Here is a 119783-nt window from a genome sequence, read left to right as displayed (position 1 = left end):
GCAGAGGTAACTTGGGGCAGGCAATTAGGAGATCCAGGAAATCAGCTTTCCATGTATGACCACAGCAGGCCACTGTAACTTTAGCTTCAACTCCTTAGCTTAGTTTCTGGAAAAGATCAGGATTGGGCAGGCAAAAAGGTGCTTAAAAAGTTGCGTGAGCCTTTCCGCCTCTGGGAACTTAAATCTTTGTTCAAAATTTGTATCAGTCTTGAGATCCCAGCTCATCTGTATCTCCATTTAGATCAAAATATGGAATCAAACCAAGCTTTGTTCTTATATATCTACATAAACACTGGCAAAATAAAGTACTGTACAAACAAGGGTGAAGAAATATCGCTATAGAACTGATATATAATTGGTTAAACAATCTCTTTAGGAACCAAAGGGTATTTGACTACTACATTTGTCTGACATTTAAAAACAGTAGTTTTAGCACAGCATATGCACTCTGAGATTGAATTAATAAATATGCATATGACACACACACTGTGGAAAAGTGCTAAAGAGAGAAAAAAATATAATTAAGCCCTTCAGTTTGCCCACAGAACAGCTATGCTGAAGCCACAAGAACTTGTTCTACCAATATCTCCACCAACAACTTCCTTTGCTGCCTTCCCACACATCTAAAATGCAGTAGCAATTAACTTGCCTACCTCAGTCCTTGAAAGTCACTGTCTCCAGAGCAACACACTATTTTCAAAGAGATCACCTAGAAATAAATATATTCATTTTCCAGCACTAGCACAAAATGGGAGGAATAGTCTCTCCATCACAGGCTATGTGTATACTTGCAGGTACAGCAGCCTGATAGGAATGGAACTACAGAGTGAAAGGATTCACAATGAGAACCCAACAGCCAACTCACCTGCCTTTCATAGGGTTTTACTGCAAACTAGGTCTAGTTTAGTCCTACGTGCACTGAACAGAGTTGTAGAGTACACTGGAGTATTTAGAACAGACTATTTCAGTTGGAAGGGGCCTACAATGATTATCTGGTCCAACCACCCAACCATTTCAGGGCTGACCGAGTTAAAGCATGTTATTAAAGGCACACTCCAAATGCTCATTAAACACTGACATGCCTGGGGCATTGACCAACTCTCTAGGAGCCCGTTACAGTGTTTGACCACCCCCCGGTAAAGAAATGGCTCCATTATCCAATGCTGAATACAGTGGGATAATCCCCTCTTTTGACCAGCTGGTTGTGCTGTGTTTGATGCACCCCAGGATGCAGTTTCCCCTCTTGGCTGCCAGAGGACACTGCTGACTGTCATTGAGCTTAATGTCAACCAGCACCCACAGATCCCTTTCTGCAGGGCTGCTCTCCAGCCACCCCTCTCCCAATTTAGACTTGTGTCCAGAGTTACTCCATCCCAGGTGCAGAACCTGGAATTTCTTGTTAAATTTCATGCCATTAATGACTGCCCAATGCTCCAACCTATCTAGATTCCTCTGCAAGGCCTCTTGTCCCTCAAGAGAGTCAGCAGCACCTTCTAGGTTGGTATCATCAGCAAACTCGCTGATGGTGCACTCAAGTCCTGCATCCTGATCATTGATAAACATACTGAACAGAACGGGCCCTAGAACTGTCCTAAGGAACACCGCTGGTTACTGGCCACCAGCCAGATGTAGACCCATTCACTACAACCCTTTGAGCCCTGCCCTTCAGCCAGTTCTTCACCCAACACACCATGAACCTGCTCATCTCACAGTCAGACAACTTGTCCAGAAGGATGCTGTGAGAGATGGTATCCAAAGCCTTACTAAAATCCAGAAAAACTATATCCACCACCTTCCCTTCTTTCACTAGGTGGGTGATCTTCTCATAGAAGGGTATCAGATTAGACAGGATTTTCCCTTTGTGAACCCATGTTGACTGTGCCTGATGATTGCACTGTCCTTTAAATGCCTTTCAATAGCATCCAGTACGATCTTATCCATGTTTTTTCCCAAGTAATGACGTTAGATTAACAGGTTGGTAGTCCCCTGGGTCTTCCCTCAAGTCTTTCTGGTAAATTAGAATAACACTGGCTAGCTTCTAGTAAGCAGAGACCTCCCCAGGTTCCCAAGACCTTTGGCAGATGATCAAGGGCGGACCTGCTGTGATATCCGCTAGCTCCTTCAGTACTCTGGGATGAATCCCATCAGGCCCTAGGGACTTAGAAAGATACAGCTGATGCAACTGGTCATTTGCAATTTCAGTGTCCACAAATGAAAAATCACTGTTTTTACATGTCTTCCACCTCAGAGGATTGGGGAGCCCAAGGTCTATCAGTATGTCCTGGTTCTGGTAGGGATGGGGTTACTTTTCCCCAGGCTCTGGCAGGGACACAGGTATTCCATCCCCAGTCTATAGCCAGGAGCTGGCCAGGGGAGGGGGCTGGAAGTCACCACTTGGGAGTGGGCGGAGGTGTCTGGGGTCCAGTGGGTGAGCGGTGGTGCCATAATCGTGTTTGTACATTCCTCTATCAGTGTTATCGTTGTTGTTGCAAAGGAGGGTAAAGGAGACAAGAACAGTCGTAAGTGGAAAGAAAACTTCAACCGTCCTGGAGCCGGAGACATAGCAGCCATTAGGATCATTGCCTTATTTCAGTGATCTTGATAAAGTTGTCGCAAAATTGACAAGCATACCACCCTTTTCAGAAACCCTACTCACATTACATACCTTCAATGTGTTGTCACTGCTGCACAAAAGCACCATGTTATTACTAAACAAGAGTTATAAATTAAAAAATAATGCTAATTCAGAAGTCTGTTACACTAAAACATACAATAGGCTACATCCAAATAAATTTTAAAAGTTTATTTGTCCACCCGTTCCTACAAAACTTCCAGGAGTTAAAGGAATATTTCACTCCCGCTTTCGAAGCTCCCAGGCATCACTTGAAACAACTCAATTGAAACAACTGGACATGTGTTTCTCATTTAGATGTAGCACAGCTCAAACCATGCTAGGCAGTTTGTAAAAGAACAACACCCCTTTACTGAAAAACAAAGTATAGTTTTCATCCTATGAATCTTTGGGAGGAGGCAAAAAGATTAAAAAAAAGCTGATATATCCAAAACCTTCTGATAGGAAACCTCTTTAAATTGGTGGTTTTGTTGCCTGAACTGTTAATAGTATACTTTCAAGTATGAACAGTTTTCTTCATTGGATAAGATACAGCATGCAGCTACCACCCATAAGCTTTAGTCCACACTGCTTTCTTCTTGAACTCTGCAAGAGACCTCAAGGACAGAAGTGTAACTGTGAAGACAAGGACAAATGACATTAATTTGTGCAGTCCAGACTGGAAAGGATATGAGAATATTCTCCCTACTCATTTTACTAACACAGGTATGCATCCAGTTCTCCTCTTATCGACTCTATTCGTGACTTTTTCTCTTCCTGGCCTGACAGGTTCCGAAGCTACTTCCGCTGTTCACAACGTATACTGGCCTCTACACCCCTCTGAAATCTGATATTGTACTATGCCTTTCATCTGCTTTATGGCATGTCTCCTATTGAAATCATACCACATCATCTGCTAATTACACTACCTCTTTGAAGCGACATGTAGATCAACCAACACCACAAAAAGTTTGAATTCAATAAGCAACGATGCAAGAGGGGAGAGAGGAGGCACTGGGAAGGACAGAAGCACAAAGCACAATGTTTAAGCCCTCTGTGCAAGCACTGATTGGAAATGTAATTCACTGATTCCTCAATACAATTTGAATTTTTTGATTTTTTTTGATTCCTCAATCCAATTTACTTAACACATCATGTGTTTACGCAAAATCCAGTAAACAAACCAGTCACATTCTAGTCATCCAGAAGGGACTTTCATGTTCTAGTATTTAAAAGCAAAAAAAGAATGGAAAGCTCAAGAGAAACAATGACTCGTCTCAATCAAGGCATACTGAGAATATACTGTGTATATCAGAATCCTCTAAGGTACAGAGAAGATTCTCCAACAATCCTTAGCATTGTTTCTGGTGGAGATTAGCAGACACAACAGGGGAATTTTGAAATCTATCAGAGAGTGATTAAAGATTGAAGACTCCCAAAACAAGGCTAATTATCCTGGTTATGCAAAGAACTTATAACCGGATTTCAAGAAGCCATGTTTAAGTCCAACCAATCAGGTGATTCGAAGGAGGTGCATTGTGTTAGTCGAAAGAAGCACAGGCACACTCACTTCACTTCAAAGTTTTTGTGGTGTTCTCTTAAAATGACTTCCACAGGTTGTATTAACAATCCTACATGTCTAGATAAGCAGTGGGGTGTATGCTAGGGCCACAGGACATTTCTGTAATTCAAAATACCATGTATTTCCCATCTTTCTTTTCATATGTTTTTTCAGCAACCCTGATTCCTCTATCCTTTCCTGTCAGACAACTTTACTAGGCTGTCATTGTCTGTCTCCCATCCCTTCCCTACAACTCAGTGTTCAGTTGCACCTGAATAAATTTTTTACGTGATTTCTATTCTAGTACTGGAGGGTTTCCAAATAGTATGTTGCATCGTATTTTCAAGCGTAACTTTAAAAACAATTGACACGTATCTATCACTGAAATACGCTTGTAGGACCAGATGTACCTTTAGGTCCTTTTGATCGTCAGTGGTATAGTGTAAGTGTCAGCAGATGAGACAGACAGCAAATATAAGAAGGTGTTGCAGACAGGAATGTTAACTTACCTGTGAAGGTTTCCTTAAAAGCAAAATATGTCTCTCCTGCATGTGCTAATAGTATAGATTCAATCTCACTCCTTTTAAAAAGTGATTTTGATCTGTACTGATCGTTATGAAAAAATAAGGACCCAATTAAAAATACCCTACCTTTCAGCAGGTCTGTGGAAGATTCTGATAATGCTTCCTTAGGACTTTCCATCATATTGATCAGCCAGTCAACGAACTAAAGATTGAAATATAAAGGAAAATCTGAATTAAAAGAGCCTCTGTACCAGAACACCGTAAGTTCTTTCAAGTTTAACAGACAACATCTGATTGCTGCTAAACTCATAGTTATCTAATCAGAGGCAGTGGCCAATCAAGCTTCTGCGCAGCTAGATCCGAAACTCCCTTTGTTCCTTCTCATTACCTCAGCAGTAATTACTTGTAACAAAGAAGGTACAGTAAATAGTTTCCTTCCGTCTTGCCTGCTCATGCCTTTAACCTATTAATACAATCCTTTCTTATCAGTCTCTTGTCCAAACATTTTACTGCAAATTCTTCAGAACTATTAGTGCCTTTGTACCTCTTCTGACCTCTCTCATTTTTCATTGTTTTTCTGGCAGTGCAGGGTGCCTGGAGGGCAATGTTGTATTTCAAACTTACAGGATGATTTTCAGGGCATGGTCTCAAATTCTTCCCTAAAGCCTAATTAAGCACTTGCACGTTAACAGCCCAACTCCTGCTTTCCTCCCAAATTCTGAATTCTTACCTCAGTGGTAGCTCTGAGCACAGTAGTGCACAGGACCCAGTCCTTAACAGATTCTGGTTTGCACGAAACAGCAACTACTAATCTATAGGTTTATAACAATATTTCCATGTCTCAACCACAAGCAATCTACAGTAGGCTTGCCAAATTAGGCTAAATTTTCCACACTAATTTTCAACGTATACTTGAAAATAAAACGACACACACTACAAACTGCATGGAAGAACTTTGATTGCCCTAAATTGCCACTGTGGTGATGTCCAACTGCAGAGGACCTGTCTTTCAGTATTTTAAAAGACTGACTTGCTACCAGTAGCTGCCAGCTCTCCTCTCCTCACTGTACTCTCTTAAGAGTTTGACTCCCAATATTGGAATGTTTTTTGTTCTTTGGAACTCTCATGGTTTACTTGAGAAACTACATTCAGTCTTTTGAGACAAGTCGTATTTGATTGCAAACAAAGAAAAACAAGATCACAAGTCAGATGCAATAGATATAGAGGAAATAACTGCTCCACCCGAGACTTGAGCTGACTACTAAAAAAGAGGTGCTTTCCAAGTATGGGAAAATGCTTACCACTACATGCAATTTTACCTTCTGTGTTTGTTCTTTCCATGGCTCTTTAGCCAGCAAAAGGGAAATGCTGCTTGGAAGGAGAGTGAGAGTTTCTTGCACAGCAAGCTTGCCAGTGGGGTGCTTGCCAATGCAATCCTCAGATAATTCTAGTAATATCATTTGGTGCTTCCATGGTGACCAGTTAGCACTGAGGCCAAGCAGTAACGGTGCACTGTGGTCAGCCCAGGCCACCACAGAAGCTGCAAACAGCCACAGGAAGAAATCTATGCACTATAAAGAAAAAAGGCAAACATGCACTTTATTAAATGAACAACACATAAAGGGGGAAAAAAAAAAACCCCAAACAATTAAAAAAAACGCCAAACCAAAAATCCAGGTGGTGGCTTTCTCTTCAAAACAATCACCTGAAAATTCAGCTAACATTCAAAATGCAAGAACTAAAGCATTCTTAATATTCTCTTACAATTTGAAGGAGCATAAGCCTTTTTCTAAACTCCAACTCAAACTAGAATGACTACAGAAAAAAAAAGCAAAACAACACTCTTCTAAAATCATCCTTTAGTTTAAGGCTGATTCACATTTCATTTAAAATGGGGAAATAACTTCTTTACAGCAAGCTGATTGTTGAAGGAAATTAGAGGTGGCCACCATTGTGGTGCTAGAAATGGTTGAGAAATATTGCAGCAATGTAACGAATGCCCTTCTGATCTAAGCAGCAGTTTAGTTTATGTCCTCAATCAGAAGATTTAAGCAGATGAAAAGATTGAGTAATACTAGTTCCCTAAAACCGTCCAAGCCCTCTTAGAAACAGTAGCTGCACAAATTTGACCTGCTTAGACAGTTCTAGTGGTGAATTCAAATTTTTCCTTTAATTATGCTAAATACAGTAAATTTGAAACAATTATTTCCTTTAGTTGCCTTTAGCTTCTATCATTTAAATGTCACGGTTATTTTGAAGTATGCATTTTAAATACATGTACATTCACAAAAATTGAGGAGAATTTCAATATGGAGATAAGATGACAATCTTCTAAAATATAAAAGCATGGGGAATAATACTTATTGCTGAGGAAGAACGTGGAATACATCAAAACCTCCTTTTTCCTGAAAGCTGCAAATTATTTGCATAGCATGTACCTCTTTCAGATCGACATCTTGTAAGGATGTTGCCTTGTATGCTAAACTTCTGATGTGGCCCATCAGGTCTAGCAGCCAGTCCATTCTTTTCAGCACTCCTAGAAGAAGAACAAGAACATCGACTCTCATAAAACACTAGAATGCACCATTTTTCATTAAAAAGCAAGCATTGGGAATCACTGTAGCAACAAAGCACTGACTGAGGTAGAACAACAAACAATCACCGCTGTCACATTCGATTTGTGGTTGCCACTGACAGAAGGCATACGGGCACTGAAACGGTACAAAAACTTTGCTTATAATGCAGGCAACACACTGAACACACAGAAAAAGAAATGCTGAGCAAGAATTATTTCACATTATGGCAGGTGTCTGGAGGTCCCACTAACCCAGTCTGCATATATGGCTGCTACAGAATCCTAAAGCCTCCCTGAAGCTTTTGCCCCCGTACTTCATCTAAGTCTAGCACTGATGTCACTGTACACTGGGCAAGAATGTGGGGAGTCCTGAGGAAATCCTCCTACCGTGCAGGAGGATCAGTAAAATACCGTAAAGGCACACAAATAAAATCAGCCCTCAACCCAAGGATGGAACATATTTCATTGATTCTGCTGTCCAAAATCTGTTCTACCTCCTACAAACTAATAACTATCTTCACCTTTGAGACCATGTCACTTCATACACTACCATTTCCTTGTAGTCTTTACATATGCCCTCTCTTAGCCAAAGGAGCCTTGCTTCACTCATAACTCGCTACTGTTTGAAGTTCTTCAACCACAGCTGACAATTAAGCCATCTAGCAATATAATGTTTTGAAGCTGTTCTGTGAACACAAGTAGCCAAAGATCCTTCTGCCATGGAAATGGGAAGACCTCATTTTTGCCTCCTTCTGTCCTTGTTTCTTCCTCCTTTATCCTCCTGCGTGATTCTGTGATTCCTCTTGCAGCAGCAGCTGCAGCACTTTACCTGACCCTTAGCTGAGCCAGCCCAACTCATTAACCCACCAGATAACCGTCTGGTATGGTTATGAAGAGGCAAAAGGGCAATTTGTTTTCTGTGTTCACTCAGTGCGAGGAGCTCAGAAAAGCAAGCTGTCACCTTGGTTCAACCAGTCTCACAGGAAAATGGCCCTAGCTACCATGTCACACAACGGTAAGTCAGATACTAGATCTGAAGGTTAGCAGAGTTGCACTGGTTTCTGATGTGCGATGTACATTTCTAACACAACCATAGGCTGAAAGTCTAAAAAGACTAGGAGACTTGGATCTAGTCAAAACTCTGGTCTGCAAACCACCTGGCTGAGATAAATGACTTGTAGCTGATGTTCAGAAACATAAAGAATTGGGGAAAACATAAAAACAATGTTTGATACAAGTATTTGAAGAACAGAAAAATTCAGAAGATTGAGTAATTTCTAATACAGAGAAATTTTAAACACTTGGGTTAAACCATCTAAAAATTATTTTAAAAGAATCAGTGTAGATCCATTGGTATCCATTGATTTTGTCATCAATTCTTGTTTAAGCCTGACCTTACCTGTGTTTTCATGGCTCACAATACGAGTATGATAGAAACTATGCTGGAGCATCCATAAAATATTTTCTTTCTGGTGATATCCTGCCACAGTATCAATCATGGCATTCAAGTTAACCAGAGGCAGTCTGCCTTGAGAAATTAAATACAGTTTCACGAATGTTGCCTTCTCTATATTGTTCTGCAAATGCAATTAAAAAACATGTTAAATTAAAACATACCTGTCTCATGGGATGCTGCATTCCTCTTTTTTCATAAAGAGGATAAATTCTTTGATTATGCAGCAAGCTCATTTTTCTTCAAGACAAATTATGAAACAGAAGACTGTACATATTGATTTAATTTCACATGCTTCTAAGCAGTCCAGCAAACTGAAAATCAGTATAGTTTAACTGTTCTCATATTGCTTTAAATTTTACATTCCCCTTTAAACTGAAACGAGCCAGCTTGACAGTTCTGGAGACCCTAGGCTTCTTGCCAGACAGATTCACTGCAGTGACAAAAAAGGTTTTCTTAAATGGCATTTTTCAATGTGGAAATAAGAACTCAAAGATATAAGGAAATGACAGATCAGCTTCCCTAACCTATTTAAATGCTTGATTCTCTACTGAATCTGCCAGTAAACAGAACAACACGGATTTAGGTCATGGAGGTTAGTTCATAACAATCTGATCTGAAACCATCAAGTCGTTCCACACAGGTCATTTCCTTAGCATTTCAGCTGTGAAGAATTCCACTGCTAACTGATTCCACTGGTGAACTAGAAGCTGAAAGCTTTTATATTCCACTGTAATCCTTAGCCATCCTTGTCCATCAGGAGACACTGAGCATGAATGCAAATACAGCACATTAAGTCAAGAATTAAAAGTTGTTTAGTCAAAGTATTTCACGTTTTTAACAGATGCAATGACCCACAGTTCAAGCACAACTAATCACCGGGATGCATTGACAGCCTGTTTCAAGTAGGTAGTTATGTTAACCAAAGAGGACTATGGTCTGTTGTTTGTATCATTGGCCTGGGATTCAGAAGATCAAACACCATTGCTGCTCTGCTAACAGAGTCCTGCCTGAACTTGACCAAGTTACTTAGACTCTCCAGTTCAAAGCTACCAGGGGAAATCACTAGTATTGCAGTTGCCTTGAGAAAGTTTTGGATATGGGTTCTTATCACTTGTGCTGCCTGCAAGTTAGAGCCAGAACACCCTAACTTGCATGGCAGATAAAACGATCGATGCTCCCAATGAGCTAAAACACTCTGCGGACAAGAAAAACTGTAAGGCATGGTTGTTTCACATCATTTGGTGATAAAGGACAAGGAGTAAAACATCATTACCTGAGAGATTTGGACAATACGATCAATCTCTGGATCTGACATTTCTGAGATACATTTTGCTACATCGATATACATGTCCAGATGGCCTCTCTACGAACAGAAAAGTAAATGCATGTTTAGATATATCCTTCTAGATTTCTTCATCATTAAAATTGGTGAGTCCAGGAACTTTGTTAATGATCGTGATGAATACTTAGATCATGATGAATATTTAATCTAGTGATTAGCCTTGTTTTATTTATTCTATTTTAGAAATTCTGTATTTGCTGGGGACTTCAATATACTTCATTATTAAGGAATATGGTATCTGAAAACTTTCAAAGAGTTTGTTTTTGTTTTTTTTAATGGAAAAACGCCGTTCCTTGGAGATATTTTCTGTAGCTAGATGGCTTCTTCAAATCACTGTGAGAAGTTGAATCCTCTGTGGGGAAAAAAAAAAAAGCCCCTTCTGATGGTTCTCTGCTTCTGTTTCAATAATGCTTATTTCAGTGCTAATACTGTATTTTTCCATTACTAAATCATTTGTGAGGGAAACTGTAAATTAAATTGGTTTCACAACCTAGTCATATTCTGAAGAATGTCTGAAAGTAACTTAAATTGAAATTATGCAGGCATCTTAACCATTATCACTAAAAATTTTACATCTACTTCATGTTTCAAATGTGATGGATCAGTGCAAAAAGATAGGACTTACCATCAGTAAAAGTATCCAGTTCAGAAAAACATTCATACACCTCATACTTAATTGCTTACCTGAATCTCATTTGGTAGAAGCTCAAATATTTTCTCCACAGCCTGGCACAGAATACTCCAGCAGTACTGGGCAGGGCTTGGTAGTTTCATTGCCTGCATGAGCCCCTGTAAAACACACTGGCAGATTTCTGGGTTTTTTGTGCGGTTCTTCACTTCCAACTGTTGTATCAGAAACACTTCTGTAAAAGACTGTAGTTTGTCTTCTGCAACATGTTTCATCCATAGAGGCAGGGATGTAAAAAGGTATTTCTGGGTTTTCATCTGCAAAGCAAAAACTTTTGCTTAGTTTCAGATTCCAGTTCTTCACTGACCTTCAACTATTGTTATAAAGGATGAAAAAAACCCCTGTAGCTCAAACACCACTTTAAAAAGCACTCAAAATAAAAAATACTTCTCAATTCTTCTTCCCTCTTTGGATTAATTGCTCGAACTAAAAAGAGTTCAAACATGTCAATATTCTATTTCCCCTAAAAATTGAGGAACTTTCTTTCAATGAACCCTAGATATCACATCTTTGACAGGACAATTCTGATTTCCCTTTATGGTGCCCACTGCATTCCTACATATAACATACAGACTGACTAGACAGCCAGGGACAGAAATACAGTAGTCCTAGCACCATTAACATTGCTAGCTAGTGAGTAAGAATGAATAATTACTTTGAAGAATTCAAAGCTTGCACTCTCTGGCTGAGCTCATTTTGTGACCCCAAATCTCCACTGCAGTGAGAAACTGGTACTCGGAAATCAAATTTTCTTTTTTTTTTTGGTACCTTACCAATTATGTATCTTAAAATTGCGAAGTGTTTGTATATGTCTGAAGACTAATGAATTAAAAATTACAAGATAAAAATACCCCTTAAAGAACCAGAAAAGGTCACAGAAATCCACAATGGATTCTCTGACAATTGTTATCTACCTGCTCCTCAACTTGTTTAAACTGAGAACTGCACAGTCAAGTGCACTGTGGGATTCATGGAGTTTTACATATTGGATCATGGAATCCACGTTGTACCTCTGCAAGAAGAACTGCACTGTAGGAGAGGATAAGCCCTGATTTGATTACACTATAGATTAGTTTGTTGACTATCTACAGAATTAAGGCAAGATTTTTAAGAAGCAACACATTTTACTAGACCAAGAGACAGCAGGAAAGCTTTTGGACTTTTTTTCTAAGACTATCGGCTAGTAGAATAAGAGACACTTTTTCTTCCTACATGCCATGCCTTCTTACATCTCTAGGTCATGCTATAGCATGAAACGAGAGAGAAGAAAATGGCCTTAAGTAATTTAAGTAAAACCAACGTAGCAGATCTTAAGTTTACCTTAAATTTCAAGGCCCCAGAATAGCCATTCTCTTACTGTAAATATTTGCTAAATAGTACTTCTGCAGAATTCTGAACCTAGTGTAATAATTTTTCTGGTGAGATATTTTAAACATCATCACTGAGGAACCTTAGGAAAGAGGTGCTGAGGTCCCATAAACTTTCTGACATACATACACTGAGACTGTAGACAAGCGGAGGTGCCACCCACATCCCCAAAAGCATTGCTGCATTTTGAGATGACTGGGCCTGTGTCACAGCCAGTTGAAGGCAGAGATGTTTTACTTCATCACCTAAAGCAGAAGAAAATAAACAGAAGCTATGAAGAAATTAATTTTACTTTAAATTTTTTCTCAACTCATAAAATAAAGGAGGAATAATGTTCTACCAGAGCACTTAATTAAAATTTGCGTTTCTAGAGATGCTGCTTAAAGCTTTTAACACATACATGTTAGAAGTCTCCTCTTCTCATTCAGGCACATTCAACAAGAAATCTCAGGATTTGTCCAAGTTCATTTCAATCCACTCAGGAATAAAAGTGTGAGAATGGTAAGAAAAGTAAGAAATAAAAAACTCCTTGCCAAATAAAGAGAAGATTTAATCTACAGAAGGAGAAATGAAACAATATTCCTTCCTGCTAAATGTAGGAATGATTAGCATTTGTTCACATTTCTACTCTTCCATGTAGCCCATGTTCATATAATATATCACAAAACAGAGGTTAGTCACTGCTACTGCTGTGGGTGCTTGATTTCAGCATTCTACATGTTAACACGTGGGAAGACCTTACTGTGCGTAGACCTTATGATGGTTATGGAATCCTTATTGGTTTCCCTTTAAAGTCCCTTTAATGACTGGTACAGCCTGTTTCTTAATAGAATAACTAGTCATAAATATGTTGAAAAAGTACTTTAAGCAATGGCATGACTTCTGTCTAGTTCATGATTGCTACAGCAACCTAAGGACAAACAATTTAAGTATTATACTAGCATTTGACCCATTAGACAGAAGATACATTACTGTTAAATGCCAGCATAAAATTTAAATAGGTGCTTTGCAAGTTAACATGTTCTTTCAGTAACATAAGTGGCAATCTATATAGCATGACTTTTATACAGTTCACTAACGGTGCATGAACAAAGCAACTATTTAAGAGTCTAATATCAGGCTCTTTGACATAAAACATCTTATATGAGAAGTTAAGTCATTTGTAGAACTTGGAAAGGGTGAAGTTGTAACAAGAGACATTGGTACCCAATTCAAAAATTCTCTCTCACTAGCTTGGACTGCTAAGACACAGATTATGATTTGCCTATGACTGTTCACTTCAGAGCACTACTGAATAACAAACAGGTACTACTTAAATCATGTTATACGATTTCTGCTCAGCAACAACTGCAATAAACCTTGTAACATGGGAAAGCAGTCTGTTGTCTTCAATGTATTTAAAGATGAACACATCTTCACAGTAGAATTTGTGAAACATTTAAGGTTCATAAACAGTCATGAATTCTCAGACATGAATAACAGTGACCTAAAGAATCTGAGAGAATTGAGTTTTATAAAAATACTGATGCTATAGCTGTTCCACAAAAAGTGTATTAGTGCCACATTTCTAGGTAGACTGTTAGATCACAATAGAACTGTTCTACATTAGACTTTCTAGCACAACATGAATATTGCTCACTAGCACACAGCAAGACCTATTTCTGCATGCACATATAATCTAGAGAGGAGTGTGCAACTTCCACAACACTACAGAGGGACAGTCAAGAGAAATTATGTATAAAAGTGTAGCTATGACGCTGCCTGAAGTCAATAAAAACATAGCCACAAAACCAATGTACTGTTTCCTCTGGAATTCCCCTGATTTACAAAAGTAAGACTCCTAAGTGAAAAACAGGAATAAAAAAATCCCCCATACATTTAACAGGTTTCAGCTATTTATAAGGTTGCCCACAAATTTGCATCAGCATGGACTGTAGAGCTCAGTATAGGAAATTTTCACTTATTCATACAAAAGACTTTACAATCAATTGCAAGAATACCAAGTAAAACAGAAGTTGCAGCTCAAGTATAAGCAAAAATGCTTAACATATAGCCAAATCTTACTGTATTTAGCAAGTAACCATTCCTCATAGGACAGTGCAATGATTTCTACTGCTTATACAAGCACTCTGTTTAAGTAAAATAAACACCAGAAAGAAATAAGAACAACCTTCCATAATCTGGGCTCTACAGCACATCAGTTTAAACACAACAGCACTTGCCCAACCCAGTTGTAAAAGAATCTGCAAGGCCAATAATAAGAGTTACATAAATCAGGAGAAACAAAACTCAGTGGAATCAAACAAGGGAATAAGGAACTTTGCACAGCAGTTTGTTGTTTGTTTGTTTGTTTTTTTTTAAGGAAATGAGTTTGAAACTCAGACACTTGTATGAATTAAAACAGGCACCAACAGATGTTCTGAGACGAAAAATATTATACAAGCTATCCAACACAATACTTCAGGACCAAAGCTACTCTCCAGTGTGAAGAAAAAACGCTGTTAGAAGCACTGACAAAATCAGGATCATGATGGAAAAAGGGATATGCTTTCCTCTGTCTACAGTGTAATTTAGTAGAAAGTGTATTTCAGACTAGTGATAGCTAGATGAACTACAGAGCAGTTCAAACTTGTGATAAAGCTGCCTGCAGCCTCTGACACAAGCATTTAGTGGGTACTGAAAATAAGATAAAATTTGGAAAAGGGGGCTGGCAGGCAAGGAGAAATACCAGGAAGCGGTGAAGATATGCAGGGGGAAAATTAGAAGGGCCAAGGCTCAAGCTGAGCTCATCTTGGCCACTACAGTTAAGAATAACAAAAAGGGGTTTTTTTCAGTATGTAAACAGTAAAAGAAAGATTAGGGATAATGTGGGCCCACTGATGAACGAGATGGGCACCCTAGTGGTGGAAGACACGGAGAAAGCAGAGTTGCTGAATGCCTTCTTTTCTTCAGTCTTCACTGCTAAAGCTGTCCCTCATGAATCTCTGGCCTTGGAGGCAAGGGGGAGGGTATGGAGAGAGGAAGTTTTTCCTCCAGGAGAGGAGGACCAGGTTCGGGACCACTTGGCCAAACTGGACATTCATAAGTCCATGGGCCCTGATGGGATGCACCCACAAGTGCTGAGAGAGCTGGCAGATGTTATCGCTGGGCCACTCTCTATCATCTTTGAAAGGTCACGGAGAACAGGAGAGGTGCCTGAAGACTGGAGGAAGGCCAACATCACTCCAGTCTTCAAAAAGGGCAAGAAGGAGGACCCTGAAAACTACAGACCAGTTAGTCTCACCTCTGTCCCTGGGAAGGTAATGGAGAGACTCATTCTAGATGTCATCTCCAAACAAGTTGAAGAGCAGGGGGTTATTGGAACTGGGCAACATGGGTTTACCAAGGGTAAATCATGTTTGACCAATCTGATAGGTTTCTACGATGCTATAACTGGTTGGTTGGATGAGGGGAGGGCAGCAGATGTCATCTACCTTGACTTCAGCAACGCTTTTGACACTGTCTCCCATAACTTCCTCATTGGGAAACTAAGGAAGTGTGGGCTGGATGAGGGGACAGTGAGGTGGATTGGTAACTGGCTGTGTGACAGGACCCAAAGGGTAATGATTAATGGAGCAGGTTCAAGCTGGAGGCCTGTAACCAGTGGTGTCCCCCAAGGGTCAATACTTTGTCCAGTCCTGTTCAACATATTCATCAGTGACCTGGAAGAGGGGACAGAGTGTATCCTTAGCAAGTTTGCTGATGATACCAAACTGGGAGGGGTGGCTGACACCCCGGAGGGCCGTGCTGCCATCCAGCGAGACCTGGACAGGCTGGAGAGCTGGGCAAGGAAGAACCTCATCAGGTTCAACAGGGAAAAGTGTAGGGTCCTGCACCTGGGGAAGAAAAATGTCAGGCACCAATACAGGTTAGGTGTGGACCTGCTGGAGTCAAGTTCTGAAGAGAAAGATCTGGGGGTCCTGGTAGACAGCAAAATGACAATGAGCAAGCAGTGTGCTCTTGTGGCCAGGAGGGCCAACGGAATCCTGGGCTGCATAGGGAAGAGTGTGGCTAGTAGGTCGAGGGAAGTCATCCTCCCCCTCTACTTTGCACTGGTGAGGCCACAACTGGAATACTGCATCCAGTTCTGGGCTCCCCGGTTCAAGAGACACAGGGAACTACTGGAAAGAGTCCAGCGAAGGGAAACGAAGATGATTCAAGGATTGGAGCATCTCCCTTATGAAGAAAGGCTGAGAGAGCTGGGACTCTTTAGCCTGGAGAAGAGAAGGCTGAAGGGAGACCTTATCAATGCTTATAAGTACCTAAAGGGTGGGTTGAAGGAGGAGGGAGCCAGACTCTTTTCAGTGGTTGCCAGTGAGAGGACGAGGGGCAATGGGCACAAGCTGGAACATAGGAGGTTCCACTCAAATATGAGAAAAAACTTCTTCACAGTGAGGGTGACAGAGCCCTGGAACAGGCTGCCCAGGGAGGTTGCGGAGTCCCCTTCTTTGGAGATTTTCAAGACCCGCCTGGATGCAGTCCTGAGTAACATGCTCTAACATGCTCTAGGCAATCCTGCTTCAGCAGGGGAGTTGGACTAGATGATCTCTATGGTCCCTTCCAACTCTAAAAAAATTCAGTGAAATTCAGTGATATTAGTTGAGGCTCATAATGGGCTTTTCTTACTGTAAATAATTCAAATGAAAAATTCGGTCCAATTTCACCAGTGTTTTAGGGAACTTCCAAATTTCTCAGCTCTGATCTTCTCTAGTCTTTTCTTGAGCTAAAAGAAACTGTCCACACAATTTTTCTCAAAAATATACTTGCAAATGTTAAAAAGTTGGCCTTGAAAGCATAGTAAACACTTCAGTCCCTGCAATAACTTCAAGCCGTGAAGTGGGCTCTGAAGTTTGTGAAAGTTGTGTTATTAAAGAAGTCTTGTGACAAGTAGTCATTAATAGTAGAAAACTATTAACCTTACCAAAGTTTAGCCTCATCAAAGGAGAAAGAATGGATGCCCAGTTTACAGGTGGATACTGATGGCTTTCTCCAACTAATGCAATGGGTGCCAGTGCTACTTTCACCAGGTCAGCTGGAACAGATTCAGGGCCTACAACAGAAGATTCAATCACAGTCTGAAATTTATACACACACATTTGGCTAAATAGCTCACAAAAAAATGTGAATACTGCACTGAAGAGCAATCTGTAGTGAAATGCTAAAAAGCATCATAAGATTACTATTTCTTTTTGTATCTGAGAATTAGCTATCTTTTGTTTGTAATCAACAGTTGTATTTTTAACATTAATGTCCTATCAAAAAAGGCTTTCTATTACTGATAAATAGAAAATTTCTGGTTCCTTCCCCTTGAACCAATACATGAGTTAATTACAGATACTCCTCATCTAGTAGGGTAGTGGCTTTGCATTTGTTAGTAGGAGAACAGCCAAGTTTTCTGACAATGCTCTCCCTCCCCATCCTGGACAGGTGCTGACTTTTGCTACACACTGTGTTACTTAAACACAGAGAGTTAGTGAAAGTCCTCCTGGAGGCAAAGCATGGACAATTTTTACCTCCATTGAAAGCAAAGCCCGGTTCATAGGACAGCAGCGAGCTCACTTAGGTCCACACAGGAATAATCTCCTCTGCTTTATCTCCCTTAAGACTGTACTCCAAGATGGTATCTCTCTTTAACTAGCACTCCTCATGTAACAGCACATTTTCTTCACATTCCTTTGCAATTATCACACATAGCAGTAACCCCTTTGAACACCACTCTGTTACAGAGACTCTTAACCTAGGATCACTGAAATAAGGGGCAGTGGAAAATTTGCCTGATGATAGAGTATGCCTGAGGTTGCATGTTAACACTTAAAAGTGATTTGACTTTCATTCCCCCAGGGAATTTGCATCATCTCACAGACACAGCAGGAAGGGGAAAGGGTTTTAAAAGTAAAAAAAATTCCGTGGAGAAAACTAATGCCCTAACTACACAATTGTACTTTAGCTTTTCGAGTGTTACTCAATTTTTTTGTTTAGAGAGTAAAAATACTACTAAATTAGTATTTAGAAAAGTTCTCTAAGTAAATAAAAGTGGGTTATTAGGATCACCTTTTATAATCGTAACAAATTTCCCAGAGGACTATTGTAGTTTGATGCCTTCTTACCTTTCTTTCCACCTTCAATGGCAAAGTCAATGGCTGCCCTGATAAAGCTGTTTTCAGGCAAGTAGCTAAAATCTGGCGGAACTGTGAAGGCAAAAAGACTGTTTATATACTAAAACATGTCAGCAGCAATTATATCTTCCAGCTGTCCTGTAAATTCAAAGGCCAAACTGAGCTATGTTTGAGCTAACTAATTCTGTACGTGACTAAAAGCATTAAGACCACAAGATTATTGATAGATGCATTGGCCTTTCCACTTTTAAGGCAAGCTAAATATTCATGTTGGTGAGAGGTGCTAGGTCTGAAAAAACAAATTAATTGACCAAGTGAAAAACTAGCAAGAAGAACTTCCTTAAAACATATCAGCCACTGAAAGCCAGGCTTTAAAAGGGAGAGCTTCAAACACTTACTTAGTAAATTTAATACAACAGAGACATTCCATATCTATTTAACCTCAGAAACATTTACACAAAATTAGAAACTCCAATAATTTTTTTTTCTGTGATGAGGACATTTATCTACACTTCGTATTATTGGTTCCCAACTTGGTTCACACTGAAGTGAACGGCTTCCACTACATTAGCTCCTTCCTATCACTGGTATTTCATCCATGGTGTAACCTTGCCTATATTTTTTACCAACAGATGTTGAAATAACAGCAGAAGGTAATGATTTATCAACAGAATACGAATTTTCATGCTAACTGCTATGCTGAAATGACATAGAACACTAGTTTTTTACTTCAGCTAACCACAGAAGATGTCTTCTAGAAGAATACTTTTTTAAAAAGCTTTCTCTTGTTATGGACCAATTTTTAAGTGCTGTTTTTTTTATACAGTGGGAAGTCCTAAAACAAAGAGTAGATGAATCAGTTCTAAGGGCATAGACTGGATAATGTAGATGTCAAACACGTGCCACATGTATCTTTACATAAACGTCTTTACAGTTTATTCTATAAGAGAATAAAGACAGAAGCAATATATAAGTTTGACCAGAACAACTTAAAATCTTACTCCAATACTGCAAGTAAAAGCTGATGGGGGGATCCTATTCAGCACACGGATTCTTGCTTCATGTTCCAGCCTTTAGATTTGGCACACAGGACCATGGGGTCTCCAACTCAAAGCCTGTCCTGTCATTTAACAGGACTGTCTAGCCTGTATTGTCTAAGGTGTCCCTTGCTGCCTTTTTAGCTTGGTGCTACTTCTATATGTTCTTTAAGCAGCAATAATAAAGCATCTTACCAGATGCCCTGTTCTGGGTAGAAGACAAACAGGACATATGAAGGCGTCCCAAAAGCGCTGCTGCATTTGTCTGAAGGCCAATCTGCCCTGAAAAACTGATTATCTGTTGAGACAATAAACCACCAGGTTAGACAAATTTCCTTACTTTGCCTCATTCAAGAAACACAGCCATTAGCAGTTTCTTTAAACAGATTTGGCCTGTTCATGCAAGGTGTCACAGTACCCTAGTGCATTATTCAAAGCAGGAAACAGAGGCCACCTTCTTACCTGTGTAAGGGTTCTGATGACTTCATTCAGCTTACTTTGAAACTGGGAGGACTGAATACTGTCAGATTTCAGCTGCCAGAGAAAAAGAAAAATATATGATGTGAATTTTATAGGGGAAAAAAGAAACAACAGAACAGAGAACAGGTACTGGAAAGACAGATTACAGTTGCACACATGCCTTTTTGTGTGAGGAGAAAAGGAGAAAGCCTACGTGGCTGTAAACTTTTCCCCAGTGGCACTGCACATGGGGAATACAATGGGAAAAATGGAACTGGCCTCATTTTACACATTGCAATTCTATCCTGCTTGGTTCACACCCAACATGTGCCACCATTGCATAAATGGGATGCTCTGGTATATAACCGCTGCTGTAAGGGTGCAGAGGATGTCATTCCATCTTGTTTTCTAGCCAAACTTCTGGAAGACATAAAAGTACCATCTGCTTGCAAGTTCTTACCTGTATTATGCCTCCTTCAGAGCCCACCAGTGCAACCAGCCCAGTGACAGCAGCCAGACGTTGCATTGTTGGAGAACCCTGGAAACATATATTCAGGATTGGTAAGTCAGTGCAGTCAAACAACACTATTGTAGGACAAAACCCTTGTTTCTTCCAACTTAAAAACCATGACTGCTACCACTTGTACACCTCTTATCCCAGAAACCTTTTCAGGACAGACTCCAGCACGCTGGATAATTATTCACCCCTCTCTTGCTGAATGAAAGGCTTTATATGGAGCTTCCCTCCTTTCCCCACCATCTGAAATCATCATGCACTTCTAGCAGTCTGTATCCCACAAAATATGCCATTGCAATTCAACTCTGAAACACTGTTTCTTTATTGACACATATTAAGATTGCAGCTGAAGGTTAAGTTTAGAGTTTGATTTCAAACACAAAATTTTTGTTACAAGATAAATTAAATTATTATAACAACTGAGGCACTATAATCACCATTCTGTTAGTGTAATTTTGATAAGAAGCACCTAATTTCACAAGGCATCTTCATTTAATAACCTACATTTTATCCTTGGATATTGTTCCAAGTTAGTAAAGATGTCCAGATTAAGATCTCATTGAGATAAGCATTTCCCATTAATCATCCAAGCAGAGGAGAAAGTGTCTTCTTCCTTTAGCAAACAGCCCAAAGGTATATTTTTGCTTCCAAATATCAAACAAACAGCATGTTCAGATAGTCCTAACTTTTCCTAGCATCACTCCAGTAGAAGCAAGGAAAATTATGTCCTTCCTGTTCATTTAAAATCACACCCACCCTCACCCAGAAAAACAGAAACAAAAAAACCCAACCAAACAAAATCCAAACCAGGATATGAATTCAAACTCATTTACCTCTGCAAGCACAATTTTTATCCAGGCTGGCATTAGTCTGTTATTCAGCTCTTCAGCTCTTCCGTGACCACAAGCTGACAAACCATGTACTATTGCACCTAGAGCTAAAGCAAAACTGTGAGTCTGCAAGATGAAAAAGACACATTAAAAAACAGATCTTGCAAAGGATTCTATATGCTTTTTACATTTATTGTTGAAATATTACTTAAATATTTATTATTTCCCAATAATTAGAAGAAATGTCTTTGTCTTAAATACTGGATCCTCTCTTATTTCAAGGGACATAGGATTTTCTGATATTAAATGCTGATCTTCGGCACACAGATTGTTCCGAAGCCTTTATTTTAAAATAGACTTTCTGATACAAAGATAAAAAGCTGTAGCAAAGGTAGTTTGTTTTGACTTATCTTATTTTGCACATAAACATTATAAATACTTAATTAGTATAATAGCAGGCTTTGATTCAAAATGGTTGTTTCGCCCCTTCCCCTCCCTCCCCCGGCTTTTTTTTTCTCTGGCAAGTATTTAACAAAAAAGAACATACACTGAAATATGGGGATTACTGTTGGCATTTTTAGAGGGTAACCCTAAGGCACTAGGGATGTAAAAGACACATGAAGGAAGCTGTGGCTATGATTATGATGCACTATCTGGTAGCTAAGGGAATGCAAAAATTCAGAAGAGCATAGTAGAAGTATTTTCCTACTAAGAAAAAGAATCTGAAGAAACATAGAATCATAGAATCATTCAGGTTGGAAAAGACCCTTGGGATCATCGAGTCCAACCATCCACCCTACTCTACAAAGTTCTCCCCTATACTATATCCCCCAACACCACATCTAAACGACTCTTACACTCATCCAAGGACGGTGACTCAACCACCTCCCTGGGCAGCCCGTTCCAGTGTCTGATCACTCTTACTGTAAAGAATTTTTTCCTAATGTCCAGTCTAAACCTACCCTGTTGCAGCTTGAATCCATTCCCTCTTGTTCTGTCGCTATTTGCTTGTTATAAAAGAGACAAAAATTGGCAGAATGCAGGGACTAAAGACATGAAGAACTCAAAAGAACCACTTTTCCTGCTAAATGCAATCAAACGTATAAAATCTGTTTTTATTTCACTGTCTGGCAATTGCTATACACCTGTAGACAATGAAATCAATGGATCAAGTGGTAGTCTTGATAATTGCATGGTATGTGCAACTTGCTCAATGTTAGTTAATGCTGAAAGTTGATCAATATAATTTTCTTGAAGTTACAGTCTGGGTAAAGCAGTATTCAATATTAAATAGCCAAGAGAAAAACAGAACTGAAGCAAAGACCAAACACTGAATTATGACCTGCTGATTATTTTCCACTAAGGTCCGTAGCTTGTTCATGGTGTCCTCAGCCTCAGCTGCTTCTATGATTCCAACACTGAAAGCAGAGACACAGCAACAGGCCACGGAATAGGCAAGTACCTGAAAAAAAATTTATTTAATTCTGTCAACCAGTGTCTCATCAGATTCACTGTAGCAATTTGCACATGGAGCAAAGTGCCACCATGATAAAATGCCATAACATTTTCTATTTATACTTTCAGATGTGTATTCCTCTCTGAAAGATTCTTCATTGACGCTAACATTAAACAAACACAACTAAAGCTTGGAAAGTACTTCTGGGTTTATGCAGGTCAAAGTCCTGATCATCCACACAAATGCAGTCACTCTTCTCAACACAAGTATCTGAAAATTGTTTATGTGAGCATAGACAGCGTGTTGTGATCCTGTCAGGCCAGAAGAGGCGCATGTAGTAGAACTGTCTCCTACAGACAGTGTGCAACACTAGCCTCACGTCCTTGCAAAAGATTCACAAGAGACACTGCTTTTCTGCTCTTCAGCCTTAGACATGGAGAATAAGGAAATGAAGTCTGAACTTTAAACACGGCAACTGTGCCAACTGTTTAACCTCCTTTGTACCAAAGCTAAGCAACAGAAACACATGACTGTAAGGGAAATAGATAGCACCTCCCTACTATGCAGGATTGACAACAACTTGACTTGGAGCAAGTAATGCTTAGCTTGTACCTCCTGCTGAAGCAGGCCAAAGTTATCTCTCAAGTACAGGACTGTATCTCAGCCATTTATAGATCTGAAAGAGCCTCCTATACATCCCATAAATATGGTAGGATTCATCCTGGGTGCTGGTCAAATTTTACTTATGTAATAATCTGTACAATTTCTTACGGAGATTTTAATTGAAAAGGGTAGGTTTTGCTTCTCATCCCAAACTATCTCATGATGTTAAACAGTTGCTGTGTTTCATCTCAGCAGTTGCTGTATTGAACCCAGTTTAAGTTCAGTAAAGCACTTTGACATCTCTGGGGAGAGATAAATGTTTCCATAGCTGCAAATCATTTTAGTATATGAACAATAAACTGCAAAAGGCTAATCCCCAACACATACATATTGCCAAAAAAAAAAATTAAACTCTACAGAAGACCTTTAGTAAAGACCTCTCAGAGCAGCACCAAGAGGGGAAAGAGACTAATACTACCAATTTCTGCTAACTTGTTTAGAAAAAACAGGATTATGCAACTCAGCTGTTCAGCTGCTGCAGGCTTACATACATCAGGTACAGCGTTGCTGTTTTTGTACAAAACACCTGCTTATTCCGATTCTTGTTTTCTGTTGTAAACTCCTCCAATTTCACCAGTTCTCCTTCTCATGTTTTACCTCAACAAGATTATGGATTTAGTACATGGATGATGTCAAAACTTACTGGACATATCTTGGCAAAATAAGTTTAAACCACAGAATGGCAGGTGTTGGAAGGGACCTTTGGAGATCATCTAGTCCAACCCCCCTGCCAAAGCAGGTTCACCCAGAGCAGGCTGGACAGGAATGCATCCCAGTGGGTTTTTAGTATCTCCGGAGAATGCTTCCCAATCTCTCTGGAAATGCATGCTCAAACTTAGCAGAGCTCAGTTTAAGTGTTCAAAACACAGTTAAAAAGAGAATATCAAATGGGGCCGAAGCAGCATTCACAAGTGCAAGATTCGCATTAGCTAGTGACAGCAGCTTTCAAAGAAGGAAAGAGAGGGCATATTGAAGGAGGAAGTATTAGCTTTAAGGTTCTCCGAGAGCAACTTGCTGTCTGCTTTCCAGTAGACAACTGTATGTAAGACAGACCCATATCCACAGTTACTCAGGACCCAACTTTCAACAATTTAAGTTGAGATTAAGGAATTAAAGAAGCACTTTAAAGAATTATGTCTGTTGTCTTTTCAGGTGGTTTCTTAATGTTTGTGCAGCATTACAGGTTATTCTATTATTATTGGTTTTTTCGGTAGGTATAAAACCATGTATTGTGAAAGAAATAACAGAAACCAAGCATTCCAGTACTACAGATACAAAGCTTCAGTAAAAAGTCTACCATTACTAAAGAGAGGCAACAAAGTAAAAGGAAGATTTAAAATATGTGATAAAAGAGGTCATACCTCTTGGACCGATCTGCTCTGGTCTTCACTGCTGTCCAGGTATTTGCAGAGCTTTTGCAATGAAGCGGAAACATGCACTCGCGATTCTGTTTGGCTACTGTGACTCATAAGTGAAAGGGTAAGTCCTACTCCCAAAACACATCCAGTGCTTAAAGAGAAGACAGAAAAAAGAAAAAAAAAAAAAAGATTAAGTATGCTTTGGCTGCTCTGAACTCTCTTTTCATGCCAACATATAGGTTGCTGAGCAAAAAGACCTCTTGGCCTTGCCTGATAACTATCCCTGTGGATGATTACTTAGCATAGTCAATTTTACAAATGGTTTCTATTTCACACATAGGTGATGTTTTTTTGGGAGACAAAGGATGAAAGAAGAGCATAAGAAGAAAATGTGCGTTTAAAATAATAAATCCTACACATACAGCCTCATTCCTTCTGCCCCTGAAGAACCAATAGCCCCATCAACAAGCACATCCAACTAGTATGACAGAAGTATGGATCCAAACTTCCACATCTGATTTGCACTGATACCCCAAACTCTGATATCCCAGTTCAACATGCTAATTGCAGGTCTGCTGGCTGCATTAGGGTCTGTTCTTTCACTTTGCAAAAATAATGAAATTAGTGACTGAGCCAGTGAGTGGCTATGATGGCTGTACAGATTAAAGTATTCACTTGCATTTTAGAACATGAGCATCAGGTATATATTCTAACCCGTATGTATTAAAATATGCACATGCAACAGCGGACCCGCTAGCTACAACAGGGCAGACATATCCAGCACAACTAACAACTGTTTGATGCTGAGGATACTTAAAATTGCAACAAGATGACCATAGCCTCAAAGTACATAATTTAATAGGGCAGCTGGCACAAACAGCTTCATGGTCTCTCCCTTTTTCAGATTTGACCAGAAATCCCATTCTGAACCAGAGAACCCTTACTAAATTCAGCATCTGTGCTCCTGCAACAAGTTTCAGTTTCCACAGGCCATCAGTCCTAACACTGAAGAGTTTTGTGAGAAAATTCCCAAACAGTTCTGGCTGCCATCATGAGATACTAAAAGCATAGCAGATACTCACTGCTCTGAAGGTGATCTCTCACTGGCACACTCACACAACATCTATAAGAAGCAGCTCTTATCTGCAGATTTTTTTTCCGTGCGCATCTCCCTGAGCGTGCTAATGACAGACACTGCATGTAGTGAGCAGTCAAATGAACATGGCTAGATCTTAGGCATTCTTCTAAGTTTCTGCTATCCAACGTCAAAATGGGAAGAGTTACTGCTTTTACTCAACTAAGTAAAAACGAAAGTTCTGAGAATGATTTCAGGCATACTTATAAGCTAATGTTTTTCAGTAACTGGGGATGAAGATGATGAGCATAGCTAGAAGACTTGGGGTGGTGTCTTGGCAGTGCTGTCTTCTTCTTCCCCGCAAAGAAGATGAAGCAACCCTTTGTAATCAACATTTTTAAGTAACTAGCATATCCAAATTAATGAACAGCCAACAAAATGAGGACATGGTTTATATGCAAGAAAGTTCCTAATTAGAGCTACATTTTTTAGTATTACTGACTCCTTGCAAAGACCCAAAACATAAGTGGGAACTGAAGTAAAACTTCACCCCTTCTTCCCCCCTTTCTGTAACTAGCAATTGTTTTCACTTGGGCACATTGTTTGTGATCTACATTGTATTTAAGTGCACTTCATCCACACGGTATCTCAGATTTTCCAGCATGTTTTAAGTGTTTTACTGCCAGTGCATCAGACATACTGCGCTATTGTCATGAATCATCTCTGAATCTACTGTCATTTATCTCAATAATGTCATGTACAGGGCAGTGCAGTCCATTACGTCACAGAATGATGGACTCGATGAACAAATAATGAAACAAAATAAGGGTTTGTATTTTAGGATGAAGGAAAACTGGTATTTTTTAAGGGCCAAACCCTGATAATACCACAGTCAGTGGAGCTTGTCAGGATTCTGTAAGAACAATATCAAAGTTTGATGACAGTTTTGATTGAAAATGCTTTAAAGCCAAATCAAGCAGCTACTAACCTTGCAAAAAACATCATAAAAAGTTAATGTTCCACATAGCAATTCAAAGGAAGGTGACTATGTATTTCAAGTTTCACAACAATTTGCTCTTTACCACATCTTTACTCAACGTTTATCAACGTTTCTCATTTGCCCAATATTTATTCTTACAGATGCAAGCTACTTCTGCCATGCAACAACTTTATACAAAAAGCCACATCTGCAAGGGTCTTGTAGAATTCATCTTCAATATGGGGAATGTAACAATGCAAGACGGAAAACTCTACTGCCCCATGGAAATATGTTTTACATGCAAACCTTTCAAAATATCAGAATTAACCCAATCTTCAACATGTTTTTCATGGTTTGCAGGAAGGTGTGTGGGGAGGGGAAATAAAGGAAGCAAGACCTTCCAATATAGGGACCATATGTATGGCTATGTTTGTTACCCATATGTGCTGTACTATTACAACTGAAACCCTGTTTTGGATTTTTTTTAAAATTACTTACTTACCATGTTTTCCCAGTACACTGAGGCTGATCTGACAAAAATCTATTGAAGATAATCTACATGAAGAACTGGAAAAGTTAACAGCCATGAATGTACACGCTTGCTGAACCTATGCCCTATTTAAGTTAGGCTTGGGAGAAAAAATGAGCTATTATATAGCTTCTGTAACCAATAAGCCTGACAAAACCTAGTAGCATAAAGGACTGTCTAAATCACCTGTGATGCCCACTTTCCATACATGTGTATACTGGAAAGGGATATATCAGTTAAACTTATTTCAGTTTCTGTTTAACATAAAAGCAGGTTTAAGGTCTACTGACAGATCTCCTGACAATGTCTGAGTGCATTCCATTTAAAATCAGGAGCAACTGTAAAGCTCTTAGGGCTCTGCAATCTCTGAAACTCCGTTTCAATTAAAAACTGAAGCAGCACCGTATTAACATGCTTAACCATCAGAAATGTTTTTCCCCCTTTAAAAGATTATGAGTTTCACTTTTGGTTTTTTTCCCTGTGTGGTTATGATAGATAAAAGAGTACTGACTTACGGGCATTATTCTCACGGTGACCTTTTCTAAGAGGAAATGTTAAGTTTGGAGTATTTTATGCAACTTAAACAGATGTAGAGATTCTTAAGGAACATAAGTGGACTCTCACTGAGCCAAAGCACTGGCTCAGGGAAAGATTCACACTGCTTATTGAAAACAACTGTTTTCTTCACTCCTCTTACTTCTTCCAGGCCCACCAATTTTAAAAAGAGAATTCTCCTAATTAAATGAAGAAAATTATATATAACAACAACAACACTCCTATCAAGGCTGAAATGATTAGTGAAGCATGGTTATGTCAGCTCCAGTTTGCATAGCACATGCATTGATAAACCACTTTCCTATCTAGATACCCAAGGTTGAAAAACAAAACAAAACTCAGAAATTCAGCCGAAGCCTCTCTTTCTCAATAACGTCCTTTAGTGTGTGAGATGTCCCACTTTTCTGGCATTCAGAAAAAAAGGGAACTCTGTTTCTCCCATATCTGTACCACGTAATATAACTGCTCTCAAGAAACTTGCAACCCGATTTTAACGGAAAAAGAGAATTTGGGTTCACAGCCCAAAGGTCCAATGGAGACAGGGAGGGCAAAGGCAAACAGGAATTATTGCTGTTGCCTTTGAACAGGGAAAAGCTGGGCAGAATAATGTTCAAAATCAAATAAAACATTGTGCACCCACACTGAGGCACTCAAGATACAGAAGTTCCTTCCCTGATTTAAAAGGGAAATTACAACTGTGCAAGACACATACTACTATGTTATGTTAGTTGTTTAATGGCAGCTAACACATGTTCTATTGTTCAATTATTCCATGTTTGCCAATGCTAGTAATTGTGCAGTAGCATTCAATACTTTCTTGCCCTTCTGGTGGGCTGCTCCTCTCTTTGAGACACCTGAAGCATAACTTCAGTTGATTAAATGAAATATATTTGCTTTACTCAGTATTTAACATGTCATCCACAGCTGTTAAATTAACAGCCTGGCTCCCCAGATAAATAAGCCGCATGAGCCAGCTGCTTCTGGAGCTCACACTGTACTGTACACATGTGCACATTCCAGTAACAGGCTCCAGTGCAGAAGCAGCTAGACTTCGTTGAACACCCTGGCAACCACTCAAGAGCACCAAGGAAGAACTTTGAAAACATCTTCCATTAATGAACATGTGCAGGTAAGATGAGCAGCCCTGCTCCTAGAACTGCTGGTCTTCCCACTGCCTGTGAGAAGACTGTGAGGATCTGTATACACGCCCAAGGCTTTCACTTGTGGGTTGGCAGGCATTAGCAGTGGTGGTCACTGCTTCTTTTCACCTTGCAGCAGTGAGTGTATGGAAAGAAACTGTGTGTGTTGTGTTAGACGTGTAGAATCATAGAGTCACTTAGGTTGGAAAAGACCTTTAAGATCATCGAGTCCAGCTGTTAACCTAACACTGCCAAGTCCATCACTAAACGATGTCCCTAAGCACCACATCTACACCTCTCAAATACCCCCATGGATGGTGACTCAACCACTTCCATGGGCAGCCTGTTCCAATGCTCAACAACCCTTTCAGTGAATATTTTTTTTTTCCCAATATCTAATCTAAGCCTTCCCTGGTGCAACTTAAGGCCATTTCCTCTCATCCTATTGCTTATTACTTGGGAAAAGAGAGCGACCTCCACCTGGCTACAATCTCCCTCCAGGTAGCTGTAGAGGGCAATAAGGTCTCCCCTCAGCCTCCTTTTCTCCAGACTGAACAACCCCAGACCCCTCAGCCGCTTCTCATATGGCTTGTGCTCTAGACCCTTCTCTGCACACATCCATATATTTCTATATTTTCATATATAAAGTATTATATATATATTTATTTATGGACACACCCAGTTAGAAGAAATGGTACATATAGGAATAAGCGTGCAGGAACATCCTGAAATTCCACTAGCACCATCTCACAGCCTGCATCTGGCAACAGACAGGCTGGGAAGAAAGGGGCTGGGCTCTTGGGGACAGCCCTGGCCACTGGTGGGCAGCAAGCTGAACTGGGGCCAGACATGCACCCAGGTAGTGAAGATGACCAGCAGTGCGCAGGAACATGAGCAAGACACAGCCAAGACAGCCAGGCGAAGAAGGATCACCTCTCTATTCTGTGCTCACTAACACACCTTCAAAACTTCTCTGAATGCAGGAAAGGCACAAACAAAACTGGACCAAGTTAATGGAAGGCTACCAAGGCAGTGAAGCTGGAGCCCTTGCCCTGAGAGGAGAGCCTGTAGGACCACAGCTGGTTCATCTGTGAGAAGGGATGGCTCTGGGGGCACCCAACAATATTTCCAGCACTGACAGATAAGGACTGAGGAGATGTAGCTGGGCTCTTGCATGGTGGGAGGCTGAGAGGCACTGGGCGCAAGCTGAAACATCAGACATTCAGACAAAGATAAGAACAGCCCAAAAGTGGAGCCACGGCCAAAGACATTGTGCTGTCTCCAGTCTTGGGGGTTCAAACCCTGACTATAAAGCCTTGGGCAATGTAGTCTAAGTCCATGGCTAAGTCTGTTTTGGGGAGTGATGTGGACCTCCGAAGAAGGTCTTGCCAGCCTGCATGAATTGGTGATTCTGGGGCATTACTCAGAACACGCTGTGTCCTTATCCTATCCTTATACTCCTGTGTAGAATGAAAGAATAAAATTAAAAAGGTGGAGCTCAAAATAAAACAAAATATCATCAGTAATAAAGGAAAACTCACTTGTACTCCAGACTGGTGTCAAAGCAGCAGTCTTCCAGCACATCCAGGGACTTCATTAGAACTAAGTTCATCTGTTGACCAGGTACCTCACTACAAAACCAAAACAAAACAGAAGCATAAAAAAAACCCCTAACACAGCCCTGCTCTTTAGATAATATAGGATATTAAACATCCTCCAAGATGGAACGTGCCAGTAAATACAGTTCTTTTCTTGATGTAACGGTTCTCATGCTACTCTGTAAGTAATAACTATGTGACTGGTCATTTGTGTCACGTTCATATAAAGATACTCATATACAAATAATAAAAACACATTCAGACATTAACTGGCAACCATTATTGCTATAACACCAAGAATTTGTAAAACACACCTGACAGTAGGAGGAAGATACTGATAGAACATGATCTTAGCTAAACCTGTAGCTATGTGTAAGTTGAAAATTCACGGCATTTTAAGATATTACTTCCGTAAATCTCTGTCTCCATCTTTTTGCCTAACTTATTGATAAAAAATGAAGCATTTACTCTCACTCCAAAGATGTCACAAGGACTGCCCTTTTACAAAATACCTACACAGTTTTCTAATGAACAGCACATTTTTAATGCAAACTAACTCTATGATTTTAGTTATAGCTACATTTGTACAAGTTTTGCTGTTGTTGCAAGTCAATACTTGGAAGAATGTTTGAGATTAACTTTGAAATTATGTGGGGCAGTGGAAGAATAAAAACTTATTTAGTCTACAGGAATTTTTTATTCATTTTTATTTATTTATTTTAATTTATTAGTTTTTATTTATTTATTTTTATTTTATTCATTATATTTTATTTTATTTATTTTTATTTATTTATTAATTTCAACATCCCTCACCAACCAACCAACAAAAAACCCCAAACCCAAAGTAAAGATTCACATACTCCAAAATACCAAGCTGATCTAACATCATCCTCCTTAAGAGCCTTTCAGTGCTTGTGTGTAGCTTAGTTGTCACCACTGACTAATAGTCCAGAGAGTCCATCCCCAAATTATGTGTCCGATTCAGAGGCAGCAAGGCATCAAGACACCAAAGTACGAAAATTACAACAGAGCAGGTGCTGCACGGTGTTTTAACAAAGGCAGGTGAGTCAGAAACATTAGCTTCACTGAGCCAATTAACAACTGACAGCCAAATCTGTTTGATATCTGTGCTTGTGCACCAGTTAAATATTTATTATGGGTATATAGGCAGACAGAATCCCTAGTAGTCATGAAGCTGGAGAAGCATAAAGCCAAACCTACTTCTTAATTTCTCTGGAATCATTGGAAATTTGTAACTGAGGCCAACACTTCTGCAAAGGAGGCACATTCTACCAACCTCAGAACATCTCTTCTCTGCCAAAATAGCTGTAGCAGCATGCCTTAGAGACAGCCCATTACAATACTTCTATGGTAGCTCTATCCCCGTATGTGTAACTCACATGATTCAAGTGGACACTATCCAGTGTCCAGAGCACCACTCAGAAAGGAACCGATGAGAACTGTGAATTATTTTACTGTTAAGTCTCCTAGGGCAGCTAGTCCCCTTTGAAAGCATATGTGTGGCCCTTCTAGCTGACTGCTTTGCACATGTACTTTAAGTTATTATGAAAATTAATCATTCACCTTGAAAGAATGGCAAAACATTCAGGATAGCTCTGGGTGAGTGGGTGGTGAAGACTGACCTTTTAAGAAACGTTGCAAACCCCCTCAAGAATAATTTGCCTATGGCTTGTAAATACTTTAATTCCTCAGAATTTAAGGCCACATGCAGGAAAAAAAGGAAGAAGTAATTTGCACACCTGAATTATGTATGGTAATCCTTACCTGACTTTTTCTTCATACAAACGTGAGATAAACATCCCCAAACCAAGGCCCATGTGGATTTGAACAGCTTGAGACTCATCAGCATTTGGTCTCCCAGGTAATCTGTCAGTCAGCATATTCAGGACCTCCTCAACTTTTTCCTTGCATGATGCAATGAAAACTGGCACCAGGAGAGACAAAGCAGTGGCGGCACAGGAACGAGCTATAATACTAGCAGTATTTTCACCTGAATAGGATTTCTAGAAAAACATAAAAAAGATCTTTTTTTTTTTTTCTTCTCTTTTCTTCCTGTGGGAGGGAAATAAAATTCCTTTCCAGTTAGTAACACTCAGCACTTTAGGAATTTAAAATAAATACCTACACAGCAAACAGCAGCACAGTCATATTGCAATCTGGCAATAAAGAGTATTTAATGGTATTCTCTATGGTAACTTTTCCATTTGCATTACCTCGTAAGCAGCTTAAAACTAAGGTAATTCAGCATATAATTTCTAAGTGTAAATAATATTAAGTATGAAACTGTAAACAAAGGATAATACAGGATGCAACTAAAATTTAACACATAAATACATTGGTTTATTTCAGTTTTCACCTTCCTGGTTAAAATATCCAGCAGTGTGATCAGAAGGGCAAACAGAAACCAGCCCTGATGTTAATGTGCTTCTGTAATTATAACACACCAAGAATTCAGTGAGTTGGAAAAAGCAATACCTTAACTGCATCATACCTAGGATGACAAAATAGCATGAGATCTTGCAAGATAACCAGTAGAGACACTTTCTAGAACAAAGATCCCTTACAAAGGCTTTAAATTCCTTTCCATTTTGAAAGGTAAAATCCATATAGCCACCTCTACTAATAAAGCAATGGACTGATTGTAAGTAATAGCCTAAAGTATATTTATCAACCTTCATGTGCAACTCTGAAAAAAAAGAAAAAATCCTATCACGAGGCAAGGCACTCTGCAAGGCAGTGATTTCTATTGTGTGCCTTAGAATTTTACAGCCGTAAGATTTTTTTATTTATTTTTTTTTTTGTAAACATAGTGTATTTTAGAAACATAACACTGTAACATTGTTCTACCTCAAACCCACCTTTTTATAAACAGCACTATTTTTAAAGCCAGGAGTCGCAGAACAAATCAGCAAGAACCGCTTGTGCCAACCAAGCAGCTGAATCTCCTTACATCTGACTAGTCTAGCATTTATTTAGGACTGTATTTGATTTGGTGACCTATGTCCCCTATCAGTGATGACAGAGGTCACATGCCAGACCTGACTCAGGTCCATCAGTAACTTTCAGCTTTTTGATGCTAACATCTCATCTACCGGACTAAACGCAGTTCATGAATGCAGTTAACAAAGTTCCGGTTAAAAAACATTATGATACATTAGCAGATCGGTATTTGGCCTTGTAGGACACAAGCTCCCTTCTGCATCCATGACACAAAGAATCTCCAGCCTGGTCGTTTCAACCACAGATAGTCCAGAGATAGCAATACCTATTCCTTAAGGTCTATACTGAGCTTTCAGTCCATCTCCTGGCCCTCCTTAAGAACTGCCTGACACTTATATGGCTTGAGAATTTCAGGCTCGTTATCACATTGCAAGCACGTATGATACAACTTCTGCTGGCCCTCAGGGGTTTAAGAGGTATTGTAAAAAAAGAATCACTGGCTCCATAAGTATTAGATTTTGAATAAGTACGCACTTCAGAGCCCCAAGGAATGGCATCAGAATCAATCAAGAGTTTGGTAGTGAGGTCCGAGGAGAGCGTTCATGTTAGAAGCTTTTGTTTTGTACACACACGCACAATATTCGAGGTTTTGAAGTGTTTTTTTGTTTTTAAAATTTCCTTCATTCATGTATCCTCACATGTGGTTTTTACTATTTTGGTAACAAGGACAAAAACTCAAGGCAAACCCAAATATAAGGAGAAAACACAATGAAAGAAAAAGAACAAAAGTAAGAAAAGTTTTGATTATCCTGTATTACAACTACTACATGGCAAACAGAACCAGGAAACTCCACACTACAAACTCCAGATATATGCTCTTGCCTTTAACACCACAACACGTACCTGGTAGAACCATGGGAAGACTTGACCTTTAGGGCGATAGCGGCTATTCACAATACTAAAGAGGGTCTCTGTGACCATAGAAATCCAGTGTTTTGTGGGAAGAAAATCAGGTTCAATCTGCAAAAATCAAAATTCATTGTTATTTTTTCTTAAATCAGGTCCTACCCGAACAGGAGCTCAGCAGCTGACGTTCCAGTTATGATCCATCAGCAATAAGATTATTTTGCACTCTTCTGTACAGTAAGTAGCCTGATTTACTTGCCAGAACTGACCCTCCAGACACTACTTTTAATCAGGTTCTGATAAAAATGATAGTTCTAAGGGAACCTCAGAACAACAGCAAGAAAAAAATAAAATGGCTCTGAGATCATTATCTTCCTTTCCTTGCAAGCCTTTTGTACCCTAAGCCTTCCGGATTCATTAGCAAAAATTGTCCATATCACTGTACGCATTTAACCCAGCCTACAATAGACACCCATTGGTCTGAGCTTTTCTTTGGCTGATTGGATGGCTTAAGATATTTCTTATACCTGCATATACAACTTGGACCATCACAGATAGGGAAACATGACAAGATGCCGTGCTGATGCCAAAATAGGAAGTGTGTCAAGTATGCTACTTTAAAACACTTTGTTGTGACTGATTAAGAGATGAGAAAAGAGGCTGGCTGGGCTCCAACGTCCACCAGACCCCTAACACATCTGTCAAAACCAACAAATAAATGTGTTAGCTGTTATATTTCTTATGAGAAGGCTCCTACACCCTCTGACTGCTTTTGTATAGGTGACACAGCAGCTACCAGCTGGCATTCACTGAGCGGGGTGAAATCTGAACTTCAAAATATAAAGTACTTTGCATCCACTCACCAGCCCCTTAAACATCTGGTCATGCTGCTTCATTATACTCCACTAAGAGTAGAGAATCTCTTTCCCAGATGGACTCACCTCAGGCATCCCTTCAGTGTCTGAGGAAAGACTGCTTTCATATTTGGATACAGCAACTGCAAGACCAGTCAAGGCAAAAATAGAGTTTCCTTTCACCACTGGGCTGTCTCTGGACAGAAAAAGGCAAACAGTTAAGAACCTAACAGAGGTACAGGCAACAAAACATGTCTCTCAATGCAGGAAAGTTATGCTACAGGTGGTCCAGTTGCACCTAGCAACTTTATTTGGCTGTCTTCTAGCTCAGCAAAAGTGTATCGTGTTTCATCTTCAGGAATCAGAGAAAGAATGGAAGATGAAAGTGTTTCAGTCTTTTTTCTTTTTTGTCTTTATGTAAAGCCTAGCACACACCTTCATTAAATTTAAATTTTATGAGTGTGCAGATTTAGAAGTTTCTTTCTGAAGTACACCATGAAATGCAACCTTTTAGAAGTTGATGATCAACAACATAAAAGGTTCTATATATAGATTAGGAAATTATATCATGCTAACAAGGGCCAGGAAGAAGAGGAGCAGTGTCTTACTCTTTACTGAAAGAATAAAGAAAAAACTGAGGAAAAACTCAGTATTTTCTTAAAAGAAAGTCAGTAAACACAATTAGTTCTAGAGATGTGACCTATGCACAAGAAATCCTTCTGCTGTTACCTAAAGAAAATTTACCACTCCTTCCTGAATTAGCAAATGCTCCTACCTCAACTATTTTGCTAATGAACTTCTATAACTAAAATTGTAACTTTAATTCTGAGACACAGAATATGATAAATTTAAAGTTTATTATTTTGTTCCTCCTTTATTTATCTCTTTATACTACCATACCTTAACACAGGCATTTACTGAGTAGCTAAAATATCAAATAGATCTTCCAATTTCATCCTTCTCTGGCTCCTTCAAGATGGACTGACATGCAAGGAAATGGAACAGCTGGGAGTATTTTAAATATCTGAACAATAAGTTAAAAAATGAAAAAGTTCAAACCTATATGGAAAGTCTTAGTTATCTCAGAACTCTCAACTCGCAAAAGTATTTCAAACTAATCTTTTATACATATACAAGAACACCAGTGTTGAAGCGCTCTGTGAGCTTTCACCGTAATTCTTTCAATGCTGACATCCTTATGATTTAAGATTGTCTAAGTACTTGTTCTTATGAGAATTCACTATTTCTGATGCTTTTGCTTAGCCTTGTGCAAGTGGCCAGTTTCAGGTTAACCAAGGGCAAAGCATAATAGGAAGCTAGCTGCCAGCGGAGAGTGAAAGGAAGAAGTTAAACCCGTCTATGAAGGAAGGTACTTATTGCTGCCTGAAAGCCATGCACTAATTCCAATAGCAAATGAACAAGCTTGTCATAATCTGAAAACATGTAATGTTCTGTCTCTGGGGGCATCTGGGCACAGGAAAGACACCTTAACAGAAAGTGGGGCAGTTTTGAAGAGCCCATACTCCACTAAAGACCAGCCAGCTTCTAGACAGATGAAGCTACTTGAGACAAACAGCCTGCTAGTCAAAAACAGAACAGACTTATAGTGCATACAGCACTGCCCAGGCTTTACTCAAAACATTAGGCATCAGCCCTTCTAATAGACACAGTCAGTGGTAAAAATCTCAAAGCACAAGCTGGGCAAAAGCTTCTTTCCTGAAGAGCAGTCATGTGAAATCACGGTACTGGCAGATAACCAACTGCAGAAAATATTATCTTACATCTTCTGCCACAAAAAAGAACTCATTCTCATATGCAATACATAAGCAGTTCTTACTTGGAAGCACCTTTGATGACATCGGTCAACATATCTCTGACCCTGCAAAAGAAACAGAAAGAATTACACCATGTTCATTATACTACAGCACAAACTCAGCTCATTGCCCCTTATGCCTTTCATGTGTCCATTCTAGGTTAACAATTATCTTATCTATCAGGAGACTTTGCATAAATTAATCACAGTCATTAAAATTTAAAATGTGCTTACGTACCACCGAACATTTCTTCATGCTTATGTGCACTACCAGTGTTTCATAAAAGGCTCTTATTTGACTTCATACCACTTTTTGTAAAACACAGGTTCATGCAATAGCCATAAATCTGTTCTTTGAGCTCTTACACGTAAGTTTCCAGATCACTGTGTATGTCTTAGTATACTAAAATGAAAATGTTTTACAGTTGGCAACCATAACAATTTATCCAACACTTACTATACTCCTGGAAACCCCTTTGGACAGTTATGCTTAGGAAGTATAGTAACCAGAATCCTTAGAAATGAAGGCCATAAGAGTAGTTTTTTCTCTGTTCACTTACTGCTTTGATTTCTCTACTGTTAAAGGGAATTCTGTTGATTTTTGACATAGCTTACATTAACACTATTTAGGAAATACAGAGCAGAAATCGGTTCAGAAGAATCTACAAAAGCAGCATTGCTATATGCATTCTTCTCACCTGGAAAACGCTTCTCTTTATATTCTGTCAAGGAAGGGATTGCGCCACTGCTACATAACGAATCTCTTCTACAATACCATATCATTCTGGATCTTACTATGAACCCTCTAATCTAGACTTAGCTGGAATAAAACAACAGACACAAACTTGGTATTTCTCTTGAGTGGGACTTTAACACATTTTTGACTGAAATGGGGAAAAGGCATTTTGGGTTTGTTTATGCATACTTTGTTCCCAATGCACTTATGAACAAACACAGAAACAGATATTTATACTGTCCACGGATACGTAGTTCTTTCTCTCTGTGAAGCCTCCCACTTTCCACCTTGTCCCCCTGGCCATGCACATACATGGCTAAATCCTGACAGACTTAGAGATACTCCTCAGCCGACTGAAACAGAAGTAGTTGAGGACAGGGATCAGCGCCTGCATCATATCCTTGGTTTTAAACAACTCACTTCACTACAACATTCATCATACCATGGCTTACATTTATCAAGCAGTTTCCGTGAGACAGCTCACTATTCTCTACAAGTAAGTTTTGCTCTTTGCATAATCCTTCTGCCTTAACATGACACAACCCAAATATCATTTTCCACTCCTAGCTGCTTACCCTACAAAGTTGCAGACACTGTGGAGGAAGGTACCTGAGAACTTGTACGTATGGGAATCCTTACAGACAGTTATCCAGTAGTCTCATACAGTCTTTAAACTTGCAAAGCTAAGGGCTTTGAAGCCTTGCCCTCCTCTGCCCCCTCACTTGCCATTACAAGTCAACAGGAGCAGACAAGCACTTCCTTACCAGAGCCAGGCTGTAAATTGTTTGTACTGCAGCTCTTCAGGGTCCTCTTTTCCATGTTTTAACTGCATCTCCAGCTCTGCCTGCCTCCCCTGCAGAATCACAGAATAATTCAGAAATGGATCTTACACAGCCAATTATCATAAAATTTCTTCAAAGAACACTTAGGTAACAGACGTAGCCTTCCACTTGAGTGCTACTTCTTAAGTGAATTTAAGTGCTTTTGATATGAGATACCATTGAAATACACAATATATTGAGTAAAAGAATTAATAATTTTTTATTCTGACCATGGAAAACAAGATGCAGATGGCCAAATGGCCACAGATACTGAGACATCTCTTTGAGTCTATGCAAAGAGACAAATTCCCCTGGGAAGGGGTACAACAAGCAAGGAATGGGATTTAGAAGCCTGCTAGCTAAAATGGATTCTAACAGCAAAACATCACTTTCTTGATTCATTACTTAAAGCAGAATTCCTCATCGTTTTCCTTTCTATGAACCTCTCCTCCTTGTGACCTCCTACAACATTTCTTTCTGTACCTTAAAGGAGATGATATGGATTCTGGCCTCCAACAATTGTTATCTAAACCTACTAAGCAGCTTTGCTTTATGTTCAGTCTCCAATCGTGAGACAACTACTTCTCAACTTGTTTAGGTCATCAGTTACTGCTCCTTAGTAGGTTGTTAAGCCTTAAGTGAAAAATACAGGCACATAAGATGTGTTTTTCACATATTGAACACTTGCAGTTTGGGTGTGCATAAACCCTGAGAATACAAGAAAGTCAATCCTGTAAATCCAGATATCAATCAAAAGGTGATTCTCCACAGAGATTAAAGGAGCAGATACAACACATTAAGTAAGGAGAAGGTTGCATAAAAACTACGAAAAAACCTACTGCAATTTCCTCAAACACAAAAACATTGGCTTCAGTTCTGTACTAAATCAAGAACTGTAGGATCATCGTGATGAAGCTGATTTCAGTCTCAAAAACACGCTGAATGCAAAAACTGGCAGAAGTGCTTAACCATGTGAGCAGACATAATAAAAGACAAGAGGACTTTCAAGTGTCCAAGGGAAAAAAATCCTCACACAAGTGTTTTGGCAAACTGGACTCTATAAACGTCTGCCTCTAAACTGTAGAAATGACTACTCTACTAGCTGTTCAGACATACTAAACTGTGTACTATCCAGACTACTCATCTTACCCTGGAGTCTCTTTTGGCCATCTCAGATGAAATATAGTATAGTAGCATAAGGAGTAAGTAAAGACACTAGATCTCAGGTTAAAAAAAAAAAAAAAAAAAAAAAAAAAGAAAGGCTCCAATGAGGGAGTCCAGAAGCAACAAAAATAGGCTCTGTTGCCCTGTAAAATGGCATAAGATCCTAGAGAGGCTTTCAGAAACAAGTCTGGTAAATGCCAAGCTTCTCGTCAAATCTTGCCTTAGAGAAAAAGTGAAATAGGAAAGTAATTGAATGAATTAATTGCAAGCAACAATGTCCCTCTCTGTAGTTACGACCTAAAATTACAATTTTAATAGCAGCTGCCCACTTTGTAATAGCACTGGCCCTGCTTAGAATCTGATATTTTGCTGATGGCCAAGATAAAATTTGTTTTGAAAATGTTAGAGGAGCATATGTTTTGCTGCACAGCAGAATAAGGAACAGTCAAAGCTTCTAGAATTCTCTCAGCAACCTGAGCTGCTCACACTGAAAACAGCTGATGTGGCCTGGAAATACAAACAAATAAGTACTTCTAGTAGCACAAACAGAGCCTTCTAGAAGGCAGCTATTTGTTAAAAGCTTGTTAGATAATTTCCCCATTGAAAAAACTAATGACACTACATTGCTCTAGATAATAGGTCAGAAAACCTAATGAAAGAGAGGTTTTAAGATATATCCCAAGACTAGATGATCTCCAAAGGTCCCTTCCAACCCCTTGCTGGTAGAAATAAAACTCATACTACTTGAATAAGCATTAATGCAAGTGATATTAAATACCTCAAAATTACCTGCAGTACTGCACTGTACGTTCGACTCATAAATCCTAACCAGGACTGTGGCAGCAGTACAGAACGGTGCCATTCAGAAGGTTGGATGTTAACCTGTGTAACACATCAGAAAGGGTAGAATCGGTGACATTAAGTCTAACATAGGCAGAATATATGTTCTCCAACCTGGGATTTACAGGAAATCATTTGCTCATGCCCATAGCACATTACACATGTCTGTAGGAAACTAAAATGATAATTTACTTTACTCTCCTTTCTGGTTTTACCCACACCAAATTACTTTCAACTTCGGTACCCAGGCCAGACAAAACTGATTGCTTCAGGTATTCCAACAGATAAGTGATCCCAGAGAGAGCAGAGGAATTATATACAGCAATAAGCAAAACACTTAGTACTGGTAGACAAAAATACATACATAACAGAGATGTTAATGTGGTTTATCTTTGTTTTTGTACACCTTAGGTGCTTCTAAAAGGCTTAAACAGACACTTAAATAAATACAAGGAGATGACTATCTAAATACAGGGGAGATTATTCAAAAGGAGTTAGTATCCATGACTGGGTTATATATAACTACATTCAAGTATGTAGTTCAAAATTCCCTCAAGGAAAGGGATTGTTAAAAAAAGAAAGGAATGACGAAGTTTCTTTCTAGGAAGCACCAGTATAGAACTAACACAATGAAAACAACACCGCCTCAAAGACAGTTTAAAGAAATAAGCAACAGCTCTCCCTGCTTGCCTCCAAATCTTCCACAGGTATGACAGCCTCAACATCACAACGAAATAATAACACAAACAATCAATTACACAGTCTGATGCATGTGCACAGACCTTCCTCAGGAACCCAAGGATACTGCAGCAAGTATCATAGCAAACCGCCTCTAAGACTTTTTCAGAGCATGTTGATGAAAGATGAAAATGAAGTCAAGTCATCTCAGTAACAAGCCATTTTCTAGCCCTTGGTAGCTAATGAAGTAATTACACGGGTAGGTTAAGCAGAATGGATTACAAATTCAAGGCCACCAAAAAAGTTTTTCCAGACATCAGTCCTGCATGACATATGTACCCCTCCCCCCACAATTTGCATGTTATGCATTTATAAATAAAAATATGTTCTTCACAAAAAATGCTTATCACAACTAATTAGAAGAGTCTTTATTTCACTCTCTCCAGGACTGTCTTAATTGCAGCAACATTTTATTAAAGTTAGATAGGAGTTCAGGTCCTTCAGAAATGCTGTGTTTTCAGACCCACAAACAACATAAGCTCTGTAATTAAAATGGTGGGTGTGCACTGTAATACCTCATCACATGGATGAGGACATCCATCCACATGAATGGATTTTTTTTTGCTACCATCCACTTATTTCTACTGTCTGGCTCCACCAAAATGATGAAAAAATTTTCGTCATCACAGCCATTTGGACTCCATTGGAAGTAAGTTATTCAATTTCAGCAGTTTCCAGGTTAATCAGTTTTTAATAAAGAAAAGGCAAACATGTCAGGTTGAAGTGAGATGGGATATATCTCAGTATCAGCTGGTTAGGCCTACACTTTCTATTTCTAAATTAAAAGAATGTGTCAGACTCTCTCAGTTATGGAAAAACCCTGTGAATTATGACCAAAAATTGTGCAAAGCCCACCTAGAGTAACTAATCTTGCCAGGCTTAATCCCAGAAGGTTATTCTTCCTTTTTATTCCTCCTGTTGTATTTTATTATGTGACTTGTCACTGTTAACATGCAAAACACCCCATGCCTCAAGTTACGCAAAACCTTCCTTTTTCCATCATGTGCTTCACTGGCTTCCTGTGTACAGAATGGTTTACCAAGATAAGCAACTGAACCCCCCTTGTCTGTTAATTATCTTCCTAAGTCTTCCTGCTTCATCTCCTTTTATGTCCCATATCATCTACATAAAGCAGTAAATATTCTTTCTTTGCATGGATCGTATAATGAAAAACAAAGGACTGTGCTAAAGCTTCATGCCCGCTGACAGTGGTGAACTTATAACAGTTTAAGTAAGTACTAGTACGTCTATACAAATAAATACAATCTAAAAGTCAACCAAAAGATGAGCATCTCCACAGTCAACACAAATACAGCCTGCAGAAAAAAGAAATCTCATCTTCAACTGACTCAATTACACTAGTCTCTGTCACTGGACACACAATGGTAACAATGATGACATTAACTGTTAGTTAACTAATACTAGCAAGCTTAGACAAAGCTGACAATAAGCAAAGTTCATATTCTTGTGAGTGCGCAATTTACATGTAAGATGATGTTGGGAGGCACTGGGAAGAAGGCTCAAAGCACTTCTGAACCTACAACAAGTGGTTGTGAAACACTGCCACACTGGTCCTGGGAGTCCTTAGGAGGCAGCATAGCCAGACCAGGCTGTAAAGTAGTTTACTCAAGGAAGAGCTGCAGCCTGACGTCTGACACAATGAGAAACGGCACAAGCTATGAGCTAGTATTCTGAGCCTGTTGATCGATGCTTAAGGACGTAAAATACACACAAGCAGAGACTGTGTTGGCCAAAACCCAAGACAGGGAACACTGGCAAACCGGAGGAGATACTATTCCCGTAATTCAGCACCTCTGAATACACATGGCACAAGTTTTGCACATTTCTGCAAGACTGGAAAGTAATTTCAAACAAAATCAGAAGCTGATTTCCACTCTCCAGTGCACTCCCACTAAAAATCAAACACCATGGTAAGATCTGGATAAGCTTTCTTTCAGCACTGGTGTCTCTGTGCTGCAACAGATCTTTGTATGTTGCTCACTCATTTGGCACTGATACATAGCCAGAGAGGGCACACAAAACAAATTTAGGGAACAATGAAATTAAGCATGTTTCTACCACTTTCCTAGGTGTTGAATTGAGATAAAACTGTTTAAATAACCTAGAAACTGTGATATCATTAACACTTATGGCCCATCTTAAAATCTGGTCTGTAGACCAGGGAGACTGGGAATTCCAGTAAGGTTTCCACCTTGATAGCCTTGCCAATTCACATGGGCCCTAAATTCAGCTCATCTCTAACAAATATGCAACTCTGAAAATGTGTTTTAGAAAATACCCCCAGGTCAGTGAAATGTTTAGGCATGTATTTAAAAGCCTTTCTCACGTACGGGACATATAAACTGCAGCCCCGGTGATTTTATAAATAGTCTAGCTTAAGATATCCATATCAACAAAATAGTGGAGTAGCATCTCTTCATCTCAAATTTTGTTTAGAGCTCTTTTTAACAAACTTGCATGCATACACTTCCAAATCCTCCCCAAGCATTCCTTTGTGAGAAAAAAAAAATAATTTCTTTTTCCAAGGCACATTAGACTGAAAAGCAAAAATCTGTCAAGAAATTTACTTCCTGAATACATTTCATCACTGGAGGAGAGACATTCAGTAAACTCAGTAGTGGAAACCAGCCCAAAGTAGTTCATAATCTGAATTACCTCCATTAAAATAGCTAGGCACAGAAGAATACACTACAGCAAATTCTGTTCCAGAAAATCCAATTATCATCTCAAAGTGCTTCAGGTACAAGGTTTGAACAAGCCCTTGAATCTCTTCTTTACATTAAAATGTGAAAAAAAAAAAAGGAAAGAAACGTACAGGAGGAGATTTCCATTTTACTGCTCAAAGATGCATGCCTTCACATCACATTTAATGAATGCACTTAAAACAGAAGCAGAAAATGCTTCTTCCATGAGTATACAAGGTGCCTAACCTGTAAAGCAGTAATTAATACTGTACAACTCACCACTGGCACCCAAATTTGCAATTCTGCCTGTAAATATTACTAATTATTAGGACAAAATCACTGCACTATTTCCAACACAAAGAAAGCACTTGACTATTGACAAACATGGGAAGGCAAGACCATTCTCCTTTATTTTAAAAACACTGCACAATTCAGACTGTCAACGCCACCTTTTACCACCACCGTGTGCCAAAACCAGGCTTCCTCTGTGCTGTTTGCATGTACCATGAACTGTTCCCTTCACCTCCACTAAAGAAAGAAAAGATGGGTAGCTAGCTGAAAGCCTAATAACTTTAACCCAAAACATACATTTACAGAACCATCAAAACATACGGTACATGATGTGAACACATGTTACTATTTATCCTCATTTATTTTCACAACAAAGATAAGTGAAGCTGGTCAGAGATTATTCCCATAAACCCCTACGAAGAATTACTCCAAAACCTGAAACAGGCATGGGTAATTAATAGCTAATCTAGCCCAGGTGACTGTGATAAACATCACAGATTTCTCATACAGTATGATCCAGGCAGCTGTAGAGAAAACAAAGAAAACCCATGGTCTATATGACTTCTGAACACTGTGACTATAGTAACTTAGAGACGTTAACAAGCTCTGTTTAATAATTAATCAAACAGCACATCCCCACTGCTGGGGGAAAGATGATCTTCCTATTTCAAGTCACCAATGACCATCAAACGTATGTTCTGCCTCCCATGAGATACATGTTCAAATAACATCAAAAAATCCTTCTTCATCTTAATCTGATCCTGCTGATAGATATTACAGCTGCATCCAATCCCTCAACTACAATAGCACGTAGGAGAGAAAATAAGTCTGGGCCATTAAGGTTTAACAGTAAATTACCTTTTTACTGTTGTTGTTACTGTTAGATTTGAACGGCAGCTAAGCCCAGGTATTTGTTATTTGTATGCTTTACAGACTTTTAAATATACAAGAAGAAATTATTTCTTCTGTATACAAACCTCATGTAACTCATGTATTTACTAGCAGGATCTGAGGCATCACACTTTTACACGTACAGAATCTCACAAAAATGGAAGTGATTGCCTCAAGCCATTTCCCATGCCTCAGTGTGCAAAAAACCTAAGTGTAACAGTGGCAACTAATCATACACAGATCCAGATAGATATGCAACCTGTAATTTCATATTCTACAGATGTGAGCAAAGATCAAATCACTGAAGAGATAAAACGTTATTATCCCAGTGTGGCAATTATATCGTTGACCGCTAATCCCTAAGGAAATGCCAACTGATGGGGATTTGTAGAGTTAAAATAAATGGATACTTGCTATCTTCCAATTAATTGTAATCCCTTAGTGTTTACATCCACCTCCCAGTTTTCTTGGAGCTTTATGCTCACTGCAAGGCTTCAAAGGCAACCTTAAGTCTTCTTTTTAATGAAATGCATCTTACTATACTTAAAAAGTCACTATAAGAGATAAAATGCCTCCCCCCACGCCCATCCCCCTACTCCCTACCCCCCCAAAAAAAAAAAAAAAGGGAGTCAAAGCAGTAGCAAAGAAACATCACTCTGGTAATTGAAAACCCCTAACAAAACCTCCTTGGTGTGCTGGGTTGAACTCTGAAGCAATGACTTTGCAAAAACATGTTAATTGCTATAGCCACTGCAGGGAAAAGATGAGCCTAGGTCCTGACGTATTTTAAAAAAGTAGAATGTATTTATAAAAGGTAGAATGTATTTTAGAAGATAGAATCTCTCACTAAGCAAGAGCAAAACCTGTAAAAAAGTTCAAGACCTTGTGAAAACTGGATGCTTTGTATAAACAATACAAGCCTTGCTAATGAATATACCCTTGAAGAAGAGCAGAAGGCTGGTAACAAGGGATCACCCCTCTGCAGGAGGTGCTGAAACGTCTGAAAACCAGACAGCTGCTGGATGAAGCATGAAGTCAACAAAGATTTGCATTAACTGGGAGAAAAAGTAAAGGCAGCAGTGGGAGATTGTGACTGACTCAATTAGAGATTGAACAGGACTACCCCTATCTTTGCACTGGAGCATGCATACATCAATTAAAGGACCTTGCAACTTTAAACGAAAGTGAGAAACTGTACTAACCAACAGAAATTGTTAAGATAAGGTACTAACCAATAATTATAATTAAGGGTGTGTATTTCTGTGTTTTGAACCATACAAATATTCCAAGGAGTTTGCAGGATGGGGTGCTACCTTTGTGGATTACCACCTAGCACCCATCTCTGCAGAAATTATTTCAATAAATACCTCCACGCTGTGTGTATATTGGCGTCTTGCACAATGGGTAAACGATGCTGCTTTGGGATAACAGTCCTACTAACTCAACTTTCTTAGACTGATACTGCTATTTGATAGCTCCCTGTTTTTACTGTGAAACTCCACTCCTCAGAAGAACACTGAGGACTGAACAAACACTGAATTCAGTCAGATGAGCCCAGGGACTTGCTTTTCTACCCAGAGGCCCAAATACCTTTTTCCTGACAACCCTAACTCCAACTGTCTCTATATACAAGGGGAAAAAGGCAAGAAAATACTTTTTTGTCTTTTAAAGCAGCATAAGCCAAGTACATAAATACTGATATATTTTGATCAAAAAGTTATAGTTATGAATTTACACTGAAAGGGTGCAGTTAGGATTGTCTGAAGATGTTTTCTGCTTAGAAACATACTCGGATTTCTTTTGGATTTCATACTTGGATTTCAAATATACTTGGATTTCTTTTTAGTTTTACGACACCTTGAACTAATTGACTTTGTGAAATACTGAGATACTTAAGATAATATTTCTGTCTCCAGTCATTTGTATGTATTCACTAATTCCATCCAGTTCACTACATTCAATAAAAAAATCCATGCTTTTTAAGCAAGCCATTTTGAGGTTATCTATGATTTTTCTGACGTGCTGATAGATGTTATAATCACTGCTAATACACACAATAAATCATTCAATTTTTTTTACCAGAGATTGTATTTGATGCTTGAAGAGGGCAACAGGTGAGCGCTTACAACACAGTAGTTTAGAATTGATCTTCATACCACTGTAATTCAGCTTATATAACACTTTAATACGTGCCTTTTATTATAATATAATTAAATATGTTTTTCTGCAGGACCTCTGGCACTGAACTGACACTCCATTGAATGAAGCAACTACATAGAAAGCAGAGCTTTTGTTTCTGGACGCTATGCAAGCCCACACTTCATTCATAACTCGTTACTCTAAATCTGCTCCTCTGACATATTTTGCAATATCCTTATGGACTTCCCCTGGTGCTCTCCAGTGGAGCATCCAAGCAGTCAGAAATGTCCCTTAATTTACTTGCATACTCCTGTGATGATGAGGGGCATTATCTCCAGCTTCTGCTTTCATTCTTTAGCAGTAATGAGGTCAGGATTGAAAATATCTAGCAAATTTACATATATGACTACATACCTTAAGATCTGTGTTTAAGGGTAGGTTTTGGTTGTTTTTACTAGTTTGAGAGAAGAACTTGCCATCTGAAGTACTTCATAACCCTGTTGACAATGACTTCATAACAAAGCACCAGGGAGGGATTTCTATACCCCAAAGGTAGTAAGGCAGGGAAGGAATCACAATACTTCTGAAAAGGGAAGAAAAGCTGGAAACTTACCTCATGAATGAGGGCTACCAACATTTGCTGGAAATTGCGTCCCCTGCTGGCCAGAAATCGATTAATAGGCTTGCCATCTTTACCCATATGAACTGGAAGGTCATAACACAACAACATGCCAGCTTAAAGAGGGAGGGAAGGGGAAAAGAAAAGTCAATACCAATACTCATGCTAATAGTTCGTAAGTCTTGCCTAAGTCAGTGGAGAACCCAAAGCAAAGTAAAGCTAACGTAATAAAGCCAGCAATTTAAAAGCATATGCAACTGGCATAAAACATTGTTTCTGAAACTGATTCAGATTCATAGAAATCTTTACATCAAAGCACATATCTTGTCTAACTTGAAGAAAGTGACAGCATACCTGCAAGGCCTGGTGTCATGCCTGGTTGTTTGTTCCTCTCATACATCTTCAGCAAGAAGTTTGGAACACCTGCCACTGTCTTCCCCTGGTCTGAGCGTGTGGTCCCTCCCCTCAAGGCAGAATGATACACACCACGGGGCATGTTGGTCATCTCCTGTTTCACAAGTGATGCTGCAAACTCTTCAAATGCTGGATGAAGTACAAGAAAATGAGGAGACAGGAAACGGAACGTCAGAGCTTGATGACTGAGAGACCAAACAAACCCTCGAAAACCCAAAATAACACCTGTATTTCAGGGGAGATACGCTTAGATAAACTGACACATTCAGATGAAAGCTCCAGGTCAAAGAATTCAGAACTCTTAGCAAGTGTCTCTCACAGCACATCTGCTGCCACTGCAACTCCAAGAGGCTCAGAGTAAGTCATGTCAGATACTTAGGTTGGGAAGAAAAATAGCTTTAACTGCTCCCTGAACTGTTGGGTTGCATTTTTGGCTGCTACGTCTGTAACACTGGCAGATGCTGACAGGCGAATGAGAAATAAAACCGATGTTTACCAACGAGGTGAAAAATATTGCCTACAAAACCAGGTTGTTCTTAAAGAGATTTAAGAAAAGCACAATGCAAGGAGGCTACATGGAGAGAGAGTATCTATGCAAACAGGGGATACAGAGTGAAGCATTACATTGACTTCTGCTACCATAGCAGTACAAATTGTTGATTAAGTCTGTGCTTTCAAGCTATGCATTGTATAGTCTAACTAGGTTTAAAGTTATACAGAATTAATATAAAGTTGTTTTTCACTTGTGAAGTCAGTTTGAAAAAACCTTTACAGCTTAAGGGCTGTGTTTCTGTATGTACCAGGTATGTACATATATATGGCTGCATGGTGTTTGTTACCACATCCCAATTAAAAGCCAACATTGTACCAGCACCTTGCAAACCTGGTATGTTTAAAAGTCTGTTAGTGCATTCTACAACTGAGTTTTAAGAGGATTTATCACAACTGTTTCGCAGTAGGCTTGAAACTGGCATAAAAGCTCCCAAATCACGTCCAATCCTGCTTTGACTAGGAACTAGAGGACAAAGGAGACAAAAGGGCACTAACTTGTCCTTTCTAGGTCCAAGAAATACCTATGGCAGCATGGAATGAAACAGTTTTATACTGAAATTTCTTCCAATTTTCTATTTTCAGCAAGTTCCTGTGGTTTTCAGCAATGCTCTTTCCCAATTCAACCTCATAGTGGAGTAGCAGTCTGAATCTGTAAAGTTTTTGTAGCATAGCAGGGAGGGCATCTACCTTTGTTGATTTTTTTCTCCACATGTAATGCCAACATTCTTCAAATAAAACCCTCAGAATGCAGTTAGCAATTTTCACTACAGTGATTCAGACAGAAACTATAAATCCTTGTCCTTGGGAATCCTCAACAATATATACTCTTCCAACAAAACTCAATTTATTGACATGAAAACACTTAAGAGCTTGGGTTTTTAGGGTGGCTACAGCAATAGAGGAGAAATTCTCTGAAAGAAGACAGCTCTTTCTTTGGTGGTAACGATCCACATTGACAGAGACACCCTAGCACAGGTAATAGTCACTGGTCATACTGCTGCACTTGCTAGTTATGCCAAAGGACTTAATACTTATAAGCCATTCAAAAGCAATTCTTCATGCATGACATAGAACACAAGGATCTAGGCTTGCAGATATAACTCAAACTAGAAAATCTGGATAAACTTAATGAAACACTTAGATGTGCAGCAAATGTTAAGAGTATCATACTTTAAAGTTTGCAATCAGTCTGAAGGAAAAAAAAGAGGTAACTAACAGCACAGGAGCAGAACTCTTAGCATTGTTCCTGCAGAGATATATCTCTGAATAATAGTAACAACAACAACAATAATAGCTATTGTCTGAAGTTTACAGTTTGTTGTATCCGATTATTTTTAATTCTCTGGCTGCCAGGTTTCAGACAGGTCTCAGTCACGTCCCTATATGCCACATCCACACATGTAAACGCCTCCAGGGATGGTCACTCAGCCCCTTCCCTGGGCGGCCTGTTCTAATACTGGACAACCCTTTCAGCGAAGATATTTTTCCTAATATTCAATCTGAACCTCCACTCGTGAAACTTGAGGCCATTTCCTCTTCTCCTATTGCTTGTTAGTTGGGAGAAGAGACTGATCCCCACCTGGCTACAACCTCCTTTCAGGCAGTTGTAGAGAGCAATAAGGTCTCCCCTCAGCCTCCTTTTCTCCAGACTGAACAACCCCAGTTCCCTCAGCTGCTCCTCATAAGACTTGAGCTCCATACTCCTCACCAGCTTTGTTGTCCTTCCCTGGACCCGCTCCAGCACCTCAATGTCTTTCTTGTAGTGAGGGGCCCAAAACTGAACACAGTATTCAAGGTGCAGCCTCACCGGTGCTGAGTACAGGGGGACTTCTGTAGTCCTGCTGAGTACAGGTGGGCTTTTGTAGTCCTGCTGGCCACACTATTTCTAATGGAAGCCAGGATGCTATTTGCCTTCTTGGCTACCTGGGCACACTGCTGGCTTATATTCAGCCGGCTGTCAACCAACATCCCCAGGTCCTTTTCTGCCAGGCAGCTCTCCAGCCACTCTTACCCAAGCCTGTAGCGCTGCATGGGGTTGTTGTGACCCAAGTGCAGGACCCGGCACTTGGCCTTGTTGAACCTCATACCATTGGCCTTGATCCGTGGACCCAGGCTGTTCCCTCTGTAGAGCCTTCCTACCCTCAAGTAGATCAACACTCCTGCCCAACTTGGTGTCACCTGAAAACTTACTGAGGGTGCATTTGATCCCTTCATCCAGATCATTGATAAAGATATTAAAGAGAATTGGCTCCAATACCGAGCGCTGGGGAATACCACTTGTGACTGTCTGCCAACTGGATTTAACCCAAACTCAACTGCTCTGTATTCCGTGTTAACTAACAGCATTAAAAGATGGAAACTCCTCTGGGTGAGGACCTATTCAGTGAATATTTGGTTTAGAACAGCTATTTGCATGTGTGTTTTTATACCAGTCTAGGGTCACTACATCTTTTTATTCAATCTGTTCTCTCTTAAGCCCATTTTGGTTTCCCATCTTCCTGGTAAATTGCCTGTCTCAGCATCCATTATGCAGCTTGGGTTTTTGCCCAGATACATCACTCTCTTCCATTGAAGTAGGTTATGTCGGTCTTCCCCCCAAAGCTTCCCCAACTTACTAATTAGTGCATACAGACTCTTACTCTAGGTGAGCTTGCACGTACTCTAGACTCCAATCCACAGAGTGTTTAATGAAAGGATCTTTCTAGGAGCTCCAACTGGGAGAAAATATGACAAAATACTACCACTATCTCATGGCAATGTATACAGGTTGCAATCATGCATCAAGATCCCAGGCATTCCATAAACAGTGAAATAACAATGCCTGTGTCCAGGCACTAATGTCATAATCTCATAACTAGAAGTGAAAGATATCATTAATGAGAGTAATCAAGCAAACGTTAAAAATCCCAAATACTAAAGGTGATTCAACTGCATAGGTGTCAAAACAAGTGCATCAACCAGAGACCATCTGTTGAAGCATACTTCAGTATCAATATGCATCACTAAAACTGAGCATTAAGCAAAGCACTTCATTGACTAATTAAATTCTGTATATAGCATTCCTTTAATACTATTTAAACTCTCTTTTATGAAACACTATGGGTTTGGGTAGGGGGTTTTTTGGTTCAGTCCATGGTGGACTAAAATAAAGAGCTTCCTTTAAAAATGTCTGCTCAGTCCTCCCTCTTGCAGTTGCACTGTGATGAAACAATGGCACTTGAAGTAAATAATAGGCAACTGGCTTTTCCTATGGGACAGATAAGGATTTTTAAATTATCTTATAAGCACTTTTCCCACCATAAGGACTTCTGACCTGCTGTCTTCCTAAAGACAGGTTGAGGGTTTTGTTTTCTTCTAAATTTTTACTTCACATTTTTTTCCTGTAATTTGGTAATATATTTTTCCAGGGGGAGAAAAAAAAAGGCTGCACTTTAACGTGCCACACGTCTGCACAGTCACTGTAATTATAAATCTGTAAAACAACCTCAAATACTGAATATATTATACCTCCTAAAACAGAAGCTGGCATTAGAGACAGCAGCTTGATATATGAAGAACCTGGAACAAAAAGATCCACCTCCTTCTCCTCTTCTTCACCTTCATTCATGTTTGCCTCCTCCAGTGGGTCAACTTCTGGTCGTGCCTGAAAGATTAGACTAGGAAAAGTCAGCACAAGAATTCCAAATCCTCATTACCTTTCATGATTCTAAGTGTCAAAAATACCAACTAAATATGAAAAGTTCCCCATTTCAATAATTTGAAGCTGAAAGAATAAAAGCTTTTCTTCTACCCGAATGAAAAGCAAGACTGGTTAATAAAAATCACATGGGTATGTAAATCCATATCTGTAATAGTAAAAAGATACTATCAAAACTTTATTTTCACTCTGATTCTTCTTCAATCACGAAGTAGAACAATGTTTTATATTGGCACTTTAAAATACACTGAGCATTTCTGCATCCAAAGAAAAGCAACGAAGATGGTAAAGGGTCTGGAGCACAACTCTTCCGAGGAGCAGCTGAGGGAACTGGAGTTGTTTAGCCTAGAGAAAAACAGGCTGAGGGGAGACCTTATTGCTCTCTACAACTACCTGAAAGGACGCTGTAGTGAGGTGGGTGGTAGGACAACAGGAAACAGCCTCAAATTGCACCAGGAGAGGTTTAGATTGGATATTACTAAATTTCACTGAATTTTTTTTAGAGTTGGAAGGGACCATATAGATCATCTAGTCCAACTCCCCTGCTGAAGCAGGATTGCTTAGAGAAGAAAAATTAAGATTTTAAGAAAAAAGATTAAGAAAAAATTTTTCACCAAAAGGGTTGTGAAACATTGGAACAGGCTGCCCAGGGAAGTGGCTGGGCGACCATCTCTGGAGATATTTAAAAGACAGGTAGATGTGGCATGTAGGGACATGGTTTAGTGGTGGACTTGGCAGTGATAGGTTTGTGGTTGGACTCAATGATCTTAAGGGCCTTTTCCAGCCTAAATGATTCTATGATTTCTGCTAGACTTTATTTTTCCAACCTCATTTTCAGAATTTGAAAAACTACAACATATTTACAATGCTTTTAATGAAAACATATTTACTCATTTTCTAATGAGTGTAAAGTAACAGCACCATTAATACAGAGCTACATACTACCGTGTAAGAGATTTAGTATTGCAGCAGTGTTTAGAGATTTCCCACATTTTATCTTTGCTCCTCTATGCAAAACACACTTTTCACTTGTAAGGTTTATGCTGAACTCTTGATTTACATAAAGCAGGTATGTATTTTGATTTTACCGTTGCTTGTTCCAACTTTTTCATAATAGCCAGTTACAACATGCAAATGAAGCCAATCTTGTAATAATGTGGAAAATAAAAACTTACAGAAATATTTACTATGCCATAAAGTACCAATGGACTACTGATTCTTGCTTACTCCCTCTTAAAAGGTTAATGTAAAAAAAATAAAAACTCACATAGATGACTTTATGTATTCATCTGCTTGCACTGTTTCATTTTGTAAGGTTATTGAGTGAATTGATCAGACTGAAGTTTCAGAGTTCAACAGTCCTCTACATACTTAAAAAAACTTTCCAGTAAGTATCTCAATTCTTTTCTGGTTGCCTTTATCAACAAAAAAGCAAAATGTTACGCTGTAAAAGTTCAGAACAGAAAGTTTTCAGCTTAATTCCAAAAAAAGCACCTACTTTTCAGACTGGTTGCCTATTTCAGGAACAAAAGCACTAAGCATGAGTGTGACTGCAATGGATGAAGCAGAAATCACAAGAGCTGCTTAGGGTCAAGACTCAACAGCAAGCATTAACAGAAGAGCATAAAATGCTAAATAGGTATCCAAAAAAAATAACCTGCCAATTTAACAAACGAAAGAAAAACAACTACCTTCTGACTCAATCTCCATTTGTGCCTTTCCCCTACCATACATCTTAGTTACACTAATCATATATAATATCATCCCATTTCACCAGCAGGAGCTCATATTCCTTCTGTGAGACTCTGATGGTTACCTGGTAGAGATGGCACAGGGCCGTATTTCCCTTCCAAGAGGACACATGCCATACCAGATGGAAGTGTCAGACGTCCTTACTATTAAACGTACAACATTGTTACCTGTTCAGGAAGATGAAGAACTGTGTGTTCTTCGGAGCCAAACGATGAGAGTGATTTATAGGCTGAAATGGCTACAACAGCATCCTAGGAAAACAACAGAAAGAAAAAGAAAATCACAAGCACAGTACATAGTATTGCTACCTACTGGAAACTCCACGTACAAAGAGCTTATCCACTAGCCACTGAATGCTGAAAAACATTTTCAAGTAACCATGTGTTCCTGAGATGCACTCTTACTTGCTTACTTTATCTATAAAATGCAAACTAGCAAGACTAATCATCTAGGCTTTATAGCAAACATTCTGATTGCTGCACTCCATTATTGCTGTGACGGTAGTTTACGTAGAAATATCTGAGCTATATTTAAACTAAAATATTTTGGTTCCACCAGCCCCATGGCAGTGATAGTACAACATTATCACTGTGTTACTATACCCCACCAAAGAACTGAGTTAGTTGTTACAGCTGCAGCTTTGCCAAGGTCGCTTCACCATGTCAAGGCTAAAGTCTACCAGAGGAGCCAAACTAGTTTGTGTTACAATTCCCCTTGGGAGCAGCAGATCTTAGGACCATCTATTACCACCTTTCATGTGCATTACACTGCTTTAGGAACAGTGTTAAACGGTCAATGACAGGAGGTTAGAAAATTAGAAAATGAGGTTGCTGACACTGATAACCTTGTCTTGACAGAAAGGTATAAAACTTAATATCCAGTCACTGACACTAGGAATTAACATTTTCAGTTGTGTAACCTACCTTGTTTTGTGTGTTGTTCCAAAGAAAGCTGATAACTTGAGCTTTGAATTTCTATAAAGGCAAACAAAACATGCATTCAGATTTGCTTTAATCAAATAAGCAGTTGAAATAAAGGCAGTCACCTGAAAGAAACTGATGCCACATCAACATGCACCGAGCTAGATAAGTGGAAAGGGTGCAGGTCCGAACTGTAGATGCATTCACGTGCCCTCACATTCTGGGAGACGGAAACCTCTGATCAACCTGGCACTGGAACGTCTCACCTACCTCCTAGGATTCACTAATGCAATCTAAAACTGTAAAACTCTACGGAAATGTGCATTATGATTAACTTGAATTAGGCAGCAGGTGCAATTTAGAAATATTAATAAAACAAGGAGGCACATTTAAAACTCATATACCAAGATACACCAAAATAAGAGGTTCACTTTAGTCCATGAGTACATACCTCATATTCGTTTGTATTCACTGTTAACGAGGGAACCAAGGCAAACAATTCATTCAGCGCTTTTAAAATGAGGGGTCTTGTATCACAACTCAGCTTTGGTGACAGAGCATTCCATGTAGAACGGATGCAAACAACCTGGAGGGAAAGCGAGAGGCACCATCACTAATAGCAACCCCAGCTTGAGCACTTGCCTTCTTTCTTCCTACTTAGAAACAGGAATTAATATAAGGTTCATAAAAAGAAAAAAAAAAACAAAACAAACAACAAAACATGAACCCCAGTATAAACTGGAAAGATCATGCTTTTTCTGGTTTTGTTTGTTTGTTTGGGGTTTTTTTGTTTCTTTGTTTTTTTCCAACCAATATTTGGTTACAGGACAAACATACTCTGAAAAGCAAAGTAACTTGCCATTACAGATAATAAAATTACACACTCAGAGGACCTTCCAGGGCATGGTTCTAAGGTTGGTGTTTTTTCACAGATTATAAATCACTGGGAAAAAACACCAACAACAAAAAAAATGACATCTTCCAACCAAAAGGTAACACTCTGCACAGAAAGAAGTCTAACCTAGTTCTTTAATACCTATAGAGGGTAGGGAAAGCTAAATAATTAACTTTCAAAATTTAATAATACTAAATAGATGCACCCCAGTGGTTAGGTGGCAAAAAGACTACGAGAAGAGAATTCTCATTCATATCTAACATACACTGGGAGGCATTACAGCATCGTACAATGCATTAGTTGTCAACTCAACACATCTGAATTTTTTTTTTTTAGTAATATACACCAATAGCCCAAATCCATATGAGGTTTTGTCAGCTGTAAGGGGCGGGGGGGGGGGGGGGGGGGGAGGAAAAGGAAAAAAAGATGTTCTACAGCTTGTTTCTCCCAGTTGAATGGTTTCATTAGGACCAAACAACAATCACATTCAGCATTTGACAAGCAACAGCAAATCTCTTGGCTTTTTTGCTCTAGCCAACAATGACTTCTGGGGCTCACGGACATTACACTGAATACAAACAAGAACCAAATGCATTATAAAACATATTTACAGCAACCTCTGTATTACAGTGTTGTTTCACAGAAAACATGAAAATATTGGCTCTATTTATCAAGTCAGTAGCTAATTCACTCTCGTTGCAGCCATCTGGAAGAAAATTCTGGAGAATATTTTTCACTTCCCAGATCTCATCTCAAAAAGTCATTCCACTCTTAGCCTAGCCTTAAATATATGAACAGTCCTACTGAATACAAGATCACTTTTTGTGCTTAAGTTTATGATTAGCCTTAAGCACTTGACCAAACTATCTTTCATTCAAAGTCATGAGTCTCTAAAATTAAGCAACTTGTCATCAGGGCACTTGAGATACTGTGCCTGGAAATTCAGTGCCCCACATAATTACTACACAATTTTACAGTATATAGAGAGAAAAGTAATCTTTTGGGTCACATGAAAGGTTGAGGAAGCAGACAGGTTGAGGAAGCAGGCACTGGAGTTTTATTTCATTGAAGCTTTGGAAGAAAGTGAAGGCTTTGATTTTTCCAGGCTGTAAAAAGGAATACTCACAGGAGAGTTGTATAGACTAATTGTTACAAAAGCATTCTGGTGTCTTCAAACTGAAGGTCCTCCTGAAGCAAAGGGGTTACTGCTGTGCAGCAGTACCAGAGCTGAAGTGTGAGCTTTCATTTTTCACTTTTCTCTAGTGCTGCAAGTCAGCACAGCACAGCATGAACATGGTAAGTACAGAGGGATTTTTTGAAAGCTGCAAACAGTAATGTCCCAATGGAAAATCTCACTGTTCAACTCAACCCAGAAGTTCCTGATGCTCAGCTTTATCTCCGAGAAAACATGAATCAAGCCTCAGATGACAACAAAACCTGCTTATTCAAAAGTTTCAATACTTCCACTTCAGGACACCAAAAAAGCCCTTTCTGTCTGTGTTCACTACAGCATTTTACAGTATTTTATGAAGAATAACAGCAGCATACAGGAACATTTCAAGTTGAGCTGTGCCCTCCTCTATAGGTTCTTCTTCAAGTCTGAAAGTGATTTGCATAATTTTATACATACTGGAAATTCTTCGGACTGTTCATTAAACCAGCTCAGAAGCTTTTAGAAATATATGATAACTTCACCAGGCAAAACAAACAGCTTTATCATTTTTCAACCTGATGAAAAGTGTTCACCTGATGAAAAGCATCACTCCGGGTTCCCTTCCCTTCCCAGAAGGTACAATCAAACACTTCTCTTCAAATCAATTTACTAGCTAATATCCTATTCCCATTATCATCACGTCATTTGTCTTTAAGTAGGAAGAGAACAACTTACACTGCAAAATCAGCTCATACTACCTTATTGACCTGTCTGATATTCAAACAAGCACCTTCACACTTCTCTATGTACTTGCTCTTAAATGAGAGTTTGACTGAAAAATTAACTATTATTTCACTATTAGCTTACTGATTCCTCTTTGCCATAAGACCTAAAGTAATACGCAGCTACTGGACTGATGCAAGCAGCAAGAGCTGCTCATCATGCAAGTCATCTTTTTTGTATGCTCACGCTTGTATTCAGCTTCTAGAGCTCAGATTGAGCCCTAAGAGCTCCAGTGAAAAGATAAGCTTTTCTTCTGCAGGTAGGGCACCGAGATTTCAAAAGCTGATTTCCCCAGCTGCAGAGATTCTTTGCTGAGCAAAATAAGGATCCTGCATGTGCCTGATCCATATCCACTCCTTCTGGTGTAAAGCTTATCAATCTTTTTTTTTTTTTTTTTAACCATTCATCTATGCTCTTTATTAGGTATATCAAAACAATGTCAACGTTTACCTCTAGGATTAATCCACATTTGAGATGAAAAAGAATCCATCTACATATCAATGAGCCTGTGTTTCAGACCATCCACACACTCAGGTAGACATCTCTGTATCAAGTCATATTCAGAACATTTAGGGTTAGGTGGTTAGAATGTTCCTAAGGGTTAAAGGGTTAGAAATGATGATGCTGCCATCAGTGATGTCTTCTGTATTCGTCCTACCTCGTATAAAGCTGAAAGGCTACTAGGCTGAAAATACTATTCACCACAACTTAACCAACTTTGTATAGTGAAGAAAATAATGACTACAGCACAGCAGTGAGACGTAATTGGTTCTACTTAGCCCTTCTTAGCTAAAAACAAGCCTTACCTGGCTTGTTTTCACCTTTAAAGATCTGCATGACAGCTCAACGAGCAGTCAGTACAACATTTTGCATTTCTAGGCAGTGAAAAGTATCTGTAAGATGCTCAGCCAGTGGTATACTTCTAGCTGAAGAATTATACAAAAGTCACAAAAGAAGTAGTTGAGTTCCACAGGAAGACTTAGCTCAACAGTAGTACCGGTACTAAGACCTTCCCATTTTTCCTTGTGAGATTTTTCCAGTTGTCCAGACTCTCCCTTTAAGGAGCAATGTATTCTAGTGAAAACTCAAATAATATCCCTGCAGCATTTGGTCAAACCACATTACCTCCTGGGGATGATTTCACTTTTCAGATTTTGCAACCATGACTTCCAGACAGAATTATTTTAAGTATCTGTTGCTACCATTTGTCTTTCAGATTTCAGGCTCCACTGAGACAAAAACAATGCAAAACAGGAATAGCCACGAAGCCAAAATCCAAACAACCACACCGCACACACATATAGTCTGCAAAGCAACCCAACAATCAATCCCCCTACCCCCTCAAACCACAACAACAAACCAAAGAAACATACCAGACCTGTAACAATTCAGGCTTAGAACCAAAGTCTAGACAAAAAAAGAAAAAATAGCTATGGCAGAGAAAGGCATGAGTATATATACTCAGTCTTTTAAAGGGGAAAACATACCAGAACTGCAAATCAAAACTCTTCTATGGAATTAAAGCAAAGCAACAAAAGACTCAGTCAAAGAGAAATACAAATCCATGTATGTGGTGAAATCAAATGAAGAGTTGTTTATGAACATATTCCGTAAAAGCATTAAGAAAGATAATTTTAGTGCTATTCTGCACTGAAAAAAACCAGCATGCTTGGTATCACTGAATTCAGGTAATTGCTGAATTAAGTAGTCACCTCAGTGACTGCAAAACACGTTTTAGAATGTAGTTGATGACGATGAACTGAAGATGCCTTTTGAGTTGAATCCATTGCAGGAATAGAAATGTGCTCACGGGTTTGCTATGGTAATGACCACTGATAGCTAGAAATACCTAATCTGTTAACATTTCAAGTGAAAATGATGCCCCTCTCTCCCATCTTTCAAAACACAATTCGCAAGAATAAGAAAATACCTCTTCCAGTATTCAGAAAGACAGATATATCTATTAGCACTGTAAGTTCTTGCTAAGCTAAACTAGGAATTTTAATTTTCTAATGAGTTGTCTGGAAAGAAAAAATATACCTTGTATTAATATGCATAGAAACAAATATAGTTGCATATTCACTCGATCTTGCCATTTAGGAAGATTACAAAATGATCAGCTAGCCAAGAACGTTTTATTTCTTTCTTTCCTATGGTATCACATACATTCTCCAGTTTCAGCTAATAGGTGAAAAAAAGGCCATAAAAAGTAGGCAGCAATCTAACAGAAGTTTCAGATTTAGCAGATATCCATACTACACCTAAACAATGGCAAATTGCGCTCTATGGTAATTGTTTGGAACAATTAGCATTTTCAGTGTTAGCCCTCATGGCAGATGGAGCTAAGTGAAATCTGCAGAACAATATATATCCAACGTCTTTTATCAGCTATATAGAAACAACATACTGGTTTTGGATCACGTATATTTGGTATACCAAAAATATTGTCCTTCCATTAAGTCACACGTAAACAACAACAGTATTACAATGATTATATAGTTTCTTATACAGCATTCCACTGAAGATTATATTAGCATACTAATTATTTGAAATCTATTGATATATCTATCTTGAGAAGTGGAAGTCCAGGAGAAATTCAATTTTTCTACTGGCTAAAAGAAACAGTCTGTGTTGTCAAGCAACTTTCCAAATGTTAAACATTTGATTGAAAAGTATAAGCATCATTTACTTGCAGAAAGGTGTGATGAAAGACGAAATGCTTCAGTACAGCTATATACATATGCCAGAGTATGCAACTTTTGACTGTTCTCTTTTTGTAATCAATGACTTGCTGGTCTCTAGTATGCTCACCATGCACTGAAATGTATTACTAGACTGCAACTGTCAACATGCTGCCTCAGTTAAGATCACAGCATACCAAACGTAACGCACAGTCCCAAAATACACCAAGTCTAAGAAACTGCATTACTTGAGAGATTAACTCAGTAGGAAAAAAAGGCAGGAACATACTAAACAAAAAATGTTAAGATTACATTCACACTTTTTTGTGAGTCTTTTCAGACTTTCACAATCATATGTTTCCATTTCCTCAATCACCACTGCTGCTGTACTGCTCTGGAGGGCAAAAGGTAAAGACCACCATCTTATTCACTTTCATGGTATTTATATTTAGGGGATTTGTTTTTAAATAAAAGAATATTCAAACAAAAGAAAGTGCTTTATCTATCAAAAAAATTTGCCAAAGTTTCAGACTTGACCCTTCATCATAACACTGCCACTTTCTGAAGCCCTAAAGTGTGTGGGGGGGTGGGTGGGTGGAGAGGGGTAGCGAATTAAAAAGAATCTTCAGTTTGGATGAGGTCTTGAGGTACTGGCCAGGCACTGAGACAAAATCCCAGATGCTTGATATCAGTTAGTCGTTCAAGGTCCAAAGGTGTGCAGCTCCAGTCTGACATAGATTATAAAATCAAGGAACCAAAGGCTCAAGTCTTACAGAATATTTGAGATGCTGGGAGAAGCCGGTGTGTTCTCAGGTTAGAAAGGCACATATTATTTTGCCAACTAGTTAAAAAGCTCTGTATTGAGGAACTGCTCACATTTCTAGGATCCACGACCATATTGGGAACACAGCATTCTGAATTCAAACCCCACTTCACACTCAACTCAACACCGTGACAAAAGTAAGTATCAGCCTATATCAAACTCTTTATTCAATGAAAACACAAAACTGCAGAGACATCATCATAGTTTGAGCAACAATATTTTCAGTTCAGTGGTGTTCAATTAGATAACCACAGTTTAGAGCCACTGAGCAAGGTTCCTTTGGCATTTCTGACAAAATTAACATTGTTGTACTGTATGATAGTTCTGATCTGTTAAGAGCACCTTGAATTTAATGGAAATCCAGAAACATATTAACACCACACACCATGCTTCTGCTCTTCCAAAGAACCCTTCCAACAGAGTTCCCAGTATAAAGCAGATGGTCCTAAAAGATGCCACTCTGATAGCTGCCAGCTTCAACATGAAAATTTAATTCAATAATCCAACACCTAAGTGTGAGATCAAAAAAGTCCCAACCAAATTCTGGTTCTTTGCAATCAAGGTGGGAATGTCTGAAAAATTCCATTACTGCACCCAGGAATCATAAAATAATTTTGGAAACTGTAGCTCTTTCAAGAATGCAAAAAGGGAAAGTTTTCTAAATATCAGAAAATAACTTTAAAATAGTGCAGGCATATGTTTGTGTGTTTCATTTCTTATTGGATGCCTTTACGACAAATGCACATCCTTCAAATGATTACATTCTCTTCTGCCACAATATGAGGCATGTTTACTTTGCATGCTTCCCAACCAAAAATAACACACTGCCCTTGCATACTCAGTTAATAGTGTAGGAGCTTGCAGGAAGTAACTTTTTTTCTCATTATAAACACTGGTATGAGGAGAGGAAGAATTTTTTATTTTTTTTTGTTACTGAAGGGCAACAGAACCAATATGAATTCATTCAGGTTGTTAAACTCTACTTCAATTTTAAATTCCCACAGAAAGCTATTCATTAAAGCAGCCAAGCACAGTTTGGAAGGAGAGATTTTTTAAAGAGGCAGCATTTTTTGTCTTAGCTAAAGAAGTAGTGCAGCTTGGAATACACTACAACTTGCTGCATTCTGAGAAAAAGAAGAACTTAATATTGTCTTACCTGTCCAAACATTTCTGACAACTAAATGCTTGGTTTTGAAGTGGATCTAACGTGAATTCACACTAAGTAATAATCCAAATAAACCTGGTGATTTGATCTGAAGAAGGAACATGATTTAACCTGGCTAAACATCATCTGGTACACATGAAGTACAGAAGCTAGAGCATATTAAAACCATGACTAAGCACAGCTGTGCATTCTGGCCTGACATTAATGGACTTCATCCTCAGCTGCTGTAACACTAAGTTTCCTCAGAAAAATATTTTTTAACTCTTAAAAGATTAAGACTGAAGAATTCTTTTGGCTCCTCTCAGAAGATATTTTCTAGACTCATAACATAATGGTAATCTTACAGAAAATCTACCAAACGAAGTACTGTGAAGAAACCAATGGAGCAGGGGGGTGGGAACAGCAAGGAAGATAGAACTGTACAATTTTTTTAAAAGTAAATAAACAAAAAGGTTAAAAAAGTATTAATAACCTTGACATGATGTCTTTCTGGAGGAATAGGTGAGTGTGATAAACACATTGTGATGAACTTTCTCTGCTAGTCATGAATCCCAAAAGAAAAGATTCCGGAGTCACTACTCAGCTGGACAAAACTGTCCTGTGAAAATACAATACACTCTAGGAAACTACAAAGAGAAGAGACCTTTACTTCATGACACTGATATGCCAATTACTATCTGCAGAAAAAGAGTCAATCAGAGAATATATGTTCACAGATCTAGACACACTAGTCATACTTTGGTAAAAGTTCTTTTAAAGTCTGTGTTTACGTTCTTTATGTTCTCTGTATTTTTTTTCATTCTAGGTTAGTTAAAATTGACGTATCATTGTCCTCTTGAGATCTTAACAATCATATAACTTACAAGCTCTCAATGCTTCTGGTACAGTGCATTTCATTATTTTTAAAATCTATTTTAAAGTAACAAGTGTACTGCTAGAGGGGAAAAACTAAAAGCTAGGATTTACTGATATCAAGGAAAGAAAAAGCACTCTTCCTTCAGGTGACCTACTGCCCTAAGAGGGTGGGAAATAATGGGAAAAACCAGGGAACAACAACATCAAAATCAACTTCCACTTCTGATCTGAGGGGAAGCAAGTTAGAGAAGCACATAATTTTGAGCAATATGTCCTCCAAGACAAACATCCTTTCATACCAAACCTCAGCAAGGCTGGTGCATAAAATCAATCACCAAATCCCTGATTCACAGAATAATTTAGGTTGAAAGGTCACCTGACCCAACCTACCCCACACAGGAAGGCCAACTGGATCAGGCTATGCCAGGACTATTTCACCTGCTTTGCACAGAGAAATGTTGGCTTTAAGAGTTGTAAAATAACAGGTACAAAAACTGCTTGTAACATTTCTTAGGTCTCTCAAGCCTTTTTATTGTGGTTGGCATAGCTGATTGTTCCCTGTAATCACAGTGCTGCAGCCACCATCTTACAGACTCTATGTCCTAGAAATCAAATGAGAAAAGGGGTTTTCTTCTTGATATTTTTTTTTTTAAAGTAAAGACATGTTTGTACTGTTCAAAACTTATGGCACTCTGAAAAAATAACTTAAGCAGAAATGGAGTCATCAAATAACGTAGAAAACACAGCTAGGAATAGGTCTTAAAACAGCTTTCTAAACGACTCCATCACCTCTTAGCAACCTTAACATCTCTTCCTAGAATATACACAACAAAGGGTATCCCAGTACAATCACAATTCTTATTAAAACAACCAAGTAGGTTCAGCAGAAATGCAAAACAGATTCCTTTGTCTGTCATTGTCCTCAAATGATCCTCAGGTAGCTACTCTTGAATTATCTGTCTTCCTTTCTAGCTTTTTGGTAAAACCTTAAAACTGAATCAGTATATCCAGAAGTAAACATGTCAGTAACCAAGTCAACATATGATATTCATCATTTATTGCAGAGCAGCTTTACATCTTTCATGATGATTGCCTGAAATTCAGAATCTCCTCTAAACTACAATTAGGATGAAACCTATCAGAATTTCTCCAGAACATGTGATTGCAGCAAAACCCACCAGACACATCCTCTACTGCAAAGCGTTAAAACTACAAAAATACCTGCAACTTGCAAAAAGTAAAGGGCAGGCCATTGCTTTGCATAAGCGCTACGCACTGTGACTGACCAATAAACCCTTACAATGGAAGAAGGCTCAGATGGGCAAAGGTGATGTGCCTGTCAGAGAACTATACATGGAACCAACCACAGCTGTTGCAAAGAAACTGACTCAACACAAAGAGAATCTGTGTTTTAGATATATAGCTATAAACAGTTCAGTGGATCAACTGATGGTATAAATGTTTCTCCCCAGTTCATTAAAAGACTGTGAACATGTCCTCGAGTCACCCAGACCAGCATACGAGGGAATAAGTGGCTCAGTCTAACACAAAGGATAAAAAGTAGACAACCAATAAAAGAATTTCAGAGAGAGCAACAGGCTTGAGCTAGCTTCAACCCACATACTTCTTCCCGACAACTGGGATGCTCAGCATTATGATGGTGAGCATGTTATAGAGATTGGTAATGGGAATCCCATTGGTATTGTGATTGAACTGTATTATTGCCAATTGATGTTTTTTGCTGTATTTGTATTGTGATTTCAGTGTATTTTGTATCACTCTGCCGTATCAGAAATCCTGTGTAACAACTATCTTCAAATAAGTAAATTTGATATTACACATCACATAGTCCATGCACAGAATATCTAAAATAACCTGGTCAGAGACTATTGGACTCTGACACACACTGTGATAATGGAAAATGACCCTTGCTACCCTGTGATGTTTGTGGACAAATACGGTCTAGGAATAAATTATAGTAAATAGAACTATCTTCTTTTAAAAACACATTTTGCCCAGTACTCCAAAACCAGCTGACTTGACAACATGATGGTGCCATGAAGGCAGAAGCACTACTATTAATCCTGAAGACTAACAGCCAAATGACTCCTCAATGCCATTTCCACAGTAAAAAGTTTGGCCATGGCATTCTGTCTACAGAGTACGTCCACATTCAAATGCAAAATGCTTACACTGAAATTTCAGCTACAAAAGGGGAATTCTTTTTGTGGACTGCACAAGCAGCTTCCTGGTATCTGCTAACAGATTATAAATACTTAAAGCACAAGTTTCCTTAATTTATTTTGTGTCTGCAATGAATGCAACATGAAGTTGAAGACCAAACAGAAGGAATATGCAAGTTAAAAGCCACTGTTAGTGGCCCCTTACCTAGACAGAGTTCCTCCTGGGAGCCTGGCAGCTCCCTTCAACAGCTGATCTGTTGGTAGGTAAGGAATTGCACAGGTAAGGAATTGCATCTACATTATTGGCGAAAGAGTTCAAATGGAAATTGCGATGTTAACTGTGTGTACAAGGCTAAGGATACAGGAAAGGAAAAAACAGAATGGGGAGTAAATCAGACCTGAGAAAGTGAAAAGTGAAAGTGGCAAAAACATGAGCCCAAGGAGGTAATGACCCCCTGATAACAACTCAACACAAACCCACCACTCTAAGAGTGCAGTTTTTCAGTGTACGCTGTTTAAACAACATCCAGTTTTGTAATTCCTACTAAATGTTAAACTCATTCAAGATAATTTGTTCTCACACAACTTTTCAGTTCATTATATTTTTATATACATTTATTATATTATTATTTATTATATTTATTATAAATATATAATTAATATAATTATATAAGTAATATAATTATTATAATAATATTTATTATAATATATATTATATATATGTAATTATATATTGCTCTGCTATGCTGGTTCCTTTCTGATCAATAAAACAAATAAACGGGGTCAGAGGGAACAAACAGCAAGAAGCCACTTCCACAAAAAAGCTTGGAAAGGGATTTTAAATACTATGCTGTGCATTGTCATTTTTGAATGTTTCTTGGCTTGCGTACATTACTTGATACATGAAGTCAATTAGATGCCTGGATAGATGGCCTCACAGGAAGTACACTGGCTTCTGTTGAAATCACTGGAAAAAAAACCCAAATATTTGCCCAGAAATAGGAAATGTGGCCTCGCAATAACTGTGTGTATTTTACATTTAGGACGTGCAAGTCACTGTGCACTAGTCATTAGAGGCCTTCTCTTATAACTAGCCAAAAAAAAAAAGAGGGGGAAGGTTAGCCCTCCTTATAAGTCCCACAAAACCTAAGTTAATACTCTTAATGCTATTCATGTAGGACGTACTTTGGGTAAAGCCATTACATTTACACAAAAAAATTACTGCAGTCAACAAAATGGAAAACTATTCTTCCACAACATTTGACCAAAAAAAATTTTAAAAAATCCATGTTTTATTATAGCATTACTTTTACAAAGGAGCCCTTCTGAGACTCTCAATACTCAGCTTTGACAAAGCCACATGGTGTATAGCATTCCATCATCAGATATGTCAACACTATACGTAAGAAAACATAATCTGTTATACTGGTGGAGAAGCTGACTGAATTAGCTGCTCACTAAAATCCTGCACCTAAGCAGCTGCACAGGGAAAAACTCAGAGATTAAACCCCTTTCCCATGGTTATCTATTGAGAAAGTGGCAGGGAAAGACAGCACCAAAACAAAACCCTCTGACCAATCTCTATGATTATGCTCTCTAAGGTTTCTGCACTGCAAACTGGAGTCTAAATACTAAATAAGGGACAGACTGCGTTACTTAAGCCAAATGGTTACCCAGTTCACCAAACCACAAGAGAATTCTCTGTTAAAGTTTCAGTATATCTGGGTGGCCTATCTAGTCTCCCAGAACATTACACTGGCATGAAACCGGGGAAACAAAGCAAGCTGAGGAGGGCCTGTAAGAATTAAGACAGGAAAAATTGGCACCTCTCTACAAAGTGATAATTTCCTTCCTTCCTTCTGTCTTGAGTACCTGGAGTTGTCTCAGCCTTCCACTTCTCTACAGGAGTACGGTACATTTGTTCTCAAATGAGGTTTTTACAGTAGGATGACACATTTGTCATAGGCCTAGCTCCTGTTTCTTTGCATGAAAAAAAGTCTAAATATAACCCAGCCTAGGCAAACACTGTTTAAATACTGAGGCGAGCATTCAACAAATCTATGTGACATTAAGAAGAACCAAACTCCATACCAAAAGCAAACACAGTAATTACGTTACCCTGAATAAGTTGCTTCTTTGTAACCATTGTCTGAAGCTTTTTAACTACTTTGAATACTAATGTCTGTGGACTGCTAACCATTTATTACGTTGTTCCTGAACTGCTGACATGATTTCAGATGTATAATGTTGCAATGGCCGGAGACTTTTGTTGGATTGGCCTCACTGCAGTAAACACTGCACTAAAAGTGAAGAAGCGGGTAAGTTTAAAATTGCTGTTTGGCAGAAAATGGGTAATCAAATATTCCTGCAGGCTATCATCAGTCCACTAAACTCAGATGGCCTGCATAGTCCACAGTTTGTCTATAGTTCGACAGAACGAGAGGGAATGGTTCGAAAGAACCATTACCATTATAGTTCAACAGAACGAGAGGGAATGGCTTCAAGCTCCAACAGGGTAGGTTTAGACTGAACATTAGGAAAGAATTTTTCACAGAAAGAGTGGTTGGGCGTTGGAATAGGCTGCCCAGAGAAGTGGTTGAGTCACCATCCCTGGATGTGTTCAAGAGACGTTTAGATGTGGTGTTGGGGGATATGGTATAGGGGAGAACTTTGTAGAGCAGGGTAGATGGTTGGACTCGATGATCCCAAGGGTCTCTTCCAACCTAGATGATTCTATGATTCTACGATTCTAGTGTGATTCACAGCACGTCTGCGCCTGCATCACCACGTCTGGGATGTCGCTGTGGAAACAGAAAGTTCTGGCTCCTAACTCAGGGATATTGTAGGATTACAGAACAATTTGGGCTGTAAGGGACCTCAGGATATTTCTAGTCCAATCTTTTTCTCAAAGCAGGGTCACTATGAGATGAGACCCAGTTTTTCAGAGTTTTATCCAAAAAGGAACACGAAAACCTCCAAGGATAGAGGCAGCACAACCCCTCTGAGCAGCATATTCCAATGCTTATTTGTTCCTTTCATCAGTAAGTAGGAGTGCATTAGTGTAAAACAGAAACCTCCCCATTACAAATGATTTCACTCCCTATCAGGTACACTATAGGAATAAGACCCAGCAGTGCATGCCAGTAAGGTGGTGACAAAAATGAGAATATTTACATACTTTTCAGCCAATCAGAATCATGTGCCAAAAAGCTGTTCTTTTCAAACTTCAAGGAAAAACGCATGAGAGGATGTCTTTGAAAAACTGAGAAGCTGACCTAAAATTCCAATCCATGCACTGAAGAGCTGACCTACTGCAGTAGAAGCTCACAGTACAATTTCCCAGGAACAATTAACTGATATCGGAAGAGAGGAATTAAATTTTTCAGAAGAACAAAAAAAAAATCCGCAAAAATCCATTGTAATCTTGGGGGAAAAAAAAAAGCCAACTAGGAAGAAAGGCCCATGGTCCACAAGCAAAACATGAAACACAGGGACAAGCCAATTTAGACTTACCTCAGCCTCACAAAGTGCCTGAAGACCCTGTAACACTATGGCAGCAGGTGAAGCCTGATCAGGTTTTGTGCATTCATTTAATACCTGGGAAATTGCAGCCAACATGTCTGCTCCGTGCTGGTATGGCCTAAAAAACAAACAAACAAACAAAAAACCCCAAAAAACCAAACATGAAGATATAAGGCAATATTCATGCATTCACACAAGTTCTATCCTATAGACGAAAATTCATTAAGTATTGGCTTTGTTTAAGTGACAACTAAAACAGACTAAAATCGGGAATGAAAAAAAGATATAAGGGAGGATATGATAGACAGCTCTAAAGGCTGAGTGACATGGAGAATTAAATCAGCAGGCATCAAGTTCCAAATAAGAAATCACCAAATGGTTAAGCCATGGAAGTTTTGGTCCAAGTACGTTGTGTATGCTAAAAGATTACATCATTCAAGAAGTGACTGAGAAAGAAAATCCACGTGCTATTAAAAACACTATTCTTTGCTTCTTTGACATAGACTTCTGTAAGTATTGACTACAGTGTATCAGTGGAGATTCTGGCACAAGATTTTTGGTCCTCTTACATCAGATAGGAACATTTTTCCGAATTTTTTGCTGCTGCAATGTCATTTGTCTCTCCTTCAATGATGGCATGGACTGCTTGTTTGCTCTCCAGTCTTTTACTATCTATTCAGTTTTACTGGGCCGTGGTGGGGGAGGTGTCAATTGCTGATTGAACAGTTCCTCATACTGTTTCTGTACGAACTTGGGCTAAATAGCATTTGGCTAAGTGATTTATATGCATGGAACATTCAGGGTTCCTCTGTTTGCTCTCCCTTTCTTTCAAATAATTTCTAAATTCACGAAGAAAGTGGATACACCTGAACTCTAACTATACCACTTGCCTGGCAAAAAGAATAATACAGCTGAACTGAGATTTATCTCTTGCTTTTCACTTTTTTTTTTTTTTACTATTTCTTGAAAAATGCTGTTTGGCGAAAATTAAAGAAGGTTGAAGAGTTAAAGAAAAGGGTATTTTCTTCAGTAACTTTTTTGTTTCAGTTGGTTATTGAAAGACAAATGAATCTTCCTAGTTGTTAGTAACTGACCTTCAATAAGAAAAGTGAAAAGTGAAACCCAAAAGGTAGGTGGCAAAGAGAAAAGACGGTATTGTGCACATCAAAACAGAAAGTGATTGATAATATGTTAAAAAAAAATCTTTACAGGAACTGTAAATTATTGTCAAGTAATGACATGCATGGATTGTTAGAGCTGGAAAGGATCAAGATATCATCCAGTTAGACTTGTACAGCCTAGTTCTGTGGTCAGTATTATATCTGAATAAAGACCAGTAATTTGCATGTGACAAAATATACTTTTCAGAAAAGCACACAATCTTTCTTTGTATACATCAAAAGATAGACAGATCATTAGTTGTTTCTCCTAATGTTTCATCACTCTCTTTTTATTATTTGGAGGTGGTATGCTTTAAGTTTCTACTCTCGATCAGTACAGGATACGTGCTTTGTTTCAGGATGAAAACTTTTAAATTTTCACATTATTTTTATAGTATAAGTAATAGAAAGCACATAGAACCCAAAACTCACTATCTGCACAGATTAGCAATGCCAGAGTCAGTATCTCACAGAACTAGAAAAATATTACCCACAATTAATATAACAGAGTAGGTAAAAATAATTACACAGCTTTTCTGAAAAAAAAAATAAAAATAAAAAAAAATTAAAAAAAATCCCTAACAAAGACATAAGATGGATAACACTCACACTTACCTCTGCCTACATATATCTCTTATACAAGCAGCTTTAGCAATCAGCTTTTCCCATTGAACATCTTTGTCAACAGACAAAGAGGACATATCAGACATTGCCAAGAACTTCTGCAGTTCAGGGTAAATTCGATCCTATAAAAGATTTAATATAAAAACTATCATCATACCTTTAAAAGTTGGTGACAGGACAGGATGTAAGGTGCTAGCACTCATGTAACTTCTAAATACCACTTTTATTGTGTGCCATACTTCATTTTTCTTTATTATTGGAATCTAATGCTGCATTGAGATCCGATTGGCTTTTGCACACCGAATCTCCATTGTTACTTTATAAACAGAAAAGCAAATTATTGCCATGGAACTAAGGTCTTCGTCTTACTGAACATTATGAAAAGCAGAAAGCTGTCCTTCAAACACTTTTTTTCCCCCTAATTCTAGTCTCAGACCTGATGAAATGAAAACCAGGTTTCATGAAAGACATACTATTGAAATTTTTCACTAAAACAGGATCAATAGAGGCACCACATCCATCATTTACTTTATACTGCTGATAATGAGATACTAGTGTAAGCAATGTTCCAAAATTAATTTCCTTCCTTGGTTACAGGTAATGAATTTTTTCAACACTTATCTTAGTGACACTACAAGAATGTCCTAACCTGCCTTTCCCATAAGGATGTCATCAGCCGCAAAGCAATCGCTCTAAGCTTTGGTGCACTCCCAAGCATGTATATGGCACGTAGAATCTGAGGTACGCAAACCTGAAAGAAATTTTTTAACCAAATGTCACTTATTTTTTATGTTCAAGAACAAAGATAAACTTACAAATTACAGTTTTACAACCAAGTACAACAAGGAGATAACTGTCCAACTGCGATGTCAGAAATAAACTGGAAGTAATTTTCTGAAAGGCTTTAGTGCATAATAATTATGACACAGTGCAGACAATAAAGCATAGTGTTTATTTCACTCTTTAAAATAGATGCCCTATCCCATCTAAAATATTAGAAAGTTACGCGCAAGCTTACAAATAAATTATTTTAAGCAAACTGTGCATTGCTCAGTCTAGATAATTTTTTATAAATGATCTTGTTGATAGTTTTTGTTTTATTAAAAAGTTTTCATTCTGACCTTGTGCACACCCAGAGTAGGCAAGGTATACAATATATCCCTGTAAAGTGCAGGCTCCAAAGGTCTTCCCAATTTAAATATCAGAACTGGGATCAGATTTGGGACCTAAAATAAAACAAAAGCAGGAAATAAACTTGGAACTAGGTTGCCAACACGTTTTCTTATATAAGACAGTGCACTTGTCAGAACATACGAGAAACTCCTAGAGTTTTGCATTATTTTTTCTGCTAATAGGAAAGGAATATTCTAAAGTCTGCAATTTAATAGGACTTAAACATTTCATTTGAAGTTATCATCTTAAAAGCACCTTGTGATTCATGTTCAGGTGTAGCCACTGCAATAATTTATTTTCCACAATAAATTCATTTTCACTTGAAATTCCATTACAGGCACACTGAAAGGAATGTGTAATTGAAAATGGTACATTGAAATACATACCAAATCAATGAAGGAGCTATTCCAATTCAGTTCTGTCATTACACAGGAATTCTGATGATGCTACTATTACATTCTACAAACCTCTCACATATAATACAGTATTAATTTACTGCATGATCAAGGGGGAGCCTATTGACGAAGCCTTCTTACTCCACCTACAGGAGGCATCATGCTCCAGGCTCTCATCCTGCTGGGGGCCTTCAACCACCCCATCATCTACTGGAAAAGTAGCACAGCGAGCTGTAGGCAATCCAGGAGACTCCTGGAATGCAACAAGGGTAACTTCTTAAGCCAGGCAATAGACAGCCCTCCCAGAGGGGATGAGATACTTAACATGATGGTCACCAATGCAACTGAGCTAATCAGTGATGTCAAGACTGGAGGCAGCTTGGGCTGCAGTTGAACATGCACTGGTGTAGTTTGCAGTCCAGGTGTGGGTCAGGCAAAGAGTAAAGTCACGACCCTGAATTTCAGGCAAACAAACTTCCAGCTCTTCAAGGAATTAGTCAATAGGACCCCCTGGGAAAATTCCTTCAGGTACACTGAAGCAGAAAAGGACTTTCCTTTAAGACTTTAAGGACGCTTTCCACTGAGTGGAAGAGCTCTTGATTCCCAGGTTTAAGAAATCAGGAGAGGAAGGCAAGAGACCAGCATGGCTGAGTCGAGACCTGTTGAAGGGCAAAAAGGAAAAGCACAGGCAGTGGACGCAGGGACAGGTATCCTGGGAGGAGTACAGGGATGCACACTGCCTGGTTGTGTAGGGATGGGGTCAGGAAGGCCAAAGTACAGCTGAAGCTGAACTTGGCAACGGATGCAAAGAATAATAAGAAGGGCTTCTACAGGTATGTCAGCCAGAAAAGGAGGGCCAAAGAAAGCGTAACCCTGCTAACAAGCAAGACTGGCCAACAATGGATAAGGAGAAGGCTGAGGTACTCAACTTTTTTGCCTCAGTCTTTACTGGCAATCTCTCTTCCCACACCTCTCGAGTGGATGGACCGCAAGACAGGGACTGGAAGAGCAAAGCTCCACCCACTGTAAGAGAAGATCAGGTTTGTGACCACCTAAGGAACCTGAACATACAGAAGTCTGTGAGACCTGATAAGATGCATGCCAGAGTCCTGAGGAAACTGGCTGATGTAGTTGCCAAGCCACACTCCATGATATTTGAAAAGTCATGGCAGTCAGGGGAAGTCCCCAGTGACTGGAAAAAGGCAAACATTGCACCCAACTCTCAAACTCAGTGTTTACAAGACTGAATCCAAACTACAATTCAGCAATCTTACACCTCTGAAAATTTATCATGGCAAGGGTGACCCTTCATATATGTATACTGGTGATTTATACATGAAGTGGTTCAAGAAACTATGAATGGGAAATTCTGATACAACATTCTCTCAGTGTGCATTTTTACATGAGCAGATGTCTTCAGATGATAAAATTTTTGACTGTATAAAGGTCCGCCCCAGTCCACAGAAACTACCGAGCAAGTATAATGAATAAAATCCAAAAGGTCTGGGATTCTGCATACTTCCTTCTACAATTACTGGTTCCAAATTACAGACCAAAAAAAGAGTACTCTTTGTTCTACAAGACATCACTATCTTTACAGCTGAGCAATCCACATTCATGGTTCCACAAACTTGAAACCTTTGTTCTAGAATCTAAGGATCTAATACCTAATGAATTAACTATAATGCATTATTTTTTTCTGGTTTTCCAAATACAGCTTGGCATTCTTAAATAGAATAAATCCCTTTATTAACCAAAATTTCCCCACGTTTTTGACTAATTGACTAGTCTCCCTCCCTCTCTCTATTTCCCAAGGTTGTTGTCTGCCATCTGTAGACAGTCATCACCCTAGACAGAGGACAAGTACTTCAAAAAGAACATTCAATCCTCCAATCACACATAATGCCTAGTTTTCTAAATAAAAGCTGTAGGAGCAAGACTTCTTCCCTTAGATGAACTAAAAAGTCTTACATATAGAAACTAATTTGCAAATGGGTTAATTCAACATCCTGCCTTACACATATCACAAGACCGTTAGATTTATGCAAACAGAAGACTGGAAATCTGTATAGATGCTTTTATAGGAATCTAGGCTGCAACCGTATGTTTCAAAAGCCAGTGTGTTATAACATACATGAATCAATTTTTAGGATTTTAGATATAATTAAGTGGAAATTATTCGTTTATCTAACTGTTCATATCTTAGAGCTCTGATCAGTGTACAAGTTGGTGGTGAGAATAGCTCATTTTAATATGCAAAGCTCTAAGTGACAAATTTAGCTTTTTATCTCAAGCATTCCTCTGGCTTTGTTTTTTTTTGCAGGGTTTTCTGGTTTTGCTCCTTCACTTCCAAAAGCTGAATCTATAATAAACACTACCATTACCTTAAAGTTAAGGGTAGAACATATGGACCACAAGAAAGAGTCACCCACCAAAATTCAGTTTTACATCATATCCTCCAGTGCATTGCCTCAGTGTGAACATTCCCAACCAGCATTCTTAACCAACACTCTCCTAGGCCAAGCTAACAACCTTGTCTCAGCTGACCAAAGTAGCCCAAGACAGCTGTAGTCAGAGATAATTTTGACCATTTGACCAATTTGACCAATTCTAAATGACCATTAACTGTTTAAAGTCACACCAACTTTGCAACAATTCAAGGTAGGTTTTGAGATAGATGGGTACCATTCCTCCCGTTTGAGTGGCCATAAACACGACTTTCACCAGAACAATGGTGGTTCTTTGCAAGTCGCTCTGAGGTTACCAGCCTGCTTTTCTCTCATAAAAAACTTAACTCATCCAGAATGAAGAGTCCTGTAGAAGAAAGACTAAAATATAATGAGAAATAAGGTATTTCTGAGAGTAACGTACTCCCTGAGAAGCAATGTACCTCACAGCTCTTAGATTCTCTCAGATTTTCTCTTGTATGACAACTAAGAACCTTTTAAACCCCAAACTCCTTTCAGATATATCACATGGGTCTACCAGATAGAAATCAAAGGATAACCCACCTCACAGCATCACCCTGGAACAGGGCTTTAATGTAACTTGGGGAAGGGAGCTCCTCAGTAGTTCTCTGAACTACCTTTTCTTCTCTGTTCAAAGTATTATTTTTTTCTTTAATATATTTTTTGCTCTTCCCCACCTGGCTTTATTTCTCATCACAGCTCAACTACTATTTCAGACACACAATTGCGATCTTTCTCCCCTACCCCACTCTCTGGGAGCTTCCCTGAATTTATCCCACCATGTGCCTTAATCAGCATAATCTTTGTAGCTTATAGGTCTTTGAAATGCTTGATCACACTTTCAAGACCATCACCACAATATTTTAGAAGTCCTGCATCGTATTCCTTGTTACCACAGTATTCTTTAAAGTACAAAAGCAGGTGAGGGAAGCAAGTCATTTCAAACTCACCAGCACATGGCAGAGTTTGATTAACATAAATTCTGGTCCCAGTCAAAATTCAGTAATAAAATGTCTTCATTAACATCGAAAAAACAGAAAAATAAACCTTCACTCAAAACATGATATTAAATTTGATGCTCTACCTTTCCTCCCCACTTCCTAACTGTTTAGACTAACCTATGCACAATGCAGTTGTATTCCCCACTTTACCCATACCAAAGGAACAACAGCATTGCATAAGAGAAAATGGTGTTCATTAGTACACAGGAAGAAAACTAAATTTAACTTCCTGATTAAGTCTTCTCCAAAAGTAGACCTGAGTACCAAAGGCTCAGCATCTTCTAAGCAAGAATCTGTTGTGCTTAAATAAAGCCTTAGGGAAAGGGAAGCTTACACAGAAACCTAATAATATAGAAAGATATAAAAAAAAAAAACCCTCCAAAAAAAGTCCCCTTGAAGCTAAGAGACTTGATAGATGGAAGCAGTTTTATTTCTGGGCACCTGTTGTACTTTGAGTGTTAAGAAAAACACAAATCACCTCATTTATTGTTACCTAAATCTTTGAATGGTAAATTGCAAGGCAATGAGCAAGCAATGGACATTCCACACCTCCGGGGGGGGGGGGCAATCATTACAGTAACACAGCAACCTGCATTGCTATTTTAAGTCCTAAAGTTATCAAGGAGGTCACACATGCTCCTCCACTGAGATACATAAGTTCTCCAAACAGCTGTTAACACAATGTGTGAACAGGGAGGAAATGTCTTCTAATAATATTATCCAGAAAGTTTTGTATGCAGCAGCATGGTTAGAAGACTCAACTCTAGAGTATAAGAGGGTTTTGTTAATTCTTTAAACCGTACCCATCCCTGATAAATGCTGTCATTAGTTTACCCTGTGCTGGTCAAAAAGGCTACATAAAGCATCAGTAGAGATGCCTGACATGTCATTACAATGCTCAAACTCCCTACCTAAGTTCCTTCCTTCTGATCTCTCCCTATCGTGCCTCTTCCTTTTGCCAGAGGCAGTGTCTTACACGACTCCATTTGGTCTTATGCTATTTCTCTATTCAATAGGCTACTTGCTGCATTTTTCTCAGTTGTAGCTACATTGGACTATGCATATGGCAATTGGACTGAATGACATTCAAAATAAATTACAATGAAAAGAAATTATACTCATAATCTTTAGTTATAAAAGCATTCAAAGCCTTTAAAGTCAGTTTGCTAAGGCCTAGACTTACCAGCTGTGATGAGAAATTCATTCCAAGTCCTCTGCTGCATTAATTTTCTAGTTACGAAGTTTATTTTACACTAAACAGATATTAAATCAAAGTCCTACAGTGATTTTTACACTAACACCTAGTAAACAGATGCTAAGTTCAATTTACAAAATTCTCAGGAACAGAGTAAGCACGTGCTACTGTAAGGAGAGTTACATATTTCCTTAAAGGTATTGGCCTTTAAAGTGAACTTGTTTTGAACTGTATATTCAAATTATAAGATTAGTGAAAAAACCAAAGTGTTCTAGCATAGCAAAGCTGCTCATCTCTCCAACTCCTTCATTTAATGGATAAACAATGCTGTGAACTAATTTCAATATTAAATTTATTCTAAATCTTCATCAAGGGCTTAACAGCTCCAAAAACCTGATATGACAATTCATTAGCTACCAGTAGGTACAAAGCAACTCTGGAGAGGGAGAGGCATGCTGCCTGGCAACTCTCCTTCTGCAACCCCTGCACTCCAGGACGATGTGGCACTTAGGGCAAGCCTGTCATTAGCAATCTGAAGAAGGGTTTCAAGATTATGGTTTTTGTTTTTAAAATTAATTTGCATCTCAAAAATGAAACCAAGGTATATCAATAACTCTTCTTTTTAAACTAAGGTTAAACATGCAAGACAAACAGCTTTTATTTAATAGTTCTGAGAACTGTCCTCACTCTGCAATTTTGTGGTCTGATTTCTTTTTTCTAAACTACAGGACAGTTATTCTTCTTCAAAAGCAGAAGCTAAGGGAGGATAGTAGGGGAGGAAGACAATCTTCCTCTACTGTTCCTTCACATTTCTTTGCATTTTACTTAAGAGAAATTGTCCTCATGCAGCCCTTGTGTCACGACAAAGAGGAAGAAACAGCCAGAAAGCAGTAAGCCATGTAAAGTCACGTTCAAAAGGAAAAACCTCTTTCAAAAAAATATAATCCAAGTGCATATTAACATATGCTGTCCCCATTTTAAACACTAAATGTATGACATCACTTCATATTATTCCCACCACGCCTTCTTTGCTTGTATGCCTATCCTGGAGGGTTCTTCTGGGTCAATTTTAACACTAAGAGATTGTTCCAGGCCCTCCACAAAAAGCCAACCACAAGGCAAGAAATAAATGTCACTGCAAAGTTCCAGGTTTTATTTCTGGGAAATGTCCAGCTGAACTCTGGAGGAGAGGTAGCATCAATCTAGTTATCCAGTAGGCAAGCAGTGAAATGAGCAGGCTTTCAAAAGTATTCGGTACTCTGGCATTTCTTGCTCCAGAAGGCAAGACAGTACTGAACAATTCATACAAATGAAGGAATGAGTTTTTCAGGTAACTGCACAAATGAAGGTAAGTTTCTGTTTATGAAAGCTATGAAATAAACTTCAAGTTTATTCTTCTTAAACTTCAATAAGCTCCAAAAATCAGAAGAACTTTTTAAAAAACATAAGCTAGGTTTTCAGCAGTTTCCTGCACTCCAGCAGGATCCTAACCAATAAGCTTCAACCACAAGATCTGTCCAACATGATTGTTTCCTCACAGCTACTCTCCAAAGTTCATGTAATCAGACATAGAACAGTATCATCAGGCATTGCAGGAGTGAGCCAAATCCCATTGAACATATCCTTAAACATGTTTTCTACCCAAATCAAAAAAAGTAAGATACAAAAAGAATACAAAAACTTGTAATACAAAATAATGCATCTTCAGACGGATTTCCCAGACGGGTGTCATTTACCACTGAAATATTTCATTCCAGTAGCTGAAAAACCATAAAACAACAGATGTCCTCTAGAGCCTCATAAAGCCCTAATAATGGTAACAGATCTTGCACTACTATTCACTAGTGACCTCTCAGTCAGAAGATTTAATTTCTTCCCTTTGCAGCACATCTGGTTTCACACAGAGTGTAATAATAGTTTTTGCACAACAAGAAAATTCATCCGATTAGAAGGAGTGTATTAAGTCTTTCATAAACAGCATGTGTCTGCAGCCTCTGCAGCGATTTAAGACAGCTTAAAAGCCCATGTACTACTCTTCCTTTGTCAGCCTTTTAAAAATATTTCTGGATTTTCTTCCATAGAGTTTCAGACCATTACTCCAAAATGCCACAGCTAAAAAAAGATATAATATAATCACTAATTTTGCACCATATAAAGGCTTTTACTCAGTGGGGGAGGAGATACATACACAGAAGTTGTCTGTAGGGTCTCTTCACGGAAAGTGTAAGAGAAAACAAAAATAAAACATTAACAAGAACAATGTCTCCAAAATCAATTACGATAATTATTTTTAAACCTAGCAAGTTGGTTTTTTTTTTAATGCTCCATTCATTTACTGCAGAGACAACAGACTCCTTACAAAAACCACATTCAGTGTGGAAAAGGGAGAGCCTGTTTGTGAACTCCCTTTATGGAGCTGTACTAAACATGAAAGCAATGGGCATAGCACTCTTGACGCACATTCTCTCCTTCTGACCCTGTTTTGTTTTGAAACACAATTCTTCAACTCAAATTTTACATGGCAATCACCCGTGGCTTTTCAATTCAGTATCCACAGCTCCAACCACTAATCATCTGAACCTTAAAACAACAATTTCAGTAGCAGCAGAATTATTGATTATCTTGATCACTTAAAAAAAAATAAAAGCATCACGATTTTTTTTTGCTATGACCTTCACCATGACATCTCAGCACTTCCATTTATTCTGCTGTAGTACAGGTAGTCCACAGTTTGGCTGCAAAGTTGGCACTTTCTCACTTTGCCCTGCAGACATTTATTTACCTTTTGCAAGGCTACACTCTGAGGTCTGCAAGTTTACTTTGATTTGAACATGAATCGAAGTCAAAATGTAGCTGTATTTACTTGGTTAGACCTTTCCATTACAAACACCTGGGTTTAAACTAAGTGTTTAAGTGCTGCTAACACCAAAGTTAATATAGGTGAATGTTTAAAAATAAGCTTGGGATTTACAGCCATTTTTTGTTCTCTTTGTTTCCATACCAATGTCTGACTTTCTTCTCTTCTTCAGAACAGCCTTCTAATTACTATGCTGCACACGACCTTTCACTGCATCCTTCAGAATGTGCCCTATAAAACTGAAGACTCAAAACGTTTAACAAGTTTGTTGTGATGAGCTTTCCACTTCCTTAACTTAAAGGACATTCTGATCACTGTGGTGCCACTTACTTTCCCCATCTTCTATAAAGCCCCTTGTATTTATGTGGAACTGAACAAAACACAGAAACAAATGAAGTAATTCAAAGTATAACCTTGCCATCAATATGTTAGTGGTTGCTGCCATCACACTGCCAACTGAGTTTATTAAAGTAACCAGTTATTTCCCCCATCCACAAGCTTCAATACTTTCTGCCCCTGCACTAAGTACTTTAACTGCAAGAGAAAGACCAGACAAGTAATTCTTCCTGCCTTAGAGAGAGCATTGCACCTATAAGAAACAATGTGATAATCTTTCAGTGCAGTGCTGTGCCACACTGTAATAATCTCTGTGGACCAACTGAGCAGACTCAGAACTAAAATAACTTGTCAGAGTCAAGACAGATGCCAGGTGATCCCAAGTTCAACTGAGCCAGACAGTAAGTCCCAGTTTTAAAGCGTTACGATCTTTGGAATAAAAATATAATTGAAAGGACAGCAATTTGTTAGATATTGCTAACTGGAGAATATTCAGGTGTCTTTGGTTGCACTTACCGAAGGACTGAGAATGGAAATATCACCCCAATTAAGCACAATGTTTTTCTCACACCAAATTTCAAAATACTACCCAGGACAATGCCTGCTGCATTACTAATTATACTGACTGCTTTATGTGATACTACTAAAAAGATACCTGAATACTTTACATATTTTACAGAAAAATGTTTTAAAGCCCATAGTAATTTAAAAGGCTGCAAGTTCACCATTTGCAGTCCCTGTTAGTGAAGGAGATGTGAACCAGTGTGATGATATCAACAAATTATGGTCTGAGTTCTGCATTTCAAACAACAGTTTCTAATTCACGTGGACTTCTGCTGACCATTAGGGGAAACAGAAAATATGATCCAGTTTGAACTTCACCTTCTCACTGCATTTCAACATGAGCCGTTTTTCCCGGTGCCAGGAAGGACTTTTTCACCTGCCCGAAGAGCTTCTTAATTCTGAAGTCAGACCACCAGAGTTAGTTCAAGAGGCTGTGTCGATCTATCTTATTATATCCATTTATCTTATTTGTATTGGTGAACAAAAGCTTTGGCTTTAAATAAGCAGAACAAAGTAAGTAAACCCACTGACATTATGATAAACATCAACAACTTTAGGTTAAATTCCTCTCCCTGTATCAGTCGAAAGCTTCTTTATCTCCACTGACTTGCATTTAAATAGCCTCTAAAAGTGTTCTTTTAAAGTCAGTGGAGCTATTCCAGATTATTCCAATAAAATTCAGAAGAGAACCATTCCCTACAATCAGAGTTCAGGCTATTCTGCTCAGGTGCCATATTACTTCAGTAATTGTTTTTTCAGGAAGTTATTGCTTTTTGTAACGCCTATCAAATTGCATTTTGAACAACTGTATCAAACAGTTAATGAACAAAGCATTATTCTTTTCCCGCTTCTGTAATATGCCACTGATTCAACTCAACAGGCTCAAAGACCTTTTTGCAGCAAACCAAGTTAGAGACAGTCTACAGACAAAACCAGGAAATCTACAATAAGAAGCCTGGAGCTACCTTGGTGGTTTTTCACATGGTTAGCTAGTCACAGGAAGAAAACTGCCTTACTTGGAGCAGTTTGGATCAGAACTGAAGAAATATTTTCCCCAATAGTGCAGATGAATGTCTATTGCAGGTGTCACAACATGTAGCCACAACTTACTTACCTTTTTCTTAAGTAGATAATCACTTCATTTACAAAGCCTGGGGCCTATATCCCCTGTTACAGACTATTTAGTGGACCTGTCAAACTACTCATAGTTGGGGTGCACTACTCAGACTAGTTTTTAAATGCTGACTTACAGAAAGAGATTTGAAAGAAGAAACTAAGTTAAAGAAGATATGCACAGGTGGTTCTACATCAGTTCGGCTTTGCTTTTACACATAAGTGTAATTCATTTTGCTTGCTCCTGCCCTTTGAACACAATTAGATGCTTCCCAAAGTCAGAAAATGAAGTTTTAATAATTATCTTGTCAAAAAATCTAGGTCAACAAATAAGCTTTGTGTCTTCCCTCAAAAACAGGGAAGATATTTTGTCTTGCAGTTACAAGAGAAAATACATCTGGAAGACTGATTTCTGCCTGCTGGCTTAGGATCACATTGTCATGGTCGGATCACAATTTTCATCACCTGTAAGTTTTACATTCTTCCCCTTGTCATTGATTAGCTCCACATTTTTCTAACTGGAGCTCTAAATGGCATGTAATAAGTGAAAAGTGTTATTTTCCAGCAATACCATCCTAACATGCCTGCTTATTAAAGGATTCCCTTTTGTTTCCATGGCGATAAGACACTGAGATTTCTTACTTTTATACTATCAGATTTCCAACTTGTATTTAAATAATATGGTAAATATTTCATGCACCTGAAGCTTTGTACCCAGCACAATAAGTGAAATTTTTAACATAGGTTAAAATAGCATACGGTAGGGACCCTTCTATACTAGAGTTACTGAAAAAAAAGTCTTAACTGGAGATGTACTTCATATAATGCCCCACTCTAATCCATTACAGTGCATATAACCCAAAACCTCAGACCTCTGCTGATGATAAACTCATGAATGAAACACTTCTTAACAGAAACCTTAGGATTGTTAGTAATGCAGAAAACCCTTTTCTAGCTGTGAACTGGATGACCAACGTAAACCTATATCCTGAGTTCAGAAGACTAACCTGCAATTCTAAGAAACAATATTTAAATTTGTGGCTTGCTTTGTTTTTCAACAAAGAAAATATGGGGTGGAGTTGTTGGGTTTTTTGCTTTGTTTTAAGTAGCAAGTTAATGAAGTACACCATGCCCATTCCAAAAATGTTAGAGCATGCCATCGTACCTGGTGACCAGCAGTAATACCACCACCATTTGATAAATGGCTCTCCTAGCATAGGTTGTTTGGAGTTTTCCCATGTCAGGAAAAGCACACCTAGGAATTCTTAGTGCAATATACTTATTTCTCCCTGCCACAGACCACAAGAGCTTTTGTGATCCCGTATTTCTCACTGTAAGGTTGCAAACAACACACAGCATTGGTATATTAAGTTTAACAGAGTGACAAGCAGCTGACAAATTAAAAGGAAGTGAAACATTGCATGAAGGAACAAAAGTAGCTTCAAGTGGCCTCTTGTCACAGCTGTCTGAGAAAGAATCTTTTGCTCCGAGTACTATGAGGTTTTTACTTGCTTGCATGTTTTGTTATGCTTTTTTCTGCTTTTTAATTCTCTCTGGTTTTGTGTTATTTAACTATCCTTTAGAAGAGGTACAAGGCTATAACAGAATAGAAAAATTTTACATCTGTAGTTTAAGAGAAAGAATTCTCCATGTGCAAGAAAGTAACAGCCATTCTAAGAAAATAATAAAGTACCACTAACCAGACAAAGTAATAATGGGAAAAAGTATCCTGAAAAGAACCAAAAGCCCTTCATTTCACACTTTTCCACCAGATGCCTCAACATGAGCCAGCAATGTGCACTTGCAGCCCTCTACTCTGCTCTTGTGAGACCCCACCTGGAATACTGCGTCCAGCTACTGGGCACCCAAAGTAAGAATGACATTGACCTGCTGGAGTGAGTCCAGAGGACGGGCACAAAGATGCTCAGAGGGATGGAGCACCTCTCCTACAAGGACAGGTTGGAAGAGCTGGAGTTGTTCAGCCTGGAGAAGAGAAGCCTCCGGGGAGACCTTATTGCAGCCTGCCAGTACCTAAAGGGGGCCTACAGGAGAGATGGAGAGGAACTCTTTATCAGGGAGTGGAGTGATAGGATGAGGGGTAATGATTTTAAAATGAAAGAGGGGAGATTTAGATGAGATATTAGGAAGAAATTCTTTACTGTGAGAGTCGTGAGGCACTGGAACAGGTTGCCCAGGGAAGCTGTGGATGCCCCTTCCCTGGAAGTGTCCAAGACCAGGTTAGATGGGGCTTTGAGCAACCTGTGCTACTGGGAAGTGTCCCCGTCCATGGCAGGGGGGTTGGAACTGGATGGTCTTTAAGGTCCCTTCCAACCCAACCCAATTCTATGATTCTGTAGCTCTCGACAGGTGAAGTTGTCATCTAGTTTAAAAACTTCTGCTTAAGAAGTACAGTTATCTCCAAAAGTACTATATAACAGGCCTTGTTTAGCACAGCATTTCAGTGTGTGTTCAACAGCAAGCACATCATGGGCTGATTCCCTGGGTCAGAACTACAGCGCTCAGCACCATAAGTCATAAAGCACGTATCCCATAAGCTGTATCTTTTTCCAACTCTTGTGCTGCAGAGCATGATAACCCTTTGAGACAGCAATTTAAAAAAAGAAATGAAGCAAATAAAGCTTGTCTTTATGGCACATCTGAAATGTGAAACAACACTTCTCCCTTCCTTACTTTTTTTTTTTTACCAATAAGATATGATTGTTTCTGTATAATGCTTCCTGCAGTACCTATTACTGTTTTTAGATATTCCCATTTATCTTTCCAGGTTATGTAGATAAGCATACTGCATAATTGTGGCTTGAATTCAGTACTGAAGCGGACAAAGACTATAAATAGATTTATTTTTAAGAAGCAAAAATACAGATATCACAAGGGACTTGGCTGTCTTCCAGTAACCACAAAAGGACACAGAGAATAGTTTATGAGGTCTCCAAAAGCCATAAATGGTTTAGTAGCCTCTTTTCAATTTCCTCATGTTGTATTTTCATACTTATCAGATAATATTAACAGATAAGCCAGTCTCTTAGCCTAAACAACTGAAAAAATACTTCAAAACAGACACATAATATATATTTCACTGTAACTGACACATAAAAGGTGAATTCCAGCCAGCTTGGGATATATGCATGTGTGTGCATGTGTGTGCATATGTGTGTGTCTAAGGGCAAGACCACAGGGGGGCTGCCTACCTGAGGGCCAGGGGAGTCTCAGACAGCTGGGGGGTGGGTGTGTGTCCATGTGTATCTGCAAGACAGGGGGGGATGGTCAGCAACTCCAGTGGACCTGCACCCTCAGGGGGTCATATGTGCAAGTACCAGCAACTGATGAGACTGGGATCCAGAGGCCACCTACTGTGCACACTGACAATCCGTCCCCCATTGCTGGAGGGATCTATACTGTACATACAGTCCACATCCAGCCACACATATATCGCCACTGGTTGGCCTTCCTCCTGCTCAGCCAGAAAGTGGAGCAGGATGGGGACTCTGGCAGTGTTGTGTGTTCTTCTGAGTGCTCTGTGCATCTGCATTACAATGCATGTAGCACCGGCGTGTGGTATACGCATGTGCATGTACCTACCGGGAATACAGGCACAATCTTGCCACTTGTAGGATGTTGGGTCACAAAGCTGTGGCAGTATTGCCCTCCAGCCCAATTCCTGTAACAAAAGCCACTAACGGTGAATTTTTACCTGAGAACAATCGGCCTTTGCTATTTCTGTAGTAGCCTGGAGTACATCACGAAGACTGTCTCCATTTTCCTGGATCAGAAGATAAGCCAGCAGAAGAAAAACGTGGGCAGGGACTTGATTTGTAACAGGTAGCAGTGATTTCACTGAAGATAACCAGTTAGTAACTGCAGATTTCTCTTTCATGAGCTCTATGATCTTCCAGGTTGTATACAATGAGCTGTAAGAGCTGGTTATGGGGAAAAGGAGTTTGCAGGACACCTATGAACAAGTGGGACAAACAAAATTCTAAATCAAACATATAAGGTACCACATAACAACAAAGAAAAACCATAACTAATCCAGTTTTGTTCATCCAAAACAAATGCCATAAATGTAATGAATAAATTGCAATAAATATCTTTACAATGCTTTATATTAATTTTTGCACCAAGGATGTTTGAATGGGTTGCTAATTCCATATTGAGGAGGTTCCTCCTTTATTTGGCATCCCTCATTCCTGTTCCTGCTGGTAACAGCAGTGTTACTTCCTCACTAAAATGGACACAATAAAACTGGAGTACATGAAAAGCTTCCAGTCCTGTCAATGACTGGTGCATTACAAAAGTTTAAGTATCACCTACATTATTTTAAGGAAATCCTCTTAACTTTTCATAGTACTTAATAAAAAAACCATGAAAAGTTGGGTTAACTTAAACTGTGTGTTAACTGTTTCACTTCTCAGAACAAAATGTTCTACAGATGCAGTCACGGAAGACAACATTTAGAAGCAGGAAAGTAGTAAAATACAAATGAGGAATCCTCCTAACTCAGGTTTTTATATATATAAAAGCATAAATATTTCAAAGCTCCTGCAAATTAATTCATAAATTTGAAGCTTTTCATTAAAACAAGAAAGCTTAATCCAAGACAAACTGTCTCTTTCCTGCCAATTCTTTGTTTCCTTAGAAAATACAATGTTTTCAGAAATGTCTTTCCATTATCAAAACAGTGGTTGGCAGGCAGCAGTTAGAAGAATATTCATATAAAAATAAGGTCAAGAAAATACTTGAAAAGATGTCTCCAAATGAACACTAAAAATGGAATTCAGACCCCAGCAGAGTAGGTCCCACTCACCTTTAAATTAACAGGGAAAAAAATTTTGAGTGGCAAAAGCTGTTCTCCATAAAACTGCAGAATTTCATTTTAATCACACTGTTCAACGCAATGTAAATTTATTTTGGCTAATGGAAGGTAGAATGCCCCTGTACTTTAGGTGAGCTTTTACAAATAACATTAAAATGAGCTTATTCTACTACTTTTGCATTACCATTACTGCATGTGAAAAATTGAGAAATCTATGATGCTGTCTCTCTGGCTGGCAAGATCACTTGCAGCCAAAACTCTCTTTTGGCTACAGTTGTGAAACTTCCATTTCTTGATAAAGGTATTTAAACTTTATTCAAAGACACACAGTAGGCTAAGAAGAGCTTCAGGATCTGTCTAGCTACTTGCCCCTACAAGATCACAGGACTTGAAATCAAGATCAGACTATTACCTATTACAGTCTTTTTTTTTTCCTAAATGCCTGGAAAAAACGGCTAGAATTCGTAGACCCTGAAATATTATTTTGGTATTTCCCATTTCAGATTACTTCCCCAAAGGTTTTGCTATACAACTGTATTCACTCCCTTCTCCCTTTATTTCAGCTGCATGAAAACAAGCTATCACCATATTTTTACTTTAATGCTGTACCCCATTCAAGCAGGTTAGGTAGAAAACTTCAGTCTGCCACCACTGAAAGACACACATGTAAAATCCCTCAACGGCAAAGTAACAGTGCAGGCTAGCCGTGTCCTAACATTTTTGAAAATCCTGGGACTACAAGTAGAACAATTCCCCATTACTATCCCTGCCAAAAAAAAAGTAATGGAAGAAAATATAACTTTTGGGTTTGGTTAAAAGCAAAAAAGAAGCATAGCCGCTATGGAAAGGCAGCCCCATACCCACTGAGGACTACAAGAACTTTAACAGGACGTGCAGAGATGCAGACAGGAAGGTTAAGGCTCTGCTAGAGTTGAAATTGGCCAGAGATGTCAAGAAGAAGAAAGGGTTCTTCAGATACGTGAGCAGATTAAGCACAAGCACGGGGAACACATAGGCCCATTACTAAACAGGGCAGCGAAACATGTTACTAATAATGCTGAGAAGCCAGAGGTGCTCAATACCACCTCTCCTCTGTCTTTACCAGTGCAGCTGGACCCCAGATCACAGGATCAAGTAGCTATGAGGCATGCATTGATCCACCCGTAGTGGCACTCTGCAAGCGCTCAACCCACATAAATTGATGGGCCCGGGGGAAAGATGATTAGGGGCCTGGAACATCTCTCTTACAAGGAGAGGCTGAGGGACTTGGGTCTTTCTAGTCTGGTGAAGAGAAGACTGAGGGGGGATCTGATCAATGCTTATAAATACTTAAAGGGTGGGTGTCAAGAGGATGGGGCCGGTCTTTTTCCAGTGGTGCCCAGGGGTAGGACAAGAGGAAAAGGGCACAAACTTGAACATAAGAAGTTCCTCCTAAACACGAGGAGGAACTTCTTCACTTTGAGGGTGGCAGAGCACTGGAACAGGCTGCCCAGGGAGGTGGTAGAGTCTCCTTCTCTGGAGACATCCAAAACCTGCCTGGACACGTTCCTGTGCAACCTGCTCTAGGTGGACCTGCTTTGGCAGGGGGGTTGGACTAGATGACTTCCAGAAGTCCCTTCCAACCCCATATGATTCTGTGATTCTGTGAAATCCACCCCAGGGTGTTAAGAGAAGCAGCTGACATTGTTGCAAGGCAACTGTCTACTATCTTTAAAAAGTCATGGAGATCAGGGGGCATCCCTAATGACTGGAAGAGGGCAAATCTCATACCCATCTACAAGAATGGCCCAAAAGAGGACCCAGGAAACTACAGCCTCATTAGCTTTACTTCAGTCCCTGGAAAATGGTAGAATGAGTCCTTCTAGAAACTATTACAAACCAAATGAAGCAGGTGACTGGGAAAATCCAGTACAGATTTACCCAAGGCCAATCATGCCAGGCTATCCTGACCATCTTCTAAAACAAAATATCATCTTCTGTTGATGTGGAGAGCAGCGGTGGTTGTTACCTGGAGTTCAGCAAAGCATTTGACACCATCTCCCACAGCCCTCTCCTGGACAAATTGGCAAGATACAGATTGGATGGGAGGTCTGCAAGAGGGGCAGGAAATTGTTTCATAGACCACACTCAGAGGTTGGTGATCAATGGCTTTTACTCAGGATGGTAGCCTGTCACAAGTCAGATCTCCCAGGGATCAACAGTGGGCCCCACGATGTGAACTTTAAAGCATTCATCTTTTATTAGGAGTACAAATGGGTCTAACTCTTCAGATTTGTGGAAATGGAAGATGAAATTGGAAAGGGATTCTAGGACAAGACACGGCAGAAGTCAGTACTGGCATCTTTTTCTGTCTCCAATTTATCACATCACCACCCTCCCTACACCACATAATAGGGGTATAAAGTGGAAAGGGACCTTAGCTTCCACAGTGCTAAGCACACCTTGATCAAAGAGACTTGCTGCTACCTGCTGTCAGAACAGATGCAACAAACACGTTGAGGGCAGCTAAGAGGGACATAAGTAAATAAAAACAAAAAACCAACAGCATAGATTAAAAAAATCCAGGATAATTTGCTAAAATTTTGGAAGTGACATTTATGTGCTCTGTAACTCTCTTCAGCCAAAGAAGAGAGAGTAGTAGCTAAGTCACATATGATGGTAAGAAAAAGGATGCAGATGACTAGAATAAGGAAGTCTGAAAGAGACAAAGTATACATAACCTTGTTTTCTACTAAGTCCTGTTCCTTGATTAATAACGCATGTGAATTCTTTAATCTATACAGACTCTAAAAGCAAAAAAAAAAAATCCCATCTCCTAAGTAAAACAGTATCTAGTATACAAACGTACTTTCACTTTACCAGTAGTCTAGTTTTATGGACTGCATATATTTTCGAGTGTTTCCATACAATGTATTACACAAAGAAGCTCACACATGTAGAGTCTTTCCCAAGCACCTATGTGTAATGCAGCATCCCCTACCTGCCCAAAAGAAGGAAAAAAACCTTACAAACTTTACCAGTTCCTTTTTATCCTTCACATTTTCCTCCTGTAATATTCTCAAAAGATTTGTAGCCAGCAGCTGCCTGGTAGTTCCAGAATCATCTTCTGATAGGCAGTCCCCAACTGTTGTGGAAGTTAAGATCTGTAGTACAGGCATCACCAAAGTAAGGGCTGTACTTGAGATGTTCTGGGTTTCTGAACAGGAAAGGAGCTTGTAGGCTATTTAAGACAAAGCAGGGAAAAACAAAAATCAGGCAGGGAAAAAAGAACTAACAAGATTTGTACTTTTAAACATGAGACAAACACTTCTAGGAAATACTCTGGTTGAACAAAATAACAGTCCCAAGAACTCCAGTCTCTGGATCCTAAAGTGCAGAAGAATTTTATGGTAAAACTCCAATTCTATTTAGAGACCCATACATTTTTGATATTTATAGCAAGGTACCTGATGGCAACAAAAAATACAATAAAGGAATGTAGCACAGTCCCTCACTTTTACTGGAATAACTCCACTAATCAAAACTGCTAAGTTCAAAGCTCAGCCAAACATTGCCATGACTCTCAGGCCTGTTCTCTTGAGGTCTGTCAAAAGAAACCATTCAGGATGCGTGAATCTCAGTTGTAATACTCTGTTATTGACTCAAAAATTAAAAAGATAAGCTCCAAGATAGCAGGGAGCTTAGAATACAGTAACTTTCATGGAAAAAGTCAACGTAACAGGAAATTTTTTCTTTATTGCCATCAGATCTAATGTTACTTCTTAAATTCAGGAACAATCCTATTTATAAAAAAACATTTCACCACCCAATCCAACTTCAGCAGAATGCAGTGCTTATTTTCATAAACACGAAGAAAGACACAGTCTTAAGAATGTGGATTCCTCTTTCAGAAGAAGAGCTTTACCTAGACTCAAGACAGATTTTTGTTGACTTTCTGGTGTTTGCGGCAATAGAAGCGCTAGCCCAATTACACACTGTTCCACTGGAAATACCTGCAAGGGAAAAAGAAAGAGGTTCAAGTCTTTGTTTTTCAGTGGGGTTAAACAGTACAAATGGGCAACAATGGAAACTCTGTAAGGAGTTTCTTCATGAATCACAGTGAATGCACACACAGCAACACAGTACATACAATGAAGATTATGAATAGTGTAAAAATAGTGTTCTAACTTAATAACTACATAACTTGAATTTGCTACTTTGTTCAAAGCATTTTAGTTCAGTTTCAACCAACTCCCATACTAAAACGCTGATACATACACAGAACCAGTTAAGTTTTTTTGCCTTCTGAAGGTCTTCAACCAAGAAAAAAAAATTAGAAGCTTTTGAAACAACACTGGTCACTTGCACACGAATGCCATGTATCAATGTCTCTAAATACTGTCTCAAAAAATGGCATTCTTCAAATTTAATACAACCATTTTATTTCTTTCTGCATAAACTCTTACCTCTTTTAAGAGCTCGAAGTTGTCCTCTAGTAAGGAGATTAAAGATGAGCATTCTCCTGTTACATTTAAACACACTTCACAGAAGCAAATCAGCTGCAGACAAAACTGGGATAACTGAGCTTTCCAAAACACAGGGTAGCGCAGTAGGCTGAGGAATAGCTCTTGCACAAAAAACAAAGCTTCTGTAACTTGCAGTAAGTCTTTAAGCTGTAGAAAAGTAGTTAAAAAACAAAACATATTCTGGTTTAGTTCCCCTTCCCAATCTATGCAGATTTCCCCATGTTTATAATGAATTCTATTAGCTCTGCAATGTTTCCAGTGTAAATATTACTAAGATTTGAAGAAACACATTTATAAACTAAACCAAAGAACCTCTTATCCAGTTTCCCTGAAAAAATAACAGATGAACTGCTATTTAATGTTTTGAAGCAAACTTACAAATATGTGAAAAAATAAAAAGATTTCTTGGTAGCTGATGACAAAAATTCCTTCTCCCTCAAAAGCAATAGTAAATTAATTCAGCTCTCAGGGTTCTCTCAGCTACATAAAACAAATAGTGTGGAGATTCCATGTAATGGGTAAATATTCTTGTAACAGAAACATTCTGCTCTAGGCTATTTCTTCTGTAATGTAACCAAGATTTTAACATATGTCTCAAAAGAGAAAGGCAGTGGTGTTATCTTCTTCTAGAGCACCATGTAATCTACCTACCACAAAAATGAAAAGCTCAAGTGTGTTCCCCCCTAAAGCAGTATCTCCACACTTGGAAGCCAAGTAAAGAGGTTTTGAGAAGCAGGCTGCCTCAAAATCCTAATGAGTTAGATGAAAGCATTTCCACTCCTGAAAATTCAAGTTCCAGACAAATCCAGCTGTTCTGATCCAAACTCTGGAGCCAGCATTGAGGATAACATCCCAATTTTTAGTCCCTTGGAACAAATTCTATGAATAATCTGTTTTAATCAGAAGCCTCATGCCCACTGAATTTTTCAGCAGAAAAGTCTGCAGGTGATGAGCTGCACTTTAGACAACTTGTTTGATATAGTAAGACAAAATGAATAAGAAGCATTTCGGTTTTATACAATACAGAGGATTAAATAAGGCTAAGCTTAAAGGAAGGATAAGAAGAACCTGAGGTTAAAAGAAAGAAGTAGAAGCAATGACAGATTATGTAACAGTCGATCAAACAGGTTTGAAGATAGTATTTCCTTTCCACTGTGAAAGTTGTTTCTAATGCAAGATGAAAACATTCAAGTATTAAGCTGAGTTTAAAAAAAATGCAACAGAATTCTAGTATTAAAAAAAAAGTGCCAACAAGCACGGAGGAAAGAAAGGTTTGTAACTAATTATATGTCTTTTTCAGTGCCATTTTTATGGCTAAATGCTACTAAGTCAGAAGGTTGGTCATACGTTCAGGGCATACTGTTATACTGAAGTTCGGATAGAAACAAGACAAAATCAGACATGCCCCTGTGGTTAGAAAAAGTCAGCATGTACTTGTCATCGCAAAGATTAGACCTGAACCTATAAATGTGTATAATACAAGCTATTTGTCCAAAACATTGTAAGAAGTAGCTACCAGTAGAAAGTGGGCTTTACTAGTAAAATTCCTCAGGAGGAAGATGCTACCAGATATCCTCATATCAAGACTGTTTGGCTTTACATGAATGATACTATCAAACTCTCCCTCTATGACAATAACACCATAGCACCTCATGTTTGACTGAATATACTGGTAAGATGTTGGTTTAGTATTAAGGAGGAACAAAAAGCTTAACCACTGTCACAGTAAAGCATGGGGCAAAGCAGAGCTATTAACCTTAACCAACACTTCAGACCCCTAACCAAAGGGGACAGAAAGATTAAATCCCTAGCTCTTACCACGTATCACTGTGCAACTTCAAAATACATTCAAAAACTTTAGCATATTCCACAGGGATTGAGTTTTGTCTTCAGATCTGCTAATCCCTCTGTTACAAAGAGAGAAAGGAATATCTAGGAATACTTAAATCATGCTTCTCATATAGTTTGTTTCCTTATAATATTACCCATGTTAAGTTAAAAATTACCTGTTTTTGACAAATCTCTTGCCATTTACCAACATTCTCTCTCTGATGGGTGTCTCGACAAGTTTATATGTATGTTTAGTGCACCAAATAATTATGGTAGACATGTTTCATTCTACTCTTTACCAGGTGTATCAGACTGCGTGAACAACTAAAAAGTTTTACCATCTACCAGAAAGAGCCAGTTTATTACATTTCTGTACTACCAAAAAATCAGGTCTATGGGAAATGGAAGAGAATGCTACACTTGCACACTTAAAGGCAATAATACTGTCATTGCTTTGATAGCATTTCTTTGTAAAAGGTAGGGTCAAGCAACAACTGTACCTGAAGGTGTGGAATCAAATCAAACAGAAACTGAAGAATCTGGCATTCCAGCATGGAGGGCGCTTCTTTGTGCTTTGGACCATGAGGCTGAAGTAAGATCTTAAGTAAACTCATTCGCAGTTCAGCATATTCCCGTAACTGAGATGGTTCGCAATACAGATATCTTAGAAATGGAGCCATTATGCCAACACATGAACTCCGTGCCCTGCAGTTCAAGAAATAAGTTTGCTGAGGCTGCTTTCTACTGAAAACGTAACAAACAACAAGGAAAACTTAAGCAATGTGACATTCCCTGCAAAAATTTACAAGAGGTAATTAACAGAAAGGTGTTGTGAAAGGCATTACTAACTGTTCCAAAAAACCTTTGACTTACTAGCATGAAGTACTGTCATGAGAGAGATCTTACACAGTAACCATACATTTAAGTGCAGTTGTGAAAAGACTCAATATTTAAGAATGAATACTCTTCAATAAGTACTTGCAGATTATGACACTCTTCATTTTACCCTTCATTTCTTTTTCTCATCAGGTCAAGAAAGTGATTTTCCTTGCTGAATGTCATGAGAGACTAGTGTGCCATTCTGAAGTAGCATTTGGACAAGACTGTTCAGAAATACCTTTTCAAAACACATAAACCTAATTTCCATTAGAAAGAACAGTCCATTCCTTGCCAGTTTTTGCCCAACAGTCTTAAACAATTACATGAAACAGGAACTGCTTTAACCAAGATGGATTCCCAGTAAAAAATTTATCACAGAACAATTCTTTTGTCTTAACCACATTAGGAATACCAGCTGTTCTTGTGGATGTCCCATCCCTGGAAGTGTTTAAGGCCAGGCTGGATGGGGCTTTGAGCAACCTGCTCTAGTGGAGGTGTCACTGCCCATGGCAGGGGGGTTGGAACTCGATGATCTTTAAAGGTCCCTTCCAACTCTAACCATTCTATGATTCTATGATTCTATACTAAAACAATCAAATAAAGCCAATGACCAATATATTAACAAACACACAGGGAATGAAAATTAAAAGTCAGTTCTAAACAAGACTCAGCCCTAATGCAGAGCTTTACAAAGAACTTAGTCATAGATTTTATCAACATAGGTGGCTCACATTGATGTTGCACTTCAGGACTAGGTTTAGTGGTGAATTTGGTAGCGATAGGTTAATGGTTGGACTTGATGTTCTTAAGGTTCTTTTCCAACCTAAATGATTCTATGATTCTATATTCCCAGTCTAGGACTTTATTCCACAGAAACCTTTGCACAAAAAGCAGCAAGGGAAGTTTAGGATATTTTCCTTTTCAGCAGAACAACAACTGTTTTAATTCAAAACAAGCAACCAGCAAAAAATCCACAGTTCATTCCATCATTCAGACATTTGACAGGAGTCTTCAGAAGTCCCAGATTTAGCAGCTGAGTGGAAGAACAAGTCTGCAAATAGTATTTTAAAAATATTCTGATCAATTACATTTAACAAAACAGATTTTTGCTTGAAAAGTCTTACTGTTGATCATGTAGCCTAGGTCCACCAGAAGTTTAAGAGATGTTTAAACTTATTTGTTTATTCAGAGCAACAGAATACAGAAGTCAATTTCACTGTACTATTACTCTCTTGGATGTGTAGGTGTCTTCCCTGAAAACAGGACTAAAAAGAAACTTTTTATCTGAAAAGCATACATATAGGTTTAGAATCACTGAAAACGTTTTGCTTTAAGGCTACTTCAGCATTTGGTATGTTACATTGAAACTTTATTAGACAAGTTCCTTGGAGGTATGCATGAAGAAGTGCTGAAATTGTTGGTAGCTTGGATATTTGTTCATCGTTAAAGATATCTTATAATAAGGCTGTGCCACCAATTTTTCTAGTTCGTTTTTTTTTTTTGTTTGTTTTTTAATCAAGAAGCATGCATCATTTTTAAAGGCCTCACCTTTTGCTGTGAGATATAATTGTCTGTTTTCCCTTTATCATCCCACCATTTTGTATAGATGAGTTAAACCTGCGTACTAGTCATCTTTTTTGACTAAACAGTCAAAATATTGACAAAGCAAATAATCAAAATTGCTTACTTTCGAAAAAAATTTCCAAAGGTGCTATCAATTTTGAACCAATTTTTCCACATCCATAAAAATTATTTCAACATAAATGAGTTAAAAAAACCTATAAAAACAATTTTTGATTGATCATTCTTTAACCTTTAAATGGTGTCATTAAATTTTATAATTATCTTTTTCAAAAGACAGAATTATCACTCCTCACTGAAGCTGCCTTAAAGGAAAGAGCTACATTAGTAACAATTCAATTATCTACATTTGCTATTTTTTATTTATTCATTCATTTACCTCTCTGGACACTGATGGAAAAATGCCGTTATCTGCTGCAGTAGAACGGGCCAGCAATTAGGTCTGTTTTCAAGGACAGTGATTAGTGGATGAGGAGTGCTCCTGAAACACAAAGAAAATACATTTGGACCTGTAATGCAGAAAGTGAGTGTGCAAAATAACTATCTTCAAAATAAAAGCAGCTGTGGAAGTAGAGTCCGTGGTACTACTCTTTACCAGCTTTGCCAACTGGTCAAAAGAGCACACTTTATAGTAACTTCAGGAAAACAAGGTTAAAACAAAATCTCTATTTGAAAAGTTCTGTCTGATTTTTCTTTTCCTTTCCATTCAAATGTGTGGCCCTATTTGAGACACTGGTAGCAGCGCTAGGCTCTAGCAGTAGGCTCCAAGAAATACCCACAGAAAAATTTGAACCACATGCCATGCATCAAGTCCAGTCTTTCACAAAATCACATGGGGTTGGAAGGGACCTCTGGAGATCATCTAGTCCAACCCCCCTGCCAAAGCAGGTCCACCTAGAGCAGGTTGCACAGGAACGTGTCCAGGCAGGTTTTGGATGTCTCCAGAGAAGGAGACTCCACCACCTCCCTAGGCAGCCTATTCCAGTGCTCTGCCACCCTTAAAGTAAAAAAGTTCCTCCTCATGTTTAGGAGGAACTTCTTATGTTCAAGTTTGTGCCCTTTTCCTCTTGTCCTATCCCCAGGCACCACTGGAAAAAGACCGGGCCCGCCCTCTTGACACCCACCCTTTAAGTATTTATAAGCATTGATCAGATCCCCCCCTCGGTCTTCTCTTCACCAGACTAGAAAGACCCAAGTCCCTCAGCCTCTCCTTGTAAGAGAGATGTTCCAGGCCCCTAATCATCTTTGTAGCCCTCTGCTGTACCCTCTTCAGCAGTTCCCTGTCCTTCTGGAACTGGGGAACCCAGAACTGGACACAGTACTCCAGATGAGGCCTCACCAGGGCAGAGTAGAGGGGCAGGGTAACCTCTCTAGACCTGCTGGTCACATTCTTCCTGATGCACCCTAGGATGCGATTGGCTTTCTTGGCCACAAGGGCACATTGTTGGCTCATGGTCATCCTATTGTCCACAAGGACTCCTAGGTCTTTCTCCTCAGAGGTGCTCTCCAGCAAGTCAGTCCCCAACCTGTACTGCTGCATAGGGTTATTTCTCCCTAGGTGCAGCACCCTACACTTGCCTTTATTGAAGTACATCTGGCTTCTCTCTCCCCAACTCTCCAGCCTGTCCAGGACTCGCTGTATGGCAGCACAGCCCTCCGGCTTGTCAACGACCCCTCCCAGTTTTGTATCATCAGCAAACTTGCTGAGGGTACGCTCCATTCCCTCATCCAGGTCATTGATGAATATATTAAAGAGGACTGGACCCAGTACTGACCCCTTTCAAGTATAGGTACAAATCTTCAGCACCTGAGACCAATCAAGATGACCATCATCCCACTTACTACTTTAAATTTGCTCCTAAGTTATTTATTTATTTTTCCTCCTTTTCACAGGCATCGAAAGAAGCAGGAAAGGAAAAAGGCTGGCCACACCATCAGCTTAGAGACCTCCACTTTACTGCCAGCCCTCTGACAATGGTTGCATTTGAAAAGGTCATTGAGGTCTAGCAGTCTTCTGTTCTCAGATTAATCATCACCAACACCTTCCCCACCTCTAAAGCCAATGACTGAAGGCCATTTACACCACCTAGAAGTGCGACACTTCCATCTATGACTACCATTGTACAGCAGCAGGTAGAGTAAAAGCTGGGCAGGAATGGAGTATACAATTTTTTCTGTTGGAAGCAAAACTAGTCATTTGACTATAGTAAGTTAGTGTAAGAAAAGAAAACAGAACATAAGAGTCGGAGCATTAAATTTCCTGCAGAGGTGGGAAATTGGAAAAAAACTGGTGATGTGAAAGCAGGTTCATCACTACACCTATCACCTCCTTCTGAAGTTTACCCACTGTCCTTGATGTGATTGCCCCCTTTATTCCCACCTGCCTGCTAAATGTTCTTATTTCCCCCAGTTTCCTTTCCTGCTTCGCCCAACTACAAGCAGAGTAGCATAGATTCTTCTCTGGAATACCAACAGCTTAACATCAGCCAACCAGACACTTCCCTGCTCTAGAGCAGAAATAACTTTCCTAATAGCAAGAGAGAGAATTTGGAAGAGAAAAGTCTTGCCGATTCCCACAAATCTGCTAGACACACATGAGAGAGCATGGCTATACAAATAAATCGAAACGTAACAAATGCACGCACACCACACAGGATGCTAGGGACTGCAGATGCTGCAGACCACCACCTTCAGTTTGGTTAACCATCTTTCCTCTTCACGTCCAACATATCTGGGCTACAGACCAAACAGACTTTCAGTCAGTTTTAGCTATACAGCACTCGATGATCTGAGACCCACCAATTGAAGTGGAACATCTCAAGAGAGACTGTCTCAGCTTCAGACATTTACCATGCCTTTTAAATAAAACAGTGAGAAACAATACCATTACACCCGTAACACCCACACACCTCTAACACAACCTAAAGGCTCCTTGCATGTGTTTACAGGCCAACTCACTTTCATGCATGTGAGCTGTCTCACATAACGAACAGCAGATACGGAACACTGCAGTGAAGAAACTGTTATATTTATTTTGATATACGATTAATTTTCCTACAGTGAGTGATATAGTGAAATAAGTCTGTTAGTAAGAATTTATAATGGTATTTGGTTTGTTATTGTTGTTTTAAAAACCTGTGAAGAGCAGAAAGCCCAAGATCTGAAGCAGCCTTTTTTATTACAGGAGACAATATTCATTGAGACACATTCGTAGTCAGTAGCATTGTGCTACAACACAGGCTTCATCTTGAGCAACACCAAACAAACCCAGGTCCAGGTGAAGTGAATGAGATCTGCAATAATGCCACAAAAGAATTAAAAATATGTATCTGGTTTTTTCCATTACATAACAAATTTGAATTGCACAATGTGATAGTGTAATAAGGCTTCCCTTAAGCGAGCTTAACCAGCAATACTTAGCTGCTATAAACAGGAATGTTTCGAGTTTTGCTATGCCTTGTCAGACACTGTTTCTGAAAAACATTATTTAGCAGATATATCCTTAAACTTAAAGGAGTGATCCTTATTATGTTATTTTTACGTTCTCAGTGTTAACATTGTTTGAATCCTGGCCAACTGACTAGTTTTGAGGATAATCAGGGAGTAATAAATATCGCCAGGAGCTGAATAAAAGGCCCCCCCAAGTTATGAAAGCTAGCTACAGAATATTTTACATTCCTAATGACTCATGTTTTCTTCACAATGTGGTCAGAATAGAGCTAACGACCAAGGAAATTGCAAATATCTCTTTCAATATAAGACAACAGTCAAATATGATAATATGACCCATTGAACTCTGCAGCTCAGGTAACAGCACCTAACTGCAGCGTCCTCACATGCCACAAAAAAATCTTAGTAAGAATTCTGAGATACCTCAAGAGAAAATAAGTTTGATCAACCGATTCTCTTCAAAAACTTCAAACTACATTGGATCCTAAGGTCTGAGTATGTAGGTAATTTGCTCTGACTGACAAAGCACTTCCTGCCATGAAAGGATATTCACAAAGTAAAAAGCATTGTTAATACACTTTTAGGCATCAAGAAAAACCTTTTATTTATTGAGAGAGACTTAATTGCAGTGCTCAGGATATCAGCCTAGAAGCCATTGGTCTAAATCAAGATAATATTTAGAATATAACTTGTCAGCAAGAAGGTTAAACCAGATTCAGGCAATTTGTATTTAGACATGAAGACAACTGTGCCTTTACGAAAACAGCAGAAATCCACAGGAATGCATTAAAGTCAGATAAAGAAAAATGTTGCGAAGTTATCTCCATATACAGACACATTAGAGCCCGTACGCTACCAAGCCTCAGAAGTATAATCACGAATCTATCTTCAAAATCTATTTGTCATGAACATGGCAAATAACTAATTTACTGTCATAACACATAAATATGAGGAAGTAAACATTCTTAGTAAGTGGACATAAATAGTGGAAATAATTACAAAATCAATAATAAAGCTGAAAAACTAAATCTAGAGTCTGAGCAATAAAATCAAGGAAAATCACCAGCCATATGGGCTAACAGAACTGAGTGCCCTTAATAAGGCTATTGTACCTAAAGAGACAGAAGTAAATTTAGCAATGGAATCTTTTATGTCTAGCATCTCTTTAATGAAGCTGAAAAGAGAGGAAATTTAACACGCTGTATTTAAATCTTTGTAAAAGAATAATCAGTAGCTTTCAGCTTACTCTTTTTTTAAAAAAAAAAAAAAGGCAAATTAAATTTGGAGGTGATCTCGTGCTAAGATAATGAGATCATATACACGCCCAGGAAGAAGAATTAAAAATAAGGTAGCTGGGCAAGCTCTTCAGGAGCAGATATTTAGCTTTCTGTCTGGAATAACTGAACAGCTTTTAAGCTAGTGCTTTCTTAGCATTAAGAAAAGTCACATGAACAAAAAGGGAAAGAAAAGCAAAAAATACAACAAACTGCTTCCAAAGCACTCAGCAGCATGAAAGCATACAGTTTTGCATGCTTACTGATCCATGTTCTAATAAATATAAGATCTGATGAGATTCTATTTGGAACTGTCAAAAATCACTCTGGAAAGCAGGAAATGATAGCTTAGTGGGTATGAGGGGTGGGCAGAAGGCACAGGGTCAGGGCGGGGAGCATCACAGCAGATTTCAGTAACAGCGCTGAAGTCTTGTTCAGTCTATGACTGGGATAATTCCGAGAGCTTCAGTGCCACCTTACTTTAGCGTAACATTTTTACTTACATCCATCCAGTCAGAAACTCCTGGTTATAAACTTATGCTCATCGCCCACTGTTCCTCCACCAAGAACTAGGCTCTGCATTCTTGGTAACCTTTCCTCTTCCTCATCTATCAAAGGTCTTGGGAGTCTGGGAAGTTCCTGCTTACTGGAAGCTAGCCAACGTTATTCCAATCTACAAGAACGGCGTGAAAGACGACCCAGGAAACTACAGACCTGTTAGTCTAACCTCATTACCTGGGAAAAAATATGGAGAAGATTATACTGGGTACTACTGAAATGCATTTAAAGACTAATGCAATCATCAGGCACAGTCAACATGGGTTCACAAAGGGAAAGTCTTGTTTAACTAATTTGATATCCTTCTATGATAAGGTCACATGCCTAGCGGCTGAAGAGAAGCTGGTGGATGCAATTTTTCTGGATTTTAATAAGGCTTTTGATACTGTCCCTCACAGCATCCTTCTAGACAAGCTGACCAACTGTGGGACGAGCAGGTTCATGGTGCGCTGGGTGAAGAACTGGCTGAAGGGCAGGGCTCAAAGGGTTGTAGTGAATGGGGCTACATCTGGCTGGTGGCCCTAGGAGGAGCAGCTGAGGATTTTGGGCTTGTCTAGTTTGGAGAAAAGGAGGCCAAGGGCGACCTCATTGCTCTCTACAGCTTCCTGATGAGGGGAAGTGAAGAGGGAGGTGCTGATCTCTGCTCCCTGGGATCCAGTGACAGAATACGTGGGAATGGCTCAAAGTTACCCCAAGGGGAGATTTAGACTGGACATTAGGAACAATTTCTTTACTGGGGGTTGGTCAAACACTACAGGCTTGCTAAAGAGGTGGTCAATGGCCCAGGCCTGTCAGTGTTTTAGAGGCATTTGAACAATGCCCTCCATAACAGGCTTTAACTTGGTCAGCCCTGAATTGCTTAGGCAGTTCAGGCTAGATGATTGTTGTAGACGATTCCAACTGAAGTAGTCTATTCTATATATTCTTCAGTCCTCGGGAAGGTTGCTGTTAGGTTCCCTCCAACCGGTCACTTCTCTAGGTTAAACATGCCTAATTCTGTGACCATCCTATAGGCCTCCACTAAACCTGCTCTAGTTTGGCCTCCACTAAACCTGCTCTAGTTTATCACTTGCTTCTTGTCCTGGGCGCCCCAAAACCAGATACAGTACTTCGGATACTGTCTTGTAAGTGCCAAGGAAAAAGCAGAATCATTTCCCTCAATCTAGAGGCTATGCTCCTGTTCCAGTGCTCATCTTTCGAGTCAGTCATTACAAATCTGGGGAAGTTTAATTATTCTCATGGCTGTCTCATGAAGGCCTGGAAAAACATATCTCAGTGTAAGCACATGCTAGCAATGATTAGATTGAGGGACAGCATCATTGCAGCCTATGTGCCTTCACTGAGAACAGAAATTTCCTACAGCAAGAAGTGTCAAGCTAGCATAAAAGAATCAGAAGCTGGTAACTGAAACCGGAAAATTCATACTGGAAGAAAAAAAAAACCAAAATGTATTTTGCTGGGGAAGAATCACTCACTGAAACAAATTATCAAGCTCAGAAGAGAGTTTTTTTGTTTTGGTGGTTTGGGTTTTTTTAATCATGTTTTTTTTATTTGGTTGGGTTTTCATTGTTTTGGTTTGTTTTGTCGGGGTTTTTTTGGGTTTTCTTTTTTTTTGTTTTGTTTTGGTGTGGTGGTTTGTTTGTTTTTTTCCCACTGGCTTCTCCCTCTGCCAGGTGTGTTTCTGTTCAGGCAAATAATTTGAAGACACAGAGACTTTCAGAAAGCTGGCTGATGGGATGCACTGCGTGAAGCATGTTCAGAAAACAGATACTAACTGAGATCACAAAGGATGCACGTATTACAGGTCTGGCCTTCATACTTGTGGCTAGAAACCTGGCATTTCCCACATTCATTTCTCTAAAATTTGTTAATTTACATACATGGTCTTCATATGTCCCCCTTCATTCTGTAAACATTTTACTGAAGTTACGCCCTCTTTTACTATCTGTGTACAAAGACTAAAAAGCCTAAGGTTATTGCCTATTTCAACTTTCCAAGATGACAGCACACAAGAGGCAAATACTTGCTGCATGCCTAGCACTCGAACCCAGCAAGATCACAGGCAGGATCATTTGCCAGGCAGAGAGCTACAAATACTGTTGACATACCATGCCAGGACTTTTAAAGTGCAAAGCCTCACACAGAGATACAGAGTTATAGCAGCTGCTTATTTCAATACCTTTGTCATATTTTAGGAATTAATTACTTTTCCTAATGAGTAGAATATGCCTCCATTGATCTAAGCGCTGCTATGACAGTGAAGTCAGTGGAACCTGCGTAAAGTCAGTGCAAGTGACACATCCTCTAAAATTAAAATGGCTTGCTATCCGAAAAAAAAAAGCAAGCCTTTTATGACAGACTGCGTGTTCCGAAATTAATATAACAGCATTGAACTGAATGATGAAAGAAATCAGCTAAGGTCCATAGTGAACAGTGATTAATAATGAAACACCACAATGCGCAGCCCAAAAAAGTGCCATTTGATAATGCTATTAGCGGTAGGAAAAATGAGGTCTGTAGATGCAATTTATCATCAACACTAACTTAAGAATTGCTAGCACAGCAATGTAAAATGTACATGTTTAAATGACACTACACTGGTACTACCATAAATTATTGCCGGTGGATTCAGGATGATGCAAAATGCACAACCAGACACTACAGTTATCCACCTGTAAATACGTAAGTGTCTAGGGAAACAAAGATAAATCTTATGGGAGGGGCAACAACAAAACAAAAGTTATTTTTAACTTCTAGGTCATCTCAATCTTTTTGTTACATCTCTGAACAGAGGATAGAGCACCAATCTGATGTAGAGCACAAATTCAGTAACATATTTATTTTTCTGTACAAGGGATCACGTCTGCAGCCAACATACTCTTCTGCATATGCAGCTGGGACCCTGGCCCTTTCAGAAAGATCGAACATCACTTTACCCCATCAAATATGCATTTTTAAAGCATTTTTCTACCTGCTCTGAATTTGGATTTCAGAAAGTTGGCAGCTCTCCAAAATTTTAAGACAATAAAACCATGCAAGATGAATCATTAAGAATAATGTAAAATAGTTCATTAAAAAAGTTAATAGTTTCCAGCAAAAATGTATAGCTAAAGTTCCATACAAGCATGTCATAACCCACCTGCACTAAGAATGCTGACAGGTGCTCCTGCAAAACCCATCTTCCCTGCCCTCCCACTCAATTCAGCTTGAGCTTAGATTACTGGAGAACTATATTAATATGCATGGGAAACAGCTTTATGCCAAACAAGAGATAATAAATCCTCTGGGAAAGACCAGTTCTAGTCCACAGTGAGACCAACTTGCAGACTACTGCTGTCTCTGCTGCAGCTGGTTACAACTTAACAAAAAGTGCAGATCATCCCATATGTGAATCTGAAAATCACATAACTTTTTTCACACATCCTTAAAATACCCCAGCATATTTGTTTTGGCATTTATCCACCATTGGAATACCAGTTATAAAAAAAAAAAAATAACCACAAAACAGTGGTACTTGCACATCTTATGGAAACAATCCCCAAGTTCAATGATGTATGAGGCAGTCTTCTACCAACTCAGTAGAGTAGAAGGAACATTTCTCACTTTCTGTAGGGCAGAGGTAATACCGTCTGTATTTTCCAAAGTTAATTTGCTTACAGAAAGTAGAGAATCCCAGCATTAAAACTACAGAGGCTTCCCCAGATGAAATCAGGACACCTATGTGGTGAGTTGACTTTGGCTCACTGCTAGGTACCCACCAAGCTGCTCTCCCACTCCCCCTCTTCAGGAAGATCAGGAGAAACGAGATGAAAAACTTATGGGTCGAGATAAAGGCAGTTTAATACAGAAAAGCAAGGGCCATATGTGAAATCCAAGGAAAACTAAAAGATTTATTCTCTACTTCCCACCAGCAGGCAATGTCCAGCCACTTCCTGGGAAAGCTAAAGCCATCCCAGATAGGCCCAATACAATATAACCAGACAAAATCCCCAAAACTGCAAGGCATTGTTTTCTTTCGTTTATTTTCAGGAACTGTTCATGGTACTACATCATCACAAGAAGCAGTATTATAAAAGTAATTCTATTGTCCAGAATTAACATTTATCTAAACCAAATTTATTTAGTAATACTGGTTTCAGAATGTCCCAAGAAAGATGACAACAGCAAACTACTTGAGAACATACTGGTGCTTTTTGATTCTTCATTGAGGATTTTCATATGGAATACTTTTGCACAGTTGACAGCATAACATATGAACACTGTATAGGAGGTTACCGTTGGTAAGTTACTGTGTAAATTCTTTCATTTCTTTCAGAAATCTAGTTTTAATGGCACTTGATAGACTGCAACTAGAAAAATTGTTATATAACAAGTCACCGAATAAAGTCAGGACTTTCTGTACACTAGAAACTAAAAGCCAGATCTCAAAATCACAGGGCCTTGACCTACTAGATATCCAAAACTAAGTCAAACAATGGGACATGTCTCTTCATTAAAGTTAATTGGAAGCAAAATGAACAACAAAAAAGGTATTAGCCCTGTACAAGTCTGCTGCTTATTTTCAGTTGTCTCTTACTTTAAGCTAATTTAAACCATTATGAATGATCAAATTTCACCTTTCTTGTATGTTACCAGAAATTTTTCTTTTGGTAAGTGGAGAGGGAAGAAAAAACTAGTAATGTTTCTTTACCCTATTGCGGAGAGGCTATTTCTTTATTCTAGCCAGATCCTACTACCCTCTTCTGCACACGGAGCCTGGATTAAGTTTCTTTAACCTAGTCTCTTCTACCAGGAGTAGTTTACTTACTACTAAAGATAGTTTCCAGAAGTATTCCATCTCACTACCCTTCATTACCTGCCTTTTCAATTAAAACTGTTCTATAAGAATGTGGACTTTGTAAAAAGAACTGATATAGCTGGAAAAACAAAGGCACATGGGATTTCAGGAATGCAAGTGACTCCAGCACTCCAAAATTTGTTTCACTTTTGTTCACTATTTCATTCTGCTTAAGTAAAGACACGATGCCTGTCTTCCAAATAGTGTCTTTTATATCCTTAAAGCACTATAGCTACAGCCTGTTACAATGATACCTCTTAACTGCATAAAAAGCAACTTGAAAAATGTTCATGACATCAACCAAGCTGGCACCTTCTCCAGGAAGGATACAATAGAGGCTGTTAATGTCAGCACTGACTCATGGTTTCTCAAGAGTTGGATGAAGCTATTAAGATGGCCCTTTAGGAAGGGTGCTACTGCATGACAAGCAGTTTTATATGAGTAGCTCTGGATGCATGTTTAAATAATTTATTTTTACATGCCAACCACTTTAGCAGTAAAAGCATTCAGGAACCTTATGTTGATAACACAAATAAACAGAAAAAACAAGTGAGAGGGAAGTGGGCCACAGTTTTAGAATAAAAGACTTATTAAAAGGACTATTAGCAATCATCCAGGTTCTGTATTTGGAGAAGCCATGGTACTTATTCGTTCTTTCCCGCACACAGCCTTCACATTGCCATTGCCCCTTTTGAGCATATGGTGGCGATCTTATCCCTGTACTACAAGACTCCTTAAAACTGGAAAAAAAAACCCAATAAACAAAGAATAAGAGAATCATTTAGGTTGGAAGGGACATCCTCAGATCATTTAGTCCAACCCATGTGCTCAAGCAGTGTCAGCTAGTGAAGGCTGCCCTGGATCACATGCAGTCAGGTTTTGATATATCCAAGGATGGAGATTCCACAACATCTCGGTGCAAACTGTGCTAGCGCTTGATTACTTGCAGTTAAAAAAAAAAAACACCATCCGAAAACTCGCACATCACAAAAAAGAACACCCCCGCTCCCACCCACCCACAAAAGAGACAGACTGAAGGCCAGTATCAATACTTAATCTATGTTTTTTCTGGAAACCAGACTAACAGTTATTATGCTATCTTAAGTGATATGAAACAAACCTGATTCCATACAGATTCCAAACATCCTTATCTCCATCTTTTTCCAGTTGAATAGCTTGAATTTGTAGCAATTTCCAAATGGTTTTTACTAAACCATGCACATTCCTGTTAACAAAAAGAAATACATTACTGTCACATATGTAGTTACATGAGTTGATTCTTCTGTAAGAGGAGGAACTGAAGAACAAAACTGACACTCAAGAAGCCTTGAGTTCTCCTCAAGGATGTCCTCATACCTGCCTACACAATTTTGCGCAATTTGCGCATTCACGTGTCTTTGTCTTCCTTTTCACATAATGAGAAGCACAGAGAATAATTAATGTATCAATTAAAACTTTTGATGGTTTGCTTCTACCATATCTTATATTTGCTGTGCCCTGCTTAATTAAACTGGTACTTTTAGTATATTAAAAACCAAAAATTACCTCTTCTGTGAATGCAAGTATATAGGTAAACACCCAGCATGGTACACAATTTCAACCATGCCATTGTCCAGCAAGAGAAACCACATTGTCAGAAAATACACTTAATGTATTAAGTGTTTGTGCTGACTTTTGTTCTCAGGAGCCAAGGACTACATAAGATAGATACATACAGCTATTTTATCTCCCTCCTCCTATGTTGTTTAATTTACCATTTGGGAAAATTCAATGAACAACAGCATTTCTGGAATTTTAATAGGATTTCCCATATTTTCCTGGAGCAGCACTAATGAAATTATCGAAGCCCACCACAGGGGGGTGTGGTGTGTGTGTGGTGTGTGGAAATGCTCTGTGACCATGCAGTAAAGAGCTCAAGAAGCCTAGAGCTTATTACTGATTCTCTGAGCTTACAAGGACAACTTTCAAAATTTTGCTCTCCTCTTCAGAATTAAGTGCTTTCCACACCTTTTCAATCTTTTCACACCTCCTCAACCAGACTATGCCAGATCCAACCCAATCCATTCTAAAGAAAATAGCCTGGATTCTATACTGTACACTCTTTCACGTGGTGAAAAGGTAGAAGCAGAGGAAAAAGTCATGGTTGATTCTTTGACTTTTCACCTAGAACATGCTATACAATTGCATCATCATCCCCTAAAAATATATTAGATAATTTAATACTCATGTTAATAAACTGTAATTACTCCTCACTTTATTCACATAATGAACAGGAAGAGCTAACACAATTATAAGAGAACATCATCTTACTTCTTCTATCACACAGACCAAGATAACGGAGCAAAAAAGAACTAGCTGCTGGAGGTTTTTTTTTGGTTTTCTTTTTTATTGTTCCCTCTTCTTTCCTTCCTAGCGGGAAAAAAAAAATCCAAGAAATCTATTTTATCTGTAATTCCACTTCTCCATCAGTTAATGGAAAACTGCAGGCCCTCCTCAGATAGTGAGCTGGAAACAAAGAATTAGGCAGAATTTATGTAACACTCTCATAGGACAAACAAACTATCATCCTCATTTAAGACATGAGCAAACTGAGATAACAGTAATATTAACTGTTTGGCATAGGGTACAGTATGCTCCACAAACATATTCCTAAATTATCATATAATCATAGAATTGTCTAGGCTGGAAGGGACCTTTCAGATCATGTAGTCCAACCATCAACCTAACTCTGATAAAAACCACCACTAAACCATGTCACTAAGCACTATGTCCACCTGTCTTTAAAATACTTCCAGGGGTGGCATCTCAAGCACTTCCCTGGGCAGCCCATTCCAATGCTTAATAACCCTTTCAGTGTAAAAATTTTTCCTAATATCTGATCTGAACCTCCCCTGGAGCAACTTGAGGCCATTTCCTCTTGTCCTATTGCCTGTGACTCATATGGAGAAGTATGAATGGATATACATACATTTAGACTTTTAAGCTATACCAAAAGGTTTGAACAAATTTAAGCAATTTCTATCAAAAAACAGGGAGACTTTAAGTGAACACTATTAAAAGACAGGAGTTTGCATACACAGGCTGGACCAACATCAGCACAACAGTGTATGGTAACAGGATGTAATCACAAAAAAATATCATGACTTTACTTAACATTTTGCTGAAGATTCAGAACTTGCAAAGGCAAAGGATCATGCTGATTATAGAATCATAACCTAAAAATCCTCACATGATTCAAAAGAAAATGGGAGCACATAAATACCACTTTTACCTTTACGGTACTTATCACCATCTGCAGACAGACTCTTTTCCATAAGGTGGTATGGCACACCAGGGAATGTCTAGGGATTCCCACAGTGGATCTCCCCGCCAATAAATGCTTAGTTTCATACCCCAGATACAGGCAAAGTAGTATGTTCTCCCTTCTGAGCCTTTCATACTTTTGCCAACAGTGCTGGATAACATCGACCTAGATCAAAACTGACAGAATATGTTTCCATTTTCTTTCTTTCTTCCAGAAAAAGACCAGTTACAAGACACGTCTGTAATCTTTAAAATGACTGGCTGTCGTGACATCTGGCTCTAAAAACATTGACATCTGACTATACAATAAAACACAAGGTTTGGCAGAACTCTGCTGCAAAGCAACCAACAGGAAGGTGTGTAGAGGGGCTTCCAAATTGCAATACAGTCAACATAACACACAGAGGAGGAAGGAGAGCCTTTTAGATGGGTATAAGGAAGAGTGAGAGAACAACCACCTTTTAGATACTTCATGGCTAGAAAGAGTCAGTTAAATAGGAATTTGCTAGCATATTCTCCAGCTTCAATTGGGTAACCATGCAGCAAGGGGGAAAAACAAACCATAAAGCACTCAATAAGAATACAGGCTTCCCTGTTCTGAAATTCCTGTATTGCTGGTCCTAATTCCAGGCAGGAGGTAGGGGGAGAATGGCTGTTTTAGGCTTTGCACTCAGCTCCTGAACCCAAGCAGAACAACCGCATGACATATTACAAGGGTTTCCTCACCTCTTATAGGCATACATGCTAAGGTGATAAAAACATTCTGAAAATACACATACACAGAGAAATCCTTCTAACAATTTCTTAGTGACTACAATAATCCATTGTTTCACAGGTTTTTAATAGATTGACCTGATTACTTATGCTCATTCATTATTGAATACAGGCCACAGAGCTTTTCCCATCATCTTCTACACAGAAAGCTGGAGACCAATGTTAAAAATACGTAAAAATGTGCATGTATATATTTACATATGTATACATTTTTTGTATGTATGTATACACACACAAGCACACACATAAATGTGATTTTCTGTTAAGTTTAAACTCTTGGGGCATCAGAGGAAACTGAACACTGGGTTTAAGAGACAGTCAGCACAATGATGCACAGAGAGATAAGAATAGATGAGCAGATACTGTGACCACATAACAATACAACTGAGACAGGTAGTGGATGTTCACCTTTGACAAAGCAAAATGTCTTTCCTAGTGTGCAGAATTTGATACTCCTGACAAAATAAAATCCACCAAGTGCACTAAGCCCCTGATAAATTCATTGTAACAGAAGGAAGAGAAGCAAGAACACAACATGAGTAGTCTTTGCCAATAAAACATTCACCTAACTCCAGTCAGCACTGAATGGGGCTCAGCAGTTGCAAGTATCTTTCTGCTGGGTGCCGCTGGCTGCAAATTTCATATTTACTTGATTTTAGAGACACTGTGCACACAGCAGTGCAAAGCCACAGAGCAAACCTGGATGAAAATTTGGCAGGGAACAGGATGAGGAACAGCAAGCTACAATTCTAAAAGAGTCAGTAAAAAAAAAAAAAAAAAAAGTATCAGCACTGAAATGAACCACTCTGAAACTGTCAGTTTAACCAGCTCCTGAGGACAGAGATATTTCAAACCCACAGACTATAGGTTAGGCTATATAAACCCTGCTTTGCAATCCATAGTGGATGTAGTTTGAATCGTGGCAGCTTGGGGCAGCGGGAAGAAGCCAAAAATACATAAAAGGTTCCTGTGTAATTTGCCAGCACTTACTATAGCAATGAGTCATATGTGTTGGTTTCACACATGGAAAAATCTAAGAACGATGTAGAAATGGGGTAGATCTAAGTCTTTCACTACATAACTCTGATTTTGTTTTTAAAGTTAACTCAATCCTAAATATGCCATTTTACACTTTTTATTTTCTGAAGTACAAAATTGTATTAACATTTCATTTACTTATAAACTGCTGATACTGTAACAAACACCCAGCTGAACTGGAATTTCACATTTCTTAGTCTGCAAGCCACAACTAATGAAACTTTCCCTCCACCTTACTCCACAGGACTCAGATTCTCATAGTCCAAGCACAGGTGCTTTTGTATCTTTATTAACAATGAAGGTTATTCCCTTAGTACGAAACTGAACTAGTAAAATTTTGTCGTTTGGAGGACTATGGTTTGGAGAACTTATTGATATTATAAAGAAATATATCTACAAAACAAAACCTTTCCTAGGGATCCATAACCACCTATTGTAAACTCAGTATAGAATCAGCATCATCACAGTACGATCCTAGTTGCAATCAAGAAAGTCACATGGAAAGAAATGGTATTTTTTAAAATATCTGATTTCTCAAGCATTTTGCTAGTTGACTCAAACATAAACTCATCTTTGGCTCAGACTGACCATGAGAAACCTCAGCCTAAAACCGATTACGTGAAGGTTAGAAAGGGTGAAAAACATGTCTTGACTAGCATGGCTCTTGCAATGTGTGTTGAGCTCAGCAGCGTAAGACATCACAGATGTAGCAACAATTAGCTAGCTTGGCTAAAAACAACTATAGCAGTTTCTACAAAGAGAATGAGAAAAGCTTAGTGCAGAAATCCAGTTAACTGCCAAAAATCAGAAGAGCGCTAGATAACCCAAGGAATTTTATAAGGTTGCTTGATTTGTAAGGAAACACTTTCTCAATCATCACTTGACTTCCCATCTGTGAATTTTATGCATAGTGTCTTCTACCCCCATAACTGCATTCTCTCAGTATTTCTCTCAGCACAGGCAGTCTGGCTAAAAACACCATTGTGAGATGTAAGCTTTACATTTGCAAAAATTTTTAGGAGGAATTAGCTGTAGAGTTAGGTAAAGCGATTTCTTCCTCAACAAACTGGGAAACAAAACCCAGCATTCCTAATCCCCACATAGTGAACTCTATGTGTGCAAGTAGTAATTTGGACAGGCTGATTAGGAAATTATTTCCCTTCCCCATAATGGAAGTTGCCGTCACTTTCATCCCCTTTCCCCATGATAGAGGCAATAAACCTAGACAGTGCACTGATTTCTGAGGTTCCACAGTTCAAAGTTCAGAGCATTAGTCTATACTGCTATTAATTTCAGTTTACATGCATAGGATACTCTGAGTTCTTAAGTCAGACCCATGCTGTCACACTGCCAAGATGAAAACAACAGCCTTCAGCAGAGTAGCAGCGCGACAGCAGTCCTTAAGGCCACAGCTTATTTGAAAATACTGTCATTTACAGAACCTCTCCTCTTCCCCTGCAATTACAACGGAAAAGCAGTGACTGATAACCAGCTGACAAAAGGCACAAAATCAGGCAAACAAACACTACCTTGCTGAAGGAATTAAGTTGAGAGCTCCATGAAGAACGTAGTCAAACTCAGCATGTTTCTCTACAACAAGTGCCACCAACCCCTCGGAGCAGGCTGTTCGCAAGGCAACATTCTCACTACAGCACTTTTCCCAAAGCAAGTTCAGAGCAGGAGTCTGAAATCAAAAGCATGAGACACAAGCAATGAGAAGGCTGACACTGATTTATCTTCATTCATCAAACACACTTTTAAATAAAAAACTGCTCAAGAGCTGCTCCTGAAGTTTTAGAGAGCACAAGACAGGAAGCTGGGGTACAGATTCCACTCCTAAGAAAGGCCTTGTCCAGGACAGCTCCCACTTTCCTTCCCCCCATTGCCTATGCCCTCAGTAGGGACAGGAGTCTCTGAGAAAAGGGCACGTTAGATTAATATTTCAACTGTGCCTATGCAGGTAGACTAGCATCAATTTCACTTTCCTTAAAAAGATCAAGATGTAATCGGAGACAACTCAGAACTGCTTTGTCAAGCTATGCCTACAGCAAGGTATAGTGCAGACAGCTAGAGGAGGACGTGAAAAGGGCTGTTGAGAGGTAAGTCGTCATTCCTCACCATATGAAGTCCTCAGTTCTCTCCATTTGCTGGTAAGCACAATGATTTGGCAGTATCCATCAAAACTGCTGATTGTTTTCATGCTAAATTTGCATTCACAGGTTAGTTTGCTGACTTTGTAGCTTCCAAATGGGGAAACAAGGAACATTTTTAAACAATTGAGCACTGCAAAATGCCCCTGAATAAAAAGGAAGCCTGTAATGTCTAAGCAGCACAATCTTCTGCTTCTTACGTTTTAGAAGATGTTGCTGTTTTTCAGTTTAATACCTTCATGGGGTAGCAAATGGGAAGAGTCAGCTTATAGCTCAAAACAGAATGTCATTTGAGAACATGATTATGATCAGGACTGTTGGAGGAGCTTCTGTTAGAGAAACTGCACACCAACATTCCCTCACATCAAAAACTCAGCACTTTTCACACTTTTCAGGTTCGGGTTTGCTAGTTTGGTTTGTTCTCTTTTTTTTTTTTTTTTTTTTTAAAGACTTCCAATTAGGAGGAAAAATCCACAAGTAATTTTCTGGTAATTTTTGTACAAATCAGCTTTTAGGGAGGAAAAATGGAAAAGCAAATCCTAACATCTCTCCTACATTGCTGTGACACTTGCAAATGCCAGCATTTCATATGCCTCTCAGTTAACAGACAGACCTGCACTTAAGCACGTTTGACTCAACTAAAAAGCAAAGTATGCCTTTGCAACATGCTCTCTCTCAAAGAAATGTGAGCTTTAGTTAGCTAATAAGAAATATAACACCACGTGAGATGCCATACTTCTAAAAATTTTTATAGTGATGTAAAAGGCTTTCCTACTCAAGTGACAATGTCTCACCATATGGCACTTCACTTGCAGTAACATAAATAAACTCAAAACTGTCTTAAACAGAGCATAGCTACATGTTGGTATTCTGCAGAATTAAGACTTCTGCCATTAAGACTTCTGATGGAAGTAAAACTGCTCTTCTGATCCTAGAGATTTACCATTTCTACCTGTACACCCAGACACATAATGCTAACTACCCTACTTAACTTCAAGGATTTATTAACATTACATAATGGGGAATGGGAAACCATAGAAAAACATAAGCACATATGGATGGGAGAGGAGATAGAAGTGAAAGAATGCCACAGACCTGGTGAGACGCCTCCCTGATCTTCTCTGAAGAAGCATTTTCTTTCAGTACTGCAGCAATCAGATGACCCACTGCCTAAAAGAAAAAAATAAACACATGCAGATCAAGTGTTATTTTTCTATTCTCCATTAAGAAGAACTTACATTGGTGTTGCACACGATCATTTTATTGTGATTTCAAATATCAAACTTACTGGTATGCAATCTGAATATGTTTTACAGCAAAATCTGCATAATGCTGGCATACTACTTGTTACTGCTAGCCTGAGGCAGAAGAGAAAAAAACATCCATAGGGCTCCTCCCCATAGATCCAAGGGTCTCTTTGTACAGAACCTCTTATAAGATTAGAATCAGGTACATACTCAGGAATTGCAGACATTTTAATGCATCAACTGTAATAGACATTTACAGCTCCACTGCCGTACAGATCTCAGTGTACTTAACAGCACCAGTAATTATTAAATCCTTTACTATACATGGCAGCAGGAGCAAGAGAAGCAGTGGAACACAGCAAATCTAAGCAACTTGCCCAAATTTTTGCGTCACAAGTTTTACTAAACATTGATGACAAACATACTACCATACCATAAGCCCTTTACATATTCCCTAGCATACCTAATGCCAGAAATGTTTCATTTACTTTAAACAAGGATTTGGAGTCAACAGTATTCCTCATAAAGCTATTCTGTGGCAGAGATCGTGAACAAGATTTAAATTTTCAAGGTCCTGCAAAAAGATGCTTTCATTCTAAAGAATGAGGGCTTCAGTTCTAAAGAACAGCAAATGCCTGTTCATTTGAGGTTTAAGATTAAGCACCTCATTCTAATAGAAGGAATGTCTGATTTCCTCAAACTGCCTTTAAAAATCTAAATGTGGACTAAAATATTGAAATACCTAATGCACTTATCAAGTGAATCTTCTATTATTTTTTTTCTTTTCTTTATAAGGAACTTCAGAAATTAATTCACACCCGCATCCTTAAAACACTTGCATTAGACTGGAAAAGGGGCTTATCAATAGAAAGTTGCTTTTGCAGTGAGCTATACAGGAAAGTGAAAAATGTAGTTTAGCCCACTGCATTCCAAGAACTTTATTCACCAGTAAAACTTTTTGACCTACAAAACTATGCTCAAGTTCCTCATTTTGCTGATACTTGACGGTGTAGGTTACATGCCCTGCAGAGCAGACGTCTTGGTTGGTCCCAGAAAGAGAAGACATATGTCACAAAGTTGAATCCTGGCCTGATGATGGTTGGAAGATTACAGCATGCTTTTCAGGTGTCACAGAATTTAAGTGGAAACCAGCAAAACAATCAAAGCACAGCACAAAAATCAACCAAAGCACACCAGCAGCCTTTAATGATGTGCAGCTGTAGTGATGAGCCAAGACACTTCAGCAATAGTTGTACAACAGGGACATTCTTCTGTACTGAAGAAAATCCAGCTAGTTCAAAAACGCTGAGTCCTACTCTGCAGTACAAGACACTGATAGACTTTAGATGAACTCTAGCTTTCAGGGACATGATTTCCTATCCTAAATGCCAAGTTGATCACAAGGGGACTTCTGTGCCTTTCAAACTTAGTAACTGTAAACCAATGTTGACTGAGCTGAACTGAAAAGACAACAGAGACACCAGGTTGTACAGACTGCTTTCACAACAATTTATTCCATCAAACAAATGGCTACATATTTAATCCTGAATTCCTAACAGGAAGAGGAAGAAAATGGGAAAGCTATCAATGATGTTACAGCTGAAGAGATACATTTTTAGTACTGAAATGAGAGATTGCCAAGGCAAGGAAGGTGTATTTTTTTAAACAGCTTATTACTTTCTTCCTTCCTGTTCACTAAAAATACCATGATAAACACTTTATGCACATGAGAAAGTTTCAGATGAACATGATCAGGAGCCAATGGATGGATCTGAAAATAAAGGGGTTTGATCTGCTGATCACAGTGGAGCTGTATACAGTTACTCTTCGACGACAGACAAGTCTGCACTAAGTCCTCAGCTCTCATCACAAAGGAAGAAAACAGATCAGTCCTAAAGACAGTTCTATAAAGTATTGTCAAGTATTTCAAGCCCACACGTGACATCTGGTAACTCCTGGCTTCTCTCGAGATCATGAAGTCACTAAAAACCATTTAGCCCTACTTAACTTTCCAGTTCTGGGAAGTTTCTGACTTTCCTGCAGAGACATTACAGTGATGAGCAATTATGTCCAATGCTTGTCTTACACAGAGAGGGCAATTAGCATTTGTTAGCAACTTAAGAATACCCTACTTCTATGGTTTTCTGCGTTTGAAACAAAAAAAAAAAAAAAAAAACACAAAACAAAAAACCCAACCCAAAAAAGTCTTCCTTATCAGGCAGTCAGGCAGCAGGCCTTGGAAGAAAGGTTTCCACAGACAATTCGTTTAATGCTTTTTAAAAAATTACCTGTGACTGAACAGCTGCATTAGGAAATTCAAACCGCTTCTTAATGTCATCCAACATTTTAGCTCTGTCATACAACACTGCAAGACAGATTAAAAAAAAAATATATATACTTAGCACTAGGAAAGAAAGCATGCTATTTGCCAGAAAATTGCACAAGATTTATGTTGTACTTAACAGCAGATGTAAGCATTAAAGCATTTTCTTCCCCCTCTTAAGTCTACTATATCACCCTGCTTTATGGGCTTAAACCCAAGAAATGCTGAATACTCATTGGTCTTACACAAAGAATGGGTGACTGACAATTCTTAAAGCTGGAGTGTACAGTTCCATACAGAGCACACAGTTCCATATGGCACAGCATCTGTGTACTCTGAGAACATTAAGTACATCTCATTGACTTAAAAATGGGACAGCTTAAGAGGCTTGTTCACAGTTTCTAAAACACTATTCAAAATGCAAAAGTCTCCACAAATTTTAGAATTATTTCATGCAGAAACAGAAGTAAAAAAACCAAAAGACCCACCTGGGAGAATGTAAACAGTAATGATAGTTAGGGGCTGGAATACTTGACAAAAAACCCCTTCTCTATAAGTTGGACTACGCAGGCACCCACAAGCACACAGGAACCTACACTGGAGAGAAAACAGAACTCAGCTTACCTTGTTGCACACCAGTGAAGCTGATGGTCAGTCAACAGCAAATATTCAGATATTTCAGTTTACTGTAAACACACCTCCTGTCACTTGGGATGGCTTCCTTAAAACAATTAAAAAACCTAGCACTTGCTGAAAAAATAAGTGTAATCCTTTGCAATAAGCACTGAGAAAACATATACATGCACAGTACTCCAACTTGAAGACATGCTATCAGTGTGCTGTGTTCAGAATCTTGCCACTTATTTTCAATAAGACATAATTAAACCCACATGTGAATGCAGCATGTGCCACAATAAATTCCATTCACAGCAGGAAAACTTAAAATTAATAGTTACCACCTCAATGAATATAAATCCCTGGCAGTTAAGCAGCAAAATATTCCCACATAGTTATGCATTACATTTCTGAAAGTTTAGGAGGAAAAAAAAAAACAACTGTTTGCTGCACTCAGAATGATGTCAGTACGGGTTTTTGTTGTTTTAGAAAATATTTAATTGCATTTTGAGACAATAGGTGTCCATATAATAAATGAACACACATTAGAGTCGACATCTTGTTTTTTTAAAAAAGAAATATGACCGCTACACTGAACAATTCCAGACATACCTAGATCTGTTGAGCATGTCTAATAACTCCACTGGATCTAGATGCATTCAACCTATTTGTATGTACCTACTGAGTCACAAAACCCAAACCTCTCCAGTTCGACCTAACAAGCAGCAAAATGACAGAAGGTTCCTTCCTGGGTTGTTTTGACACAAACACACTGGAATGATATGCTATTTGCCACCAGGTAATTTTTACTATTCATATTAAATGAAGAAACTAGAGAATCATTAGTACAGTACATACTTTCAACAGAAGTGCAAATCAGTTAGTTATTCTAGGCAGACTAGAAGTCTATAGTCGTCCCCATCAGAAACAATTCCTCCATTTCAATCAATCTACACCAAACTTCTACAAGATATTTACGATGCGACAGCTGTATCAATGCAATTTAATGAATTTAAATACCATCTAAACAGTCTTCAGCATTCACCCTACCTGCATGTGCACAAGGAATGTCTGGAAATTTAACAAGATCACTGGATAATTAAGGCTGGCAAAGACTTTGGGATGCCTCTGGCTTCACCTCCTGTTCCAAGGAAGTTCAGCCATGGGGTCAGACCAGGTTGCTCAGGGCTTTGTCCAATCAGGTCTTGAAAACCTCCATACCCATGTTTACACTTCCCATTAAGAATCACTGAATCAAGAGTTTAGGTTGGAACAAAGATCTCCAGAGGTCATCTAGTCCAATCCACTCATCAGAACTGCTCTGATTAGATCAGCTTGCTCTATGCCAAGCCCAGTCAAGTCCTGAAAACCTCCAAGGATGGAGTCCCCCTGAGTAAGTTGTCCCAATATTCAACAATGCTCAAAACAAAACTTTTTCCTAATACCAAATAGGAATCTTGATTTGTATATAATATAATTTTTATTTGTATATAGCCAGTTTGTGCCTGTTGCCTGTCATGCTATTGCTGTGCACTTCTGAGAATCATCTGGTTCCATCTTTTCTGCATCTTTCCACCAGACAGTTGCAATCAGCAATAATGTTTCTCCTTTGCCTTCCCCTCTCCAAGCCGAACAGGCACAGCTCTCTTAGATCCCCTTGCATGTTTCGTGCTCCAGACCCCTGACCATCTCGGTGGCCCCTACTGGACTTGCACCAGTGTCCTTGAACTGGGAAGCCCAAATTCTGAGTGTAGCACTCCAGATGCTCTCTCACAAGTGCCACACAGAAGGGAACAATCAGGGTCACAGATGTCACATTCTGACTAGTATAGACAAAGATGAGTTGACCTTCTTTGCTGCCACACTGCGCTGCTGACTCACATTCATAGAATCATGGAATGGCCTCGGTCTGAAGGGACCTTTCAGATCACCTAGTCCAACCATCAACCTAACACTGACAAAAAACCATCACTAAGCCATATCTCTAAGCACTATATCTACCTGTCTTTTAAATATCACCAGGGATGGTGACTCCTCAACCACTTCCCTGGGCAGCCTGTTCCAAGTATGACTTATAAAACCGAACCCCAGCACCACCTAAGTCTGGAGCTAGTGAAAAAAAACAAGAACACACCCTTTTCTTGGCCCACTGTCATGCTTTTTGGCACTGAAGCCATGAAAGATATCAAGATTAGGTGAAGACTTAGACACTGTGAAAAGAAAGAAATAAAACTGGTCAGAGGTTTTTCTCCCCTTCTTCAGTTTCAGTAGCTACTTTAATTTGGAAACTACTTTCTATTAATTTTAAAAAAAAATAATATCTGAACAACTGCTTTGTCACCTTTACGAAC

At 38.9% G+C, this 119783-nt stretch overlaps 1 protein-coding gene across 3 annotated transcripts; it reads right to left on the bottom strand.

Moving 5' to 3' along the window:
- Positions 1 to 2789: 2789 nt before the first annotated feature.
- On the bottom strand, positions 2790 to 116839 carry FOCAD (focadhesin). Of its 3 annotated transcripts, XM_074165952.1 has the most exons (43): positions 116783 to 116839; positions 114343 to 114417; positions 112627 to 112781; positions 107103 to 107207; positions 96243 to 96344; positions 93904 to 94108; positions 91514 to 91720; positions 90973 to 91060; positions 90086 to 90288; positions 85947 to 86204; positions 72254 to 72358; positions 71782 to 71883; positions 71124 to 71254; positions 69340 to 69466; positions 55740 to 55874; positions 55292 to 55342; positions 54536 to 54619; positions 52427 to 52562; positions 48308 to 48496; positions 47948 to 48069; positions 40520 to 40612; positions 38510 to 38598; positions 37034 to 37075; positions 35284 to 35392; positions 34340 to 34456; positions 32261 to 32499; positions 30419 to 30508; positions 24604 to 24751; positions 22466 to 22585; positions 21127 to 21249; positions 20237 to 20314; positions 19780 to 19851; positions 19513 to 19615; positions 18272 to 18352; positions 17086 to 17214; positions 12255 to 12370; positions 10754 to 11014; positions 10001 to 10090; positions 8671 to 8848; positions 7135 to 7232; positions 6016 to 6267; positions 4823 to 4898; positions 2790 to 3247 (listed from the first exon to the last, which is right to left on the bottom strand). In XM_074165952.1, exons 1-43 carry the CDS (start codon positions 116837 to 116839, stop codon positions 3174 to 3176), a joined length of 5415 nt encoding a protein of 1804 aa, XP_074022053.1. In that variant the 3' UTR covers positions 2790 to 3173. The 3 variants fall into 3 exon arrangements, with proteins under 3 accessions (XP_074022053.1, XP_074022055.1, XP_074022054.1); XM_074165954.1 differs by lacking the exon at positions 72254 to 72358; XM_074165953.1 differs by lacking the exon at positions 107103 to 107207.
- Positions 116840 to 119783: the final 2944 nt, after the last annotated feature.

This window comes from Numenius arquata, chromosome Z, assembly GCF_964106895.1.
Source record: "Numenius arquata chromosome Z, bNumArq3.hap1.1, whole genome shotgun sequence".
In the NCBI taxonomy this organism is placed as follows: domain Eukaryota; kingdom Metazoa; phylum Chordata; class Aves; order Charadriiformes; family Scolopacidae; genus Numenius; species Numenius arquata.
The sequence above is the reverse complement of the archived record's forward strand: the minus strand, read 5'-3'. Positions and strand labels throughout refer to the sequence as shown.

Excerpts from the sequence above, each read along its gene's own strand:
- FOCAD (XM_074165952.1), bottom strand. The coding sequence starts at position 116,839 with ATGTTGGATGACATTAAGAAGCGGTTTGAATTTCCTAATGCAGCTGTT. Across the intron at positions 90,289-90,972 it reads AAAATCTGTCTTGAGTCTAG|CCTACAAGCTCCTTTCCTGT; the intron begins GTAAAGCTCTTC and ends TGTCTTAAATAG. Across the intron at positions 12,371-17,085 it reads TTTGATGAGGCTAAACTTTG|GTGATGAAGTAAAACATCTC; the intron begins GTAAGGTTAATA and ends CTTCTGCTTTAG.